Source organism: Hordeum vulgare, chromosome 6H, assembly GCF_904849725.1.
Source record: "Hordeum vulgare subsp. vulgare chromosome 6H, MorexV3_pseudomolecules_assembly, whole genome shotgun sequence".
Classification (NCBI taxonomy): Eukaryota; Viridiplantae; Streptophyta; class Magnoliopsida; order Poales; family Poaceae; genus Hordeum; species Hordeum vulgare.
Genome location: NC_058523.1, coordinates 20,085,561 through 20,229,739, shown reverse-complemented (window position 1 = coordinate 20,229,739; position 144,179 = coordinate 20,085,561). Strand labels below are relative to the sequence as shown.

The following is a 144,179-nucleotide window of genomic DNA, read 5'->3' as shown; positions in this document are numbered from 1 at the left end:
GATGTCCACAAGCTAGGGGCGCGTCCTACCCCCCGGGCGCGCCCTGCATGATTGTGGCCCCCCTGGCAGGCCTCTGGTGCCCATCTTCTGCTATATGAAGGGTTTTGACCTGGAAAAAAAATCATATCAGAACTTTCAGGGCGAAGCGCCGCTGTCTCGAGGCGGAACTTCGCTAGAACCAATCTAGAGCTCCGACGTTGCTATTCTGTCGAGGAAACTTCCCTCCCAAAGGGGGAAATCGAAGCCATCGTCATCACCAACGATCCTCTCGTCGAGAGGGGGTCAATCTCCATCAACATCTTCATCAACACCATCTCCTCTCCAAACACTAGTTCATCTCTTGTATCGTATCTTTGTTTCGAACCTCAAATTGGTACGTGGGGGTTGCTAGTAGTGTTGATTACTCCTTGTAGTTTATGCTAGTTGGTTTACCTGGTGGAAGATCATATGTTCAGATCCTTAATGATTATTAATACTCCTCTGTTTATGAACATGAATATGATTTGTGAGTAATTACGTTTGTTCCTGAGGACACGGGATAAGTCTTGTTATAAGTAATCATGTGAATTTGGTATTCGTTTGATATTTTGATGAGATGTATGTTGTCTCTCCTCTAGTGGTGTCATGTGAACGTCGACTACATGACACATCACCATTATTTAGGCCTAGGGGAAGGCATTGAGAAGTAATAAGTACATGATGGGTTGCTAGAGGGACAGAAGCTTAAACCCTAGTTTATGTGTTGCTTCGTAAGGGGCTGATTTGGATCCATATGTTTCATGCTATGGTTAGATTTATCTTAATTCTTCTTTCATAGTTGCGGATGCTTGCGAGAGAGGTTAATAATAATTGGGATGTTTGTCCAAGTAAGGGCAGCACCCAAGCACCGGTCCACCACATACCAAATTATCAAAGTAACGAACGTGAATCATATGAGCATGATGAAAACTAGCTTGACAGAAATTCCCATGTGTCCTCGGGAGCGCTTTGCTTTATATAAGAGCTTTTCCAGGATTGTCCTTTGCTACAAAAAGGATTGGACCACCTTGCTGCACCTTTGTTGCATTTGTTACTTGCTACCCGTTATGAATTACCTTATCACAAAACTATCTGCTACCGATAATTTCGGTGCTTGCAGAGAATACCTTACTGAAAACCGCTTGTCATTTCCTTCTGCTCCTCGTTGGGTTTGACACTCTTACTTATCGAAAGGACTATGATAGATCCCCTATACTTGTGGGTCATCAACCTATTACTCTTACTTCACCTAAAGAGCACTTCTATGCTTGCCTCTCTACGTATTAAGTTCATGAAAAACGAAGTAATGCTTGGAGTAAGATGACATGATGTAGACAAAGTAAACTCAACCAATATGACTAAACCCCATCATTTTACCATTAGTAGGAGCAACACAAAGACACAACCTGCCCCCTTCTGTCACTCGGATATAGCGACTCGCCAGGTTGAACCTACTACAACGCACCTCTCTCACCGACGAAATATCAATCTAGCTGGCCAAACTATTTTAATAGACTGGAAAGAATTATGTAGCTATCATAATCATGCACATAAGAATCATATATATATCAGAGGGGACTCAAATATTTATCATGAATTATCTCACCATAAACCCATAATTCATCGGATCCCAACAAACGCACCACACAAAAGAGTTACATCATATGGATCAAAGTGAAGATGCGATGATCATTGTATTGAAGATAAAAGAGATAGAGATAGCCATCTAGGTACTTCTATGGACCCGTAGATCTATAGTGAAGTACTCACACATCATAACGAGGGCACCAAGGTTGATGAAGAAGCCCTCCGTGATCGATCCCCCCTCCGGCAAAGTGACGGAACAGAGCTCTAGATGGCCTTCCGTCAGGACAGAGACTTGTGGTTGTGTAAAAAGTGTTTGGGGACCTCCCTCGGAGTTTTTAGGGTAAATAAGAATTTATAGGTCAGAGAACGGGGTCGAGAGAGCCACGAGGCGGCCACAAACTAGCTGGTTGCCCCCCCCCCCCCAGGTCGTGCCCTGATGGCTTTGCTGGCCTCGTGTGCCTTCCAGCCTTCTTCCCATGCTCCACGGTCTTGTTTGGGTCAAGAATAAATTCACAAAAAGTTTCAGGTCAATTGGGTTTCGTCTGGTACTCGAACCTGAAAAGTGGATAAACATATAGAAAACAACAACTCGCACTGGGCAGTGGGTCAATAGGTTAGTGCTCAAAATAGTATAAATTGGTAGATAAGTGCCTAAAAAGTGTTCTAAAATGATAACATAGTAGCATGGAACAATAGAAAAATATAGATATGTTGGAGATGTGATACTCGTGATATGTGTTGGATTTTCCGTGAAGAGGAACGTGTTATCGCAACACAAAGTGGGTAAGTATTTCCCACAGTTATGAAACAAAGGTCTACCGAACCAATAGGAATATCAACCACAACCACCTTCAGCAGTTGCACACAAAAGAACAAACATCTTGCACCCAACACGGGCAAGAGGGTTGTCAATCCCCTTGGTCTCGTTATTTGCAAGCGAATGAGGTGTGTAGTGTTGGGGAACGTTGCATGGGAAACAAAAATTTCCTACGCACACGAAGACCTATCATGGTGATGTCCATCTACGAGAGGAGATTAGATATACACACCCTTGTAGATCGCTAAGTGGGAAGCGTTAAGAAACGCGGTTGATGTAGTGGTACAACTTCATGATTCAAATCACCGTCGTCCCATGATCCGTTCCGATCGAGCGCCGAACGGACGACACCTCCGCGTTCAGCACACGTACAGCTCGATGACGATCTCAGCCTTCTTGATCCAGCAAGAGAGATGAAGAAGTAGATGAGTTCTCCGGCAGCATGACGGCGCTCCGGTAGTGGTGATGATCTACTCCTGCAGGGCTCCACGCGAGCTCTGCAGAAATCCGATCTAGAGGAAGAACTACGTGGTATAGGTTTGAGTTGCACGTGGCAAAGTTGTGTCTCAAAAAGCCATAAACCACCAATATATATAGGAGGAGGGGAGGGGCTAGCATTGGGGCTCAAGGGAGCCCCAAGGGCGCGGGCCGAGTGGGAGGAGGTGGACTCCCACCCTAATTCGGTTTGGGGGAAGGAGCCCCCTCCTTCCTTCCCACCTCCCTCTTTCCTTGTTTTTCTTTTCTTTTGGTATTTTCCACTTGTGGTGCCATGGCCCTATTGGGCTGGCCTCACCAGCCCACTAAGGGCTGGTGCGCCACCCTAGGGTCACTGGGTTCACTCCCGGGTGGGTGGGCCTCTCCCGGTGAACACCTGGAACCCATTCGTCACTCCCGATACACTGTCGGTAATGCCCGAAACTTTTCGGTAACCAAATGAAACCGTCTTATATATCAATCTTCGTTTACGGACCATTCCGGAAACCCTCGTGACGTCCGTGATCTCATCCGGGACTCCGAACAACCTCCAGTAACCACACTTATAACTCAAATATACTAAAACATCATCGAACCTTAAGTTTGCAGACCCTGCGGGTTCGAGAACTATGTAGACATGACCCGAGACACTCCTCGGTCAATATCCAATAACAGGACCTGGATGTCCATATTGGATCCTACATATTCCACGAAGATCTTATCGGTTGAACCTCTGTGCCAAGGATTCATATAATCCCGTATGTCATTCCCTTTGTCCTTCGATATGTTACTTGCCCGAGATTCGATTGTCGGTATCCGCATACCTATTTCAATCTCGTTACCGACAAGTCTCTTTACTCGTTCCGTAATACAAGATCCCGTGACCTACACTTGAGTCACATTGCTTGCAAGGCTTGTTTGTGATGTTGTATTACCGAGTGGGCCCCGAGATACCTCTCCACCACACGGAGTGACAAATCCCAGTCTTGATTCATACTAACTCAACAGACACCTTCGGAGATACCTGTAGAGCACCTTTATAGTCATCCAGTTATGTTGTGACGTTTGATACACACAAGGTATTCCTCCGGTATCAGTGAGTTATATGATCTCATGGTCATAGAAATGACTACTTGACACGCAGAAAACGATAGCAATAAAATGACACGATCACATGCTACGTTCATAGTTTGGGTCTAGTCCATCACATGATTCTCCTAATGATGTGATCCAGTTATTAAATGACAACACTTGTGTACGGTTAGAAAACCTTAACCATCCTTGATCAGCTGTCTAGCGAACTAGAGGCTTGCTAGGGACATTGTTTTGTCTATATATCCACACATGTATCTATGCTTTCATTTAATCTCTACTATTAAAGGGGAATCTGCCGTCGTGCTGATGGTTCAACCTTTCCTCGTTAGCTCCTCCCACCCACGTCCTCCCAGCGATTTTTTTTCAATCCTTCAATCCCTCCAAAAACCAGCCTCCTTCACTCAAAAAAAACATAAAAAAATGTCACGTTCTCTACCTCTCCACGACCTCTGCCTTCTGCCTCGGTCCCCTTCATCTGGTGGAGCACACCCACAATCTCCCTCCCCTCAACCGGTCGCACAGGGAAGCCCCGCCCTCATGGGCGCCGCCTCTGACCACTGCGTCCCTGCCTTGACGCCTCCTCCCGTCGATGTAGAAGGAGAAGCCCACAAACTCGCACGGCTATGGCGGCCCTAGAGGACCACACCGCCACTATGGCTTCTCCGGCGTTGAGATCTGATGGCGTTGGTGAGAAATCTAGCATACGCGCAATCTTGCTTCCCAATGCGCTTCCCCGTCACCCGCACGCCAGCCGGCCTAGCCACCGGGCGCCCCGTCGATCTTGCTTCTGCTCAACGGCTGGCACTACTGCCATGGATGGTGTGGTGGACACGCCAGCGCCGAGCCCTTTCCAGGTGACCAACGCCTCCTCTTTTCCTCTCCCTCCCTCTCGGCCTGTTGCTCGCCAGTCACGCACTCAGTGGGTCTGCGTTGAGCTATGGCTGTATGCTCTACCTTTACTTGGGGAATTCCAAATTTCTGTTGGCGCATGTGGTGGAATTGGCAATTTCCGAACGGGTTGTTAACTAGGCCCGGCGAATTGGGGGCCTTATTCGTACGTTCCTTCGAGTTGGCCTATAGTGCTCGTTGTGTCGTCTTTGTTTTAACAATTGAATTATCATTCGAATGAGTCATTCATATGTGTTTGGAATCGTTTTGTTCTTGTAGTTATTGCTCGTATCAATTTCATCTGTGGGGCGTTCATGTGTTTGAATTGGGTGTTTTGATGCTCCTCATGCGTACAATTGGTTGTGTAGTCTTGTGACAAATCACAGATGGTTGTGGATTTCGCTTGGTTTAAGCCTACAACTATTATTGATGTTTTTCTATGTGCAGACTGAAATCACATTGTGAAGTGGTCAAGCACCCTCTTGTCGGTGGACTGCTGTCATCAATGCAGCACATTGGGATCCCGCAGCCGCAGCAGAGGAGTAGGAACTTGTAGCAGCATCAACTACACCCTCTTGGCAAGACGAAGGTAGGCCATGTCATAGGCGAGGACCTAGGGATGGCCATCGAGGTGTGTCATCCTCTCCTTGCCCTTCACGCTGGCATCAACAAGGTCATATGATCTTCAGTCTTCCACAAGTATGTTTTCCTTCATGTTCTGTCTGATCACTCATATGTATCCTTGTCGTTTCTACATCATACATTAACACCCGTGGTCCCTCGTACTAGCGCATCCGTCTCCCTGTCGTGCTACAGATTATAGTAGCAGTCCTCGTACATTGTCAAGCCTATGATTGGGGAAAGAGGGGGGCGTGGACATGGAGACGGATACAGAATGAGTGGATGAAGATGATGCCATGGATGGGCTGATGATGTATTCATCACGTACTGCCACTGGCTGGTGTCCCCATCTCACGCGTAGAACAATCAGCGAGAGGACATGTATCCTGCTGCTACCGGTGTCTCGGCCTCATATTCGTCAGGCATCTAATTTGTTGTGGACTTGCTCAACTAAATCCCAAATATGTCATTAGGTTAGCCCGTGTATCCTAGATCATCTATATTTCAACATAAATGCAGTGATTTTCCATGTGCAGTGAATGCCCACAACTATGGTTTATTAGGTTCGTAATGATTTTGCAACCATCTTTTCTCTATCAGCCTGTCCCTTAGATATGGAAATCTGCGTAATAATTTGGAATATTCTTGCAGTTTTTTCTGTCTATAGATGGTTGGTGTAATCTGCAAGAAAGTGACAGAATAGTCTATTTATCAAGTCTGAAGTACAACATTCATTCAATCTAGAAGAAAGTTGGCAAAAGCATTTCTATTTGGAACTCTGGTGGTTGGTGTTGCCGATATGGCTGCTTATCAAGCTGGATACAGAGAGCTTCGATTTAATGATAGAAAATTTCCTTTCACCATCAGGGAGCAGAATTTCACAAAGAAGCATATATGAAAGTCTGAAGTCCCCCTTTGAACAAAAGTTGATCTGAAGCCAACCATGTTGGATCTAAACAATGTCATTATTGTTCAGGATACACCTAAGGACCTTCCAGCTGAATGGATTGGTACAGAAGACATTCCAACTACCAATGAGCAGCTTGTGTAGAAGAAAAAGAAAGAGAAACCTTCACCCACGGACACCCCTGGTTCAAGATGAGTATGACACTGATACCAAACTACTCTCTCAAGATACTACCTTTGTTGACATACCAAAGGGAGTTAATGATAAGGCATCAATCAAAGTTCCTCCTTGTCAAGCTGGCAAGATAGGTAGCACAATTTCTTTGACGTAATCGAGCCCAACAACGGATGATGAACAAAAGGATGAGTTTGTCTTATATACCATTGATTTGCCATCATATTTTTCGTGTTGATTTGGTTATCAAAGTACTTCTATTTTCTCGTTCCAATTTGTCACTCGGCAGATTCTACAGGGTTAACAAGGATTATTATGTTTCAGCTTTTATAGATTATATACCCTGTAGAGGTTATCCCATATGATTTACACAGAAGAAATATATAGAACATCGATCAGTCTGATTTAGAGGTTATGTGTAGTGCAAAGGAAACTTAATCTGCGACATTGCTTTGTTCTTTTATATACGTGTCCAGACTCTGGGCTCAAGCGGCCTATGTTGAGGAGTAACCGGCATGGCAATTGATGGACCCGTGTACGCGACCCCATGAGCGATATTTCTTTCTCCAACCCAGACTGGCAAAAGTGTGTTTTAACGTCGAGTTTTCTGATTTAGGTCATGATCTGAGAGTACACTGGCTTATGTACGCTTAGAAAAATCTGGATGCTCTTTCACTTTCTGTTTTATTAGCAAACTGTTCATGAAAATATGGATGTTGTACATGTAAAGATACACTTTTTACTTGACAAACGAAACTAAATATGAGGTTCAGACTAAATTTCTGACGCCATTTTTCCATGATGCCCTGCATTTTGATGATAAGAATGTCGTTCATACTAATAAGTGGAGCAAAGCAAGTTACTTGTTAATGTTTTAGTGTATTTCCCCATGATTAGAACATGCTCGGTCATGACTTTATTTCCTGGTTTAGTGTTTCAAAAGCTAAGCTTAGTGAGTATTCAGAAAAGATTGAAGCACTAGCTGCCTTACTCACATGCACATTCATTCAGCATATAATTCATGGTCCAATTACTACTCCAGTAGTATGCTTTTACTCGCTTAATTGGACCATGAATTATATGCTGAATGAATGTGCATGTGGATAAAAGGGACACGGCAAATTGTACCGCTTGAAAAGAGAGATGGTTGTTAAAGAGACATGACCAGTATGTTAAATAATCAATATAGTTGTTGTATGGATGGAATCAACATGTTTTCATTGTTTGATACACTTCTTGAAAGAATGAATATTTCTATTGATATATTTTTTATCATTCCGTGGCAACGCACGTGCACTCAACTAGTACAATTATAGCATGGATAATAAACGATTATCTTAAAATAGGAAATATAATAATAACTATTTTATCATTGCCTCTAGGGCATATTTCCAACATGTAGATTATTGTAGATAATAGTAAAATGCAAAATAAAATAAAATGAAAGCAAATAAATGACAACAAGGTATTGAAGGTTCTAGCAATATGTTGTTAATAGACCCGGGAGGCATAGCTTTTTCGAATGGCATCTCTCATGAAAATAGCACACGGTGGCTAAACAAATTATTGCTGGTCAATCTATCCATCTATCTATCTATTATATACTAAAAGGAAAATATGATCAAAAATAGAAAAATAGCTAGAAAATCCCGCGTTAGTCAGAAACACCTGGCCGTTTATTTGGTGGGCCCTAACTTAAACCATATTTTCAAAGGCTTAGATCTGACTTGGACTCGAGAGATGAGAGGAAACCCTGAATTGTAATGGACTCTTTTTTTTACATGGAACAACACGCAGCTTTAACATGTACACTTTTTTTTTGCGTCGACTTTAACATGTACACTTATGTTCCCTCAAAGAAGAAAAATACATGTACACCTACGTGCTAGCTAAAAGAACAATAATAACACATAGATATACCAAAGTAACATCTGTTTGGTGGGCCCTGTCAAATTAACGAATACTCCTAAAGTAGACCATAAAATTTCCAAGGATTCATAAGAGCTTCATAGGGGCCGTGCGATCAAAAGTTTCCTTCCATCGTCATGACCTTAGCTCACTAACTACGAGCCTACGGAACGGCGGCTACACAGCATGGGCCGCCTCGATCGGCATGCGACAGCAACCATCCACTACCTTCCCATCTAAAAAAGCTGGATCAGAGATGTCCGTTGCACATAAGCATGCACTTTTGATCGAATTTATTTTCCGTTTTGCTAACTGCAGCTCCTATATTGTACCAAGATTTGACTACATAATATTGAGATATCATCAACAACGCTATATTAGAAGATGAAGTTTCAGTGTCCGGAAAAATTTCAATGTATGAAAGACTTCCTTTGCCGGTGTGTGGATTCACATAGTAGGTACAGGCTTGATCGTACACCTCCTCATGCGCGCGACACAGAGCTAGGTACTAGCACGCGACAGGTGTTTGTTTTACACATCCATTTGGTTTGGCACCATTGATTACTGAACTGAAGGCCTTAGGCGATGGTCGCAATTGAAACTTTTCAGTTTTTATAGACTCCAATTATGTATGCAAGCACGAACATTACAGGCAGACCGAATAGGAATAAAGCCATATGCAAAACTACAATGAGACATAGTGCTACATACTTACTCTATGGAAGATATGTTGATGTTTTTGCAGCTTGATGCCGGACTATATTAACATATAACTTCAAAAAATAAGATGAATAAGTATCATTAGATATTTTTATAATAAATTTCTTATTTATGATACACATAATCATATATTCATATGTAGAATAAATATCAAATTTACACCTTAACAATGCACCAATGTCTAAAATATTGTTTGTGTGTGTGCGTGTGTGTGTGTGTTTTGTGGGGCACCTTAACGAGGACTATTGATTACCATCTTTTTTCAATGAAAGAGGTAAGTAAGAATATAAAATATATGCAAAGATTAAAAAAGTGAACATTTTTTATGCATTAAAAATGTTGCCCTTGCATTGCGAGGGCCAACCTCCTACAGTGTAGAGTTCTTAGCAGGATTAATAAAAAATAAATTCATTTCTCCAACACCGTCAACAAAACCAAACCGGTTTTGACCATAGAAATAACACCAGATTTGGAGATGCCTCACACTCTTACAGTGTGAGGGATCACAACTTTAAGTAAATTACAAAGCATTTTCACAAATACAAAGTGCATTTGACTCTTTGAATTAAGTTTTGAGTATGGTTGGATCCAACTATATATGGGTTATGTGGCACAAAATCAATACCATAGATTTTCTACTGGAAAAACTTAGTGATTATTGTGATTTTATAAGTACTTCGTTAGAAAACTTACTTACCCAACTTAAATTTGGATAACAAAAATATGTCTTATTGTTTAATAGAACAAGGAGAGTCGTATTATTGCATGTCCGATTTTGCAATATATTGCAACACAAAATATTTTTCAAAGTTTATTTTATATGCACAATTGACACCGCACATATGATCAAACATTAACAAATCGTGTGCACTAGAAATTTTGGGAGTTAGTAAACAAAAAAATGGTTGATGAGTGATTAGGTACCAACATTAGCATTAAAGCAAAACTAAAGAAATAAGCTTCGATTAATGAAACCAAACTATGGAGGGGATGTTGGTCATTTATTCATTCAGTTGCATACGCAAGCTATAACCATATGAGGCAGTCGTATATGAGAGAAACTAGATTGCTCTATATAGACATGCACAAAATGTCAAAGGGTGTACAATTAAGCCTTACGCTAAAGAGGAGCGTATTACAACTAATCAATCAGGGGCTTAGGTTCCATGTTAGCTTTTTTTTCTCATCCTTACAACCAAACACCTAACTGAATAAATAGATAATCAAGGAAAACTCGACCACATTAGATTTTTTTAAGTATCAAAATCTCTTGCATGACTATTAGACACATAAGAAGAATATTTACATGCAAAATAAACATCAAAGATACACCTTTAGAAATATATTAACGCCCATTCGAAAATAATGAAAAATGCATCGACACCTACAATATCGTTGGATCATCACCTCGGCATCGTGAAGGACAACTAATTGTCAAGACAACATCGTCGCCCCGTGGATTAAACGAATTGGGCGCACCTCCATCACTGTGCGGTCACTTTAGGAAGCCGGCATTGAACGTGTCACAAATTCCGACCTACGACGGCATCACCGCGTCGTCGCTTATTAAGGCTGACGTCCTTCACGCCAACCGACTTCGACACGTCGACTGGCATGGGAGCTGTACCGTCAACTTACCGACTTCTTCATCACCTCAGCTAGACCGAGGGTTTCACCATCTCTTCATCAACCTACTCTCGGGACTTCGTCTTCACCAGCCGACCAACTCCTCGCATCAGGCAACATCGTGCTTCACGCTGATGCGGCGTTCATCTTGAACAGATCGATAGCCTCGCCCCGGGACAGAAGATGAAGTTCGTTAGCCTAGAGTACGCCGCTGACGCCCAGGGCGATCTGCTCCTTTTCGGGTTCACGGACTGACCCGATGAGCCCGGACATTCCGAAGCTTTAACTTCGGGCCTCCTCCTCGACCCTTATCGTGGATTTGACTTTGAGCTCGGATCCACGCAAAACAGAATCTGTCAAAAACAGAAGAGTATGTGAAGATCTGCATTAAAACCACACTTCCCTGACTGTAAAAATTCTGAATAATTAGTAAAACGTAGATAATTTGCATACCAAAATTTTGTAACAATTTCAGAATTTTTTGACTCTAGTAAAATCAGAGAAATTCTACACTGGACGTAAAAGTTTCTGTTTTTGCACAGAATCAAACAAACAAGCATCCACACTATCCCAAAGACTTTACTTGGCACTTTATTAAAATAAAAACTATAAAACATGATTACCACAGTAGATTAAACATGTGAACAAACAAAAAGAAAAAGTAAATGTGTTGGGTTGTCTCCCAACAAGCGCTTTTCTTTAATGCCTTTTAGCTACGCATATGATTTCAATGATGCTCGTATAGGAATAATAGTGGAAACACGCAAGAGAGCATCATGACTCACATGGCAAGAACATTTAAGCCTAATCCACTTCCTATGCATAGGGATTTTGCAAGAAAACAATTTATTGTAGCAATAGTCAACTTTCATAGGAAGGCAACTTGATATTATTGCAATTCCTACAAGCATATGTTCCTTCCTCATAATAATTTTCAGTAGCATCATGAAGGAATTCAACAATATAACTATCACATACAACATTCTTTTCATGATGCACATGGATAGAATTTTTATTACTCTCCACATAAGCAAATTTCTTCTCATTCATAATAGTGGGAGCAAACTCATCAAAATAACTATCATGAGATACTTGATTGATATAATCCATGTGAAAATTAAAATCATGATGGCAAGTTTCATGGTTTCTATTACTTTTTGTAACATACATGTCATCACTATAATCATCATAGATAGCAACTTTGTTGTCATAATCAATTAGAACCTCTTCCAAAATAGTGGAATCATCACTAAATAAAGTCATGGCCTCTCTAATTCCACTTCTATCATTATGAAAAGGTTAAACACCCTCCAAAATAGTGGGATCATTAGTACCTAGAGTTGACACTCTTCCAAACCCACTTTCATCAATATAATCATCATAAATAGAAGGCATGTTTTCATAATAATAAATTTGCTCATCAAAACATGAGGGGCTAAAAATATCATCTCCATCAAACATAGCATCCCCAAGCTTGTGGCTTTCCATATCATTAGCATCATGGATATTCAGAGAATTCATACTAACAATATTTCTATCATGATCATCATTCAAGGAATTCACATTAAGCATTTTCATAATTTATTCCTCTAGCAATTGAGCAAAATTTTCCATTCCATCATTTTCACGAAAAACATGATAAAGATCAACAATATGAGACCACCTAAATTCCATTTTTCGCAATTTTCTTTTATAAAACGAAACTAGTGAAAAATAAGAAATTAAAAGATTTAATTGCAAGATCTAAAGGTATACCTTCAAGCACTCACCTCCCTAGCAACGGTGCCAGAAAAAGAGCTTGATGTCTATTACACAACTTGCTCTTGTAGACTCGCGTTGGGCCTCCAAGCACATAGTTTTCTAGGACAATAACAAATTTTCCTCAAGTGGATGACCTAAGCTTTATCAATCCGTAGGAGGCGTAGGATGAAGATGGTCTCTCTAAAACAACCCTGCAACCAAATAATAAAAAGTCTCTTGTGTCCCCAACACACCAAATACAATGGTAAATTGTATAGGTGCACTAGTTCGGTGAACAGATGGTGATACAAGTGCAGTAATGATAGTAGATATTGATTTTTGTAATAGGAACAATAAAAAACAAAAAGGTAGCAAGTAACAAAAGTTAGCATAAACGACATTGCAATGCTTGAAAATGAGGCCTAGGATCCATAATTTCGCTAGTGCAATCTCTCCACAACGCTAATATAACTGTATCACATAGCAATCCCTCAACGTGCGATGAAGAATCACTCCAAAGTTCCTATCTAGTAGAGAACATAATAAGAAATTGTTTGTACGGTACGAAACCACCTCAAAGTCATTCTTTCCGATCAATATTTCCAAGAGTTCGTATTAAGATATCAAGTTATCCTTTCCGATCGATCTATCAAGGGTTCATACTAAAATAGTACCATAACAAATTGAGATTCATAGTACTCAATCCAACACAAAGAACTTCAAGAAGCACACCAAGATTTCTATCGGAGAGCATAGTATGAAAACGTGCAATCAACCCATATGCCTAGATTACCCCAATGTCACCTCGGGAATCCGCGAGTTGATGCCACAACATATATCAAGTGAATCAGTTGAATACCCCAATGTCACTACGGATATCTGCATGCAAGACATACATCATGTGCTCTCAAACTTGAATATTCAATCCAACATAACTAGATCTTAAAGTGAAAGCAGACTCGATTCATCACAACAATAGCATGGTACAAACACCATATGATCCAACTATATTAACAAGGCATGTGATATATATATATATATATATATATATATATATATATATATATATATATATATATATATATATATCAAGAGCATGACGTCTCAAGAACACAAGAGAGAGAGAGAGATTAAACACACAACTACTGGTACAAACCCTCAGCCCCGAGGGTGGACTACTCCCTCCTCGTCACGGCCTCCATCAGGATGATGAAGATGGCCACCAGAGATGACCTCCCCCTGAGGAAGGGTGTCGGAATGGGCTCCCGATTGGTTTTTGTGGCTACAAAGTCTTGCATCGGCGGAATTTCTCATATATGGTTATTTCCGGAGGTTTCTATATTTATAGAATTGTTGGGCATCGGAATCACGCTAAGATGGCACATGAGTGGCCCACTAGGTACCACGATGAGCCAAAGGGGGGGCTAGCGGGCCCTGGTGCCTAGTGGGCACCAGGGCCCCCCTCTGGTGGTTCTTTGCTCCAGTATTTCTCTTTTCTTCCATGCAAATCGTCAAAGAGTTTCGTACAATTATGATAACTTTTATTTCTGTACAAAAAACAACACCACGGTAGTTCTGCTGAAAATAACGTTAGTCCGGGTTAGTTCTAAATAAATCATATAAAATGTAACAAAACCATATAAAAACATTGTAAACATAGGCAAATATGGCATGGATACTTCATAAATTATCGATACGTTGCAGATCTATCACGCCTCCACGCCCATCGCCATCATGGGGGAGAAGTAGAACACGGGAGGTCGACACTGCTTGGGTCCCATGAAGGCCACCACCACGGCAACGCAGACGTACATAACCAATGTCTTGCCCGGTTCTTCTCTTGCAAGGACCCTCACCGACCCCGCATGGTCTACACGAAAGCAGAGGTGCCGTTTCCCCTCCCGCTGAAGTATCAGTCCGGGGTTTCATTCCCACGAGCGGGGAGGAAGTGAGACGTCCTTTACGCTGGAGCATATGCCCCTGGACTCCCAATGGTCCAGTGAACCGGCTGCCGGACATGATAATGATAAAGAAGTTCACTGCAACCGGTTTTAGACTAGTGTAACATATGCGGGTAGTGGGAGGGGAGCTATGTGTGACCTTACGTGCACATAGTCTTACTTTTTTAGTAAAAATATGTTCAGAATGTAATGAAATCTACCGTGTTTGTATGAAATCCGTCATGTTTATATGCAATATGTGTGTGTTTGCATAAATTTCGTCCGATTGATTTGAGTTATTGTCCATAACTCGCGGCCCTCGCGCCGCCTCGAGTGGGCGACTCAGGGGCGACGAAACCCTTGCGTGAGCCCCCCACTCCCTGCCCTCCTCCCTTCCCGCCACCACCTGAGGACGCCGTCGGTCGCCGCGCTGCCTCTAGTGCACGTGGTGGCGAAACTCTGCTACCTTGCTTCGCTGCAGGGAGCCTTGGGCGCCAGGGCGGCGGCCCTGGATCTAGCTGGCGGCGTCAACCTCGCCGATGGGTGGCGCTGCAGGAGCTGGTCGCGCCTCTGGCCACGTGGGCTGCAGTTGAGTGGTGAAGGCGTCTCGCTGCTCGGATTTCCCTGCCTCCTTCCCCGATGTGGCTTTCCCCCTCGCCGATCTGGATCCAGCCTTTTTGGGCTGCCAGGTCTAGCTCAATAGGGTGTGGCAGCGGAAGCTTGGAGCAGGGGATTCCCGTGGTCGACTCCGCATTGACCTCGACGACGGCGACGATTCTTCAGCTTCGCGCTTCCCCTGTTGAGGGCGTGTTGACTTCCTCTTCCTCCCCTCCTTCCCCCTTTTTAGTCCCCGAGTGAAAACCTAGGCCTTTGGCGGGCCGACGGATGCACACCGACGTCATGGTCCTTCTTGGAGGCGTCGACTTGGGGTAGGGTTGGGGTTGGGTGCTACAATGAGTGGGTTGGTGGCGGCTGCGGTGCAGTGCGTCATCGGAAGCCCGACGACGGCGGAGGCGGGGAGTTTTGAGTCTTGTTACCCTTCTATGGCAGCTGCCTTGCTGAGTTCGTGCTTGTCGGCCATTGAGCGACATCGTTGTGCTGGATGTAAGGGAGATAGTGGTCTCCCCACCGGCAATGGCATGACTGGGGTGTGGCAGAGCCAATGGTTTCGTCCTACATCCTCCTCTTGACTGTTCGTTTGTGATCCGCGGACCACTGTGTCCCCGTTGTTTTGATCTGCATGGTGCTCTCCGACGGCATGGTTGTTTTTCTCTTGTGTTGGTAATTTTGCTCTTTGGCCGGCTTCTATAGCTTCAGCCTTACGCGATCTTTATTTGTAATTTTCTTTTTGTGTTGTTTTCATCCTCAGCCGTTGTAATGACCTGCACCTTATATTTTAGTCTGTTGATGGCTTCATTATTTTCAAGTCATGCTATATGCCTTTTTTTTTAAATGCAACTAGTGTTAGATGTCATCTTTTCATATCCCGTGTATATGGATTGTTCTCTATTCACCCACGGATGCAGTAAAAAATTGCGAGCTATGTTGGAGATGCCCTTAGAACATCTTTAACAAATGCATGATTTTAACGCCTCGGTGGAAAAAATGTATTTTTTTACGCGCGCAGCCGTTTCGGACGCTCTAACGTACGCGTAAAAAATGCGCGCGGGCTAGTTGGTTCTGCGTGCGGAGCAAAATGGCATTGCCCACGCGGTAGACAACGACTCGCGCGCGACTTCCACCAACCGCGTGATCTAGCCGTCTGATGTTGTATGTTGAATTATTTATTGTGTTGAAAGATAAACTATTGCTTTGAGTTGTAAATAAAATCGAACTATATACCGTTGAATTTTTTGTGAGCTCGATATTCTTGGTTTGTTCGAGTTTTAAATGTTGCTGCTGCGCGTACAAATTCGTTATTTCAATGTTATAAATATTATTTTTACGCGGTTACGCGTATGTTAAAGATGCTGTTACGTGTCAACCTCAACGGACGAGAGAGTGCTCCGAGGGTAAGCCAACGGTAACAATTTCGAAGGAGAGGTGTGCTGCCCACGGTAACCACGAGTCACGAGTCACGATTATTACCGATCCGCAGTTCAGCCAACGGTAACAAAGTCGCATTAAGCAGGACAAGAGAGTGCTCCAGTCCCTCCGGGGGAAACACACTCCCCTCGGAGGAAACACACCCCGCGCCACGTCACCGATCCGCGCCATCCCTTCCTCCCACTCTCAGCCATCCATCTCCCATCCGACGATACACACGCCGCATCCTTCTACTCCCATCCTCCACCACATGCTCGTCGCTATAAATCCTCCACACGGGACCACCTTCCACCGCCGCAAGCCACCACAAACACAGAGAAGCCAAGCTCACCTCGCCGGAGAGAGAGAGAAACCAAGCTTCGAGGATGTCAGGCGACGGCGACGGCAAGGGCGAGAAGTTGCTGCTGGGCGAGGGCGAGAAGGTGGTGGGCGAGGGCGAGAAGGTTCTGGGCAAGCGCGGCGCCAAGGGCGGGAAGGGCCGGGGCAAGGGAGGCGCCAAGCGGCACCGGAAGGTGGTGCGGGACCACCTGAACGGCATCACCAAGCCGGCCATCCGCCGTCTCGCCCGCCGTGGAGGCGTGAAGCGCATCTCGGGGCAAATCTACGAGGAGGCCCGCCATGTGCTCAAGGTGTTCCTGGAGGCCACCGTCCGCGACGCCCTCACCTGCAGCGAGCACTCCCGCCGCAAGACCGTCACCGGCAAGGACGTCGTCTACTACTAGGCCGCGCCGATCCGGTCCGGCCGAACCCGCCTCGCGCCTCCTCCATATTAGCAGTAGCAGTTAGCTTCGGCGTAGATCATGGAATGCAGTAGTAGTACTAGCTAGTAGCATGGCTTTTCTCTCTGTTGTTAGGATGTGGTACTAGTAGAGCATGGAATGGGAATCTCCATCGTTTTATCCCTGAATTCGTCTTAAATCGCTTGCTCTGCTGTGAAATGTGGTCGGTGTGTTCCCCATTTTCTATCGCTGTATGCGTCTTCGAACTGTTTAAATCGCGATAAGCAAGTGATTTGTTTGGCTTAAAATGGGTATGAGCTGAATGCAGTTGGATGCTGGAAGATATGAACTGGAGTTGATCATCTCAAGATGCAAGCATTTGAGACCCACGGTGTCCGGGTTTGGTGTTCAGCTCACCCATGTAGCCATGTATCCAAGTTTCTTTCTAATTGCCTGAATGCTTAGATTTTAGGCTTAGTGAATTGATCAAACGAGTATGATGATGTCTAAACAGCTAGTCAGACTTATATTATAAATATATAGCCACAACATATGGCAAAATACAATAAACAAATCCATGGAGATGAATAAAAAAATCGATAAAAAATATAGTTTGTGTACACGTGTGTAGAGATAAGTCCACTTTTATTATCTAAATTATTAACTCCCTACTTGAGGCACTTGAGAATTTGTCGTATATCATACGAGATGTTCTCTTCAGCTTCATTCGCATGATAGTCAAGCAAATATATCAAAAAATTATTTCTTAGCTCATAACCATCCTGCATGAGCAGTGTATCTCATTAGCATGCAATTAGGCTTCATTTTTTTTTATTAATATGTGCTATAGGACACTCACCGTGCAAATTGGACGAATAAATTTGTTACCATACCATGAGACCATAAAATGGAAAACAAAATAACCAGATTCATACCTGTAGATGAATCCACTATCATTATTTTAGGAGTTAATGACAATGAATATAAAATGTGCATAGTGATTTTCATAGTAACTTACCGGTCTAGGCTCCTTGGAACATCAAATGCTGATTTACGTGGCAGAAAAAAATATCAGACTTCCAACCTAGTTGTGCTAATTTAAGTGCATCATTCAGATAGAATGAAATCCTTTGAAATTTTAGTGCATATCTCTCCGAGGATAAGGACAGAAAAAGAGGATCCATAATAGATACTTGACGGGCATGTTTGTTGATCGCGAACAAGATGTACTGGCCAAGGGATCTATGAGGAAGCAAAATCTACAAGCAACACTCATTAAAAATAAACATTTATCACGACAACCATATAAAATAGACCAAACTTACCAATTGCATGATGGGATGTTGCGCTCTATCTCAGTCCAGCTACGAAGCAATGCTGCTAGCGCGTGAATATCTGGTTGTATCCGTGAATCTAGATCTCGTGCGGACGCAAGAGCGGCCTCGGTCACAGCCGTCTGGGTGAAAAATGGTTAAGAAACATGATGGTGACAATGATAATATAATCAATGATTGGGGTAACTCATAGAAAACTGTAGGTCCATATAGCGCACCGAAGGATCTACCGCCAGTAAGGCCTTGTCACATGCAAGTATGCGTATAGCCATGTTGAAACAATCAATGTCCAGGGGCTGGTCCCTGCAGAGTATACCTTGAATTCTTCTAAGACTTAATCCTATCGGATGGGGTTTAGAGCTTCGCACCACTCCTTCCTGCAGGTAACAAATATAATTGTAACATTGTAATAGTTTATATTGAAACTTCATATTTCTTAGACATGCTGCTTACTCCAACGAATCGACATCATTAATGGACATGATGTCATTGCATATTTTGTCAACTAAATCATGCGGGTCTACGCCCATGATGGGGTCGGAAGGGGGCTTTTGTCTTCGGCTCCATCAGGTGAATCTTGCCGCTTACGTTTTCGATCATCTAGGAGCTCAACATCAGAATCAAATACTTTTTCTTCATTGTCAGGTACATAGTATATTGGACTTCCTTTTAACTTATTAAGTTCTGTCTCCAATAGTATGACATCTAATTTTCGTCGAAATTCTTTCATGTCCTCCTGGATATAGCAATTAAAAATAATTCGTTAAAAAAGCACGTGCATTCGAGATGAAATCTGATATTTAGAAAAAAGAGATACCTGAGTGAATTGATCTGACAAAAGTTCTCCTGTCCAATACTCCATAAAAATTAACATAAACAATCCACATGACGTGCTGCAATATTGAAGTATTCCTTTAGGCTTTCATCTAAATATAAATAAAATATTTAAACAAGTAATAACGTTCATTGTACATGTCTCCATGCATCGTCAAATGTATCTATTACCTCAACGTTTTGGCTATAAAATAAGAATATATTTTTGTACAAAATTTATTATTCACAAGACTTACTATTCTATCTATCATAAATTTCTCTATAATTCAGTTCAAGTATGAGATGTGTTCATCATACCCATCTGTTTGGAGTGGCTTTTGGAATTGTTCTACGACTGTCCAATTCAAAATATCGAGGTCCTGCCACCTATCACCTCTCTTAAACTCTGGCATATCACATGCAATCTTTATATGTTTGCCAAGTCCTTGTATCTATTAAATAAAAAAAGTCACCACATATTAGGCAAATGAAATGTAATGTCTAGGGAGAGAAACACATGAAGTAGATATTTACCGTCATAGTGAGGTCACTTCGGTTAATGCCAATTCCAAGTGAGTCCAATACATGTATCTCTCTTTTCTTCGCATTGAGAACCGATAGATACCAGCGGTATTTTTTAATGTTAATCGGAAGGAATACCTAAAGCAATAAATATTATATAATATAACACTACTCTATAAATAAAAAAAGTGTCGTATCATTATATGTAAGTGTAGTGAGTTAAGACTGACCATGTCATGCTCCAGAAAAGTATTTACACATTTTATAATGTGATGATGTGTTGACGGATCTATCTCGCCTTTCTTTAACAGGGAAGACACAAACGTGCTTGCAGTGTGTACCTTTCCACCCACTCTATCTTGTAGGTGCTCTCGTGCACTAATGCAATATATGTATGCATTTATTATCTATAGTTTTAAAGATAGAATACATTTAAATTTTAATGCACTTACCGTGCAAAAATAGAACACATTTTTGTTAGTTTAAAAGAGTTTGGAAAACGAAGAGCTGACGTTTCCGGAAATTGCCCGCGTCGTCTCTCACGCACTGGTCGATCTCCATTGGCACCGCCCTCTGTCGAACTTTGTTTTCGAAAAGTCCAAGTCGCGGAGGGAGAAAAGACATGGAAGCTGCATGCAAAGGAAGAAAAAAAAAGACGACTCATCAGTCATCACTCGCTCGTCAACTCCGTTCATGGTCGTACGCGCCTAATCACTGTCACTGTATAGGCTCAGCTTCACACCGGTGCCGTCCATTTGGCCGCCGGTCTTCAGAGCGTGCCCCGCACGACCTGCCAAAAGAAAAAAACGGCACAACACGTAATGATTTCACGTACGTATTGGCGACCACATCTCTTAGTCATGTTTTATATTTGTACGTGTATAAGTGATGGAATTGCACCAACGAAAACCTCACACTGCTCCGGAACGAGCCATAGTTGCAATCTATTTTTGTTCGGTTTGTTCCGGGTGTGTGCAGTGCAGCTATACGCTACGTACAATCTGCCATGGGCGTCGACGACGGCCACGGCCACGGCCCACACGCCAGCGCCGATGGCCTGCCGCCGAGCCCATGCCGGCCTGGGGACATCCCGGGAAAGTGGATGCCGCGGTCCGAGGTGCCCAGTACCGGACAGATGGGTGGTCCGTCGAGCTATGCCGTCGCCGGCATGCTCCTGGTCGCGGCGGCCGGGGCGCTCGCGGGCGTCCTCCTGGCCCTCGTCGCTCTGCACGCGTACACCCGCGGCGGACGCCGGCGCTCGGGCGACCGCCTCCGTCTCCGCCACAGCCTGCCGTCCATCTCCGACGGCGCCGTCCACGGCGGCGTGGCGGTGGCACCTCTGCAGCGGGGTCTGGACCCTGCGGTGCTCCGCGTGCTTCCCGTGGTCACCGCGGGCGCCGATGCCGGGGACTGCGCGGTGTGCCTCGCGGGGCTCGAGCGCGGCGAGGAGGCGCGCGCGCTGCCGCCGTGCGGCCACCGGTTCCACGTCGGGTGCATCGACGCGTGGTTCCGCGGGAACTCCACGTGCCCGCTGTGCCGCGCCGACGTCGAGGCGCCGGACGACGACGCTGAGGCCGAGGTGCGCATAGACGTGGAGACGGGGGACGCCGCGGTCAAGGGCGGCGCGCCGGCGACGAGGAGGCTGTCGAGCGGCACGGATCTTGACAAGACGAGGCGGGCCTTTGTTTCCACCCGATCTGCTTCATTCTGACATGCATGCTCGAGCCAATCAGCTTTGGGGTGTTGATTCCATCACAGAGTGGCTATATTTTGTTGATCATACTCGGTGTGGCTGGTCTCTACGTGTACAAATCTGGCAGATAATTTCTTGACATCTTGAGTTTGCCTCCGAGGGAAATAATATGTTGTGCATCTTATTGTTAAAACATGACATTGGCTTTTCTACTCTCGGGTGTACTACACCAGAGTTTGGAAAAAATGAAAAAAAAAAAGGACCAAACAAAATCGAAGAAATATAAAACTTTGAACAATCAAACTTTATCAAATGTTCGAGCTTCCTGCCAAATGTCAGCCAAAAATAAGATCATATGAGCTCTCACCAAAAAGACAAAATCAATGTTCCTAATTTTTTGCACTGTTTGAACAGGGTTTTTTTTCTTCATGAGAGCTCCTCGTATGTGTTTTTCTGGCTGAAATTTTGCAAGAAGCTCAAACATTTGATAAAGTTTCTTGTCTCAAAATTTCAGATTTTTTCGACTTTTTTTTATAATGTAGTTGGTTAAGTCAGTCTAATGCTTCACTTGCTCTTCGCATGATACAGTTAAAAAAGCTAAAAGATGTCTTCATTCCCCTTGAAATTATGAAGGGAAAAGACCCGATTAGCAAAGATATTTTTTACATTTACGGTGCATCTTGTTAAACATGTACACATAAGATGTAACGTAGATTCATTGGTTTTGGTTGAGAGGTTGTTGGTAGCCCCAATGAGGTTTATCTTCTCTCAACTATAGCATGCTGTGTCTCTTCTTTCCTTGATCTTCAAGCTTGTAATCCTAACCAACTATGTATGCGCTATTCAGGGAGATGTGCCCCTCTACTTAACAAGCAACTCATCCCTCTAATGAGATAAGACGTCTACCGCAATCTAACGTGGTAACAGAGCCTCCTCTTTCAATCTTCAGCTCTCCAAAACCCTAAACCAAACGGTGCACATGTCTTCCTCCCATGCTTTCCAGCCGAGCCTTAATGGGCAGGTCACGGAGAAGCTCCCCCACACGAACTACGTGTTGTGGTGCGCCCAAATCAAGCCAATAGTGAGGGGTGTCGGTGTCTTCGGCTACGTCGACGGCACCTTGTCGGAGCCGGCCAAGTTTCTCGTCGCCAAGGACAAGGACAACAAGGAAACCATTGAGCCCAATCCTCTCCACCCAATCTAGGTGAGGGAGGACCAGCAGGTGCTTGGCTACCTGCTCAATAACCTCACCAAAGAGGTGCTCATCACGATGATCATGGTCATCACGACGCAGGCGCTCCGGGCAGCGTTGGCAGGCATGTTCTACTTGCAGTCCCTTAGTTGCGTCAACAACATCTGCACTACTTTGAACAATGCGTAGAAGGGCAACCAATCAGTGGCTATGTACTTCGCCTTCATGCGCGACCTCACCGATGAACTCGCTGCGGACAGCAAGCCGAACGAGGATGATGAACTGATCTCCTACCTCCTCCACGGGTTGGACATGGATTACCAGCCCCTCGTCTTCGCCCTCGACGCCCGCGTGACACCGATTACCCACCACGAGGTGTACTCCATGCTCAACAACTTCAGCGAGAGGGTCACCCGGTTTCATAGCTGGGCGGCGGCTTCAAGTCATTTGCAAACGCGGCGACTCACGGCATGGTGACGACAAAGTGTTTCCTTTTCAGCAGGTTCCTCCAGCTGATGCGCCGACTTCATCATCGCCATCGTCCCTTGGCGATTCTGCTCCGTCGCCACCACCCCTTCGCGTGGGCTCCTCAAGCTAGGCTATCCTCGCCTCTCGCGCGATCACGGCGGGTGTTGCAGCCGGCTCGCCTACTGCGACCGACTCTGCCTCTTGTGCGATCTCGACGGGTGCTACAGCTGGCTTGTCTGCTGAAGCCGACTCGTGTGCTGCTACCGCCTCCGACATCGGCTCGGACGACTGGACCCCAGGGGATGCTCCTTCAACCTTGTCCTCCATCGCCTCGAGTCCGGTCTCTCGCGATCCATCGCTGGACCTCATTCTGGCGCCCCCAGTCGGCTTTACAACTCGGTCGCACACTGGCGCACTTCGACCCAGCACTCGGTATCCTTCCGCGTAGTACTTGTGCACGGTGTCGAACTCGACCCTATCGCCATCATGAGTACCCTCTTCGGTTCTCGCCACTCTTCACGACCCCCATTGGCTTGCCGCCATGCAGGTCGAGTTCGATGCGCTGACATGCAATTGTACGTGGCAACTCGTTCCTCCTCCTTGCAATGCCAACGTCATTAGCGGGAAGTGGGTGTTTCGCCACAAGCATCGCCCCGATGATACCCTGGAGCTGTACAAAGCTCGCTCGGTGGTTCGCAGGTTTCATGAACGCATCGGCGTGGACTTCACCGACACTTTCGCCCTGGTCGTTAAGCCGGGCACGATCCGCACCGTCCTCCAACTCACGGTTTCTCGTGCCTGGCCCGTGCATCAGTTGGATGTCTACAACGCATTCCATCACGGCCAACTTGCCGAGCAGGTCTACTGCCAGCAGCCCATCGGGTTCGTCGACGCCACTCATCCGGACCATGTGTGTCTGCTTTCTCGATCTCTCTACGGTTTGAAGCAGGCACCTCGCGCGTGGTACCAACGCATCGTCGCATTTCTCCACCAGTTAGTCTTCCGAGCTACTCGCTCCGACGCCTCCCTGTTTGTGTTTTCTCACGGCCATGCCATGGCGTACCTGTTCCTCTACGTTGATGACATCATCTTCACGGCATCCTCGGCCGAACTTCTCGGGCAGCTCACAGCTCGCCTCAGCACCGAGTTCGCTTTGAAGGATTTGGGTCCGCTCCACTACTTCCTTGGTATTGAGGTTATTCTGCGCTCTCACAGCTTCTTCTTACATCAACAGAAGTATGCACATGAACTTCTCGAGCGCGCAGGCATGCTTAACTGCAAGACTGTCGCCACTCCTGTTGATACGAAGGCCAAGCTCTCCGCACTTGATGGCTCTCCTGCACCGGATGGATCGCTTTATCGCTCTATTGTCGGCGCTCTTCAGTACCTGACTCTCACCAAACCTACATATAGTATGCAGTACAACAGGTGTATCTTCACATGCATGCTCCTCGCGACAGCCATTGGAACTTGGTCACACGGATACTTCGTTACATTTGCGGCATCATGTCCCTCGGGCTCACCTTGACAGCATGATCATCCACCGAGCTGGTTGCGTACTCTGACGCCGAGTGTGCAGGCTGCCCCGACACTCGGCGCTCTACATCCGGCTACTGCGTTTACCCCGGGTCTTCCCTCATCTCCTGGTCGTCGAAACGACAACCGATGGTGTCTTGCTCTAGTGCCGAGGCCGAGTACAGAGCGGTGGCCAACGCTATCGCCAAATGCTCCTGGTTGCGCCAACTTCTTCAGGAGCTTCATCACGATGTCTCGCGAGCTACACTTGTGTATTCTGATAACGTCTCCGACGTCTACCTCTCCACCAACCTCGTTCATCATCGCGGTACGAAGCACATTGAGCTTGACATACACTTCGTGCGTGAGCAAGTGGCTCTCGGACGCATCCGCATCCTCCACGTGCCGACTGCACAACAGTTTGCCGATGTTATGACCAAGGGGTTACCGACGTCTACCTTCGAGGAGTTCCGGTCCAGTCTATGTGCCACTGACGATGCTTCGACTGCGCGGGGAGGAGAGTGAGCATGATCATTAGGATTACGTTTGTTATTTTCTAATTTATCTCCCGATCCTTTCTTTATATAGCGGATACGGTTAAGATATTTCAGTCCATATACTCTATATATACTAAGGCATACGATGAATGCAAATATCGTCAAACCAGAAACAAGATGGATGGCGTGTGCCATTCATGTCGGATCGTAATGATTCTGAGAAAAATAGGAGTATGTGGCATCGTAGTAAGTTAGGGATTTTTTCCTTTCAACTGCCCACACCACGTAAGCGAACCGCGTCCGTCCCTATCGACTCCTCCTCCTCCTTTGCACTGCTCTGCTCTGCTCTGCTCTGCTTCCTTCCCAAGCGAAGCGAATCATCTTCCTCCCCTTCCATCGATCGATCGATCGATCGCTCCTCTCGTCGGCGACGCTGCAGGCGAGACCTCAGATTCCCTCCTCCCTTCCTTGCTGTCGTCCGCTGCTTCAGGCTGACCCGGCTGCCACGAGTGAACAGTCCCAGCCGTCACCTCCTCATCATCATCATCCTGCAACCTTCATGTCCCAGCGCTTCAATCTGCCGTCAGAGGAAGCGCCTGCCGATCTTCTAAACGGCGGACTCCAAAAGTTAGAATCCACCACCCCTGTCATGCCGCCGCTGGATGGTCTCAGTCTCGGCATCCCCCGCCCAGAGAAGAACAAGAACAGCTGCTGCGTCTGCGAGACGGAGACGCTGGGCTGCAATAATCAGCCGACACGCTCTTCAGATTCAGTTAGCCCGTCGGCCACCTTGGACGACGCAGGTTAAGATCGTACCCGCAGCGCATCTCCTCCTCTTCGCAGCCACGTTTCTGCTGCTGCTGCCGCCACGGATGATGGCATTGCCGTCGGCTCCGCTGCAGCTTGCCCGCCTGCTCCTCCAGCTTGCGAAGCGTGGTGGAAGAGGACCTTCTCGTTTCTGCGCGGCAACGCCAGGGAGTCTCTCACCTTCCGTTTCGTCTTCGTCGCCGACAAGCTGCAGATCAGGCTCGAGTTCGGCGGCGACGGCCAGGTACTACTCCGTTTTCTTCAAGTGCATTTTACAGAAGTAAAAAAACTATGTTTTCTGCAAGTGAAAGAATGCCATTTGTGTAGTCAAATATAGACTATACTATCATTGCGTAGATGAGGAGGGACGTTGGTTGCAGTGCTTATGCATTAACATAAACTGGTTTCAATGATTGTTTCTAGTGCTTATGCATTAACATAAACTGGTTTCAATGATTGGTTCTAGTGCTTATGGATTAACATAAACTGGTTTCAATATATCATCGTGCTCCTTTGATCATTTCAGGAAGCCTGAAATCTCAGCATTCGGGCAACGATACAGATCCGTGGACACATGAAAACATGGGAAACCGTAAACCAAGCCCACTAACCATGAGCCTGATGTCTGCACCTTGAGCTCCACTCCGGTCCATCTTTTCCATCTGCAATCAGGTGATATCTGCGGCCAAAGAAATCAACTGCTAATCATGATTCAAAAACTCAGGTCAGGTAGTCAGAAATCCATGCTGGGCCAAGAAATATGATGCCTCTTATCCCAATTTAAAAAATGCATCAGACGGTCAGCATCTACTGCCATGTTCAGAAACTAGCAAAACAAAAAACCAGCTGCTTCCCGTGCAATTGTTCAATTGCAGAGCACAAGATTGACCATGGAATTGGGGAAAGTTCCGTCTGAGTTTTGAATGAGCTGATGGTGGGTATTTCAAGCTGACACAGAAATGCAGGTATGATTCAAATCAACAGAATAATGACATCAACGAGACTGATTTGGGGGCAGAAAACTACATCGACAGGCAACGGGAAACGGGAAACGAACTAATAAGATTTGACAGCAGAGCAACACATTGCAGACGAATCCAGGGGTAAATGCAGAGCTCTCCATTGCATGCTAGCAGTAGTAGTACAGTACATCCAAACAACAGACAGCAGCGAGATGCAGCCATTCCATTACATTACGCCGAAGACGATGAACAATGAACAACGAGCATGGCTAGCTACGAATCTGGCGGCGGGAAGTGGGTTCGACTGGACGGAGCAGGGGGGCCTAGCCGCCGAAGCCGTAGAGGGTGCGTCCCTGGCGCTTGAGGGCGTAGACGACGTCCATGGCGGTGACGGTCTTGCGGCGGGCGTGCTCGGTGTAGGTGACGGCGTCGCGGATGACGTTCTCGAGGAAGATCTTGAGCACGCCGCGGGTCTCCTCGTAGATCAGCCCCGAGATGCGCTTCACGCCGCCACGGCGAGCCAGGCGCCGGATGGCCGGCTTGGTGATGCCCTGGATGTTGTCGCGCAGCACCTTCCGGTGGCGCTTGGCGCCGCCCTTGCCCAGCCCCTTCCCTCCCTTGCCACGGCCCGACATCCTCGACGCTTGGCTTCTCTCCGGCGAGCTTGGATTGGCCTCTGTGGTGTGGTGGGATGAGATGGACGGAGCTGGGGTGTGGGGATTTATAGCAGCGAGGTCTGAGGGCGCGATCCGCGTGCTGCCGTGTGTGGGCCGTCGGATGGAAGATGGGTGGCTGGGAGTGGGGGAGAAGGGGTGGCGCGGATCGGTGACGTGGCGTGGAGCGTGGCATGGGCGGCAGGAGGTGTGTTTTCTCACGAGTTGACAGTTCCAACTCGTTGGAAACGGTTCTTTTAAATGACTGGTTCATGTAAATAAGAGTTACTTCTTAAATATAAGTCTTTCTAAAGATTCCATCAGTGAGTTACATACGGATGTATATAAACATATTTTAGTATGTATATTCATTTATTTTGTTTTGTATATAGACGTCTAGTGAAATCTCTTAAAAGACTTATATTTATAAACTGGGGAGTAGTATATTCTATAACAGGTTAAAAAATGCAAAGATTTCATTTCAACAGGTTTTGTGAAGCTTCCGGTTTGTTTTTCGTGTGTTTGTTTATTCGGTTTTCGCTCGCCTTTTGTCCGGATTTTTTGGTTTATTTTCATAAATAAATGTTTCTAAACATTTTTAAATCGTGCTCAGGTGAATCTTAGGCTAGTTCCAATGCTTCACCTTGTACGGGTGTTAAGGCTGTCACATAGATAAAAATTTTGATGTGACAAACTAATTAATAGGAGAGAGATGAGTGTGGTGACTCCAAAAAAAATAATGTTAAGCGCGTGAACCTAGATAAAGCAATTAATTGAAAGAGATATACTAATGCATGTACAACTTTAGTTACAAAAACATTAAATAAGGAGTATATGCATTGAAACTTTAGTTGTTAAACTATCTAATGTGCTTAGCACCTCATCTTAGCACCAATGCATTGGAAGTAGCCTTACATCCATTTTTTAGCACGGTCCGTAGACGTATTCGTCGGACCTCTCCATGTTTTCTACTTTCTTCGTTCCTAAATATGTAATTTTTAAAAGATTCATTAAAAGACCACATACGTATGTATATATAGACACAGTTTAAAGTAGGGAAAATCTATCTAGCGGTGTGCGCTGTGACGTGGTCCGGTGCGGCGACATGAAACTGGCATTCTCGTGTTTATCGGAGGCAAGGTGGATAGTAGCTAATAGGTGACCATTTTTATAAACATCCCAATCAATCCTAACACAAGCATGTACTAACATGCATGCATGGTCTACTTTTTTGTTTCTATGTAATGCATGCATGGTATATTGTGATACATGAAGTATGGTGTACCTTTTTATATGACACATCATATAGCATGCATGTTTGGTTTATTTTTCTTTACTACATGGAATACTCATGGTAATGAGGTGGGGGTGGGGGGGGGGGGGGTGCACAACGTTATGAAATAACTAGCCATTAGTTATAATTTAAGTGACAAGTGTTGCAAAATAATACGACAACTATAGTGTTTATAACAACTGACAAACTTATATAAGATTTGAGTAGAATTAAACTGACTGACACAACAAAACACTACCACAACTAAGTTTCAGAACAATTGAATGTCCTTTTATTACGACACAACCTAACAATCGAGGATGGAATTCAATAGATAAATACAGCAAACAGCACGACAACTACTTTTTTACAATGATTGACAAGTTGTATGAGACAATATGATAACGAGATGGAATTAAAATGACAAGCACAAAAAATATATGTGGCAACTGTGATTTTATAAACACCTACAAGCTTTATGAGACCACATAACAACTTGGTAGAACTAAAATGATAACTATATCAAAACATTTTGGGAACTGCATTTATAAGCACCGACAATCTTTGTACGAAACGACATAAAAAATATGGCAATTAAGTTATTTTTATTGGGCAAGTAAGTGATTAATAATATAGCAAGTGAGTGAAACAATGTGGCAATTACGGAAGGAAAAAAAAGTTTGTCGAAACATGTCGACATGGGATCTATTTTCGAAGATCTGGTCGCGACAAAGCCAACGGTGAAAACAGATCATCGATTGAATTAACGGTTTTAAAGATAAACCTTTTTGAATTTCAAGCATTAGAGAGAATTTTGACAACGACATCATCGCATGCATGTATAGTGCATAGAATGAAAATTAAGTCATTTTTATACTAGCTGATGATTCTTGTCTATTTAGATCAATGTGCATGCAGATTGTACTCCTCTTTGTGTTTTGCCCCGCACGGGAGCACCATTATGAGGCGCCGCTACGTAGTTGATTTCTTTAAAGTATAGATTTACTTATTTTATTTTGTATATAATCTTCTAATGTAATTTCTAAAACAAATATATTTAGAAACAAAGTGAGTCACTGGTAGAAAAAGAGGCTTCCGTCCAGCCCCATAAGTCGCGACACTGTAGGAACCGCGACTAATGATTTCTTTAGTCGCGGTTCGGCAGACGAACCGCGACCAAAGGCCTGGGCCAGGGCGCTCGGTGGCCAGCTGGTGCACGTGAGGGGCTTTAGTCGCGGTTGGCCAGGCCAACCGCGACTAAAGGTGCCCAAAGGCCTTTAGTCGCGGTTTGCCATGCCAACCGCGACTAAATCTCCTCCCCTATAGATACCAGTTCAGCACACTCACTTAGCCATTTGGTGCCACTTCTCTTCACAAGCTTCACAAGGGGGTGTAGGTTTGCTTTTGGTTCCTCTTATGCACACAAGGTGTTTGATGAAATGCCCCAAGAGCGTGAAACAAACATGATATGAAGTGTTCCTCATATCGCGGTTCCTCATTTATTTTTTCCTCCTCGATCGCGGTTAGCAACTTGAACCTTTCATGCATGTGTGTCATTAATAAAATATGCATGTGTGTTGTTCATTGTTTAATTTCTATTGTTTATAGCTAGTTAGTTTAACAAATGCATGATGGTTAATTATATATTTTATATTATAATAATGCAGATGAATCGGCAATGGATGTACGGTAACCGACTCTCCCGCGAGTTCACTACGGGTTTGAAAGATTTCCTCGTAGTGGCTAATGCGAACAAGCAGAAGGGTTTTGTTATCTGTCCATGTGTTGACTGTAAGAATCAGAAGGGTTACTCTTCCTCAAGAGAAGTTCACCTACACCTGCTTCGGCACGGTTTCATGCCAAGCTATAATTGTTGGACCAAGCATGGAGAAAGAGGGGTTATAATGGAAGAAGATGAAGAAGGGGATGATTTCATGGATGAAAGCTATCTTGCTCATTTCGGTGATACTTTCATGGAGGATGCTGAAGGTGAAGGGGAAGGTGAAGGTGAAGAAGAGGCACGTGATGAGACCGTTGATGATCTTGGTCGGACCATTGCTGATGCACGGAGACGCTGCGAAACTGAAAAGGAGAGGGAGAATTTGGATCGCATGTTAGAGGATCACAGAAAGTCGTTGTACCCCGGATGCGATGATGGTGTGAAAAAGCTGGGCTGCACACTGGATTTGCTGAAATGGAAGGCACAGGCAGGTGTAGCTGACTCGGCATTTGAAAACTTGCTGAAAATGTTGAAGAATATGTTTCCAAAGAATAACGAGTTGCCCGCCAGTACGTACGAAGCAAAGAAGGTTGTCTGCCCTCTAGGTTTAGAGGTTCTGAAGATACATGCATGCATCAACGACTGCATCCTCTACCGCGGTGAATACGAGAATTTGAATGAATGCCCGGTATGCACTGCATTGCGTTATAAGATCAGAGGCGATGACCCTGGTGACGATGTTGAGGGCGAGAAACCCAGGAAGAGGGTTCCCGCCAAGGTGATGTGGTATGCTCCTATAATACCACGGTTGAAACGTCTGTTCAGGAACAAAGAGCATGCCAAGTTGTTGCGATGGCACAAAGAGGACCGTAAGTCGGACGGGGAGTTGAGACACACCGCAGATGGAACGCAATGGAGAAAGATCGACAGAGAGTTCAAAGATTTTGCAGCTGACGCAAGGAACATAAGATTTGGTCTAAGTACAGATGGCATGAATCCTTTTGGCGAGCAGAGCTCCAGCCATAGCACCTGGCCCGTGACTCTATGCATCTACAACCTTCCTCCTTGGTTGTGCATGAAGCGGAAGTTCATTATGATGCCAGTGCTCATCCAAGGTCCGAAGCAACCCGGCAACGACATCGATGTGTACCTAAGGCCATTAGTTGATGAACTTCTACAGCTGTGGGGCAGACCTGGTGTCCGTGTGTGGGATGAGCACAAAGAAGAGGAATTTGACCTACGAGCGTTGCTTTTCGTAACCATCAACGATTGGCCTGCTCTTAGTAACCTTTCGGGACTGTCAAATAAGGGATACAATGCATGCACGCATTGCTTACATGAGACTGAAAGTGTACATTTGCCAAATTGTAAGAAGAACGTGTACCTTGGGCATCGTCGATTTCTTCCGAAAATTCATCCAGTAAGAAAGAAAGGCAAGCATTACAACGGCAAGGCAGATCACCGGCCGAAGCCTGCGGAACGCACTGGTGCTGAGGTATTTGATATGGTCAAGGATTTGAAAGTCATCTTTGGAAAGGGTCCTGGCGGACAATCAGTTCCGAAGGGAGCTGACGGGCACGCAGCCATGTGGAAGAAGAAATCTATATTCTGGGAGCTAGAATATTGGAAAGTCCTAGAAGTCCGCTCTGCAATCGACGTGATGCACGTTACGAAGAATATTTGCGTGAACCTCCTAAGCTTCTTGGGCGTGTATGGGAAGACAAATGATACAAAGGAAGCACGGCAGGACCAGCAACGTTTGAAAGACCCTGATGACCGGCATCCGGAATGGTTTCAAGGTCGTGCCAGCTACGCTCTGACCAAAGAAGAGAAGGTCATCTTTTTTGAATGCCTGAGCAGTATGAAGGTCCCGTCTGGATTCTCGTCCAATATAAAGGGAATAATAAACATGGCGGAGAAAAAGTTCCAAAACCTGAAGTCTCACGACTGCCACGTGATTATGACGCAATTGCTTCTGATTGCTTTGAGGGGGCTCCTGCCGCAAAATGTTCGAGTAGCCATTGTGAAGCTATGTGCATTCCTCAATGCAATCTCTCAGAAGGTAATCAATCCAGAAGTTCTACCACGGTTACAGAACGATGTGATCCAATGTCTTGTCAGTTTCGAGTTGGTGTTCCCGCCATCCTTCTTCAATATTATGACGCACCTCCTGGTTCACCTAGTCGAAGAGATTTTCGTTCTCGGTCCTGTATTTCTACACAATATGTTCCCCTTCGAGAGGTTCATGGGAGTATTAAAGAAATATGTTCGTAACCGTGCTAGGCCAGAAGGAAGCATCGCCAAGGGCTATGGAAATGAGGAGGTAATTGAGTTTTGTGTTGACTTTGTTCCTGACCTTAAGCCGATTGGTCTTCCTCGATCGCGGCACGAGGGGAGACTAAGTGGAAAAGGCACGATCGGAAGGAAATCAACGATATGTATGGACGGCCATTCTCTGACTGAAGCACACCACACTGTACTGACCAATTCCAGCTTGGTGGCTCCGTACTTTGAGAAACACAAGAATATTTTACGCTCGGACAACCCGGGGAAGCCTGAATCCTGGATTAGGAAGGCCCACATGGAGACTTTCGGCAGTTGGTTGAGAAAACATTTAATGAATGACAATGATGTTGTAGATCAGCTGTACATGTTGGCCAAGACACCATCTTCGACTATAACGACTTTCCAAGGGTACGAGATAAATGGGAATACATTTTACACAATCGCCCAAGATAAAAAGAGCACCAACCAAAACAGTGGTGTCCGCTTTGATGCAGCAACCGAGAATGGGCAAGAGGTCACATATTATGGTTACATAGAGGAGATATGGGAACTTGACTATGGACAATCCTTTAAGGTCCCTTTGTTCCGGTGCAAATGGTTCAAGCTAACAGGAGGTGGGGTAAAGGTGGACCAGCAATACGGAATGACAATGGTGGATTTCAACAATCTTGGTTACCTTGACGAACCATTCGTCCTAGCAAAAGATGTCGCTCAGGTTTTCTATGTGAAGGACATGAGTAGCAAACCGAGGAAACGGAAAGATAAGAAAACGATCAGTACATCATGCGATGATCCAAAGCGCCACATTGTTCTTTCAGGGAAAAGAAACATCGTGGGAGTGGAGGACAAGACAGACATGTCAGAAGATTATAATATGTTTGCTGAAATTCCGCCCTTCAAAGTGAACACCGACCCAAGCATTAAGTTAAATGATGAGGATGCTCCATGGATACGACACAATCGTAAGCAAGCAGGGACACAAGGGAAGAAATGATGTGTAATAATTTATTGTACCAAACTTTGTTGAATGGATCATGTGAATTATATTACCCGTGATGTGTTTGGTGTCCATTTTCGAATGATTCGAGATACCACTGATGATACATGAAATTTGGAGTGATTTAGTCATACTCCTGCCTAGGCGTATAATATGCATACTCGTAGTCTTCATAGCCGTCGTCGTCGTTGTACTGGTAGTCGTCGCCTTCTAAGTTGCCGCCGTCGTCGTCGCTGCTGTCGTCGCTGTCGTCGGGCGGCGCTCGTGGCTCGAACTGAGGGTAGCGCAGGCGGGGGATATCGCCGGCCGTGATGTAGTCCATGACGCTCTGCAGAGTCCGGCCGTACCACCATAGCCGACGGCCGGCCTCGTGGAAGTTCCCAGGAGGCAGACCGTCCTCCTCATACCTGGCGAGCGCCCTCTCACGCCGATTGATGAAGAAGGCGTCCCAAGTATGCTGGTTATCGGGATGCCAGCGGGGATTCATCCGCTGCTCCGGCGTGAGGTCGAGGTAGTAGTGGTTCGTGATGGCCGCCCGGCGCGCAGTACCCTGAGGGACGGGAGGGACCGGCACGCCGCCGGCGCTTAGGCTCCAGCCGGTGAGGACGCGATAGCCCGGTGGACAAGGGTAGTTCGAGGCGCAAAGCTCCTCCACCTGCTGGTAGGTTAGAGTGGGTGCGGTGGAAGCCATGAGAGAGTGATGAGAGATTGTAGAGATGTGATAATGCTGGCCAAGCCGGGCTACATATATGTAGTGAGAAATGGCGGGAAAAATGGGAGCGGGAAGACAGGAGGCGGGAAGAAAGTGGCGGGAAGAAAGAGGCGGGAAGACAGGGAAGAAATGGCGGGAAGAAGAGGAATCCAGAGCTGGTCATCTAACCTTTAGTCCCGGCTGGTTGGTGCAACCGGGACTAAATGTGGTTTTTGTGTCATCTAAGAAAACTGTCGGTGGGATAAGGACGTTTGGGTAAGCTTTAGTCCCGGCTGGAGGGTGCAACCGTGATTAAAGCTGTCGGCAGGATAAGGACGCGTGGGTAGCGCACGACGCCCTGTCGGAGGAACAAAACAAAGCAGAAGCGGCGTCGTGCCTATAAAAGGAGCATCGATACGCGGGAAGATAGAGGCGTCAAGAAATGCCTATAACATTTTGAATTGAATTAGTTTTATTTTTCTTAATTTTTTGATATATTATTTGTATTTTTAACATTTTGAATTGAATTAGTTTTATTTTTCTTAATTTTTTGATATAATTTTTGTGTTTTTAACATATTGAATTGAATTAGTTTTATTTTTCTGAATTTTTTGATATATTATTTGTATTTTTAAGATATTGAAAAAGAAAAGTATTTTGAAAAATAACTTTAGTTGCGGTTGGCCAGACCAACCGCGACTAAAGGTTGTTGCGCGCGGGAACGAAAAAACCCTTTAGTCGCGGGTCGCCTCCCCAACCGCGACTAAAGGGGGGGGGGGGCGGGAACGCAAAAACCCGCCAAAAACCCTTTAGTCGCGGTTGGGGAGGCGACCCGCGACTAAAGTTTACCGCGACTAAAGGGGGGGGGCTATAAATACAAGGGCCTGCCGCCGTCTTCTCCGATTCTCGTCTTCTCCGATTCTCTGCCGCGCGCGCCGAAGGCCTGCCGCCGTCGCCCTCGCCCTCGACGCCGCCCGCCGTCGCCCTCGCCCTCGACGCCGCCCGCCGTCGCCCTCGCCCACCGCGCGCGCGCCACCTCGCTCGCCCACCCTCAACGACGCCGGCCGGCCTCGGTACTGCCGCCTCGCTCGCCCGCCCTCGCCGCCTCGCTCGCCCGCCCAACGCCGCAAATTTCTACAGAGTTTACAGAGTATAAACTTTGTATATACAATTCCAAACATATACAATACAAAAATATAACTGATGGTGTATCCAATGACATGCATTTCGTAAGTTAATGGACATAATTTGTGTGTAAACAAGGTCAAAGTTTGTGATTTTTGACTTTTGAAAAAAATCTATACATACTACATTATGGAATGGATGGAGTATAAATTTTCTTGACATGGATTGTTTAAGTTGTAGGAATAAATCCCATATGGTATAGTTTTTTCATTGATGTTTATTTTTTTATCGGGACAATAACTCCAATAACATAAACTTCCTTAAAGACTTTCACACAATCCATGTTTGTTTTAATGAATGTCCTCAACAACCATACACTGCACTACCATCAATTTATATGCCGTGTTCTCTGCATGCTTCAGACTCACTGAGTTTTGACACATCTGAGAAACCACCTGTTAGCAAAAGAGGGAAAGCACTATGCAAGAACAAAGAAAAAGAAATAAAGAAAGGGAGGTCATCACTTCATCTTGAGAATAGAAGACGTCGGGAAGAAAACGCTCAGTTGATGCGACCGCTAGCATCCCACGAAGAGAAAACATATTGTCGAGCCCTATGATTTCTCGATGCACCTGCACAGTCCCGGGTCTCATACTCGTGTGGTTAGTACACACGGCAGTGATGAGAAAAAAAGTATGGTCTAAAACGTATAATCATTTGAATTTACATAAAAAATGACTTAGTTTAACAAAAAAGGTAAAATAACTTAGGGTAAGAATTAGTTTAACAAAAACGGTAAAATAACTCCCTCTCCGTGATGCCGTCGTCTGCCGCCCCGTCTCGCGCTCTACCGCGACACCCTCTCCCACCCCTTCCTCGCCCCCTCCTTTTGTCACCGCCCTTTCGCCACCGCCACCGCCACCGCCCCCCTTCTTCACTTAATTAATTTGTTTTTACTACATGTTTTCAGGACTGACATAATGGCGGACGATAGAGCTGACCCGATTATGGACAACTATGATCCGGACGGTGAAGCACATATGTTCGGCATCATAAACGGCGATATTCTATATGTGCCGACCGGAGAAGAAGAAGATGATATCTCTTCTTATCTGAACCTTGACGGTGAAGATGAAGGGCGCCGTCAGCAAGATGATGCCGAACAAACGTCGATAAACGACGATCTTCAAATGGAAGTAGCAACCACCTCCGGCGTCGAGGTATATATATACATTGAGCCTCTGGTGATACAAACTAACTGATTTGAATAAATATGTGTGTACTAACGCGCGCGACTCTCTTTCTTATTTTAGCCCTCGGCCGGATCGTCGAAACAATCGAGTACGTCGTCAAAGCGTGGCGCAACCAAGACGATGAAACAAGGAGAAACATGCACCATCGAGGTTGTCGACAGTGCAACCGGCAGGCCGCTGGAGCCCCGCAAGAACGCCACCAAGTTTGTCAGCCAATGCGGAGCCGTTGTTAGAGACAACGTCTCGATCACCGTCCAGGAGTGGAATGAGCCAAAGAAGGCACGAATTGCTGGTTTCACTTTTGTCGATAAGAGAACAAAAAAAGATTGCTTCAAGAAGCTTATGGAACATTTCGTTCTACCTCCGGAATACAACAAATTCGATGAGGAGGGTAACAAGATTGAGGAAAACAAGGAGAGGAGGAGGCTAGTCAAACAGTTCGCTCTTCATAAGATGGCCGACGCATTCCGGAAATTCAAGCAAAATCTAGCCCATGACTTTGTCAAGCAGAACAAGACTCCGGATTTCAAAGGACAATATGAGAAACTGAAACATGATTGGCCAGAATTTGTGAAGCAAAAGAAATCGGAGCAGTTCATTCAAATATCGAAAAGAAATAAGGAAAATGCGGCTAAGAAGGAGTACAATCATATTATGGGGCCAGGAGGGTATCGCATTTGGGTGCCTAGGTTGGAGAAGATGGAGAACGAGCTGAGGGCGCGAGGAATCCGTCCAGGTACGGAGGGATGGGACCAAAGGGCCAAAAGCTGGTGGTACGGGCATGGGGGAACGCTGAACCCGGAGACAGGGGAGTGTGTTTACCGGGGCAAATTAATTAAACCCACCCAAGCCCTTATTGACGCAATGAGGGATGCTCAAGAGGGGAAGATCAAGTTCAACAGAGAGAACGACGCGCTGACAAAAGCCCTCGGGAATCCTGAACACGGAGGACGTGTACGAGGCATGGGGAACATTCCGTGGAAAATAGGGTTCCCCCAGAACGATGACCCGTACGGTTACAGAAGCCGTAAGAGAAAGATGGATCGGGAAGCAGATGTTGTGGCGCGGTTGGCATCGGAAATGGATGTGATGAAGAAAACCGTGAGTGTACTATTAGCCGAAAGAGATGTAGCTCGGGCGCAGCATGAAGATCATCCAGCGGATCTCGGAAGCCAGCAGCGGAGAAGCAGCGTGGCTTCCACGGAGGCCCCACCAGCTGGTGTAGATGCACCGACGATCGAAATTACTGCACCGGAGCCTCTGGTGGTCGAAATTACTGCACCGGAGCCTCCTCGCTACCCCGTGGACGATATAAAGGAGATGAAAGAATGTCATCTGTATTATCCTATCGGGAACATGTCCATGAAGGTAGCCATCGGCAGTGCTTTACCATGTTTACCTGGAGCACTCCACCACAACAACCCCATTCAAGATGGCTATGCTCGTGTCACGGTGGAGGACATAGTCCAAGGGTTTGAGGACCTGGAGATTGACATTGCTACACCTGAAGGGGAGAAAAGACTTGGAGATGTCAAGCGCCATTTCATTCTATGGCAAAAGAAGTTTATCAAGTTTCCAGGCAAGGCGCCAAGGACAACAAGTCCACCCCCCTACGGTGGTGGTGGTGGCGGTGGCGGTGGTGGTGGTGGTGGTGGTGGTGGCGGTTCACCTACACCTCCGTCACGTCAGCCGACGCCCCCCAGTCCACAACGTCCGGCGGGTGATCAGACGCCGCCCCCCAGTCCTCGTCCGGCGGGTGATCAGACGCCACCCCCCAATCCACCTCTGGCAAAGAAGCAGAAGCAGTCCTGGATTATTAACCCGGACCCTTATGTACCTAAGACCACAAAGGTACCGGAGCCATCACTGAAGCCTCTCCCCACAAGGCCTTGGGAACGTAGTGCCGAGGAAACTGCCGCGAGGGCGGCTGCTGATCATGAGAAATGGAAGGCGGACTGCAAGAAGAAAAGAGAGCCCGAGCCCAAGCCAGTATTTTCTGATGAGCAAAAGAAGTGGGCTAAGTCATTTTTGAGCACACCGTCCCAAGCCGCGAAGAATCTGCCTGACGACTATGCACGTGAACTTCGTAGGCAGGCATTCATGTTGAAGGAGAAGAAAGAGCGGGCGGAGAACCAGGAGAACAAAGCCTTGGAGGAGGCCGAGAAAACGGAATTAGAAAGTAAAAAAAGCGGGAAACGAGTTGCCCAGCTCGGGGAACAAAGTAAACAATCGATTGCCCCGCTTATAGTGAAAGCCGCCGGTCCGGATGACCCCGATATCATAGCAGCTGCGGCAGCACATGGATTGACTGTAACGAGTGCCAGAGAACAAGCGGCCAACTTAGGTATTACTCTTCGTGAAATGTTAGGCCTTGATGAGGCGCCAGTGAAGGAGGTAGTAATTACATATGTGAAGAATGGGCCTCTCGTCGAGCCTGCGCAGGAAGAGGATCTACCTCCACAAATGAAAGGTCTGCTGAAATGGTACAAGGGTTACATAAAAAATAAAAACGCCAAAGATTATATTTATGCGGAAGTTAGATATGAGCATCACTTCAAACATTACTATGTACAAATTCATCTGAGTGAATTGTTCCAGCTTTTCAATCTGCGCGAGCTCGACAAATCTATCATCAGTTGCTACGTTCTGTAAGTGATTTATTTATACCCCATCTCGTTCATATTGCCTGCACTATATATATGTCGTAACTATATTGTTGTGTCCGCTATTATACATGCAGAATGAAGATTAAGGAATGCAGAGTAAGGAACATCCATGATGTTGGGTTCATTGACCCACACATCGTTAATGGATATGTGTTGGAGCATCACCCCGCCGACATGGAGGCAGACCTGTGGCAGTTTCTTACAAAGCAGGAACTCAAAAGTGATATTCTATTTCCTTACCATTTTGGGTGAGTGTTTCTGTCTTGAGCACATTCTCTTTTGTTTACTCCATGCATGGTATGTGGCCGGCTAATCGATGAGTTATGCATGACGTACTGTGCATGTATCGTGTCCGCAGGTTCCACTGGATTCTGCTAGTAATTAAAGTTGACACCTCAGAATGTCTCGTCCACGACTCTCTGAATATGGATCCAAAGCTTTGGGGCGGCATGAGAAGAATGCTGCAGAAGTAATTATTTTCATTCATTTGCGCTCTATATCGATCGGCCTATTTCGTTCATTTCCTAATATCAAGTAACTAATAACTCTCTTGTTCATTTAATTTTCTTTGCGTCGTAGGGTTTGGAGACGGTTCGTAGATACAAAGGTCGGTGAATTCAAAAAAGAGCTAGAATTCAAAAGGTCAAAGGCTAAGAATGGTGGGGATATTCAGCCAGCGGGGACCAATCTATGTGGATACTATGTCTGTGAGATGATCCGGAGATACACCTCTGAGCGGGTTCCGAGTGATACCAATGCTCAGCGGAATAACCTCCGGGTGATGCTTAGTCCAGAAGCTCGCTTCCGACCACTTCAAGAGGAACTAGCTGGATGGTTCAGGAGGGAAGTCCTCCATCGTAAAGGAGAACACCATTACGAGGACGTAGAACTTTATATGCATTAAATTATGTATGGAAACTTGTTCAAAATTGTATATGGTCATCCGATGATATTGAATATATATTGTATATTCCTCTTGAATTCTTTTTGGTTCTAATTTCAAATTTGTTTGAAATTGTACATTCATATGCATGTATGTAGTACCGTAGAATATGTGAAACTCCTTCAAAATTAAAATAAAGCACAAAAGAAATAAAACAATACAAATTAAACAGAAAACAGGTTTAGGGGGGGGGGGGGGGGCTAAACCCTGTGGCGGCCTTTAGTCGCGGTTGGCCAGAAAAACCGCGACTAAAGGTCCTCCGCCCCGACGGCCGCCTGGCGCCCACGTGGACGGGCCTTTAGTTGCGGTTCTTAAGCAACCGCGACTAAAGGGAGGGGGGGGGCTTTAGTCGCGCCTATTTGGTCGCGGTTGCGCAACCGCGACTAATGGCAGTTGCGAACCGCGACCAAAGGCCCTTTTTCCACCAGTGAGTATTACTTGCGACAGTGTACCTTCACATCTTTTGCACTCCCGACGGGACTAATTTCCAACGGCAACAAACATCGATCCTCCCACGAACAGCTTTTGCCTACATGCACTGTTTTACAAGGCAACGTGCACAAGTCTTACACCCAGTCAAAATGTTTGCAAGCATTAGCTGTCGAATTTACCATGATATCCCATCACGCTGCATATATCTAAAATGACGCAACACAGGTACATATTGTTCTATCCCATGCATTTGTCATGTATTCACAATTTTACTATGCCATCCCCCCATCACGCTGCACATATCTAAAATCATTTCGTTGGAAGTCGCATGCATCCTGAGCGGGCACAGGATCGGCCGTGATTTCGGAGCGTTGCGTCGCCAAGTGATTCTAGTCAACATTCCCAATCCCCCTAGCTACATTATGCAAAGGGGGCTGATAGAAATCGACGCCCCGGCGTAAAAGTTTCGGCCCGTCGCGCTAATTAACCCATCCGAACCGTTAAATTTTCATCCATTCATATTTTTTTTTCTCATCCACTCACGTACAGATCTAAAAAAACACCGCAGGTGATGATGGCCGCTCATCATCACCGCATCACGCAGCACGGCCACAGAAACCCCACTGACCCCGCCCCTTCCCTCATGGATGAGCTCTCCACGGACGTGAAAGCTCGCCTCCACTCGCCATGGAGCAGTTGAGAGAGCGGATGCAACTCGTCATGTTGTCGGTTGTAGCAAAATGAAACACCGGTCATAGAAAAAAAATGCGATGTCATGTGTGATGTAGCAAAATACGACACCGGTGATAGCAAAATATGATGTCGGTTGTAATAAATTTCGATGTTGGTTGAAGCATGTAGCAAATTACGCATTCGGTCATGGGCACAACTTCGCTGGCCAATGCCCGTTGCAGCTCTGCTTGTCATGGAGCAGTTAAGACAGAAAGAGGGGATGCAACTCGTCAAGTCATCGGTTGTACCAAAAACCGCGACGCCATGTGGCATGTAGCAAAATGCGACACTAATGGTAGCAAAATGCGGTATCGGTTATAGCAAATTTTAATGTCGGTTGAAGCATGTAGCAAATTACGTCTTCGGTCATGGACAGAGAAAGGGAGATCTATGAGGGGCAAGATGGTGCGGGTTGGGTGGACGAGCTGCGATGTCACTGCTGCGTGCGGATGGTCGGACCTGCGACGACGCGCGGAGGGAGGGGGGGGGGGAGTGATGCGCGATGGATGGCGATGGATCTCGCGTCCCGTGTCCATCCGACGCAATGATTTGATTGCACGCCGAGTAGAAAAGTTTCCCTTATGCAAATGCTTTTGCCCGGTCAAAATAATCGGCTCCCTGTCCCGCTTGGTAAAGGCATTATTCAAGTCATTGGAACTGAAGCAAGGTGTTGGTTCGTTTCTTGGTTCCGACGTATTGAATCTGCTCATCCAAGGGAGCTTCGAATCTCTTTTCTCCCGCGCTAGAGAATCAGAGATGGTCTAGCTCGCTTATACATGAAGCTTACCTCGCTCGCTTCTTGCTGCAAGAGATCGGCCTCGCTCGCTTCTGCAGCGACGCATGCACGACGATGTCGACGTGGGCGGTCATGGCGTTCCTGCTCTCTCTCATTGCGGTTGCGTCGCCGCTGCAGCCCGTGGCGCGCGCGGCGGCGCTAGGGACCCTCGGCCCGGCGTTACGCTGCACCAAGATCAGCACCAGGTGCGCGCGCTGCGTGCTGGTTGGTCTTCTTGATTGTTTTCTCTTACTTGTTGTTTGAAGTAGAAAGTAAAGAACGAGAGAGATGAATGAAAGATGATTCATTAGTATTTATTGATGATAGCAATGGGGTATTTATACTCGGACGGAAGTACACATGTTGCTTGGGAGTCAAGTAAACTTGAAGTTACTTAAGGGCCAAGTTATTACATAGTTTCCTTGAGAGTCAAGGAAGTGCATGGTTGCTTGAGGACTAAGTAACCTATCTAAGTATTAACTTAATCTATTCTTAACACTCCCCCTTGTACAACGCCTCTTCTTGAGTATATGCATCATCTTGATAAATTCTTTGAATATTTTTGAAAGTCTCCTTCAAAAATCCTGTGGAAAAAATATAAGGAGAATTGTGCAGACATGTTGCTAAAACTCCTTTAAACCCAGTGGGGAAAATAATAAAGAGAAAATGATGCAACATATAATGATTATTGTCTCTTGATAACTCATATGATAAAAACCTTTGAAGAAGGAGAAAACTCATTGGTGAGTTTAGAGAACAATTGATATGTCTTGAGTACTTCCTTTAAAAACCCAAATAAGAAAAATAGGAAGTATGACATATGATCTTTGAGAAGATATTGCCTCATTAAAAACCATTATGAGAAACTTTTGAGAGAAAAACTCATAAGGGAAAAGAGTGCATTTGACATACCATTGAAAACTCCTTTAAAACCCAGTGGGAAAATATAAGAAGAAAATGATATGGCATATACAAACACTTGTATTTATATTGTCTCGTTAAAAACCTTTTATGATAAATCATTAGGGGAAAACTCATCAAGAGAAAAAGAGTACAATATATGCAATCTGATTATTGTTAATAGGTTATAGTTTGGGAGATTACTCCCCCTGAACTTTGCAAATACGGAGGATGTCTTATACCAATTTCATTGACATGAACATAAGATTGTGTATAATTTGTTGGATTTTCACATGATTTTGTTTGCAAATTATTTCCTCACTTTTCTATAATCCATGAGGATAAGTAGTTTCCGAGCAATGTGATTTATGATATTGCTCTTCATATAACCTGTAGGTATTGAGTAACACAAGTGGAAGTATCTTGATAAATCAAGTTATGTGATTCTGATGAATCTCAACCACATAATTTTGAGTGTGGTTAATCATTCTGGCAAGCCATGCATATTTTACAATGCTTTTAGATAAAGCAATTATGTCAGAATGATAAGTGGGAATAACCATTAAAGTCCATTTAGATGACTTCCATATGGAGGCTATTCCAACAAATTCAGTCATTGATATGGCGTCATTGGGATCAAATAAAGAGCCAATATAATCATATCACATCATGGTCATATCTTGTATTTCCTGATGGAATTGTCCAATATTTATTGTGAGCTTAAGATATAAGATGATATTCCATATATCAAGCATGTAACTTTTGTTGGGGGTTGCACTCTGAACAACCATAGCAAATATGGTGTCAGGCCTGACATAGTTTGCAACCATATGAGTGCTTTGACATTAGTGAGATATAGAACTTCAGGTCTTTATGTCACTTCATTATCAACCCTAGGTATGTACCTTATCAAAGGTAGTATGACCATACATGTCTTATGTTGTTATGATATATCCACACTGAACTTCTCATATATGTTTTGGATATATGTAGACTGATATGTATTCTTGAGAGAATGCCCAAGTTGTAAGCTTAAGCTAAATTTGGTTGAATCCAAAATTTCCGTCTGAGATGATTTTGTGTATGTTTATGTCTTGCAGAGACATTGATGATGAAATCATCGATATACACTGAGGTGATGTAAGGGAATCAAATTTTGGGATTCCTTTATTAACACATGAACAATCATCATCCTTTGAGTAATCCTCTGAAGAAGGAACTCTTCTAGTCGGTAGTACAGTATGATTTGTTAGAGTTTAATTAAGATGTGTTAATTATGGGGTAATCTCCCCTTGTAACTGCCATCTCTCCCGAATAGATGCCTCTTCATTGCATCTCTTCTCCTTGTATATATATATATCCATATTCATCTAATGAAAGAGGAAGATGATTCATTCTAACACGTTATCAGCACGTAGTCTCTATCCTGAGATAGACTGGAATGGGCGAGACGGCGGTTCCGCACAACGCCGGGGAGAGAAGACTTCAGGCTCCGGCCTCCGTGCTGCGTCGCGCTCCCCATTGGGCCGTGGCCTCGCCACCCGCTCCCGACCATGGCCGTGCCCGCGCCAAGCTGTGGCCGGCCCTGTCCGCCCACGCCCGGCCGTGCCCGTGGCCGCCCGGCCTCGAATTTTTCCTCGCTCGGACGGCAACCGCTGGCTCGCAAAAGCGCGTCGTTTGTGGCCTTTGCGCTGGATGAAGATGGCGGTCAAGGCTTGGTGCCCCAGCATGCGCGGAGGCGTTGCGTCGAATCCTGTTGGCGCACGCCCTCCGTGGACCTCGACTGTGCCCCCGTGGCGCCACCCCCTAGAGAGACAGCGCCCTCAAGCGCGCACCTGGCAAGCGCGGCGCACCAGCGTGCCATCACACTCCCGGCAGCATGGACTCCTACAGTGGTGCCCTCCCGTCGGCAGCGGATGGTGGCGCCGTAGCCCGGCGGCCCTCGCTTTCGCTGACCATCCTTGACAGATGTGTGGTGCTAAGCATCCAGCGAGTGTGGCCATCCAGCGGGAGATGCGACCCATGGCCTCAAACATGAGGACGCACACGGGATTGCTGCAGCGTGGATAGCCAAAGGAATCCTTAGTTTGGCAACCACATATGGAGGAAAACGATGGAGCCTTATCTCTTCGTTGTTTTTCATTTAGCCATCAAGGTATTCTTGATTTATGGATCGGTGTGCAGTTTTCTTTTGTGCCCTCCCCATTCTCTGTTCAGTTAAAAAAAACAGAGATGCATGGTTGTTAATGCATGACATTTTCTTTACCGATGCAAAGATATTGTTTTGCGATTGAGATTAAATTTTCTCGCACAACAATATTGATTTGCGATTGAAAACTATTATTTTCTCGCAAAACAATCTCATTGCGATTGAGATTAGTTTTCTCTCGTAAAAAGATTAATTCACTTTGCTGAATTATCTTGCAACTTGATACAAGATCATCTCATTTAATCTGAGGTCTATACAAATCAAGTTTTTCACTTGAACATCAAGTTTGCAATATCATTACTATTCATTACAATAGTAGTGTATTTCTGTTGAGTACGATGTATTCTGGAATGTATGTATCTCCATGTTCGCTACATGTCGAGATTAATACGTTTATTTGCAATTGAGATTTTTAATTTCTTGCAAATAGAATCAATTCATCTTAATTGAGCCTTTGGTTTGATACAAGCAAGAATTGATATGCAAATTTCCAAGTGTTGTTTTTCAAATTGATGGTTGGGATCACAAGGTAGTCACTTGGATTTACTGGATATTCAGATTATCAATGACTACTGATAAAGCCTACATTTTGTCGTTTCGATATTATGTTTTCTTTACAAAGTGCTCTCCCACACATTTTACTAATTCATGACATAAGGCATTACGAGTAAGTATCTACTGATTTCATCAGTTTATACTCTCACTGCTGCGAGATCTACTCCATTTTGGAGATTATCTTCAAGGTGTCATATTTAGCAATTTGAGATTCACACTAATGGTTTCAAGATAATTTCTTGGAATACCCATTGATTTTGTTAAGTTCATTACAACATCAACCATGATGGTCTTTAATTTACTAAACGTAAATTGATTATCTCTGGTTTACCCATAGCGGTAAAATATGACTATAGAATTTGAGGCACTCGCCCTCAATGGCCACCATTGCCCTATCTGGGCCATAGACATCATGATCGCTCTTGTCTCTCGTAGGATAAAGTGTGCAATCCAGGCCTCTGGTAAGGATCACACCGCTAACAGAAAAATGGTGTCTTATATATCATAAGGCATTAGATTCAGATCTTAGCATCTGGGTATTATGTATTAGCAGTTCCTGGGATACAATGAATTCAAGGGAAAAGGCTTGAAGCTCACTTCAACCTTCAACCTGACATCACTAATGATGACGGGACCCTATGGGCATGGAGAACGTGTGGTTGATTATGCCTCAACTGACATGTTTGGAGACTATGAGTAGTCTCTCAATCTCTTGAGTGCTCAATATTTATTTATGTCCATTTATGATGTTGTATCAACAACATAAGTATTGTTGTCATCATATATTGTATATCACAATATATTGTATCAGCACTTTGGTACAAATACATTTATATGTATTATATATATCTGACTGTGATTTTCATATTGAGAATCTTCATGTCTATATATATATTTCTACGGGCGTTAATCCAATGAAAAATGATATGTGCCTTGTGGACATATGCAGCACAAACTCTATACTCAGGGAAGTCCAATGTTTTTCACTCTCGTTGAGAGAAAGGAGATATTTTAAAATCGCTAGACGCGATGAGGTATTTGTTGGCTCATCCCGAGTCATATTTACTATCCCTCTGGGTACTCGAGTAATGTCAGGATGCTTTATTTCTCCTGGTTTAACTCATACCCTACTAAACTATAGAGGTGTTCGTCAAAATAGTTTCCATAGCGAAACTTATGATGACAACAAAGAGGACTAACTTCTCTTTACCATATGCAAAGGATATGGCAAGCACATTCTCTATGTATCATTTGGATTGTACTACACATACTACAAACCCGTAGCACATGTTGCGTACGAGATAGTGTTCCAGAGTGTCTTGTACATGACAAACTTGGCACACTTGCCTTGATCATCGAGACATTGGGTTGAAACCGAAACTATCAGCAATTCCAATAGTTTATGATTATTTTGATGCTAAATTCTAACAATATTTGGATTTTGTCTGCACTACATGTGACACAGGGAAGCTAAATTAAAGGCCCGCACCTTAAAGTCTATATTGAACCACTCAGACTCCTTAAATGCACCAAGTCGAGGTAAGTGGCTCTTCCCATCCATTGACTAAACTATTCAGGTATTCCATGGTTCTCAAAGACATATCTACATGATGGTCTTGAGGGTGCTTTATTCACACGAAACCATTGGCTCATTATCCTGACATCGATTTCAAGCAAATCAAATGGATAACATTGTCGAATTCTCCTTGAGTGCCTTCTATATGGCACTTGGATTGAAGTTTAGCAATTTGTCCTAATTTCTAGACTCAAAATGTTTTGGTAGAATCCTATATCCAAAGACTTAAGCTCATTACATGATATTTATTTTGAAATTGCAACTTACCAACTTTACGTTGGAGTCATGCAATTTTACACGCTCATGACAGAATTGCATAATATTATTCCCCTCTATCTTTGATACGTGGAACTCTACCAAGTATTTCCCATCTGCGATAATTCGGTTGCATACAGATATCACCACCCGGCATACATCATTGGCCCCTCAACATATAGTTGGGATCTATGTGAGGAATAACTGTATTACTGTCAATACCTCAAACCCCTCACATGGGGAGTTATTCAAGGCCAGTATGCTGATTCAATGAGGAATATTTCTAGGCATTAGGGGGAGAATTCAAGTACCATAAAGAATGCCAGGAAATTAGTGGAATGTTCAACACATTTCTGCCTCAAATCCACGTACTCAAAGATCTGAACCATGCGTTCAAAAGATTTGCAACACATTGCAAATAACCTGCCAGACTCATTTACTGAATATAATGGTGTCACACAATCCTACAATCCTACAAAAGTACGCCTGAAAGAGTGGAGGTACCAACAAAAACCACTCCACTCCCCGTTTGATGCAACAGGGGGAGATGTAAGGCAAAAGTACATTAGGATTCAGTTTCTTTGCAAGCAAGGATATCAAGGCTTATGAATCAGTAAATGCAAGTCAACTTCACGTTGACAGACACCTAATGGGTAGTACACCCAGTGGATGAGAAACCTCCACCAACCCAGGTCATAGTGCACACAATGACCGGGACATCGGAATACCCGACTCAATCGCATTGGGAAAACGCGAGTAGTCACCATGGGTAACGATATTTCCATCAACTATATATTGATATATATATTCTGGAGAATCATATAACCAGAAGTCTACAATTGTCGACATACATTTTTCAACTAGATTGCAAAACCTTTCTCATGATTCGGATCCAAAGACCATGGCCATGGCAAAGTGTGAACAACACTCGGACTGAACTCAAGCAAAGGGTATAATCTAGGTAGAAATGATCTTTCTCAATAATGAAAAGGTATTCATAAGCAATACCTACACCAGTTTTCTTCTAGAAACAGAATTGAGAACAACGAGGTGGTGAAACAAAGAGCAAGTATTGTAGCACAAGGGGTCACGCAGATACCCAACTATTCTCTAGAGGTGGAATATCTTTCCGATAATTTATATCATTGGCAGTACATAATCATCTATCTTTGCAGTTGATAGATGTAGTGATCACATATCCATGTGGTTCACTAGATTCAGACATATATGATTGATTCTCGATGAAATCTCACTTCTGAATTGAAATGCAAAATGCAACATACATTGTGTAAAAATCAGTAAGTCACCATACGACTTATTGTTGTCGGTACATATGGTACAACCGACGTAGTGAGTTCCTTATGGATAAGGATTACTCCTACAATGATGATTATCCATGTTTGTATGTGTGCAATGACGACACATGTAATCATCTAAATGACGGAGTTTAAAATGAAGGATTTGGGAAAACCAAAATACCGCTCGTTGCTACAACTTGAGCACCTTCATTTATACACTATGGTATACTATGTTGTCTATATCCATAATATATTAGGGAAATTCATCATGGACAAATATTATCCATCCATAGCTCTCATGGTATTTCATTCTCTAGACATAGACCAAGAGATGATGTAAATGAGATATTGGGACTCAACGTTGCATAATGCCATTGGATCCACCAAACACAATTGGTTGGTACTCAAGAATATCTTTCGATATCTCCAAGGCATCAAACATCCTCTCCTGGGTTTTTCAGTTTCATAGAAATGTGAGCACCGATACTATTGGATACATCGATCAAATCCCCACTATGTCAGATCGTAGACAAGCTTAGTGTTCATACTAGGTGTGGTAGCCCTCTCATGAAGAGTCTTAAAAACAGACCTCATGGCTACATCCACCAACCATTATCTTAAAGATAATGTTGCTCGTGTTGCCCGAATGCAAACAGGTTACGTAATAAGCAATATCGCTATATTGCATTTCTTGCAAATCAAATCATGTGAATGATTTGGTCACAGAATCTCTACCAACTTTTACATTCCAGAAACATGTTCATGGAATTGGTATGTGACGACCGGCTTCGAAATTTGCAAGAATCAGGGGGAGTATCTTCCTGAATTGTTCCTGTTCAATGCATCATATTATACTCTTTTTCCCTCCATGAGTTTACTATATAGGTTCTCATGAAGGTTTTTAACGAGGTAATATCAAACACAAGATCATATATCATACTTTCAGTTTTCCCCATCGGGGTTTTTAGGAAAGTATATACGACATATTTATTGTTCTCTTGATTCTATGAGTTTTCTCGTATTGAGTTAAAGGAGACAATAACCATATATGTTGCAACATTTTCTCCTTATTTTTCCCACTGGGTTTTGAAGGAGTTTTGGCAACATATCAAACACTATACTCCTCATATTTTTCCCACAGGGTTTTTGGAGGAGCCTCTAATCAAGATGATGATTCTGGATGGACAAGGATAGATTAGGGGGAGTGTTAGAGTTTAATTAACATGTGTTAATTATGGGGTAATCTCCCCTTGTAACTGCCATCTCGCCCGAATAGATGCCTCTTCATTGCATCTCTTCTCCTTGTATATATATCCATATTCATCTAATGAAAGAGGAAGATGATTCATTCTAACATGATTCACGACTATTTCTAGTCATAGAGTGACTTAGGAAGTTTTACACAATACATGTTGCGATTTGTTTTTGGATTCGGAAATGAAGCCCTTCAGGGACTTTAATATAGATTTCCCAAATGAGTGACTCGTATGAGTATGTAGTCACTGCATGGATAATATTATTCGTACTGCCAACGGTATTTATTATCGAAACATAGTTCCACTCATACCAAGAAGGTATGTTACATCGTAATGGATGTTGGGTCTCTGCGTAAACCCTTTTGCTACAAGCCTCGCTTTTTCACCACCTCATTGACTTTGTCTATGAATGAGAAGTTTTTAGTATTCCATATGGAAGATACTTGTGAGGAGTAGGTATTAGTGTGGTAAATACCACTCTTTGATTGGCGAGTGCTATTCTTCATTACTTGCTTCCTTTTATGTGAACCAATATGAGTACAAGAGGCACTCTACCATGGACTTTGGTTCAGGGCCCAAAAGGTTTTAGCAATATTTAGAAGAAATATATGTCGACAAATGTAGACTTATGTTATATGATTCTAGAGGAATCGATGAAATTTGTGGAAATGTATTTATTTCTTTTAACTCCTTGTGATTTCCTACAACAATGGAGTCAAGGTGTTTCGATGTCCCAACACCAAAACATTTGTGCACATTTATGTCGGGCTTTGGATGATGACCATCCAGTGAGGTGTCTTTCAACTTGATGTTGAATTACATTTACTGGTTGAGGATTTGATTTCCTCTGTTTCCGCGGAAGCATATGCGAGACTATATCTCATGTGGTCAGATTTCTCTCCCTCTTGCTCTCATTTGGGGAGAAGAGTGGTTTATCAGGTACCTCCACTCTTTCTGACACTTTACTACAGGAATATAAATTTAAGTGACACCTTTGTCATTAGTAAATGTATGTGGCAGATTTGCAATGAGTTGCAAATATGTGATTCTAAACTTCTTGTTTAGATTCTTTGGGTACGTGGATAAAAGGACTTAATGTCAATAACATGTCTAATTTATTTCTCGACATTCTTTGTGGTACTAATCTCCCCCTAATGCTGGAAATGTCCTTATTGCTTGAAAGGATGTGGATGTCGCCTAGAGGGGGGGGGTGAATAGGCACTTTAAAATAATTAAGGTTTAGGCTTGAACAAATGCGGAATAAAACTAACGTTTAATATGTCAAGCACAAAACCTACAAATAACTAGGCTCACCTATGTGCACCAACAACTTATGCTAAGCAAGATAAACAACTAAGTGATAGCAAGATATATGACAAGAGACAATATGGCTATCACAAAGTAAAGTGCATAAGTAAAGGGTTCGGGTAAGAGATAACCGAGGTACGCGGAGACGATGATGTATCCCGAAGTTCACACCCTTGCGGATGCTAATCTCCGTTGGAGCGGTGTGGAGGCACAATGCTCCCCAAGATGCCACTAAGGCCACCGTAATCTCCTCACGCCCTCGCACAATGCAAGATGCCGTGATTCCACTAAGGGACCCTTGAGGGCGGTCACCGAACCCGTACAAATGGCAAACCTTGGGGGCGGTCACTGAACCCGTACACGTGGCAACCCTTGGAGGCGGTTACCGGTACCCGTACAAATTGCTCGGGGCAATCTCCACAACCTAATTGGAGACCCCGACGCTTGCCCGGAGCTTCACACCACAATGATTGAGCTCCGAGACACCACCAAGCTTCTAGGACGCTAAAGCATCCACGAAGAACAATATCTAGGGTACTAAGTACCAAAGGTAATAAGCTTCTCAAACTTCACTTCCACGTATCACCGTGGAGAACTCAAACCGATGCAACTAATGCAATGGCAAGAACACACGAAGTGGTCAAGTCCCTCACACTCAAATCCCTCCACAACAACGAAAGCTATGGAGAAATATGAGAGGAAGAACAAGGAGCTCACAAAGAACTCCAAGATCAAGATCCAAGGGGTTCCCCTCACATAGAGGAGAAAGTGATTGGTGGAGATGTGGATCTAGATCTCCTCTCTCTTTTCCCTCAAGAACAAGCAAGAATCATTGGAGGGATTGAGAGTAAGCAAGCTCTAAGAATGTCAACAATGGAGGTAGAACAAGAGCTCAACGGATAGATAAGGCCAAGGGAGAAGAAGACCCCCTTTATATAGTGGGGGAAGGAATCAGACCGTTACCCCCACTCTCTGCCCCAGCTCCAGCGGTACTACCGCTGGCTGCAGCGGTACTACCGCTGGCACTCCAGCGGTACTACCGCTGACTGAAGCGGTACTACCGCCAGCTAGCGGTACTACCGCTGGCTGCAGCGGTACTACCGCTGGCACTCCAGTGGTACTACCGCTGGGCCCCTGGTAGTGCAAAGGCACTACCACCGCCAAGAAAGTCTTCGCAAAAAGGTCCGTCCACGAACAACCGCTAGGCAGGCGGTACTAAGCTCCTGGAGCGGTACTACCGCTGACCAGGGGCGGTACTACCGCCAGCCAGCGGTACTACCGCCAACTCTAGCGGTACTACCGCTAGGTCCAGCGGTACTACCGCTCGCCACTGAAACAACCATAACTTTCGCATACGAGCTCCGAATCGAGCAAACCCAAGCTTGTTGGATTCAGGACGACAAGAGCTATCCACAACGGACGGCAAGCTTCAAGCATGATATCTTCGTGCTGATCCGCTTGAACTTTCTCATCGCAATCTTGATGACGATCACAACTTGACATCATACTTCATGGGTTGTATGAGATCTTCCCTTTGACGCAAGCCCATGGAAACACACCTAACCCCCACATAGAACTCTCACGAAGACCATGGGTTAGTACACAAACACGTAATGGACAATGCTTACCATACCATGGGATCACTTGATCCCTCTCGATACATCTTGTACGCTTTGTGTGTTGATCATCTTGATTTACTCTTTGTCTGAGATCTTGATCAACCATGTGTCTCTATGACCATTCTTTGGATAATACCTTGAATACCATCTTGGTCATCATATAAACTCCTTGAACCCAACAGATGGACTTCAAGAAGTGCCTATGGACAAATCCTATAAATGTAACTTAAGGCAACCATTAGTCCATAGGAATTGTCATCAATTACCAAAACCACATATGGAGATATATGCTCCAACATTGCTGATGCAATCAGCATACGGGCTGTGAGTAGTTTTGATTGACGGATAAATTGTTATTCCTCACATAGTTCCCTAAATTTCTGTGAAAGCCCATTGATGTATGCTGGAGTGGTGATATCGGTATGTAACCGAATTATCGCAGATAGGAAATACTTTGTTGATGTCCACATAATTACTACAAGGGAAAAATAGCATGCTATGGAGTTGGTATGATTTAGATCATACTTACGGTGTGTAATGCCGTATTTGTGTGGCATGAGGCTAGTAAATTACGATTCTATAAGTTTGGTCATATTATTAATTTCACTATCTTTGATAAGATATTGAACTAAACCATTTTGGGTATGTACATAAAGTATTATATATAATCAGATGTTTCTTGTGAAATGAGTTCAACAAAGTTGTCCATTCGAACGGATTTATCCCTTGTTTAGGATAATTTCCTCTTACTTTGAGAAGTTGAGCAATTGATTTAGTAAGATCATTCATGGTTGTGTGCGACAAGAGACACACTTGAAATCATTTATAAATGTTTCTATGAGTACCATGAAGTATCTCAATAGTCCCACATAATGGTTAAGTAATCCACATATATCTTCTGAATGTGTTCAAGGAAGAATGAGTTGGCTCATTTAGAATTATAAGGTGAGAGTTCCTAAAAGTAATTTCCCTAGTGACACATATGGTGCACATAAAATCTGATGATTTGGGAATTTTTGCAACTTGTTAAGTTGTGACCAATAGAATTGTCAATAATTTTCTAATCAACCACAAACCAGGATTGTAAGGCTTAAAGCCAAATATTTTGAAAGATTTAGAAAATTATTTTGTACGCAACAAAACTATGTATGAATTGATTCATACATTTAAATTTTATCAAATATAATGTCCAAGAAATAGGATATTGGACATTATACTACATCTAATAGTACAACTATAGGCAAACAATATTTTGGGAATAATTGGGATATTACATGAGGTCTCCCATATTATTGAAAAATGAATTATGCAAACATATCATAGGCGCAAACGAATTGATAATTCTTTTATTGCACTATATTTTTGGTTCTCCTTCTCATGAAGATTCGAGAACATCATTTACCAAAGTAGTTTCTGGTCGTATGTTTGCAAATTTTGAAATACCGCAATGAACTTATTTGCGTTTTAATAAATTTGGGGAGTTGTTTGACCTTATGTTTGAGGGTTTGGTAGTCATATGTATGATATTTATGTAACCACACATTTGACAAACTTGAGAGTTGTCTTTGTGATCATTTGAAAATGATCAATTCCCAATTAAAAGGTAATTCTGTCATTGGTTGTCTTTAGCCTCCACTTTACTTTGAATTCCTCATGGTTCTATTTTGTGACCACTCACTTGCTTCTCAATACTAGCAAATATTTGAAATAATGGTATAGCACTCGTTGGGTGAATATGATGATTTTAAGAAATAATATGTTTCTTTACCATGTAAAGGGTAAAGTTGATTTTAGAACTACCAAATTGTAAGTCGCAATAGGTAGCATGTTTCATTCGTAATGAATGATCATTCGTGATGTGCTCATGGTAGCATGTTTGAAAAGGATCGAGATGGACCTAGAGGGGGGGTGAATAGGTACAGTTCCAAATTTTAATAATTACTTAGCAATTTTAGGCAAGGTGCGGAATATGAGCGTAGGCCTAATAATTGCTATGACAAGGAGTAAGCTATTTAGAGTGAAGTAAGGCAAGCGGTAAACAATAATCAAATACAAGTACGTAATAAGGATTAACACAAGTAGAGAGTTAGGGTTAGGAATAACCGAAACTCCAAGAGAGACGAGGATGTATCCCGATGTTCACTTCCTTGGAGGGAAGCTACGTCATCGTTAGAGGGGCGGATGTTACCACGAAGGCACACCAACGCCACGAAGGCTCACCCTATTCTCCCTTTGAGATAACTCCACGAAGGTGTTTCTCAACCACTAGTGGTAAGCCTTGAGGTGGCTTCCAAACCTTCACAAACTTTCCGGGGGAAATCACAATGGTTTGATTCCTCTCCGAAGACTCCTACCGCCTAGGAGTCTCCAACCTCCAAGAGTAACAAGATCACGGAGATTGCTCAAAACTTGCTCAAATCACAAATCTCTTTGGTGGGAAGGAGGAGAAGGAGACGATCTATCTTTTGATTGGAACAACACTCAAAGGGACTCACAAATGCTCTTGGGATCAAAGATTGAGTGTAGACAAGAGCGAGTGAGAAGAAAGGTGTTCTTGTATGTGTTCTAGCTGTGTTGGACACCCTCTCACGAAGTGGGAGGGGGTATATATAGTGGGGAGTGTAAAACAGCCGTGGGGACACTTTAAGTCACACAGGGTTCGGACGTACGGCAGTTCACGGATGTCCGGGCGTCCACAAGGTGTCGGACGTCCGACAGTGGTCGGCGTCCGAGGGCTGTAGATATGTCTGGAATCACTGTGAGTAGAACAGGGACCGGACGTCCGGAGAAGGCCGGAAGTCCGAGTTATTAGACTCAACTTCTTCTGGTGCAAGTTTCCGGATTTCCGAAAGGGGACGGACGTCCGGCCCTCGGACGTCCGGAGGGAGCCGGAAGTCCGAGTTATATGGCTCAAGTTTTTCTGGTGCAGGGCTCCGGATTTCCAAAGCTGGTCGGTCGACCGGCCCTCGGACGTCCGGAGGGAGCCGGAAGTCCGAGTTATATGGCTCAAGTTCTTCTCGTGTAGAGCTCCGGATTTCCGAAGCTGGTCGGTCGTCCGACCCTCGACCGGCCCTCGGACGTCCGGAGGGAGCCGGAAGTCCGAGGCATTAGTCCTGTTTTGAGATAAAAACAAAGTAGTGAAGATGTGGTATTGAGCAGAATAGTGAAGATGTGGTATGAGCAAATTCATCGCAAAACCTGTGATCCCCTCTTAATAGTGCGGGATCCCTATACTCAAGAATAGTAAACTCAAAAGGATAGTCTACATCATCTTTTCTCAATCCCGAGCCTTCTTGACATATAAATCTTCTCAGACCACCTTGGCACATAATTCTCAATCTACTAAAGTACTTGCCATCCTGAGATACACTCAACAAATAGGATTAGTTTACTATGTATGTGTTGTCATTAACACCAAAAGTCGATTAGGGGCATAACATGCACTTTCAATCTCCCCCTTTTTGGTAGTTGATGACAACATATACATAGGTCTCAAAAAGATTTAACATACATTATAGCCTTGGAGAGGTTTAGTACGGAGCTCCCCCTTAGTATGTGCATGATAAAATATCGGAGCTCCCTTTTAATGTGTGTATCGAACATATAATGGATCATCATGTAAAGATAATAGATCATCATAGAAAGACAATAGATCATCATAGAAGTAGTGGAGCAAAACATAATAGCATATGATGATATCATAGCAATCCATAGCAATCACAACATTCATAAGTAGCCATATATGAGTTTATCCATTACATTACACAACCATGCAAATTTAGACTAAATCTCCAAAGACTAAAAACTACGATACATTACAACCCCTTTGGCACCAAGTACCAAAAAGGGAGGCACCAACAGCATCAACCATGCTCAGAGCTCATCAGCATCATCATCATCATCATCATCCTCATCGTCAAGCAAGCCACTGCCACCAGCCTCGTCAAGAAAATCAGCCCACTCAGGACCAGATGGGAAGCCAAAGTCAGAAGGAGGAGCAGCAGGAACGACCTCATCATCACTCACATCAAGAGCGCCCGAGTCTCTCAGACGAGCCTTGAGGGCATTCTTGGAGGAGACGAGGCGATAAACCACATCATGGGTGTGACCACACTGGAAAGAGACGGCCTTCATCATAGCAGAATGTGCCTTGCCAATGAATTTGGCAAAGCGACCAAGAGGAGCTGAGCTAGATGAAGGGGTTGCTGACTGGGCAGTAGTGCGGCGAGTGGATGTGGAGGATGGGGTTTTCTTGGGAGCATAGTTATCCGCCATGTGAGCGGGAATGACCCACTTGTGATGTGTGTGAGTGATGGCAACAGAGAATTCAACAACATGATTAATAAGAGCCTGGATGAAGGGGGCATGAGGGAAGGCTCGCTTGTATTGAAAACTAGCAAGCCGAATCTCATGCCATAGAAAGTGAGGCACATTAATTTTGCTCTTGGGGTGCTCGTACAAATGTGACATGATGTCAATACAGTAGCCACTTCAAGATCGCTTATCACCCATCTTGGGATAGATGGTGCGGATAAGACACTGAAAGATGATAAAGTAAGGAGAGCGGCAGATGGATACCTGGTTAAGATCCTTCATGCGTTCATCCGCATCAAGTTCACGAAGTGGTTTGAGGAGATACCCACACGCCTCAATCGGCTTATGTGCATGGTTAGGATCATTCTTATGTATTTTGGAGCCGGAGTTGGGGAAACCAAGTGCATCAACAAATGTATCATAAGAGGCTGTGAAGTGAACGTCAGCGGTTATCCAGCTAACAATATTGTTTGGACCAAAGAAGCATGTGGCATAAAACTAGTGAATAGCAGCAGCGTTAAAATCGCGACGAAAAGCAAAGGGGGCAGCAAGCCCCGATGACTCAATAAGCTCAATGGCACCCGGGTATATCGCCGGGTGCGTGCGAATATGCTCAAGATCTATGAAGTGATGAACAGAGAGACCCTTAGGAACTATGACTGTAGTAAAGATGTCCGCCTGGACGTTTGTGCGGAAACGTGAGTCCATAGAATCACGTACGGCACAGAATTGATCAACGTCGCGGCGGAAAGTGAGGTAGGATGACTTAGCAACCGTGGTGAAGTTCGTGACTTCACGACCTACGGTAGCAGGGGGTTCAAGTGAGATGCGACGAGCTTCACCTTCGGGCTGTGCAGGAGGAGGTGGTGGCATATAGGAGGGCCTGCGAGTCTCGGGCTTTGGAATGGACCTACGAACGGCGGGCTGGTCAGCACGGTCCTCGGCGGCAAGCTCATCCTCGAAGTCAGAGCCTTCAGACGATGAGGGGAGCTGTTGAGACGGAGGACGCCAGGAAGTTCGTTTGAAGGGACGACGTTGCCCTTCTGAGTCCGACCCCGTGCCAGTACGGGCACGAGCGGATGAGCCAGCAGCGTCCTTCCGGGCGGCGTGCTTAATCTTTGGCATGATGCACACAAACCTACACGGATGGAAACTCAAAGGGGTGTTGGAATTATGCCCTAGAGGCAATAATAAATATAGTTATTATTATAATTCCTGTATCAAGATAATCATTTATTATCCATGCTATAATTGTATTGAATGAAGACTCATTTACATGTGTGGATACATAGACAAAACACTGTCCCTAGCAAGCCTCTAGTTGGCTAGCCAGTTGATCAAAGATAGTCAGTGTCTTCTGATTATGAACAAGGTGTTGTTGCTTGATAACTGGATCACGTCATTAGGAGAATCACGTGATGGACTAGACCCAAACTAATAGACGTAGCATGTTGATCGTGTCATTTTGTTGCTACTGTTTTCTGCGTGTCAAGTATTTGTTCCTATGACCATGAGATCATATAACTCACTGACACCGGAGGAATACTTTGTGTGTATCAAACGTCGCAACGTAACTGGGTGACTATAAAGATGCTCTACAGGTATCTGTGAAGGTGTTAGTTGAGTTAGTATGGATCAAGACTGGGATTTGTCACTCCGTGTGACGGAAAGGTATCTCGGGGCCACTCGGTAATACAACATCACACACAAGCCTTGCAAGCAATGTGACTTAGTGTAAGTTGCGGGATCTTGTATTACGGAACGAGTAAAGAGACTTGCCGGTAAACGAGATTGAAATAGGTATGTGGATACTGACGATCGAATCTCGGGCAAGTAACATACCGAAGGACAAAGGGAATGACATACGGGATTATATGAATCCTTGGCACTGAGGTTCAAACGATAAGATCTTCGTAGAATATGTAGGATCCAATATGGGCATCCAGGTCCCGCTATTGGATATTGACCGAGAAGTCTCTCGGGTCATGTCTACATAGTTCTCGAACCCGCAGGGTCTGCACACTTAAGGTTCGACGTTGTTTTATGCGTATTTGAGTTATATGGTTGGTTACCGAATGTTGTTCGGAGTCCCGGATGAGATCACGGACGTCACGAGGGTTTCCGGAATGGTCCGGAAACGAAGATTGATATATAGGATGACCTCATTTGATTACCGGAAGGTTTTCGGAGTTACCGGGAATGTACCGGGAATGATGAATGGGTTCCGGGAGTTCACCGGGGGGGGCAACCCACCCCGGGGAAGCCCATAGGCCTTGAGGGTGGCGCACCAGCCCTTAGTGGGCTGGTGGGACAGCCCAAAAGGGCCCTATGCGCATTGGAAGAAAAATCAAAGAGAAAGAAAAAAAAAGGAGGTGGGAAGGGAAGGAAGGACTCCCACCCACCAAACCAAGTCCAACTCGGTTTGGGGGGGGAGACCTTCCCCCCTTGGCTCGGCCGACCCCGTTGGGGCTCCTTGAGACCCAAGGCAAGGCCCCCCCTCTCCCACCTATATATACAGAGGTTTTAGGGCTGATTTGAGACGACTTTTCCACGGCAGCCCGACCACATACCTCCACGGTTTTTCCTCTAGATCGCGTTTCTACGGAGCTCGGGCGGAGCCCTGCTGAGACGAGATCATCACCAACCTCCGGAGCGCCGTCACGCTGCCGGAGAACTCTTCTACCTCTTCGTCTCTCTTGCTGGATCAAGAAGGCCGAGATCATCGTCGAGCTGTACGTGTGCTGAACGCGGAGGTGCCGTCCGTTCGGTACTAGATCGTGGGACTGATCGCGGGATTGTTCGCGGGCGGATCGAGGGACGTGAGGACGTTCCACTACATCAACCGAGTTCACTAACACTTTTGCTGTACGGTCTACAAGGGTACGTAGATCACTCATCCCCTCTCGTAGATGGACATCACCATGATAGGTCTTCGTGCGCGTAGGAAATTTTTTGTTTCCCATGCGACGTTCCCCAACAGTGGCATCATGAGCTAGGTGCATGCGTAGATGTCTTCTCAAGTAGAACACAAAAGTTTTTGTGGGCGGTGATGTGCGTTTTGCTGCCCTCCTTAGTCTTTTCTTGATTCCGCGTTATTGTTGGATTGAAGCGGCTTGGACCGACATTACTCGTACGCTTACGAGAGACTGGTTTCATCGCTACGAGTAACCCCGTTGCTCAAAGATGACTGGCAAGTGTCGGTTTCTCCAACTTTAGTTGAATCGGACTTGACCTAGGAGGTCCTTGGATGAGGTTAAATAGCAACTCATATATCTCCGTTGTGGTGTTTGCGTAAGTAAGATGCGATCCTACTAGATACCCATGGTCACCACGTAAAACATGCAACAACAAAATTAGAGGACGTCTAACTTGTTTTTGCAGGGTATGCTTGTGATGTGATATGGCCAACGATGTGATGTGATATATTGGATGTATGAGATGATCATGTTGTAATAGATAATATCGACTTGCACGTCGATGGTACGGCAACCGGCAGGAGCCATAGGGTTGTCTTTATACTAATGTTTGTGCTTGCAGATGCGTTTACTATTTTGCTAGGATGTAGCTTTAGTAGTAATAGCATGAGTAGCACGACAACCCCGATGGCGACACGTTGATGGAGATCATGGTGTGGCGCCGGTGACAAGAAGATCGTGCCAGTGCTTTGGTGATGGAGATCAAGAAGCACGTGATGATGGCCATATCATGTCACTTATGAATTGCATGTGATGTTAATCCTTTTATGCACCTTATTTTGCTTAGAACAACGATAGAATTATGAGGTGATCTCTCACTAAAATTTCAAGACGAAATTGTGTTCTCCCCGGCTGTGCACCGTTGCTACAGTTCGTCGTTTCGAGACACCACGTGATGATCGGGTGTGATAGACTCAACGTTCACATACAACGGGTGCAAAACAGTTGCGCACGCGGAACACTCGGGTTAAGCTTGACGAGCCTAGCATGTGCAGACATGGCCTCAGAACACATGAGACCGAAAGGTCGATCATGAATCATATAGATGATATGATTAGCATAGGGATTCTTACCACTGAAACTATATTCAACTCACGTGATGATCGGACTTGAGCTAGTGTAAGTGGATCATGAACCACTCAAATGACTAGAGAGATGTACTTTTTGAGTGGGAGTTTAGCGAATAATTTGATTAAGTTAAACTCTAATTATCTTGAACATAGTCTAAGTCCACTTTGAATATATTTGTATTGTAGATCATGGCTCACGCGACAGTCACCCTGAATTTTAATACGTTCCTAGAGAAAGCTAAATTGAAAGATGATGGAAGCAACTTTGTAGACTGGGCTCGTAATCTTAAGCTAATCTTACAAGCTGGGAAGAAGGATTATGTCCTTAATGCTGCGCTAGGAGATGAACCACCCGCTATGGCTGATCAGGATGTTAAGAACGCTTGGTTAGCACGTAAGGAGGACTACTCAGTAGTTCAATGTGCAGTCTTGTATGGCTTAGAACCGGGACTTCAACGTCGCTTTGAGCATCATGGAGCATTTGAGATGTTCCAGGAGTTGAAGTTTATCTTTCAGAAGAACGCCCGGATCGAGAGGTATGAGACCTCCGATAAATTCTATGCTTGCAAGATGGAGGAAAACTCGTCTGTCAGTGAACATGTGCTCAAAATGTCTGGGTACTCAAACCGTCTAGCTGAGCTGGGGATTGATCTCCCGCAAGAGGCTGTCACTAACAGAATCCTTCAATCACTGCCGCCAAGCTATAAAGGCTTTGTGTTGAACTACAACATGCAAGGGATGAACAAGTCTCCCGGCGAGTTGTTTGCGATGCTGAAAGTCGCAGAGTCTGAACTCTGTAAAGAGAATCAAGTGTTGATGGTGAATAAGACCACTAGTTTCAAGAGTAACGGCAAAGGCAAGAAGGGTAATTCAAAGAAGAGCGGCAAGCCTGTTGCCAATCCGACGAAGAAACCCAAAGCTGGACCTAAGCCTGAAACGGAGTGTTACTATTGCAAGGGTATGGGTCACTGGAAGCGCAATTGCCCCAAGTATGTGGCAGATAAGAAGGCGGCCAAAGAAAAATCAGGTATATTTGATATACAAGTTATTGATGTGTACTTAACCGGCTCTCGTAGTAGTGCGTGGGTATTCGATACCGGTTCTGTTGCTCATATTTGCAACTCGAAACAGGAACTGCGGAATAGACGAAGGCTGGCGAAAGATGAAGTGACGATGCGCACAGGAAATGGTTCCAAGGTTGATGCAATCGCCGTCGGCACAGTTTCACTTCAGTTACCATCAGGATTAGTTATGAACTTAAATCATTGTTATTTAGTGCCTGCGTTGAGCATGAACATTATATCTGGATCTTGTTTATTGCGAGACGGTTACTCTTTTAAGTCAGAGAATAATGGTTGTTCTATTTCTATGAGTAACATCTTTTATGGTCATGCACCCAATGTGAGAGGATTGTTCATATTGAATCTTGATAGCGATACACACATACATAACTTTGAGACCAAAAGAGTTAGAGTTAACAATGATAGCGCCATATTTTTGTGGCACTGCCGCTTAGGTCATATTGGTATAAGGCGCATGAAGAAACTCCATGCTGATGGACTTTTGGAGTCACTTGACTTTGATTCACTTGACACGTGCGAACCATGCCTCATGGGCAAGATGACTAAGACTCCGTTCTCCGGAACAATGGAGCGTGCAAGTGACTTGTTGGAAATCATACATACCGATGTGTGTGGTCCGATGAGCGTGGAGGCACGCGGCGGATATCGTTATTTTCTCACCTTCACTGACGATTTGAGTATATATGGTTATGTATACTTGATGAAGCACAAGTCTGAAACATTTGAAAAGTTCAAGCAATTTCAGAGTGAAGTTGAAAATCATCGTAACAAGAAGATCAAGTTCCTACGGTCTGATCGTGGGGGTGAATATCTGAGTTTCGAGTTTTGTGCTCACTTAAGACAATGTGGAATTGTTTCACAGTTGACACCGCCTGGAACATCACAGCGTAATGGTGTGTCCGAACATCGTAATCGTACTTTATTAGAGATGGTGCGATCTATGATGTCTCTTACCGATTTGCCGTTATCGTTTTGGGGTTATGCATTAGAAACAGTTGCATTCACTTTAAATAGGGCACCATCAAAATCCGTTGAGACGACACCATACGAACTGTGGTATGGCAAAAGGCCAAAGTTGTCGTTTCTTAAAGTTTGGGGATGTGATGCCTATGTCAAAAAGCTTCAGCCTGAAAAGCTGGAACCCAAAGCGGAAAAGTGCGTCTTCATAGGTTACCCAAAAGAGACAGTTGGGTACACCTTCTATCTCAAATCCGAGGGCAAAGTGTTTGTTGCTAAAAACGGAGCTTTTCTCGAGAAGGAGTTTCTCTCGAGAGAATTGAGTGGGAGGAAGATAGAACTTGACGAGGTTGTAGAACCTCTCATCCCTCTGGATGGTGGCGCAGGGCAAGGGGAAACCTCTGTCGTTGCGACGCCGGTTGAGGAGGAAGTTAATGATGATGATCATGAAACTCCGGTTCAAGTTTCTGTCGAACCACGTAGGTCGACGAGACCACGTGCTACTTCAGAGTGTTACGGTAATCCCGTCTTATCAATCATGTTGTTGGACAACAATGAACCTGCAAATTATGAAGAAGCAATGGTGGGCCCAGATTCCAACAAATGGCTAGAAGCCATGAAGTCCGAGATAGGATCCATGTATGAGAACAAAGTGTGGACTTTGGAGGTACTGCCTGAGGGCCGCAAGGCTATTCAGAACAAATGGATCTTTAAGAGGAAGACAGACGCTGACGGCAATGTGACCGTTTATAAAGCTCGACTTGTGGCAAAGGGTTTTTCACAAGTTCAAGGAGTTGACTACGATGAGACGTTCTCACCCGTAGCGATGCTTAAGTCCGTCAGAATCATGTTAGCAATAGCTGCATTTTTCGATTATGAAATCTGGCAGATGGATGTCAAAATGGCGTTCCTTAACGATTTCCTTAAGGAAGAATTGTATATGATGCAACCCGATGGTTTTGTTGATCCTAAGAATGCTAACAAGGTGTGCAAGCTCCAGCGATCCATTTATGGACTGGTGCAAGCATCTCGGAGTTGGAACAAACGCTTTGATGAGGTGATCAAAGCATTTGGGTTTATACAAGTGGTTGGAGAATCTTGTATTTACAAGAAAGTGAGTGGGAGCTCTGTGGCGTTTCTAATATTATATGTGGATGACATATTGCTGATTGGAAACAACGTGGAGTTTTTGGAGAGCATAAAGGATTACTTGAATAAAAGTTTCTCTATGAAGGACCTAGGAGAAGCTGCTTACATTCTAGGCATTAAGATCTATAGAGATAGATCAAAACGCCTCATAGGACTTTCACAAAGCATATACCTTGATAAAGTTTTGAAGAGGTTCAAAATGGAACAGTCCAAGAAGGGGTTCTTGCCAGTTTTACAAGGTACGAGATTGAGTAAGACTCAGTGCCCAACAACTGATGAGGATAGAGAGCATATGCGCTCCGTCCCCTATGCTTCACCATAGGCTCTATCATGTATGCAATGTTGTGCACTAGACCGGACGTTAGCCTGGCCATAGTATGGCAGGTAGGTTCCAGAGTAATCCAGGAGTGGATCACTGGACATCGGTCAAGAATATCCTGAAGTAACTGAAAAGGACTAAGGAGATGTTTCTCGTGTATGGAGGTGACGAAGAGCTCGCCGTAAAAGGTTACGTCGATGCAAGCTTTGACACAGATCCGGACGACTCTAAGTCGCAAACCGGATACGTATTTATTCTTAGTGGGGGTGCGGTAAGCTGGTGCAGTTCCAAGCAAAGCGTCGTAGCAGATTCTACATGTGAAGCGGAGTACATGGCTGCCTCGGAGGCGGCTAAGGAGGGTGTCTGGATGAAGCAGTTCATGACGGATCTTGGAGTGGTGCCAAGCGCACTAAATCCAATAACCTTGTTCTGTGACAACACGGGTGCCATTGCCTTAGCAAAGGAACCACGGTTTCACAAGAAGTCCAGACACATCAAACGACACTTCAACCTCATCCGCGACTACGTCGAAGGGGAGGACGTAAATATACGCAAAGTGCACACGGATCTGAATGTAGCAGACCCACAGACTAAACCTCTTCCACGGGCAAAGCATGATCAACACCAGAACTGTATGGGTGTTAGATTTATTACAATGTAATTCGCATGATGATGTGAGGGCTAGATTATTGACTCTAGTGCAAGTGGGAGACTGTTGGAATTATGCCCTAGAGGCAATAATAAATATAGTTATTATTATAATTCCTGTATCAAGATAATCGTTTATTATCCATGCTATAATTGTATTGAATGAAGACTCATTTACATGTGTGGATACATAGACAAAACACTGTCCCTAGCAAGCCTCTAGTTGGCTAGCCAGTTGATCAAAGATAGTCAGTGTCTTCTGATGATGAACAAGGTGTTGTTGCTTGATAACTGGATCACGTCATTAGGAGAATCACGTGATGGACTAGACCCAAACTAATAGTCGTAGCATGTTGATCGTGTCATTTTGTTGCTACTGTTTTCTGCGTGTCAAGTATTTGTTCCTATGACCATGAGATCATATAACTCACTGACACCGGAGGAATACTTTGTGTGTATCAAACGTCGCAACGTAACTGGGTGACTATAAAGATGCTCTACAGGTATCTGTGAAGGTGTTAGTTGAGTTAGTATGGATCAAGACTGGGATTTGTCACTCCGTGTGACGGAAAGGTATCTCGGGGCCCACTCGGTAATACAACATCACACACAAGCCTTGTAAGCAATGTGACTTAGTGTAAGTTGCGGGATCTTGTATTACGGAACGAGTAAAGAGACTTGCCGGTAAACGATATTGAAATAGGTATGTGGATACTGACGATCGAATCTCGGGCAAGTAACATACCGAAGGACAAAGGGAATGACATACGAGATTATATGAATCCTTGGCACTGAGGTTCAAACGATAAGATCTTCGTAGAATATGCAGGATCCAATATGGGCATCCAGGTCCCGCTATTGGATATTGACCGAGAAGTCTCTCGGGTAATGTCTACATAGTTCTCGAACCCGCAGGGTCTGCACACTTAAGGTTCGACGTTGTTTTATGCGTATTTGAGTTATATGGTTGGTTACCGAATGTTGTTCGGAGTCCCGGATGAGATCACGGACGTCACGAGGGTTTCCGGAATGGTCCGGAAACGAAGATTGGTATATAGGATGACCTCATTTGATTACCGGAAGGTTTTCAGAGTTACCGGGAATGTACCGAGAATGACGAATGGGTTCTGGGAGTTCACTGGGGGGGGGGCAACCCACCCCGGGGAAGCCCATAGGCCTTGAGGGTGGCGCACCAGCCCTTAGTGGGCTGGTGGGACAGCCCAAAAGGGCCCTATGCGCATTGGAAGAAAAATCAAAGAGAAAGAAAAAAAAAGGAGGTGGGAAGGGAAGGAAGGACTCCCACCCACCAAACCAAGTCCAACTCGGTTTGGGGGGGGGGGGGAGACCTTCCCCCCTTGGCTCGGCCGACCCCGTTGGGGCTCCTTGAGCCCCAAGGCAAGGCCCCCCTCTCCCACCTATATATACGGAGGTTTTAGGGCTGATTTGAGACGACTTTTCCACGGCAGCCCGACCACATACCTCCACGGTTTTTCCTCTAGATCGCGTTTTTGCGGAGCTCGGGCGGAGCCCTGCTGAGACGAGATCATCACCAACCTCCGGAGCGCCGTCACGCTGCGAGAGAACTCTTCTACCTCTCCGTCTCTCTTGCTGGATCAAGAAGGCCGAGATCATCGTCGAGCTGTACGTGTGCTGAACGCGGAGGTGCCGTCCGTTCGGTACTAGATCGTGGGACTGATCGCGGGATTGTTCGCGGGGCGGATCGAGGGACGTGAGGATGTTCCACTACATCAACCGCGTTCACTAACGCTTCTGCTGTACGGTCTACAAGGGTACGTAGATCACTCATCCCCTCTCGTAGATGGACATCACCATGATAGGTCTTCGTGCGCGTAGGAAATTTTTTGTTTCCCATGCGACGTTCCCCAACAGGGGGAACGGTCACGGGCAAACGATATGAACAAACACGCGAACTTGGGAGAAAGGAATCCAAACGCGAGGGGAACGGAGGAGATACCTGTAGATCGAGAGAGGAGAGCAAGAAGAGATGGATCTCGCGGAGGAGATCGGATCCCGCGAAGGAGATCAGGCAGATCCCGAAGGTGGCGGCACGGGCGAGCTCTCCTGGTGCTGGCGGCGGCGGCTGCTGGGGGGAAAAGGAGGCGCGTGGGGCTAGGGCAAAGCCCAGCCCGCGCCCTTCTATTTATAGGGGCCCCGATGTCTCGGACGTCCGACGGGCGTCAGACGTCTGGAGTGGATTTTGCCGTCGGACGACCGACACTTGCCGGACGTCCGGAATGAGGTTAGCCGCCGGACATCCGAGACACGTCAAACGACCGAGAGAGGAGGAGGCAGAGGCTGATTCTGGAATTTTGATGATGAGATGATTTTTCATGGTTTATCACAAAGAGCACGAACATAGTTGCCTACAAAAATTACATATACTACGTGTGGACAGAAGTTGATGTATGCATATTTTGTAAGATCGAAACACAGAATTATGACCCACTCCCCCTAAGTGCATGCCCACATCAAGACAAGAACATAATGTGAGTGTGTGTATGTGTGCAAGATTTCAAGTTATATTATCAAGCTCCAAGATACCAAGTTCACGCCTAAGTTGACAGAACCTAGCTACGCTAAGTGGCTTGGTGAAAATGTCAGCGAGCTGCATGTCGGTACCCACATGGGTAATATCAATGTCACCCTTTTGCACATGGTCTCTCAAGAAATGATACCTAATATCAATATCTTTTGTGCGAGGGTGATCAATGGGGTTCTCGGAGATCTTTATGGCACTTTCATTATCACAGAGAAGAGGCACGTGTCGATACGTGATACCATAATCCTTTAGGGTTTGCCTCATCCATAGCAGTTGGGTAGCACAGCTTGCAGCTGCAATATATTCGGCCTCGGCCGTGGAGAGAGAAACACAATTCTGCTTTCTCGAGGACCAACTTACCAAGGAGCGTCCAAGAAACTAACATGCACCGGAAGTGGATTTCCGTCCCACTTTGTCACCGGCCCAATCCGCATCGGAGTACCCAATAAGATCGAACTTTGCATCCTTAGGGTACCATAAGCCTAACTTTGGGGTGTGAACAAGGTATCTAAGAATATGCTTAACCGCCGTATGATGGCTTTCCCTAGGGGAAGCTTGAAATCTAGCACATATGCCTACACTTAACATGATGTCTGGTCTAGATGCACAAAGATAAAGTAACAAACCAATCATGGAGCGGTAAGTAGATGGGTCAAAAGGAATATCGTTGGTATCTTCATTTAGAACTACATCTGTGGCCATGGGTGTCTTCATTGGTTTAGCATTTGTCATATCAAATTTTTCAAGAATGTCCTTGAGGTACTTAGTTTGAGACAAGAAAATTCCTTCTTGAAATTGTTGTATTTGAAAACCAAGAAATAACTTCAAGTCCGTGTTGAGTGACATCTCAAAGGTCTTGGTCATGAAAGCCGCAACCTTCTTGCATAAATGGATGTTAGGAGAACCAAAAATGATATCATCTACATAGATTTGGCATAAGATCAAATCACCATTTTCCCTCTTAGTAAAAAGAGTGGGATCGATCATCACCACCACAAAGCCATCATCGAGTAAGAACTTCTTAAGATGATCGTACCAGGCACGGGGTGCTTGTTTGAGGGCATACAGAGCCTTGTGAAGTTTGTATACATGGTCTTTGTGGTGAGGGTCAACAAACCCAGGTGGTTGTGATACATATACCTCTTCTTGTAGAGGACTGTTAAGAAAAGCACTTTTCACATCCATTGTTGGAAATATGCCCTAGAGGCAATAATAAATTAGTTATTATTATATTTCTTTGTTCATGATAATCGTTTATTATCCATGCTATAATTGTATTGATTGGAAACACAATACTTGTGTGGATACATAGACAAAACACTGTCCCTAGTAAGCTTCTAGTTGACTAGCTCGTTGATCAAAGATGGTCAAGGTTTCCTGGCCATAGGCAAGTGTTGTCACGTGATAACGGGATCACATCATTAGGAGAATCATGTGATGGACTAGACCCAAACTAATAGACGTAGCATGTTGATCGTGTCATTTTGTTGCTACTGTTTTCTGCGTGTCAAGTATTTATTCCTATGACCATGAGATCATATAACTCACTGACAGTGGAGGAATGCTTTGTGTGTATCAAACGTCGCAACGTAACTGGGTGACTATAAAGATGCTCTACAGGTATCTCCGAAGGTGTTAGTTGAGTTAGTATGGATCAAGACTGGGATTTGTCACTCCGTGTGACGGAGAGGTATCTCGGGGCCCACTCGGTAATACAACATCACACACAAGCCTTGCAAGCAATGTAACTTAGTGTAAGTTGCGGGATCTTGTGTTACGGAACGAGTAAAGAGACTTGCCGGTAAACGAGATTGAAATAGGTATGCGGATACTGACGATCGAATCTCGGGCAAGTAACATACCGAAGGACAAAGGGAATGACATACGGGATTATACGAATCCTTGGCACTGAGGTTCAAACGATAAGATCTTCGTAGAATATGTAGGATCCAATATGGGCATCCAGGTCCCGCTATTGGATATTGACCGAGGAGTCTCTCGGGTCATGTCTACATAGTTCTCGAACCCGCAGGGTCTGCACACTTAAGGTTCGACGTTGTTTTATGCGTATTTGAGTTATATGGTTGGTTACCGAATGTTGTTCGGAGTCCCGGATGAGATCACGGACGTCACGAGGGTTTCCGGAATGGTCCGGAAACGAAGATTGATATATAGGATGACCTCATTTGATTACCGGAAGGTTTTCGGAGTTACCGGGAATGTACCGGGAATGACGAATGGGTTCCGGGAGTTCACCGGGGGGGGGGGCAACCCACCCCGGGGAAGCCCATAGGCTTTGGGGAGACACACCAGCCCTTAGTGGGCTGGTGGGACAGCCCCAAGGGGGCCTATGCGCCAAGAGAAAGAAATCAAAGGAAAAAAAAAGAGGGAAGAAGTGGGAAGGGAGGGGGACTCCTCCCACCAAACCAAGTCCAACTCGGTTTGGGGGGGGGGAGTCCTCCCCCCCTTGGCTCGGCCGACCCCTTGGGAGTCCCTTGGACCCCAAGGCAAGGTCCCCCTCCCTCCTCCTATATATATGGGGCTTTTAGGGCAGATTTGAGACGACTTTCTCACGGCTTCCCGACCACATACCTCCATAGTTTTTCCTCTAGATCGCGTTTCTGCGGAGCTCGGGCGGAGCCCTGCTGAGACGAGATCATCACCAACCTCCGGAGCGCCGTCACGCTGCCGGAGAACTCTTCTACTTCTCCGTCTCTCTTGCTGGATCAAGAAGGCCGAGATCATCGTCGAGCTGTACGTGTGCTGAACGCGGAGGTGCCGTCCGTTCGGTACTAGATCGTGGGACTGATCGCGGGATTGTTCGCGGGGCGGATCGAGGCACGTGAGGACGTTCCACTACATCAACCGCGTTCTCTAACGCTTCTGCTGTACGATCTACAAGGGTACGTAGATCACTCATCCCCTCTCGTAGATGGACATCACCATGATAGGTCTTCGTGCGCGTAGGAAATTTTTTGTTTCCCTTGCGACGTTCCCCAACAGTGGCATCATGAGCTAGGTACATGCATAGATGTCTTCTCGAGTAGAACACAAAAGGTTTTGTGGGCGGTGATGTGCGTTTTGCTGCCCTCCTTAGTCTTTTCTTGATTCCGCGGTATTGTTGGATTGAAGCGGCTTGGACCGACATTACTCGTACGCTTACGAGAGACTGGTTTCATCGTTACGAGTAACCCCCTTTGCTCAAAGATGACTGGCAAGTGTCGGTTTCTCCAACTTTAGTTGAATCGGATTTGACCGAGGAGGTCCTTGGATGAGGTTAAATAGCAACTCATATATCTCCGTTGTGGTGTTTGCGTAAGTAAGATGCGATCCTACTAGATACCCTTGGTCACCACGTAAAACTTGCAACAACAAAATTAGAGGACGTCTAACTTGTTTTTGCAGGGTATGATTGTGATGTGATATGGCCAACGATGTGATGTGATATATTGGATGTATGAGATGATCATGTTGTAATAGAAATATCGACTTGCACGTCGATGGTACGGCAACCGGTAGGAGCCATAGGGTTGTCTTTATACTAACATATGTGCTTGCAGATGCGTTTACTATTTTGCTAGGATGTAGCTATAGTAGTAGTAGCATAAGTAGCACGACAACCACGATGGCAACACATTGATGGATGATCATGGTGTGGCGTCGGTGACAAGAAGATCGTGCCGGTGCTTTGGTGATGGAGATCAAGAAGCACGAGATGATGGCCATATCATGTCACTTATGAATTGCATGTGATGTTAATCCTTTTATGCACCTTATTTTGCTTAGAACGACGGTAGCATTATGAGGTGATCTCTCACTAAAATTTCAAGACGAAATTGTGTTCTCCCCGACTGTGCACCGTTGCTACAGTTCGTCGTTTCGAGACACCACGTGATGATCGGGTGTGATAGACTCAACGTTCACATACAACGGGTGCAAAACAGTTGCGCACGCGGAACACTCGGGTTAAGCTTGACGAGCCTAGCATGTGCATACATGGCCTCGGAACACATGAGACCGAAAGGTCGAGCATGAATCGTATAGTTGATATGATTAGCATAGAGATGCTTACCACTGAAACTATTCTCGACTCACGTGATGATCGGACTTGAGATAGCGGATTTGGATCATGTACCACTCAAATGACTAGAGAGATGTACTTTTTGAGTGGGAGTTCTTAAGTAATATGATTAATTGAACTAATTGTCATGAACATAGTCTAATGGTCTTTGCAAATTACGATGTAGCTTGCGCTATAGCTCTACTGTTTTATGTTCCTAGAGAAAATTTAGTTGAAAATTGATAGTAGCAAACTTTGCAGACTGAGTCTGTAAAACCCAGGATTGTCCTCGTTGCTACGCAGAAGGCTTATGTCCTTAATGCACCACTCGGTGTGCTGCACCTCGAGCGTCGTCTGTGGATGCTATGAACATCCGGCATACACGTTTCTGATGACTACACGATAGTTCAGTGCAAAATACTTAATGGCTTAGAAGCAAGGCGCCGAAAACGTTGTAAAACGTCACAGAACATAAGTGATGTTCTAAAGAGATGAAATTGTGATTTCATGCTTGTGCCCTTGTTAAGAGGTACGAGACCTCCAACAAGATTCTTTGTCCACAAAGTAAAGGAGAAAAGCTCAATCATTGAGCGTGTGCTCAGATTGTCTGAGTACGACAATCACTTGAATCAAGTGGGAGTTAATCTTCCAGATGAGATAGTGATGGTTCTCCAAAATCACTGCCACCAAGCTGTGAGAGGTTCGTGATGAACTATAACATATCAAGGATAGATACAATGATCCTTGAGCGATTCACGATGTTTGACACTGCGAAAGTAGAAATCAAGAAGGAGCGTCAATAGTTGATGGTTTGTAAAACCACTAAGTTTTAAGAAAGGCATGGGCTAGAAGGGATACTTCGTGAAACGGAAAAACAGTTGCTGCACTAATGAAGAGACCCAGATTAAACCCAAACCCGAGACTAAGTGCTTCTGTAATGAGGGGAACAGTCACTGAGGCGGAGCAACTCTAGATAATTGGTAGATAAGAAGGCTGGCAAAAGTCGAAAGAAGTGTATTTGATATACATGATGTTGATGTGTACTTTACTAGTACTCCTAGTAGCATGAGGGTATTGGATACCGGTTCGGTTGCTAAGTGATTAGTAACACGAAATGAAAGCTACGGCATAAACGGAGACTAGCTAAAGGCGAGGTGACGATACGTGTTGGAAGTGTTTCCAAGGTTGATATGATCAAACGTCGCACGCTCCCTCTACCATCGGGATTGGTGTTAAACCTAAATAATTGTTATTTGGTGCTTGCGTTAAGCATGAACATGATTGGATCGTGTTTATTGCAATACGATTATTCATTTAAAGAGAATAATGGTTACTCTATTTTCTTGAATAATCACCTTCAATGGTTTATTGAATCTCGATCGTAGTGTTACACATGTTCATAATATTGGTGCCAAAAAGATACAAGTTAATGATGATAGTACCACTTACTTGTGGCACTGCCGCTTGAGTCATGTTAGTATAAATTGCATGAAGGGGCTCCATGCTGATGGATCTTTGTACTCACCTGATTTCGAATCACTAGTGACATGCAAACCATACCACATGAGCAAGGCCTTGTTTTCATTGAGATGAAATGAGATAGTAACTTGTTGGAAGTGATACATCTTGATGTATGCAGTCCAATGGGTACTGAGGCACGCAGTAGATATCATTATGTTCTTACTTCACTGACGATTTGAGTAGATACACGAGTATTTACTTAATGAATCACAAGTCTGAAATGTTGAAAAGTTCAATTCCGTTTCAGAGTGAAGTTCGTCGTAACAAGAGGATAAACTGTCTACGATATGATCATGGAAATGAATATCTGAGTTACGAGTTTTGGTACGCAGTTAAGACAATGTGGAAATTGTTTCGCAGTTCATGCCACCTGGAACATCATAGTGTGATGATGTGTCTGAACGTCATAGCCACGCACTATTTGGTATGGTTCATACTATGATGTCTCTTATCGAATTACCACTATCGTTTATGGGTTATGCATTAGAGACAACCGCACTCACTTTAAATAGGGCACCGCGTATTTCCGTTGAGATGACACAGTGTAGACTGAGGTTTAGAGAAATCTAAACTGTCGTTTCTTGAAAGTTTGGGGCTTCGACACTTATGTGAAAAAGTTTCAGTCTGATAAGCTCGAACCCAAAGCGAATAAATGCATCTTCATAGGATATCCAAAAAGGGTTGGGTACATCTCCTATCTCAGATCCGAAAGCAAAGTGTTTGTTTCTAGAAACGGATCCTTTCTCGAGGAAAGGTTTCTCTCGAAAGAATTGAGTGGGAGGGTAGTAGAACTTGATGAGGTTATTGAACCATCACTTCAACCAGTGTGTAGCAGGGCGTAGGAAGTTGTTCCTGTGGCGCCTACACCAATTGAAGTGGAAGCTGATGATGGTGATCATCAACTATCGGATCAAGTTACTACAAGCCTCGTAGGTTGACAAGGTCGCATACTACTACATAGTGGTACGGTAACCCTGTCTTGGAGGTCATGTTGTTGAGCAACAGTGAACCTACGAGTTATGGAGAAAGCGATGGTGGGCCCAGATTCCGACAAATGGCTGGAAGCCATGAAATCCGAGAGAGGATCCATGGATGAAAACAAAGTGTAGACTTTGGAAGAATTACTTGATGGTCATAGGACTATTGAGTAAAGATGGATCTTTAAAGAAAACCAGACGATGATGGTGATAAGTCACTATTAAGAAAAGCTCGACTTGTCGCAAAGATGTTTTCGACAAGATCAAACAGTTGACTATGATGAGACTTTCTCACTCGTAGCGATGCTGAAGGTCTGTTAGAATTATGTTAGTTGTTGATGCATTATTTATGAAATATTGCACGTAGGATGTCAAAACATTGTTTCCTCGACGGTTTCCTTGAGCAAACATTGTATGTGATACAACCAGGAGGTTTTGTCGATCCTAAAGATACTAGCAAGTATGCAAGCTCCAGTGATCCTTCAATGGACTGGTGCAAGCATCTCGGAGTTGGAAAATACACTTTGATGATATGATCAAAGATTTTGGGTTTGTACAAGGTTTATGAGAAACTTGTATTTCCAAAGAAGTGAGTGGGAGCACTATAGAATTTCTGATAAATATATGTGGTTGACATATTGTGGATCAGAAGTAATGTAGAATTTCTGTAAAGCATACAAGGTTGTTTGAAAGGAGTTTTTCAAAGGAATACCTGGATTGAGCTACTTGAACGTTGAGCATCAAAGATCTAGGGAGATAGATCAAAAACGCTTTATGGAAGTTTCAACAAGATGCATGCCTTGACAAGTTTTTGAAGGAGTTCAAAATAGATCAGCAAAGAAGGAGTTCTTGGTTGCGTTGTGAGGTGTGAATTTCAGTAAGACTCAAAACCCGACCCCGGCAGAATAAAGAGAATAGACGAAGGTCGTCTTCTATGCCTTAGCCGTAGAATCTAAAGTATGCCATGCTGTGTACCGCACCTGATGTGTGCCTTGACTCAAAGTATGTTGAGAGGTACAGAGAGTGATCCATGATTGAATCACTAGCAACGGTCAAAATTTATCCTTAGTAACTAATGGACTAAGGAATTTTTCTCGATTATGGAGGTGGTTAAAGAGTTCGTCGTAAAGGGTTACGTCGATGCAAGCTTTGACACTAATCCGAATAACTATGAGTAGTGAAACGGATTCGTATAGTAGAGTAGATATTTGGAGCATTTCCGAATAGCACGTAGTAGCAGCATCTATAAGATGACATAAATATTTGTAAAGAACGCACGGATCTGAAAGTTTCAGAACTGTTGACTAAAACCTCTCTCACGAGCAAGACGTGATCAGACCCCATAACTATATGGGTGTTGGATTCGTTGGAGTCACATGGTGATGTGAACTAGATTATTGACTCTAGTGCAAGTGGGAGACTGTTGGAAATATGCCCTAGAGGCAATAATAAATTAGTTATTATTATATTTCTTTGTTCATGATAATCGTTTATTATCCATGCTATAATTGTATTGATTGGAAACACAATACTTGTGTGGATACATAGACAAAACACTGTCCCTAGTAAGCCTCTAGTTGACTAGCTCGTTGATCAAAGATGGTCAAGGTTTCCTGGCCATAGGCAAGTGTTGTCACGTGATAACGGGATCACATCATTAGGAGAATCATGTGATGGACTAGACCCAAACTAATAGACGTAGCATGTTGATCGTGTCATTTTGTTGCTACTGTTTTCTGCGTGTCAAGTATTTATTCCTATGACCATGAGATCATATAACTCACTGACACCGGAGGAATGCTTTGTGTGTATCAAACGTCGCAACGTAACTGGGTGACTATAAAGATGCTCTACAGGTATCTCCGAAGGTGTTAGTTGAGTTAGTATGGATCAAGACTGGGATTTGTCACTCCGTGTGACGGAGAGGTATCTCGGGGCCCACTCGGTAATACAACATCACACACAAGCCTTGCAAGCAATGTAACTTAGTGTAAGTTGCGGGATCTTGTGTTACGGAACGAGTAAAGAGACTTGCCGGTAAACGAGATTGAAATAGGTATGCGGATACTGACGATCGAATCTCGGGCAAGTAACATACCGAAGGACAAAGGGAATGACATACGGGATTATACGAATCCTTGGCACTGAGGTTCAAACGATAAGATCTTCGTAGAATATGTAGGATCCAATATGGGCATCCAGGTCCCGCTATTGGATATTGACCGAGGAGTCTCTCGGGTCATGTCTACATAGTTCTCGAACCCGCAGGGTCTGCACACTTAAGGTTCGACATTGTTTTATGCGTATTTGAGTTATATGGTTGGTTACCGAATGTTGTTCGGAGTCCCGGATCAGATCACGGGCGTCACGAGGGTTTCCGGAATGGTCCGGAAACGAAGATTGATATATAGGATGACCTCATTTGATTACCGGAAGGTTTTCGGAGTTACCGGGAATGTACCGGGAATGACGAATGGGTTCCGGGAGTTCACCGGGGGGGGGGGGGGCAACCCACCCCGGGGAAGCCCATAGGCTTTGGGGAGACACACCAGCCCTTAGTGGGCTGGTGGGACAGCCCCAAGGGGGCCTATGCGCCAAGAGAAAGAAATCAAAGGAAAAGAAAAAAAAAGAGGGAAGAAGTGGGAAGGGAGGGGGACTCCTCCCACCAAACCAAGTCCAACTCGGTTTGGGGGGGGAGTCCTCCCCCCCTTGGCTCGGCCGACCCCTTGGGAGTCCCTTGGACCCCAAGGCAAGGTCCCCCTCCCTCCTCCTATATATATGGGGCTTTTAGGGCAGATTTGAGACGACTTTCTCACGGCTGCCCGACCACATACCTCCATAGTTTTTCCTCTAGATCGCGTTTCTGCGGAGCTCGGGCGGAGCCCTGCTGAGACGAGATCATCACCAACCTCCAGAGCGCCGTCACGCTGCCGGAGAACTCTTCTACTTCTCCGTCTCTCTTGCTGGATCAAGAAGGCCGAGATCATCGTCGAGCTGTACGTGTGCTGAACGCGGAGGTGCCATCCGTTCGGTACTAGATCGTGGGACTGATCGCGGGATTGTTCGCGGGGCGGATCGAGGGACGTGAGGACGTTCCACTACATCAACCGCGTTCTCTAACGCTTCTGCTGTACGATCTACAAGGGTACGTAGATCACTCATCCCCTCTCGTAGATGGACATCACCATGATAGGTCTTCGTGCGCGTAGGAATTTTTTTGTTTCCCTTGCGACGTTCCCCAACATCCATTTGATGCAAAGTAAAACCATTGAAAGCAGCATAGGCCAATAGAATGCGAATGGATTCAAGACGAGCAACAGGGGCGAAAGTCTCACCAAAGTCCAAACCTTCAACTTGGGAGTACCCCTGTGCTACTAACCTTTCCTTGTTGCGTAAGACAATCCCATTCTCATCTTCCTTGTTCTTGAAGATCCATTTAGTTCCAATGACATTGTGTTCCTCAGTTGGTCGTTCTACCAATGACCATACTTCGTTGCGTGTAAAACTGTTTAACTCTTCTTGCATAGCAAGGAGCCAGTCATTGTCACACAATGCATCCTGAACCCTGTGTGGCACGGTACTAGAGACAAACGAAAAGTGAGCACAAAAGTTTGTTAATTGTTTACGAGTCACTCTACCTTCCGATACGTCGTTGAGGATTTGATCAATATCAACACGACCGGCCACACGTGGCATGATGGAGGTCAGGGTTTCACGAGGTTCAACTTCGTTTCCATCATCAACGTCCTCAACATATGGATCATTTACGTGCGGTGGAAGGTATTCCTCTTCGCGTTGCACCTGTTGAGATTCATCATCAAGCATATCCATACTTTGGTTTAGCTCTTGAGGATCAACTTGTTCTTGAGTGTGATCAGAATGAGAGACATGTTCTCCCACTTGATCCTCAACAACTGGCATGATATGTGTGCTAGTATCTTGTGGAGGTACGGGCAGTGAACTGTCTTGAGGATGAGAAATACTCTCATCATCTTCATCATCATCATGGGGTCTTTGTTCCATGGGAAGAAGTGCACCTACACCCATGTTCAAGATATCTTGCGAGGAATCTTCTTCACCTGCATCACTTAGATCAACTTGCTCCCCATGGGAGCGGTTAAATTCATCAAATGTCACGTCACAGGTTTCTATAACACATCCAGTGGATTTGTTGTAGACTCTGTAGGCGTGAGAGTTTGATCCATAGCCAACAAAAATCCCTTCAGTTGTTTTGGATTGAAATTTTCCTAACCGTTCCCGTTTGTTGAGGATGAAACACTTGCTCCAAACACACGAAAGTACTTAACATTGGGCGTGTTCCCAGTTAGGAGCTCATATGGAGTCTTCTCCAATATTGATCGAAGGAAGAGCCAGTTTGATGCATGACATGCTGTGTTGACGGCCTCAGCCCAAAAACTATGTGGTGACTTGCATTCGTCTAACATGGACCTTTCCATTTCCACAAGTGTCCGATTCTTCCTCTCTGCTACACCATTTTTCTGAGGGGTGTAAGGTGCGGAGTACTGATGTTCAATTCCCTCATCACTAAGAAATTCTTTTAGGGTGTAGTTCTTGAAGTCGGAGCCATTATCACTTCTTATTGCCTTGATGTCCTTGTCAAACTTCCGCTGGACTTGTTTGGAAAAATCAATGAAGGTGATCTTCGTCTCGTCCTTGGACTTGAGAAAGAATACCCATGTGTATCTTGAGTAATCATCAACAATGACTAGGCCATACTTTTTCCCTCCAATACTTGCCCATGAGGGAGGCCCAAACAGATCCACATGAAGGAGCTCTAACGGCCTCGAAGTGGATACAATGTTCTTGGGTGGATGTTTTGATTGATGTTGTTTCCCAGCTATGCATGCACTGCACACACGATCTTTCTTAAAAGATACATTTGTTAGTCCAAGGATGTGATTGACGTTTAAGAGATTTTGAAGATTTCCCATTTTGACATGGGCGAGCCGGCGATGCCACAACCATCCCATGTCGGCCTTGGCCATTAGACACGTCGTATGGAAGGTGCTCTCTTTCGAGAAATCAACCGTGTAAAGATTGCCATCCAACACTCCAACAAAGGCCACTTCGAGAGTGTCTCTCTTAAAGACTTTCACATCCGTTAGTCCGAATAATGTGTCATAACCAACGGAAGCCAATTGGCGAACTGAAAGTAAATGATATTGAAGGGATTGGACAAGCATGACATTTGCAATAGACATGTCATTAGTGATTGCCACCTTGCCCAACCCAATTACCTGCCCTTTCGACCCTCCACCAAATACAATGCTCATGTATGGTCGAATGGCTTGCATGAAGTCATAGAGCAAGTTACTATCTCCAGTCATATGATTGGTGCATCCACTGTCGATCACCCATTTGGCTCCTCCGGAGAAAACAGCCTGTAACGAATTAAGACTTGGTTTGAGGTGCCCATTTCGTCATGGGGCCTCTCACATTAGTTACAAGAGTCTTAGGGACCCAAATAGCATAAAAACGGAATGCATTACGGGGACCAACGAATTTAGCATAAACCTCTCCTTCCTTTGATTTGCGAAGTACATAGGATGGAGGCATGAATTCAGTCGTCTTGTTGAGAGTAGGCGAACCCCTAGTGCCGACCTACTCACAACCTTACCTTTCTCCTTGTGTCCCTCTCGTACAAATATTTCTTTAAGCGGAGTGGTACACTTGAGAGGAGATGCACTTTTCTTGGCGGTGCTTGGATTGAGCCCAAGCCCTTCCTTGGCAAAGCCTCCATTGTGTTGACTTAAGATCTCATTGAGAGTCTTTTGTCCTTGTGCACATGTCATGAGACCTCTATCTAGCTGTGCCTTTAGCGAACAGTTTTCCTCAAGAATAGATGTCAGTTCACTACTAGAGTTAGTAGTGCATGTATCAACATTAATAGTAGGTGAGGAGTAAGCCTTAGCTAAAGTGTCAAGATAAGTAACCTTGAGTGCCTCAAAGCTCTTTGTAAGAACAATGAGTTTCTCTTCCTTGTCTTTGAGAGACAAGGATAGACGCTCACAGTCCTTATAAAGGGAAGCATGAGAGTTCACTAGTCGGTTTTTATCATTTAGTAACTCTTTGCACACAGATTCAGCCTTTTTCAAGGAGGCAAGATCGTTAGCATGTTTATCAAGGTTTTCACCAACTTTTGAGCATAATGCATCATTTTGTGCTTCCTCATACAGGACTTTCTGCTCAAGGATTTCATTTCTTTCCTTCTCCTCAGTGACGAGGGTTTTGAGTTCCTTGATGGTATTGGTGTGCTTACTCACCATTTCCATAAGTATGCGAAACATAGTGAGCTTATTTCCTTTAAGAGAGCACATAAATTTGTTTATTTTGGCAAACATGGGATGATCTAAGTCATTATCCTCATAGTGATCTTCCGCATCAAGACACTCATCAGGTGAGGTAGAAGCTAGACTGAAAGAGTTTAACCGTGGTGTTACCTTAACCTTATCATGGGAGCTTTGGTCTTCCTCATCTCCCATGGCAGTCTTTGCCATCAAACACTTGTGGGCGTTGCCCTTGTAGTCTTTCATATAGTTGTAGTGAACAACATCACCACTTTTGTTGACTAGCCTCAAGGTGTTTTGTGTATCCTGAGCTACTCCGGCAACCCCACCAACGTCTTCTGGATCTGATTCTTCTTGTGCAACCATTGCTCTTCCATCTGTTCTCTTGAGCTTGGAGTTCATAGGGTTTGGCAACTTCTTATTTACAAAGGTCTTCGGAAACCTTGGTTTATCTTCTCTCTTCTCATAACGGCACTCATTGGGAGAAGTGGTTGGTTTCCTCACAGTTATAGCATTTCCTTACCTTCTTCTTTGGGAATCTTCCCTTGAATTTTCCTGCACTGAACTTCTTTACAAAGAGAGCAATGTCCTCATAAGATGGGCTTTCATCAGAGTCAACATCATCACATCTTCGCAGTCATCATCGCCCTCTTCTTCTTCACTTTCTTCTTCATCACATTCATGCTTGGCTTTCAAAGCAAGATTGATCTTTGATGTTGAAGTGCCATGCATGGCAAGGTGCTTTGTTGCATTTGCCTTTGACTCTTCAAATAATTGGAAAGTGGATATGATGTCATCTGGAGTCATTTCTTTGAACCCATTGTGCTGCCTCATGTCCCATACCATTTGATGGTGGTACGGAGCAAGAGCATGAAGTAACTTGTCCACAAGAAATCTCTTGGTCAGATTGAAACCATCTTGCGTCTTGTCACAGTCACATGACTCAATGTCTGCGGCGAGAGTCATGAGCCGTTCTAGCAGTTGCTTGGGAGATTCACCCTTTTCCATACAGAAATTCTGTAATTGCCCCTTGGCAATTTCATATTGAGCAAGCCGAAGAGTGGAGGTACCGGTCTTGGTCCTATAATGCTATCCCACGGTTCCTTGGCACTTGTGATGTGAATGTAAGGTCTCCATTGCTTATCATTCATTCCTGTTCTTATGCACATGATCGCAATGTCATTGAGATGCTTGTCATAAGTTTCTCTGGGAGTGAGGCACCTTGGATCTACAAGATTGTACCCATGCTCAAGGATGTCCAACATCTCATCATTGGCGTACCTAAGATGATCCTGCATACCAACTCTCCACAAAGCAAAATCGGAATTGTCATCAAGCAAGGGAGGTTTTCCTCTAGGATTGTACTTAGGTTTCTCAACTTGAGATCTAGCATAAAGCCATGGAACACTGGTTTCGTTCCTTTCCGGAGGTTGTTGGCCAAATGAAGAACCGTGCACATGTGGCCCTGAGGCCCTCGGGGACGTGGCTGTCCCCGTGGTTAATGATGCCAGTCTTATTTGGACCAAGGCCTCAAGAGAGCATCATGCTCCTCTTTTTGCTTGGCAAGGGCCCGTTCCAGGTCCTCAGAGGTGAAGGACTTGACTTCCGTGGAAGTCCCGTCCCTCTCCACTGGAGCTACAATAGTGGGAATCCCGTCCATCTCGCTCTAGGGCAGTTAAGCCACAAGAATAGAGCACGAGGCTCTCATACCAATTGAAAAGGATCGAGATGGACCTAGAGGGGGGGTGAATAGGTACAGTTCCAAATTTTAATAATTACTTAGCAATTTTAGGCAAAGGTGCGGAATATGAGCGTAGGCCTAATAATTGCTATGACAAGGAGTACGCTATTTAGAGTGAAGTAAGGCAACCGGTAAACAATAATCAAATACAAGTACGTAATAAGGATTAACACAAGTAGAGAGTTAGGGTTAGGAATAACCGAAACTCCAAGAGAGACGAGGATGTATCCCGATGTTCACTTCCTTGGAGGGAAGCTACGTCACCGTTAGAGGGGCGGATTTTACCATGAAGGCACACCAACGCCACGAAGGCTCACCCTATTCTCCCTTTGAGATAACTCCACGAAGGCATTTCTCAACCACTAGTGGTAAGCCTTGAGGTGGCTTCCAAACCTTCACAAACTTTCCGGGGGGAATCACAATGGTTTGATTCCTCTCCGAAGACTCCTACCGCCTAGGAGTCTCCAACCTCCAAGAGTAACAAGATCACGGAGATTGCTCAAAACTTTCTCAAATCACAAATCTCTTTGGTGGGAAGGAGGAGAAGGAGACGATCTATCTTTTGATTGGAACAACACTCAAAGTGACTCACAAATGCTCTTGGAATCTAAGATTGAGTGTAGACAAGAGTGAGTGAGAAGAAAGGTGTTCTTGTATGTGTTCTAGCTGTGTTGGACACCCTCTCACGAAGTGGGAGGGTGTATATATAGTGGGGAGTGTAAAACAGCCGTTTGGGACACTTTAAGTCACACAGGGTTCGAACGTCCGGCAGTTCATGGATGTCCGGGCATCCACAAGGTGTCGAACAGTGGTCGGTCGTCCGAGGGTTGTAGATATGTCTGGAATCACTGTGAGTAGAATAGGGGCCGGACGTCCGGAGAAGGACGGAAGTCCGAGTTATTCGACTCAACTTCTTCTGGTGCAAGTTTCCGGATTTCCGAAAGGGGACGGACGTCCGACCCTCGGACTTCCGGAGGGAGCCGGAAGTCCGAGTTATATGGCTCAAGTTCTTCTGGTGCAGGGCTCCGGATTTCCGAAGCTGGTCGATCGACCGGCCCTCGGACGTCCGGAGGGAGCCGGAAGTCCGAGTTATATGGCTCAAGTTCTTCTGGTGCAGAGCTCCGGATTTCCGAAGCTGGTCGGTCGTCCGACCCTCGACCGGCCCTCGGACGTCCGGAGGGAGCCGGAAGTCCGAGGCATTAGTCCTGTTTTGAGATAAAAACAAAGTAGTGAAGATGTGGTATTGAGCAGAATAGTGAAGATGTGGTATGAGCAAATTCATCGCAAAACGTGTGATCCCCTCTTAATAGTGCGGGATCCCTATACTCAAGAATAGTAAACTCAAAAGGATAGTCTACATCATGTTTTCTCAATCCCGAGCCTTCTTGACATATAAATCTTCTCAGACCACCTTGGCACATAATTCTCAATCTATTAAATACTTGCCATCCTGAGATACACTCAACAAATAGGATTAGTTTCCTATGTATGTGTTGTCATTAACACCAAAAGTCGATTAGGGGCATAACATGCACTTTCAATGTTTCTCTTAAAAGAAATATTCAAGGTGAATAAATATTCATCCATTTATGTACTTAGCTTGAGAATCAAGTGAAGTTGGTGACATATAAAATGCAATATGTACATACATATCTATTAAGAGAATAGCCATAAAATATTTTCCTGAAGGTGGAGTTATAGTGGCAATAATACCACGGGTGGATACAACGACTGATGTCGTAAATCATCTTACAATAAATAATCTCACCTAAAATGTACTTACTGTATTTGAAAATGTCAGCCATGTGTTACTTGAATATATTAATGCATTTATTTAATTTACTTCTAGGAGTAAGTGGCATCTATGAATAAATGATTTGTTTAAGAACAATCATGGCCAAGGTGATCCTTGGTGAACCCGGGTGTATCCTTCAATATAACACATGTGATTAAATTATTGCTAATGTTTTGGACTACATTCTTGAGGAAGTGTGTGACTTTAGATTCATTGCCAAAACGTATAGACTTGCATGCTTAACACTGGTTAGTCACTATGAAATTATAACCATGATGTCAGGTGGAACTTGCGAAATGCCGAGACACTTAATCATTGCCATAAATTATGGGATCCATCTTGATGGATGGCTGACACTATAATTAGAAATAGTGATGTAGGCTCCACTGTCATCTATTTTTCCAATGTAATAGAAGGTAATCATACGTATATGCAAATATTTTTGTAGTTTCCTATTACATATTCAAGCAAAGTGTGCAAGAACAATATTTACTATGAGAGTAAAATATTTTAGTAAACAACAACAATAAATGCTTCGGAGGAGCAAATTCTAGTATGGCTGATGTCATATAGCCATATGTGTTGACCCCAATTTATATAAGATAACACTTTGAAGATAATCACCAATATGGTGTAGATCTTAGAGTAATAGAAAACATAGTCTGACTATTGTCAGTAGATGTTTATAGTTCTATTACCTTATGTTATGCTATTTTTAAGAAAATCACTTGGAAGGTAGTTATTTTCTTAGTGGCAAGATGTAGACCTCACAGTAGTGATGGATAATATGCAAATGGTACAGTAGATGCCACCAATACCTTGTGATTCACAAATAAAATTTGTGCTAGTCATATTAAGTCTGACACCGTATAGTTCTTATTAGAATTTGATTAAGATTTGCAAGAAAATTTATTTCTATTGCAAAATCATAGTTGTTGTCACAAATCGTGTGTAATGTGAAGGGGTAAAGATAGAGAGGATGTCTTAAATTCCGATGGGATAAGATTTGTGCAAATATATGAAGACGTGATGTATCCTAATAACAATTTTATCCATTGTAAAAATGGTTATAATTAGTTTGTATGGAATAAAGGATGAACTTAGGTCAACGACATACATTTTGTTATAGCCGACGGCTTGGAATGCAAATTGTGATAACCCTAAGAGTTAAATTACGGAAAAGAGTAACTTTGAGTACTAAACTAGAAAGTCCATTGGCCTGATGGATAAACGGCACAGATCTGTTAAATTGTGGTTTAAAACAGATATTTTGGAGACTTATACTCATTAGATTAGTCTCGAATTGGATGGTTAAATTGAAAATTTGCCAAAGAGATGAGATCTTCAAGTGACAATTTTACCGACTGCTGTTGCGAGCCGCGTGATGGACGATGCCGCTGCTGTGTGTCGCACTTCATGTGTTCCAGGAAACACCGATGTTGTGCATGAGGGTGCGGCCGGTTATCTAATTTTTTCGCTGCGCCACGAGAGTGCGCTGTTGTAAAGAACATCGGCTGTTGGCCGTGACCATCATTGCTGGATGCGCTGGTGTCGTAATTGCCTTTCGTGAGATGAAGGGATCAAATATGGATGGATCCATCTGTTTCCATGTGAAGAAGCGATTCTCACAAAGGTGTACATGCAAAAAGGATCAATAATCAGATCATTGATTTTAATTACAAGAAGACGAGCAAATTAGTATTCTCGTGGCCGACTTCCTGCGTGGTTGCATGCTTGTTAATATGTGTTGTAGATGGCGGAGTGGATGATCGGCTCCTTGGGCAGGGTCCGTGCATGGCTGTAGAGCAATCAAGATGCAAGGATCTCAATCAAAACTATTTTGTCCAGCGATTCTTCTAGGAACTGAATCAACCATCTTGTCCAGCGATAATCCGAGATCAATTGCTCTCAGCATGGAGAACAAAAGTGCTGATAACATGTTTGAAGTAGAAAGTAAAGAACGAGAGAGATGAATGAAAGTTGATTCATTAGTCTTTATTGATGATAGCAATGGGGTATTTATACCCGGGCAGAAGTACACATGTTGTTTGGGAGTCAAGTAAACTTGAAGTTACTTAAGGGCCAAGTTATTACATAGTTTCCTTTAGAGTCAAGGAAGTGCATGGTTGCTTGAGGACTAAGTAACCTATCTAAGTATTAACTTAATCTATTCTTAACACTTGTGACTGCTTTTGAATGTACATTTTTAAGAGTTTTTCTAATGCACTCTAAACAATTACTCCCTTCGTTTGGAATTACTTACCGGAATGAATATATAGATTTATTTTAGTTTTAGATATATTATTTTTTCTCAGTTTTTGAGACAAGTAATTTGGAACGGATGGAGTATAAGGCGCTTAGAGACTTGTGTCATAAAAAGGTCTTTTTTTTACCTGCCATCATATTTTCCATGCAAACTACTTTATACACAGGAAAATGAAGAAATACTACAGAAGTACAGATAGACAAATCAGAAACCAAAATGCTACTATTACAATTAGGCAATGCCCACTCCTCCAATAAAAAAATGCTTACAAATTCTGTCACGAGTCAAATGGTAAATGTTGATCAATTTTGTAGGTGAATTTATTAACAACTACAATACTAAATAGATATAATATAAATATATATTTTATTGTGCATTAAGCGATATCAAAGTTGTATTCCAGTTTCTTGCTATTTTTCCTATAAACTGTCAAGCATTACACCATTTAACTTGAGGCAGGAATTATAGGATATTTTTTTAAGGAATACATAATTAAGGAAGAGTTAATCTAAAATTTACTATACTTTGCTTAGTCGTGTGTATTCAAAAGGCAATTGGAACATCTTTACCCAATGGGGGTTGCTGGTTAATGTGGATGTTTTTATTTTGCGGATAGGTTAATGTGATTGTTACACATTCGAAAAAAAAACGTGATTGTTACACAGCCCTTCCCCCTCATGCCTGAATAGACGGACGTATAATATCAGTCCAACAACAAAAAAAAAACATGTGCATCCTTTTCATTACTTTACCGGCATCGACCCGCCTGAAATCTCACGCCTTCTAACCTATTTTCGGTTTATCTTGTCGAAATGAGTTTCCAAATGTAACAAAAAGATGCATGTTAATTTCCCAGCAAACATAAAAAACAGATGTGTGAATCTAGCACAATTCTTTGTGGTCATTAGAATGATATACATTTTCATATGCAGATAATGTAAGTATAATGTAATGGTTAGCATGATACAATAGGTGGTGGTGGACAACGGTATGGTGCAGGTGGTAGTGTCCAAACCGCAGGGCCAGATCATCGGCATCCGTTATGTCGACGGGAGTAACCTCCTCTACTTCAACAACGATGAGATATCAGGCGGGTATGTCATATCTATGACTGTATATGCTTGGTTGTAGATAAAAGGAAGAAGAATTTCTTAGCCGCCTTTGAGTCACAACGACACAAAACCACATGTTTATGATTAATTGATTTTTTTTACCGGGTTTGATTTACTACTTGGTCGAGCAATGAAAAGAGGTAACAAATATTGATGCTTAGTTAGGAGTATATTCTTCTCTAAAGAAAGGTCAATCTCCAATCCATTTTTATACTCGGATGCACACAAACTAGTTAAATTTTATTGCAAAAGATAACGTATATCAAGGACTAACAAAATCAGTTTACAAAAGTGAAAGAAAACCCAAAAATGCCATCATCATTATTAAAACTTTCTGGTACCAAACATTGTTTTTCTGTTTTATCGGTAGCTTATGGGGGGGGGGGGGGGGGGTTTTAAAATCCACCGGACATACAACCCAACAAAGACCATGTACTCCACGCTTCACGACGACGCCTTCAAGATCACACCTTCTAAGACAGTGTTGCAATACCAACCAATAAACCGGGATTAGAAATACCACCTTTCCCACCCCCAGCAAAAAACGCTTTGAGGCAACAACATTTTTGGCAAGGATGCAAGCATGCCCGACTGATGAATGATGGATCACAGGCTTTTACTAGGAGAAGGGATACACATACTCATCCTTGACTCCGCCCGTACCATTATTCATAGAAAATCATATTCTTTGCTTATAGTGAAGGATAGTTGACAAACTATACAAATCGCACAGCCTCCGGTGACACACGGGCCGACTCAACTTGGGTGCTTCGGGATACAGAGGGTATGCTGGTCCTACCAATCTTTATTTGGATTTTAACATATTTTTTTTCTTCCTTTTTTGTAATTTTATTTCTGTTTTCTTACTTTTGAAATACATAACCATTTTGTTGAATTCATGCACATTTTTTAAAACATCCATGAACATTTTGTAAAATTAATGAACACTTTTTAAAAATTCATGAACTTTTTTGTAAACCCATAAATATTTTTTATATTCTCAAACACTTTTGTTATATCATTTCGAATTTCATTATTTTTTAAATACATACGGATTGTATTATCACATTTTGAGAAAAAACAACAATATTTTGGTAAATTCATGTTCATTTTATAAAATTCATGAGTATTTTAAATTTGTAAACCTTTTCTTGGAAACTTGTGAATATCTTTTATATTCATGAAGAATTTTGTAGTTGTATTATCATTTTAGATATGTCAAAATGTATAGTAGACATTTTTTCAGAGCCAACGGCTTTTTCAGATGGCTCTAACGACCAGTTCTTTTGAGCTTATGGGTGTCTTCCAAAATAAATTGCCGCCTACTCAGTTTGTTCTGTCCGTCCAACTTAGAATTTTATTCTAAAAGCCTAGTAACTAAGAGCTCACCAGTGGAGTAATTTGAATCGTGATTTTATATCTGAAAATTTGCAGGTATTGGGATGTAGTTTGGAAATTTCCAGGATCAGCTTATCCCACGGGCATGAACGACATGTACATATCCTCCTTACTGCCAGTAACTTTGCAGGCAAATTTTACACCTTGTGTTTTTTGTTGTGAGACAAAAATGTACACCTTGCTTAACGTGTAACGGAGTGAGTAGAATTTGAAATTTCTTTTCCAGGTTGGACGGTACAACAGAGTTGATGGTGGTATCTGCCAGCGAAGAGCAAGTGGAGCTCTCCTTGATGAGCACCTACGACCCATCGCGCCTCAACAGCGTCCCGCTCAACGTCGACAAGAGGTGCGCGCACCACTCCATCATCCCAGTTCATGGACGTCATGATTTCCAAGTCGATCTTGATGTCTATCATGTCATGCATGAACCATGATGCAGGTTGGTGATGCTGACAGGCGGCTCCGGGTTCTACTGCTACGCCATCTTTGAGCACGCCGGCGACTGGCCAGCCATCGACGTCTCGGAGGCCCGGCTCGTCTTCAAGCTCGACCCCACGACGTTCAACTACATGGCGGTCTCGGACGGCATCCAGAGGTACATGCCGGGGCCGGACGACCGGGACGCGCCCCGTGCCGTGCCGCTGCCGCTGGCGTACAAGGAGGCCGTGCTGCTCGTGAACCCTTCGGAGCCGCAGTTCGCCGGCGGTGGTCACCCCTAGCAACGAGTTAAAGAGCGGCGGCCCCCTCAAGCGCGAGCTCACCACCCACACCGGCCCCACCTCGTTGACTGTGAGTGTTCTTCATTCTTTCTTTTGTTTCAGAATCAAGAAAGACCCATAATCCAACTGTTTGCTGTGAAATGGCAGATGTTCATGGGGACTCATTACATCGGGAACGACATGATGGCCAAGATCGAGGGGCCGGTGTTCATCCACCTCAACTCCAACCCACAGCAGGGAGCGCTGTGGGAGGACGCCAAGGCGCAGGCGGAGGTGGAGGCGAGCAAATGGCCGTACAGCTTCCCGGAGTCGACGGACTTCCACAAGGCAGGCGTGTTAGAGTTGTGTCGAATATTCTTGTACAAGGTAGGTTACAGTTGGACTCTGAGTAGTATTGTGTTTAGACAGGATATTGAGTCGTGTTCTGATAGGACACTTGTATCCTAGGCCTCTCATATATAGCGGGGGTAGACACACGATGTAACCTATATATCAACATAATAGCACGGGTGCGCGGGGGAGCCGGCGACGTGTGCCGGCGCCCGGGCGGCCGAGGTGCGGTATTGTGACGGTGTCACGGGGAGGAGCGCCCGTAGTCAGGCCCCGGGGATGTAGCCATATCGGTGAACCTCGTTAACAAATCTCGGTGTCGTGCTTGTGTGATTGCTTGGTCCTCGGTTGATCAACGAAGTGCCTCGGATTATTCTAACAAGTGGTATCAGAGTCCAGGTACCCGGAATAAATCTTGGTGGACTCACGGGTGGTCGGTCATGGTAGGTGGGCTGGAACGCTGGTGTTAGCGGGCCCATGGGTGACCGATGTGTGAGGGGAAGATTGTTGGGTTTAGTCCCACATCGATTGTGGGAGGAGACATAACACGACTTATAAGGGTGAGGGTGTCCCCTCCTAACAGGCTAGTCTTTTTGGGGGGGGGGGAGGGCCCAAGGCTTGTCATAAGTCGGTGTTGCTCTCCGGTTGGGCCCGTTGACGCATGTGGGTCAAAAACGCTGGTGTTAGCGGACCCGGGATTGCGTAACAAGTCGTATCATGAGCTAGGTTGTTTGGAGGCTGCGTTGTGTTGATCTAGAGGTTGAATCGTTTGGTGCAAAGACGACATGTGGAAGGGAGAGAAGCTATTTCATGGAAGTTGTTTGGTTGCAATCGGATGAATTGGAAGAAGCAATCAGAAGGCAAGGCAGCATGCGGTCGTGTATGAAGTCTCGGCGACAGCAACAACACATCGGATTGCAACGGCAGGCGGAACGTATGGCAATCGATCAGCGGATCATCGGGCGAGCGTTCAACCGAGGCGCATGTACGCGTGGCAGCGCGAGGCGTCGATGCAGGTCGGTCTTGATCGATCGAAAGCAGCGGCGTCGACGGAAGCTGGACCGTGTGCATGTGGGAGGCGACGTGAACGAGACGACCGGCGGTGCTCGTGCAAGGCGAGGTCCAGTTGACTTGACATGCGGCGATCGATCGAGCGTAACGCGGAATTGCGGCGCGTACTAGCTCGGGCGGCCGGTCCATCTGCGGTGCGCGTGGAAGCCAGGTTGCATGGTGTGCAGCCAGACCAGCAATGCGTGAAGCAGGCGGGCTGACCCAGGTGGGGTCGGCTGCTGCGCGCAGCTATGGCGCAAGTGGAAGAAAGGCTTGTTGTGCACGCGGAGCACGCTGGTGCTGTATGTGCCTATTTTGAGATTTGTTAAGGAAAAAAAGGCTACACAATGGATTGATGCTATTCATCGATAGGAAGAGATAGGAAAAGCTAGTTGAACCTACAGCCTACAGAAGCACGTGGTGGAGTTTGGAGATTTATTCCATTGATCTTCACGGGTAAGTGTATACAGGAAGGCTCATGTGGTTGATTTTTTGGCTTTATTTCTTTGTACACAGGTAGTGTATGTGGATGGTAGCGCGAGGGTCTATAATGGTGAGGATGGCGGCGTGCGTATAATGCTTGAAGGAGACTTGAGTGCGTCGTGGCAAGATCATGCATACACAGGGCGTCGAGCAATGCACAAAGATGTGCGGGACGAACACGACACAAGGTGGAGCATGGTTGCAGTCGGATATTTTCGGTTGGGTCGGACTGGACTGTCTGACGGATCGATGGGGATGTCGGTCAAAGCAGAAGACGACGGTGATTTCAGCGACGGCGACATAGGAGCGTGATGCTGATGGTGGTCGATTTTTGGGGCGTGGAAACACGTGGTGCATGCCTGAGGGCTTCTGCGGCTTCGACGGACTATGGCGCAAGGTTGATTCAAGACGGTGTACACATGAGAGCTTGAAGTCAAGGAGGCGCGGCGTAGCATGGCCAGCTACATGGAGTCCTGTTGAAGGTGGAGCTGGAGTCTGGTGGAAGACTTCACTCTGTGCTGATGGAGGGGCTACGACGTAAGAATTCGGAGAATCGTAGCCTATTTCAGTGGCATATCGAGGGACACGTGGATTGGACTGGGTACCAGTGGTCTGATGGAGACGTGATACTCGGCATCGGTCGGTGATGATCGGTGGTTCTCTGCAGTGGGGGTTGAGTGGTGTGGGTTCGCGGCCTTGGAGACTCGACCAGGACGACAGAGGCTCGACGCGGTGATAGCGGCGAGGCGTGCGATAAGCACAGGACACAGCGATAGACCAAGGCACTGGTGGTCAGACATGTGGTCAGACAAAATTGTGCAAAGGGTGCTGAAGCAGTGTTGGCGAGTATCGGATTCAAGTTGGTGACTGGGTCTATCGGTGCCGGTTCGATGGACGGTAGTTGACCATGGAGAATCTGAGAAAGTGACGGAAAGTCTGAATTGTCATAAGCGGAGAGAGTACATGACCGTATATTCTGTGGGGTTCAGTGCACATGGCAAAGTGCGGATGACAAGTACAGAAGGAGGCGGAGTGCTATAGCTGTGGGACATGTCAGAGACTATTCGAGAAAAGGATGAGACAACTGCGAATTTGACTCGGGGTGGCACAAGGCGATGGTGAAATTCCTTCAAGTTTCATACGGACGGTCAAGAAAGAGCGAGGATGTTGAGTTCAGGTAACTCTTATATGTGGCATTCAATATGTGGGTTGTTCACTTTCACGCAGGTCAGTGATCAGTGTGTGATGGCATTGAACGGATACTCCGGAAGTTGGAAGCACAAAGTAGGGTAATAAGGAACTTAACTTTGCTCGAGGGTTGACTGTGAAGAAGACGAGAAGGGACTACAGTTGCAGGTGGAGTCACATGGAGTTTGTGAGTAGCAGTGGTGCTCATGGCGTATCTCAAGTCCAATGTACATGGAGGTTGGACGCATGGATGAATCCAAGGCGGTGGAGATTATTCGCTAAGGTGGAGTTTGTTAGAGTTGTGTCGAATATTCTTGTACAAGGTAGGTTATAGTTGGACTCTGAGTAGTATTGTGTTTAGACAGGATATGGAGTCGTGTCCTGATAGGACACTTGTATCCTAGGCCTCTCATATATAGCGGGGGTAGACACACGATGTAACCTATATACCAACATAATAGCACGGGTGCGCGGGGGAGCCGGCGACGTGTGCCGGCGCCCGGGCGGCCGAGGTGCGGTATTGTGACGGTGTCACGGGGAGGAGCGCCCGTAGTCAGGCCCCGGGGATGTAGCCATATCGGTGAACCTCGTTAACAAATCTCGGTGTCGTGCTTGTGTGATTGCTTGGTCCTTGGTTGATCAACGAAGTGCCTCGGATTATTCTAACAAGGCGAGAGGGGCTTCGTCACCGGCAGGTTGCTGGTAAGAGACAGGTACACGGGTGCCGATGTGGACGTGCCCGCCCGGCTGGCCTACGTCGGCCTCGCCGCTCCGGGGCAGCCCGGCTCATGGGCGACCGAGAGCAAGGTACGTCGGCACTCGGCACGCACATATTCCAGCGAAATTCCACGAGACATTTCGATCTGCTTGCCATATACTATATGCTTCAGGGCTAGCAGTTCTGCACGAGATCGTCGGCGACCGCAGAGACGGAGCCAACATTCATGCATAGAAGGGGCAAGTTTGTTTATGAAGGGGGCAAAGTTCATATGAAATGAAAAAATTTAACTCCAACAACCATAATCATAGTAGAAGGATCAATTTGTTAGGGGGGTCTAGCCCCCCCTCGCCCCCCCCTAAATTCGTCCCTGGGCGACCGGCGGCACGTTCGCCATGTTAGCGCAAAAATGGAACCTTCCACCACCAGCGATCATCGAAGACAAAAAACAAACGCGAGGGAGGCAGCACACGAGATTTTCCGGTGCACAAACACCTTGCCGCACGAACGGCTCTTGTGTATTTCCGGCGAGCACGAACTCGACCTACCACCCCCAGAGCACAGTTTCAAGGTACACGAGGGGTTCTTATACCCAGGGTTGCGCCGGGCACGCACCCATGACCCTGTCCATGTCGAGCTCCCGGTCCATCCCGCTCTGCTCGCGCCCATCCCGACATGCACGCACACGTCGAGCGCGGCGAGCCCGCGATGGACCCGCTCAACGCACACCCCCAGCTCGCCAACTGCCACTCCTACACTCACGCCTACGGTGTACACGCACACGGACACCCTCATGCACCACACGCACCCACACACGCACACCTACACCGCAGTCCCGACGCGCCCGACACGTCCCGCTCGCGCCCATACACGTGCTGGACGCGTGAAAAGACCTCGATGACGCCTAGAGGGGGGTGAATATGCTATTTAAAAACTTCTTCGGATTTGGCTTGAACCTAATGCGGAAATAAACTAAGAAGGTACTTGTCAAGCACAAATCCTAAATGCACTAGGCACAACAACGTGTATCAACAACACGATCTACCAAGATGGACACAATACAGTTACTAACAAGCACAAGTAAGTTACACAAACTTACTTGAGCTATATCACACGACAAGTAGGTGAACAACACAAGATACTAGATCACACTATATCAACACGATGTATCAAGGGCTGCAAGTATGAACGTGTGGATATAGAGGGTGTGCTTGAATGATTAATCTTGTATAAGAAATAGCCAACACAATATAATGAGCACAACCAATATGCAATGTATGTATGCTCAAATAACACAAGTAAACCACAAGTAAGGAGTTAGGGTTAAGGATAACCAAGGTCACTGAGACAAAGATGTATCCGATGTTCACTTCCTTGGAGGGAAGCTAGTCACCGTTAGAGAGGTGGATGTTACCACGAAGGCACACCAACGCCACGAAGGCTTACCCTATTCTTCCTTTGAGATAACACCACGAAGGTGTTTCTCAACCGCTAGTGGTAAGCCTTTGAGGTGGCTTCCAAACCCTCACAAACTTTTCCGGGGGAAATCACACAGATTGATTCCTCTCCGAAGAACTCCTACCGCCTAGGAGTCTCCAACCTCCAAGAGTAACAAGATCACGGGGAATGCTCAAAACTTGCTCAAATCACAAATAGCTTGGGTTGAGAGAAGGAGAGGGAGACGATCTATCTTTTGATAGGAACAACTCTCAAAGGGGCTCACAAATGCTCTTCGGATATAAGATTTGGAGTGAGCAAATGTATGTGAGGTGGAAATGTGTTCTTATGAGGATAAGGCTGTGTTGGGCTACCCTCTGACGAAGTGGGAGGGGGGTATTTATAGTGGGGAGAGAAAAAGAGCCGTCGGGGACACGTTAAGTCACACAGGGTCCGGACGTCCGACAATTGTCGGAAGTCCGGGCGTCCGCGAGGGGTCGGACGTCCGACAGGGGTCGGTCGTCCGAGGCCTGTAGAGACGACTGAAACTATTTTGAATTAAACAGTGACCGAACGTCCGACAGGGGTCGGTCGTCCGAGGCCTGTAGATACGACTGAACCTATGTTGAATTTATCAGCCACCGGACGTCCGGAGAGGACCGGAAATCCGAGTTATACAGCTCAACTTCTACTAGTGGTAGGTTCCGGATTTCCGACGGGTGTCAGACGTCCGGCGCTCGGACGTCCGGAGGGAGCCGGATTTCCGAGATATAGAACTCAACTTCTACTGGTGCAGGCTTCCGGATTTTCGGGCCTTGGACGGACATCCGGGCCTCGAACGTCCGGAGGGAGCCGGAAGTCCGAGTTATATGGCTCTGATTTCTCTGGTATAGGATTTCGGATTTCCGAACTAGTCGGTCGTCCGGAGAAAGCCGGATGTCCGAGGCACTGGTTCTGTTTTCAGATAACAACAAAGCAGTGGAGATGTGGTCTGAGCAGAAAGTGATGATGTAGTTTGAGCAAGTTCATCGCAAAACCTGTGATCCCCTCTTAATAGTGCGGGATCCCTAAGGACTCAAGAATCATAAAAGAGTACGGATGATCCATACTTGAGTCTATACTTTTATTCGTTGATCATCAGTCCGCACAACTAGGAATTGATACCTTTGAGTTAGCCCTTTCACCTGAGGTTGATGTTGTTGTTTCTTCTTGGCTCAAGTTGAAAGCAAGACAATGATGAAGTCTTCAAGTAGCTTTCCCATACACAATGCGGAAAGCCTAGCTTATGTATTCATCTTCATTTGTCCACCATGTGAACATCCACAAGAATCAAGCATGTAGTGCTCAGGAATGCTTATCTTGATCTTGTCCTTGTTAGCACATGAGGTTGTCCTTATCAACACATGATCATTGACAATAGTTTCAATGATATATTCGTGTTGATCCACTTGAACTTGCACACCACAATCTTGATGACGATCACCACTTGACGTCATCCTTCATGGGTTGTATGAGATCTTCCTTTTGACGCAAGCCCAATGGAAGCACACCTAACCCCCACACAGGAGTCTCACAAGGACCATGGGTTAGTACACAAACACGTAATGGACAATGATTACCATACCATGGGATCACTTGATCCCTCTCGGTACATCTTATACGCTTTGTGTGTTGATCATCTTGATTTACTCTTTGTCTGAGATCTTGATCAACCTAGTGTTTCTATGACCATTCTTTGGATAATACCTTGAATAACATCTTGGTCATCATATAAACTCCTTGAACCCGACAGATGGACTTCAAGAAGTGCCTATGGACAAATCCTATAGATATAACTTAAGGCAACCATTAGTCCATAGGAATTGTCATCAATTACCAAAACCACATATGGAGATATATGCTCTAACAATCTCCCCCATTTTGGTAATTGAAAACAACCACTTCAAGAGAGTTTATATAAGGAAATAAGCATAACCAAGCGCACACATACAAGGTGATAATGCATGTATGCAAGATGTAAATGCTTACGCAATAAAAGAAAAACCCTCTAAACATATCCAAAGTAAACTCTCTAAACTTCTCCCCCATTGGCATCGATTGCCAAAATGGACGACAAGTTTAGAAAGCCAAAATAGTAGGTGGTCCTCCAAAAAGTGTGTACTTCTCAGCAAATGAGTGCAAAAAATACACAAATACAATGATAAGTAGTTGGAGGAAAACAAACTATATTGAGGACCCAAAGATTGCAAATAAAAGGATCGTATGCCACAAAGACATACAAAGATGGAGGCAAGCAATCAAAGAATTCCAGATGGAACAAACAATCATGTGGTCCTTCGAACCACATGAATAAATGATATTATGATAGAAGCAAGCAATCAAAGAATTCCAGATGGAACAAACAATCATATGGTCCTTCGAACCACATGAATAAAAGATATTATGATAGAGGCAACATAGTGCTTTATCAAAAACTAGAGAAGCTCCCCATGATTTGTGCACTAATATGAGATTTTTGTATTTGACACAGGTGCACAAAATAGGATCGTTGCTCCCCTAGAATTAATAGAAACACACAACGAGTGCAAGAAGATAGATGAGCCAATAGGCATATCAATTGCACAAAACTAATGGTTGAGCAACATGTAAAGGAAGCAACTTAAGAATAAGCTCAACCAAAGTAATGTGTGTGAGTCATGGCAAAGCACTTGAGAAGACTTAAGATAAGGATGAGCATTACTCATCAACATAGTCTTGATGAATATGAGATACAAAGAGCAAGACATATCATTCCCACACACACATACTAGAAAATGGGTTCACAAGCTTACTAATAAACAAAATAAGAACCAACGCTTGTGACAACCCATTGTGAAGATAGGAAGTAAGAATCTTGTCAAGAGGAGGGATACTAATTGAAAATGGCAAAACCCTCATCAAGACAAGCATGAGGAAAAATAACCTTCACGGCCAAAGAATGCACCAAGATGTAGGAAAATAAGATACGCACTCAAAACAAATCCTTTCACGTTGCCACCAAAAACCGAAAAAGGAAATGCAGCGATGGACGTGAAAGAAAAGAGGATATCAATTAGAGATGTAACTTCTCTCATGTGACCAAGATTCTAAGTAGAAGACAATCATGATGATATATATATCCACAAAGAAGGATGTACACACGAAATGGTTACAAGAAGGAAGAACACTAGATATCCAAAAAGGGAAGTCATAAATATATCAATGAGATCTTTTGCATGGAAGCATAGCACATGGCCTAATATTTTCTTATTGTATAATATGAACTTCCAACATACGAACATCAAAGACATCCCAACTAGTAGTAAGACATCATCGTTCGAATGCTTTGAGAAAGCAAACAAGTACTACAAGAATGAATCAAGAGATTCATGCCATGATGCAACCTGGAAAAGAAAAGACAGGTTGGGTCCTTTGCAAGAAAAGAATGCATGAAGTGGATACTTGTTACCGAGACAACATTGGATTGATGTAGTAGATAGTTGTTATTTGATCATCCTAACTTGGCTCCAATAATCACATGGTCTCAACATATTCCTTATAGGTGAGCCGAGCATCCAATGCATCTCCAGTTGTTCCTGGAACAACAAAAACAAACAAAATGGTGCCCAAACTCATTGGGACCAAAGAGTTAGAAAACCAACAATACATAGGACAAAACTCCACATACATATGTGCATATAGATATGAATTTGAATTTCATGCACACTTTAGCCAATTGTGACAAGTTGGAGTTTCTCCTATATATTGGGTCAAAGAAGGAAAGCAAGCAAAATAAGTTGTATATAGTAGCTAGATACGCATGCTCAAGACTCTAAAGAATCAACTCAACACAAAGTTGATAAGTCACCAAAAGACAAGGTATCAAGTGATAATAAGATCCTAAAACAAAAGAACTATCACTTGAAGGATATCAATTAAAAGATACCTCAAGGAATGAGATATCCATTGACACATGCCAAATAGAAGGCAACAAGAAACCAATTGAAGGAAAACAAACACGAGGTATCTAGTTTCCAAGAGAGAGCTAGGTTCCAACAAACAAAGCCCTCTACACATTTTCATGATGGCACAAAGCATCATAAAGAGCAAGACTTGCCTCCCATCAACACACACTTGATGGGGATCAAATGATTTTATGATGGGTGAATAAATAGAGTGTTTTAAAGATAATAGGATAGCTCCCCCAAGGGACGTGCATTATATATAATTTGCATTTGAATACAAAACGCACACGATGGGATCATCACTTTCTCTATATCTATAAAAACACTAGACATGTTAAAAATAGATTCATAAGAGGCAAGGAAGACAAACGAAACACAAAATCCAATGTAAATATGATTAGCAATTCCAATCACATGATGGGAATACCAATTGTCAAGGACAAGAAGTATTTTGAAATGATACTCATTGGTAGATCACAAATATATCCAAGATCATCTTTACCCATGAAACGCAAGCAAATGACACTTGTAGAGCTAACATGCCACCTAGGAACAAGATAATTTACAATATCAACACTAAGTGGCAATACGTCAAATGTACACATTTTCTAGGTTTGTAATATGCACATAACATATTACTCCCCCATAATGTGATAAACCAATAACATTAACAAGTGGCAAATTAAAACCAACAAGAGATACTTAATGGACCATATAGAATTTGAATTTCTCATGAGTAAGACATACCACATAGACACTAGATAATCTTGAAGCATCAAAACTAAGTGGTATTCCCCATGTATACACATTTATAGGATTGTGAGGTGTGAAAAGCACATCACTCCCCCACAATGGGATAGTCCATTAATCTCTCACAAGAGCCAACAAAAATACAGACAAGATGCAAATAGGCTCAATACAAGACTCACATGTACATGATGTGCAAACCAACATACACATACTCGATTACTCAAGATAAGCAAGTTGGAAGCACAACATATACAAACGCATGCAAGGTACAAAACCACAACATGCAAAGGGGCAAGCACCTAACAATGTAAACAGTTTAAGTATAAGTTACCGTAAGGAGGCACATTGGATATAAGATAGAAACTCGATAATCCAAATGACTTGGCTTGAGATAATATGAATGATGAAGACCCCTTAATTCTTCATTATGTATCCAAGTCTCTAATGTCCTCCAAGGTCACCTATTGATCAAGTTTGAGCTTGTTGGTCCCCAACTACGTTGGGTCCTAAGAGGTTAATCACAATAGGCTTGGCAACCCAAATGGTTCTTTTCTTGACACCATTTTGAGTACCAACAAACTTGGCAAACACATTGCCAACATTATCCTTCCCAAGGGAATAGATATCATCAATAGTGATTGGGTTGGATAAGTTACCTCTTTTGCAAGACGAAGCGACATGACCCTTCTCACGACATAAGTAGTAACATCTATCCTTTGCTTTCTTCCCAGTTGATTTCTCACCCCGGGGAGTGTTGGCTTGGGTCTTATTGGGAAGAGGACTTCCTTCAACTTGTAGTTGAATATGTGATTGAGTTTGTGGCCGCTTCCCTTGTTGCTTGTGACTTTGAGACTTCGTCTTCAGAGGGCAAGATCTAACATGGTGCCCTTTAACTTTGCACTTGAAGCAAATGATTTTGGCCGAATTCTTGACTTGTTCTAGGCCCCTCTTGTTCTTGTTTGAGTTTACTCCAAACTCATTTTTGTCATTCGGAGATGTTTGCTCACACATGACGTTGTTGAGTGTGGGCATCCCTTCATGACACTGTTCCAAGTCTTTCTTCAAGGAAGTGACTTGGGCCTTGAGCTCTTTGATTTCCTCTGTACGGTTAGTATCAATGCAAGTACTAGAGAAAGTGTAAGCTTCAATGTTAGAGCAACAAGGCAAGGAAAGTAATTCATCACACGAGATAGCAACATTATGAGTAGACGAATTACGAGGACTAGCACATGGAAATATAGTACTTTGACTAGAAGTAGTGTCATTGTCCACATGATGCTCGCTTGATGTGACCTTGGTGATGATAGCCTCATGAGCTAACTTTTGCACATTATGGGATGTTAGAAGATCGGCATGAGAGCTTGTGAGCATTACATGGTTTTCTTCCAACTTCCCGTAATTGCTAGTTAGTAAATCAAGTTGAGCACGTAGCTCAACATTCTCCTTCAATGTTGATACTTCAAATGAGGTAGAGTTAGATGTACAAGTATCATCAACAATATGAGAGGAGTGAGTAGCAAATAGAGACTTCTCATGAGTAGATTGAAGCTCCTCATAGATCTTAGAGGTTTTGATGAGCTCTCCCTTGACATTATTGCATTCAAGGAGAAGGACCTCAAAATCCTTTTTAAGTTTATCATGAGCAACTTCAATCTCTCCTTTTGAAGATCTTAAGTCTCTACATGCTTGATGACTCTTCTCAAGTTCATGTTCAAGTTGTTCACTTTTAGCTTGTTCATGATTAAGTGAATCATTACAATTTTCAAAGTAAGCAAGAACATCTTGGAATCTTTGAAGAGCGTTATTTTTAGCTTTATGAAGAATTTTACTGATCACATAGATATTTTCAGTCAAGTCATCATCATCATCCTCATCGCAAATATCATCGTTATTGCACAGGGAAGATGATACCTCATTATTACCTCTTGCCATGAGGCACATGTGAACTGGAGGAGTTGATGATGATTCTTTTGGTGAATCAGATTCTTCATTAGTCAAAAGTACTTCATGTTTCTTGATATCCCCTAAATGATTAGTCATAGAGCAACTAGGGAGAAACAAGATATTTTGATCAAGAGGACACGAGGAAGCAGGCATATCACCACAGACATTTGTCGAGGAATCTTTAGGTGAAATGCATGACCTATCAGCACAATAATTTACACTATGTGTGGTGCTAGATATGCTCGTGTCCATAGAGGCTATGACATTTTCATCAACATATATTTCTTCACTCACCATGTCATTACCTTGTGAGATCGAAGATGCTGAGGTGTGCAAGCAATCGGATATGGAAGTAGCGGTGGACTCTTTAAGATCGAAAAGAGTGAAGAGCTCATGCACCAACTCCTTCATCATAATATCGTCTTCATCAAGATTGGACCCACCATATATATCTTCAAGTTTAGTCCAAACTTCATGAGCTGACTTGCAAGTCGAGATAGACTTAAACACTTCAGGACTTATGGTTCGATGAATGGCAAGAAAGGCCTCACAATCAAGATACATTTCATTAGTAGATGAAGATGCATCATCCTTTTTGTCGGCAATCCCTACAAGAACAATTCGTAAAGTATTTGGGCCCATGGCCCGAAAGTGATGAAGCATACGAATTCTCCATAGGGTATAATTTGTGCCATCAAAGTCAAAGATGCCATTGTGCACTAATCCAATAGTCGACATCGATACTCTCTAGGTCGTGAAACCTAATTAAAGAGATACCTAGCTCTGATACCAATTGAAAAGACCTCGATGACGCCTAGAGGGGGGGGGTGAATAGGCTATTTAAAAACTTCTTCGGATTTGGCTTGAACCTAATGCGGAAATAAACTAAGAGGGTACTTGTCAAGCACAAATCCTAAATGCACTAGGCACAGCAACGTGTATCAACAACACGATCTACCAAGATGGACACAATACAGTTACTAACAAGCACAAGTAAGTTACACAAACTTACTTAAGCTATATCACACGACAAGTAGGTGAACAACACAAGATACTAGATCACACTATATCAACACGATGTATCAAGGGCTGCAAGTATGAACGTGTGGATATAGAGGGTGTGCTTGAATGATTAATCTTGTACAAGAAATAGCCAACACAATATAATGAGCACAACCAATATGCAATGTATGTATGCTCAAATAACACAAGTAAACCACAAGTAAGGAGTTAGGGTTAAGGATAACCAAGGTCACTGAGACAAAGATGTATCCCGATGTTCACTTCCTTGGAGGGAAGCTAGTCACCGTTAGAGAGGTGGATGTTACCACGAAGGCACACCAACGCCACGAAGGCTTACCCTATTCTTCCTTTGAGATAACACCACGAAGGTGTTTCTCAACCGCTAGTGGTAAGCCTTTGAGGTGGCTTCCAAACCCTCACAAACTTTTCCGGGGGAAATCACACAGATTGATTCCTCTCCGAAGAACTCCTACCGCCTAGGAGTCTCCAACCTCCAAGAGTAACAAGATCACGGGGAATGCTCAAAACTTGCTCAAATCACAAATAGCTTGGGTTGAGAGAAGGAGAGGGAGACGATCTATCTTTTGATAGGAACAACTCTCAAAGGGGCTCACAAATGCTCTTCGGATATAAGATTTGGAGTGAGCAAATGTATGTGAGGTGGAAATGTGTTCTTATGAGGATAAGGCTGTGTTGGGCTACCCTCTGACGAAGTGGGAGGGGGGTATTTATAGTGGGGAGAGAAAAAGAGCCGTCGGGGACACGTTAAGTCACACAGGGTCCGGACGTCCCACAATTGTCGGAAGGCCGGGCGTCCGCGAGGGGTCGGACGTCCGACAGGGGTCGGTCGTCCGAGGCCTGTAGAGACGACTGAAACTATTTTGAATTAAACAGTGACCGGACGGCCGACAGGGGTCGGTCGTCCGAGGCCTGTAGATACGACTGAACCTATGTTGAATTTATCAGCCACCGGACGTCGAGAGGACCGGAAATCCGAGTTATACAGCTCAACTTCTACTGGTGGTAGGTTCCGGATTTCCGACGGGTGTCGGACGTCCGGCGCTCGGACGTCCGGAGGGAGCCGGATTTCCGAGATATAGAACTCAACTTCTACTGGTGCAGGCTTCCGGATTTCTGGGCCTTGGCCGGACATCCGGGCCTCGGACGTCCGGAGGGAGCCGGAAGTCCGAGTTATATGGCTCTGATTTCTCTCGTATAGGATTCCGGATTTCCGAACTAGTCGGTCGTCCGGTCCTCGGATGTCCGGAGAAAGCCGGATGTCCGAGGCACTGGTTCTGTTTTCAGATAACAACAAAGCAGTGGAGATGTGGTCTGAGCAGAAAGTGATGATGTAGTTTGAGCAAGTTCATCGCAAAACCTGTGATCCCCTCTTAATAGTGCGGGATCCCTAAGGACTCAAGAATCATAAAAGAGTACTGATGATCCATACTTGAGTGTATACTTTTATTCGTTGATCATCACTCCGCACAACTAACGTCAAAGGAACTGATACCTTTGAGTTAGCCCTTTCACCTGAGGTTGATGTTGTTGTTTCTTCTTGGCTCAAGTTGAAAGCAAGACAATGATGAAGTCTTCAAGTAGCTTTCCTATACACAATGCGGAAAGCCTAGCTTATGTATTCATCTTCATTTGTCCACCATGTGAACATCCACAAGAATCAAGCATGTAGTGCTCAGGAATGCTTATCTTGATCTTGTCCTTGTTAGCACATGAGGTTGTCCTTATCAACACATGATCATTGACAATAGTCTCAATGATATATTCGTGCTGATCCACTTGAACTTGCACACCACAATCTTGATGACGATCACCACTTGACGTCATCCTTCATGGGTTGTATGAGATCTTCCTTTTGACGCAAGCCCAATGGAAGCACACCTAACCCCCACACAGGAGTCTCACAAGGACCATGGGTTAGTACACAAACACGTAATGGACAATGCTTATCATACCATGGGATCACTTGATCCCTCTCGGTACATCTTATACGCTTTGTGTGTTGATCATCTTGATTTACTCTTTGTCTGAGATCTTGATCAACCTAGTGTTTCTATGACCATTCTTTGGATAATACCTTGAATAACATCTTGGTCATCATATAAACTCCTTGAACCCGACAGATGGACTTCAAGAAGTGCCTATGGACAAATCTTATAAATATAACTTAAGGCAACCATTAGTCCATAGGAATTGTCATCAATTACCAAAACCACATATGGAGATATATGCTCTAACAACGCGCCTGACGCCTCACCGCGGCTTATTCCGGCCAACACTCACCCCCTAAGCCAAGGCCTAGCGGAGTGCCGGCCCAACATCGTCGTCGCCATGGTTGCTGCCTCCCGACGCCACCGTGTGCCTCCAGCACGAGCCGCCACAGATGCCGTGCAACGCGGCCACCTCGCCGGCCACCGTCGCGCACTGCCGCGGATGCAGCTCCCGCCGTGCTGCGCCCCGTGCCTCGTGCACGGTCGTCGCGCCGAGCCGCCGCGGCCTTTGCGCCACGATGCAGGTCCTCCGCGACCGCCGCTGCTCGTCGCGCGCACGGCATCACGCCGCACCTCCACGGACTCGTCGCCCGTCGCAGTCGCCACACGCCGCAACCTCCATGTTCGCTGCGCGCTCCGTGGACGCCGCCGCGCGCCACGGCCGCCCCTCGAACCTTGTGGCTCTGATATCGATTGTTGGCGCAAAAATGGAACCTTCCACCGCCGGCGATCATCGAAGACAACAAACAAACGCGAGGGAGGCAACACACAAGATTTCCCGGTGCACAAACACCTTGCCGCACGAACGACCCTTGTGTACTTTCGGCGAGCACGAACTCGACCTGCCACCCCCGAAGCACAGTTTCAACGTACACGAGGGGTTCTTATACTCAGGGTTGCGCCGGGCACGCACCCATGATTCTCTCCAGAGTAATGCTACACCTACACAGGCTTACTTAAAGATTTTACGTACAAACTGATATGTAAGATTGTGATTGGTTATTGAGGGATGAGTGGCCCCACCTCCACTGAAAATAGGGGGGGAGAGAAGAGTTAGTTTGGAAGGTTAAGTAAACTTTTGTAAGTTTTTGTTCTGTCCACGTCGAGGTCCATCCCGCTCTGCTCGCGCCCACCCCGACTTGCAGCGCACACGTCAAGCGCGGCGAGCCGGCGATGGACCAACTCAATGCACGCCCCAGCTCGCCAACTGCCACTCCTACACTCACCCCTACGGTGTACACGTACACGGACACCCCCGTGCACCACACGCACCCACGCACGCACACCTACACTGCAGTCCCGACACGCCCGACACGTTCAGCTCGCGCCCATACACGCGCTGGACGCGCCCGACGCCTCGCTGCGGCTTATTCCGGCCAACACGCCATCGGCAACGTCCGGGCAGGAGAGTACAACCTCTACGCCTGGGTCCCCGGGGTCCTCGGCGAATACATGCGCACGGCTCCGGTAACGCTGGTGCCCGGCGGCGCCGTTGCCCTCGGCGACCTCGTGTTCGAGCCGCCGCGATCGGGGCTGACGCTTTGGGAGATCGGCGTGCCGGACCGGAGCGCCGCCGAGTTCTTCGTCCCTGAACCCAACCCCAGGTACCTCAGCAAGCTCTTCGTCGCCAGAGACAGGTACAGGCAGTACGGGTTGTGGGAGCGCTACGCGGAGCTGTACCCCGCCGGCGACCCCGTCTTCGCCGTCGGCGTAAGCAACCACTCCAAGGGCTGGTTCTTCGCGCATGTCACAAGGTGCCCAACTGAACCCTGAGCTGACGCGTCCACTTTATACCACACAAAACAGTCGTTAACTTGCGACGGTTCAGGAAGACGGGCAACGGCGAGAACGCACCGACGACGCGGCGCATTGCCCTTGCGGCGGCGCAGGTGTTGGTGACGCCCGTGTTCGGCGACGACAACGCGATCGCGCGGCACGGCGAGCACGGCAGGTGGTGGAGCTTCGAGTTCCCGATCGACGGGCGCCTGCTCGTGCAAGGGAAGAACACCATCAGCGTCACGCAGGCGAGGGCGCTCAGCGTGTTCATGGGAGTCATGTACGATTACATCCGGCTAGAAGGGCCCTCTGGTTGGGATTATTCTGGCGTGACAAATAGTGCTGGTCTAGGCAAAATATTGCCTCCCGGCCTGCAAAATCGTTGGCTTCTCGTGCTACCAACTTGATATGAAGTAATGCTACACCTATAAAGGCTTATTTAAAGATTTTACGTACAAACTTTTTATAGGTGTAGCATTATTGCTTGATACGGTCCAATTCCTTGGATCTTTCCTCTTTCTTTTTTAATTCCTTTTGTTTTTTTGTCGTGCAATAATACTAAAAAAATAGTATTATATAAGGAAAAGAAAAACAATATGTTTAGACAAGCTGTCCGGTTTGAGATGGTTGTCTGGTGCGAGGAACACGAGCCATTGAATTGATCCCTAGCTCTCGTCTGCGCTTGCACCCTACAACTCCCCCCGGCCTCCCACTTCGCTTGTACAAGGAAACCATGAGGCTCCGGCACTGTTCCACCCTCGACGGCTAGCTTTCAACACTGACATCGAGCTTTGCAGTAGCGTTGGTGTCTCTTACAGCTTAGTGTGCATCGCGCCCAGCACCACACCCCTCTTGTAGCAGTGCCAACCATGGTCGTAGCATCTTGCATCACCGCTTGCGGCAGCATGCGTCATGCCGCCCTCGTACGATGTCTTTGCAACACCCCGTCCCGCCTTTGGCCTTGCAACGCTGTCGTCCACCTTTGCAGCGCCCACGCTCAGCGCTTGTGCGGCCACTTTTCGTGCCCGCCTTTGCTTGCAACATTGTTTTGTGGGTGCCGACTGTCTTGCAACTTGCAACAACGCCCCATGCGGTGGCTTGTCTCTCGAGTTTTTGCACAGCTTGTCTCTCCTTGTGTGGACTTGCGGTAGTTATGAGAGGTCATATGGCATGCACGATGGCACTAGCCGACTTGTCGCAATGGGCATGAGACTATAGGAGTTGGCAACAATGGTGGGCGTTTGACGTTGGAAAAAGTTTGGAAAGAATAGCCATGGCAGACGAAGAAGAAGGCAAAGCGGGTTTTTTTAGACAAGGCAAAACAAATGAGTGGTTGTGGTAGATGATGAGGGCAGCTACAGAACATGCAAGTATTTTGCCGGGAGGTGGACAATGTGATTTGATGGGTCCAACTAGTGTGCACTGATTGTTCAAGTTCATTTCGATCATGAGAAGAGAGAGCACATTTGGGAGGCTCACAACGTAGCTAAAGCTTCCGTTACCCTTACTTTGGGGTGTCAAATGTAGTTGTTAGACCTCCTGATTTAATATGTAGGTAATTGCCCGTTCATTGTAATAAAAGGAAAAATCATAATGTCCATGGCCCTAACATTTTAAAAAATTCAAATAATTTTTAGAAGATCCTGTACAATGTTTGAAACAAGATTTTTTTCTTTCTAAATGTGAATATTTCTAGAAATTAACAAACATTTTTGAAACATGAAACTTTGTAAAAACACGAATATTTTTGAATTTGTGAACAATTATGGAAAGCATGAACAACATTTAATTTTTAGAATATTTCATTAATTGTTTTTCAGATTTGTAAAAATAAAAGTACTATTTCTTAATCTCGTTTATTTTTTGAACAACAATTATTTTTTAAAAATAGGAACATTTTTTGTAACTTGAAAAAGTTCAGAACAACACAAAGAAAATAAAGATATTTTAGAAACATGAACTTAATTTTGGAATTCTTAATATTTTTCAAAACTTTAGACACAATTTTAAATTCAAAATATTTTTTAGAAAATATTGAATTTAGAAAAAAAGAAAAATAATAATTATACAGTTAAGAAAGAAAAAGGGAAAAAAGAGAGAAATATATAGAAAAGGTGAATTAAGAAAAAACACAGAATAAAATGAAAATATGTTGGCTCAGTCTTGGGCGCCTGTGCAATGTTTGAGTATTTGCCACATCATGCCGTGTAATAGGATTTTTTCCAGCTGCGTGGGTAGGAAAATAAGTGGCCTGGCTTCGCTGGTCCACCGTGCATGCGGCTCACATACGAAATTCTGGACAAGCCGTTTTTCCCTATATTGCAGATGGAACAGAAAAATCCACTATAACACTGAGCTTCCTAGGTTTTAAGACCTCACAATTAATGGAGGTCTTCAATTCAAAATTGGGTCTTCTAATTTTGACCAGAGTAAATAATTTCACAAGAAGCTCTCTCACTCATTTTTCTAATACACAATGCTCCTTAATTTTAGAGCTTTGCTTTCGATTGAGGTATATAATTCCAATTCAAAATTGGATCAACCGAGTCACTAATTTCACAAGGAGCTATCTAATTCATTTTTTAGTTCACTATGCTCCCTAATTCGATTGGGGTATACAATTGTAATGCCTTCATTTTGACTCGATAAATCCTTGATTGTGGCCATGAAATCTCTAATTTCGTTAAGCTTCTCCATTTTAAAGCCCCCTCATTCAACCCAGCTCTTTAGTTTGAATTGAATACACAATTGATTGGGTCGTTGACGAAGGCTTCGTGATTGGATCTCTAGATAAATGGGTCCCTTGGTGGCCTGGCCTTCCTTGACAAAAAAGAAGTGTCACATTTGACACGTTTAGCACTAGCATAAAGACATGCGTCCAGCAATGTAACTAACTTTCGCATATATTTGTATTAGCTAAAATACGTCCTTCAACCACACGGTCAAAAAGATTCACTCAAACACCACAATAAAAAACTAATACACTTACAAATAATTCACTATGAATTAGTCATATCAAATATTCTCCCACCAATCACTTCCCAGATTTTTACCATTGACCCACTCTTTCCATAATCTCTGACCATAAATTGACACATCCATTTTGTAATAATGATTCGATAAAGTCTGTCCATAGGAATAGCGTCTCCGATAAAACAGACACTCCATTGTTTCTCCCACACGTCATACTGATTAACACGTAAATAATTTTCACAACTTCAAAAAAATTACCACGTAGATATAGAACATACAACCCCAAGAAAGTAAGCGGCACGGCAAAGCGTGCACTGCCCTTCTAGTTTAGTACCAACTTAGATAGAATGCCTTTTTGGACGGTGAATGGACCAAATAATCGAAGAAACCAATAAAAAAATCAAAGATAATTTACTCAATAAAATGGAATAGATGAGAGATGTACAATAATGATTGAAGGGGGGAAAATAAGTTCAGAGAAAACCATTTCTTCTGACCCAAAATAGTTTTATTTTTTAAGCTCCCGAATATGAAAGTTTGGAGTAAATCTCTCATCTTTGTAAATCTCCCGAATATGAAAGTTTGCATGCGGCCCACTCTTTCCATAATCTCTGACCATAAATTGACACATCCATTTGTAATAATGATTCGATAAAGTCTGTCCATAGGAATAGCGTCTCCGATAAAACAGACACTCCATTGTTTCTCCCACACGTCATACCGATTAACACGTAAATAATTTTCACAACTTCAAAAAAATTACCACGTAGATATAGAACATACAACCCCAAGAACATAAGCGGCACGGCAAAGCGTGCACTGCCCTTCTAGTTTAGTACCAACTTAGATAGAATGCCTTTTTGGACGGTGAATGGACCAAATAATCGAAGAAACCAATAAAAAAATCAAAGATAATTTACTCAATAAAATGGAATAGATGAGAGATGTACAATAATGATTGAAGGGGGGAAAATAAGTTCAGAGAAAACCATTTCTTCTGACCCAAAATAGTTTTATTTTTTAAGCTCCCGAATATGAAAGTTTGGAGTAAATCTCTCATCTTTGTAAATCTCCCGAATATGAAAGTTTGCATGCGGCCCACTCTTTCCATAATCTCTGACCATAAATTGACACATCCATTTATAATAATGATTCTGTAAAGTCTGTCCATAGGAATAGCATCTCCGATAAAACAGACACTCCATTGTTTCCCCCACACGTCATACCGATTAACACGTAAATAATTTTCACAACTTCAAAATTTTTACCACGTAGAAATAGAACATACAACCCCAAGAACATAAGCGGCACGGCAAAGCGTGCACTGCCCTTCTAGTTTAGTACCAACTCAGATAGAATGCCTTTTTGGACGGTGAATGGACCAAATAATCGAAGAAACCAATCACAAAAAAATCAAAGATAATTTACTCAATAAAATGGAATAGATGAGAGATGTACAATAATGATTGAAGGGGGAAAAATAAGTTCAGAGAAAACCATTTCTTCTGACCCAGAATAGTTTTGTTTTTTAAGCTCCCGAATATGAAAGTTTGGAGTAAATCTCTCATCTTTGTAAATCTCCCGAATATGAAAGTTTGCATGCGGCCCACGTACGAAATTCTGGACAAACGGTTTGTTCTTTTATTGCAGATGGACACAAAATATTTAGTACCAACTCAGATAGAATCCTTTTTCCAACGGACCAAATAATCAAAGAAACCAATAAAAAAATTAAAAAAAAATACTCAATAAAAAGGGATAGATAAGAGACCCATGTGAATGCAGTATTGAATGGAGAAAAAGAAAGTTAGAACAGAACTATTTCTTCTGACCGAAAATAGTTTTTGTTAGGAAGTTAGAAGAGAACTATTTCTTCTGAGCCAAAATAGTTTTTATTTTTTATAAGCTCCTGAATAAAGAAGAAACAAAACGTTGACAAACACTCGACTCCGCTGGGGATCGAACCCAGAGTCTCTGGTTTCGTAGACCAGCGCCTTATCCATTGGGCCACGGAGTCCTAATGAGAATGCAATTAAACGTTAAACATACTCATTTTAGACACTAGTGACTGAGTCACCATGCGGATTAGTGGAGGCATATGTGTGATCATCATACCTGGCATTACAGCGAACCAAGTGTAACCTCAGAGTACAGATGCTCCTGTCGGTACACAATCAAAAGATTGATCTGACCAGGCATGACTGTTACTAATTGAATCTCCTGTTGGTACGGAAACAAGATACTGGATCTTAGTAGTAGCATTTTTTCTTTTTGAATCTTAACGTTAATATTTTTATATGAATTTTAGCATTATAATTTTTCTTTGAGAAGAGCTAAGCTTTACAACTCAAAGTTTACATATTTTTAGGATACATAAAGTATCTTGAGGTTGATCTAACCATATGTGGCGCCCTTGATCTATTGAATGAAAAAGCTTGGCTACCAAATGGGCTTCACGATCTGATGCCCGACCTCCAAAACAGAAAGTACAATTAAATTCTTGTGCTCTTAGCCTCATCGCAGCTATAATTTATCCACGGTCCATGCTGAATGTCACTTGCAACTTGCGTTGAATATATAGGTACCATAACATTGTGAATATGATGGTCACACTACCGGAAAAGGTTTATAGGTGAATCCATATTAGTGACGGACACATTTTGGTATCCGTCATTTTTAATTAAAAAATTACCAGTGACAGAAGCTAAAATTCGCCCGCCATTGCTATTGTCTTATGAGTGGTGGGCAGCAACTTAGAGCATCTCCAGCCGTCCCCCCAAGACGCCCCTGGGAGCACTTTTTCGGCTCCGGCAGACGAAAAAAGTCCCACTCGCCCCCAACGCCTCACTTTTTTTTTCCGGATTTGACCAAAATTAGAATCGGCACTCCCAGGCCAAACTCAGCGCACCGGAGGGCACTCGGGGGCATCATCACACATTTCAGTATATCAATGGTGGACATCTGGGAGTTAATAGTTTTCTCGTTTATACACTAGATTTCCTTAACAACAGTACATATTATACGCAGTAACTCTATGGTTGAAACATAATTTGAGAAGAAGATTTTGTGTGGTTATGTGAGGTTCAGCAACTCACAATTATTTGTTCGGTTGCAATAACTCGAGTCCTGATATTTTCCTTAAACATAAGCTAACACATGCAGTTTTGGCTCATCTTCGTAAACCATATCAAAGTTTCCAAAGAAAGCAAGATGATGGGGGCAGATTGCTAAAAAAATTAAAAAAAAAATATGAAAAATATATATTTCCAAAAGCATGTAACTGCTATTCCTAAAGTTCATCAAAGTGATTGATTTAACCTTTATATGTAATTAGGTTGAGGCAAGCAAATGATTGCAATATATGGTCCATGGTCTGTACTATGATAAACTTGGATATCTATTTTATATGTAATTAGGTTGAGACAAGAAAATGATTGCGATATATGGTTCACACCCGGTCTTGATCTAATATTTCTATATTTATACTGAAATTACGAAAACGGTTCCGCTTATTATTTAATTTAAGAGATCCCTAATAGGAGAACGTTGGAATGCGTGGTTTCATTTAGTCCGCCGTTTGATGGAAGTTCACTCGTCGGACCAACCTTACACGATTCATTGGAGATTGACTACAAATGGTAGTTTCTCAGTAAAATCAATGTACTTGGACATTATCAATGCCGAAATAATACCTACTTCTCCATATATTGGGAAAATTAAAGTACCCCTTAAGATTAAGTTTTTCATGTGATTTTTTCACAAAGGGGTGATACTTACGAAGGATAACTTGGTTAAATAAAAATGGTAGGTAACTCATAGCGAGACTACTAAACACGTTTTTCTTCAGTGCCCTTTGGCAAGACTTCAATGACGTCCAATTCATATAGCTTTTACAAAACTACTCTTTAGATCCGTACGTGATCGATACTCACGCCTACGGAATCGAATCATATATCAAATGATCACACAGATGTGCATCCACTAATTGATCCGCACAATGACTCAGTCTATTTTCTAATGGTATAAGATTAATGTTTTAGTGCGTTTATTATGACTCCGTGGCCCAATGGATAAGGCGCAGCGGAGTCGAATCTTCCTTCTGCGTCACAATACAAATGTTTCTCTCTCAACGTCTTTTTTTTCTCCCTCCAAGACGTCACTATCGTACATCTCTTATACAGTGGAAATGTTTTTTCTCCTTTCAAGCCGTCACTACCGTACATCTCTTATACCGTGGAAATGTTTTGTTTCTTCAAGAGCTTCAAAACGAAAACTATTTTACATGAGAGAAAAATGGTTCTTTCTCAACTTTTCTTCTCCCTTCAAAACATCATTACCATACATCTCTTATACTCATCCCGTCCCAAAATAATTGCGTCAACTTTCTATTATTTCAGACACTTATACATTTCGTCCGGTTCATGTCTTCCAAAAAACCATGACGAAAATAAATTTTGTTGCTTCCCTATTTCCAACAATCCAAAACGCAATCATTGGGATGCAATCACTAGGGCCGCCTCTCCAACCGTCGTCGGAGCAGATACAACTGTCCTGGTCAAGGTCCTCGCGAGGGCCCCCGAGCTCTTCAACCACATTGCCATGGCCTCTGATCTGCCATCGATGAGTGCATCCGCCACTGCTCTCCTCCCTCCCTTCCCCGGAGTTCCTTCTCCTCTGCAATAGGTGGAGGCTCATCCCCACACCCACTTCATGATGCCTCCATTGATCTTGGTGTGCTCCCGAGAAGACAACACCTTGTTAGAGTCGCGACTACCTCATCGCTGGCCGTCATGGCCTCTTCCCACGACTCCTCTGAGACGATGCCTTCGTGTGCATCCGATAAAGCCGACTCCCACCGCGAGCCCTCTATCACTAGTTTCCATCAAACCATGAACCCCTTTAAGGTTGTTCTCTCGATCTGTTTTCTGATTCTCACCTCACCTTTCCCCATTCTCGAGCAACATGAGTAGATGGACTAACGTGCCCATAATGGTAGATCCCGATAGAGGCCGTGTGTTGTGTGCTGTTGATCACCCCTCGCAAGATAGTGGAACACTGGTCATCAGGACCATGTATGGCCACAACATCAAGAGAATTTCAAATCGCCTAAGCATTAGTGTTAATCACATGTGCTTCTCTCCCTTTTCTGTGCTTCATCCTGTGAGTGGTAACTGCTGATTTGCATGTATACTTGCGGGAAGAACATGATGATGGAAAATGTATTAGTTACTTGTCACGGTCTATTAAAATTTGGTATTTTAGTGTGTGGTCTTCCCTTCTTTGTAACTATCTTTGGCAATATTGAATTATTAATCGATTATTAGACTACAGGCTCTGTGGCATGCAAGTTGAATTGAGAACTTATACCTTAATAGTATTGCATATTTACTCCTTGTGAAATTATTGCTTCCCCGTTATGTTGAAACAAAGGGTGTGGACCTATGGAGTCTTGTGCCATGCTTAGTTAGCTAGGGACATTGCGAGTTTTTTTTTCTATAGCAACGCAGGGGTAATTATCTAGTATAAATAAAATCAGAGGAATCTAACAGCCACACATGGCGCCCCAAAGTAGGGGTAACAAAAGCTTTAACTAGGTCGTGAGCCTCCCAAATGTGCCCCTCTTCTCATTACCGAAATGAATTTGAACAGTCAAAGCACGCAAGTGGGCCCACCTCACACCGTCCATCGCAGGGGCGAACCCAAGTACAACCGAGTGGGGGCCTAGGCCCCCACTCAAAATTTCGAATTTCTTTTGTAGTTGTGCATATTTTAAAAGAAAAGGCTTCAAAATCAGCAATTTTATATAAGGTGTGGCCCCAGTCAAATGATGCGCCCCAGTCAAAATTTTGTCTGGGTCCGCCCCTGGTCCATCGCTCAATAAAATACTCGCCCGGGCTGCAGTTACCTTTATCCTCTATACCGCAACCACTCATTCGTTGCCTTGCCTAAAAAAACTCATTCGCTTTCCATTCTTCGTCCTACGCCATGCCTATTCTTTCAAAACTTTTCCCCACACCAGCACTAGTGGAGAAAGGGGTATTAGAACCGGTTGGTGAGGGCCTTTGGACCCGGATACACATCCGGTGCTACGTATCCGGGACTAAAGGCCCCCCCCCCTTTAGCACCGGTCTCTTACAAAGCGGTGCTAAAGGCCTCCACGTGGGCGCCGAAGAGTGCGCGCAGGCGGAGGACCTTTAGAACTGGTTGGTAATACCAACCGGTCCTAATGCTTTTTTTTTCTTTTTTTTTCCTTTTCTTTTCAGGGTTTCCGATTCCGTATTTCGGTGTTTCCGTGTTCCGTATTTTCAGTGTTTTCGTTTACGTGTTTCCGGTTCCGTATTTCCGTTTACGTCTTTCCGATTCCGTGTTTCCGATTCCGTGTGTCCGTGTTCCGTTTTTTACGAACACGGAATCGGAAACACGTATCCGGAAACACCGATTCCGTGTTTGCGGTTAAGTGTTTCCGATTCCGTGTTTGCGGTTAAATGTTGATGCACCAAATAAAAGTACATATATACATGTAACACGAAGTACTGGACCGATTATCATTACATAATTTGAAATTCGTTTCCTATAGCTGTATACTTGCATAGAGAAGGGAGCTGGCTATTGGTTCATAGGATGGAAAAATTCTCCGCCTTCATCTATGACTTGCGTGAGGAGAAATCTTGCCAATTCCTCTGCAACTGCCTTGCAACGTTGGATTGGTCTTAGCATCGCCCGCTTTCGTTGCAGCTTTAAAAGAAGTAGATGAAAACAATTAAGTTATGAACAAAACTAACATAATTGATGCCAACATAAATAAAGTTGTGAAGATCCGGTTACGTACCTCTAGATTTCTGGAAGTACGGGATTTCTCATTGATAATCCTGTGAATGTACTCGCAAACGTAGTATCCACAATAATCAGTGCCCTGTGGTTGTTGCGGGACGCCTTATATACGAGAACATAATTCAGTCAAATTAATAATAATCAAGAGAATGGTAATGGTATTGAAACCAGGGTACGTAGTACTACTTACTTTGTTAATCTGAAAGTGGAGCTTGTCTGCCCATGTACCGGGTTCTTCCTTGATGAACATTTGCCAAACCCTGGCCGACAAAGAAAAATGAATACAAGAGTTAATTATTACTTACTTGGTATCAGGAAATGAACGAAAAAGAGGCCGATGAACGAAAGAGGCCGATATATATATACCTTTGAAGCATCTGACGCGCGCTCTTCCATTTGTCAGCGTCCCAGGTTAACGGGTCCCAGACTTCAACTTGTCCTTGATCGATTCTAATGATGAACAATATGAAGTGGGACCTGCGCACGTGTACACACGCAGTCATGCATACTCATCAATTACACTTAACATCAGGTAAGCAAAATTAAATGTGTACAAGACAGTAACACTCACTTGAATCCGTAGGGCCAAAGTATTTCTTTTTTGGTACTTTGTCGCTTCAAAAACCTTAGCAAATCATCCGGTGTATCCTTGTTGAACTTTTCTATTGTCTCTTGATGAAACGAATACGGGTCAATGAACCCAAAGTCCCAGATTCCTGCCAGCCTGCATTCACGAATCTTCATTCTGCATAGTAGCGTACAAAAAGAATGTCTCGTGAGTGATAATTATACGGGCAATGAACGCGAGCTTAACTAAATAATTAAATTACACAAATAAATCACTTACAAACAGTAGCAGCTGACGATAGCTTTGTCGAGGGCACGTTGATTGTACATCTGGAAAAAATCATCGAACCCAACCTCCACACCGTACTCTCCGAAGTAATGTTGATCCTGAACTGCCGCCATGATACAGTCTCTCTTTTGCCTTGCGGCCTTCAAGTACCAACCATGTAAATCCCATAGTTGGGTTGTTAGAGCACTAGGATTTTCGACCAGAGGGTGCTCGGGCTTATATTTATATACCACATCAGCAATAGCGTAACCTACGTCGCCCATGCGTGGACCGGACACTGAAGCCTGGTCAGATAACACCTTGAGCGGGGCAATTGACTGTGCTTCTTGTTGTCCGAGCTGGGGAACTTGTTTCCCGCATTTCGTTTGCTCCGCCTGCTTCATCTGCTCCGCGTGCTTCATCTGTGCGGTGTGCATCTTTTCAATGAACCGTTCATAGTCTGAAAGGGGCGGCGGTGGCGGCGGTACAGGATAATATAAGTTGTCGATGGTGCGCTCAATTTTCCACTTTGGTACGTTCTTCAGAGTTTCCTTCCAGATGTCTGGAGGGGGCTTCAGGGGAAACCGTGCGAACCATGCTTTGTTTTTGGCTTTCATGGCCTCGTCTAGTTCCTCCGGAGTCATCAGGCCTGGTAACTTCGGGGGAGTCTTGACTTTATTGGGTTTCCTTTCTCTCTTCTTGGTAGGAGTCCTGTTTCTTCTGAACTGTAGCTTCCGCTTTGCCGTACCCGTAGTGGGCGCATCCGTCGGCTCACTGGAGTGCACGGGCGATGGACTCTCGGCCTCGGGCTCCCTATCTTCGTTGTGGGGTGGACTTGGAGGTGCGTTGGGGGTGGACTTGGAGGTGCATTGGGGGGTGGACTTGGAGGTCGTGCATTCTCTGTACGAAAGTGAAAAAACTATTAAAAATAGGCTTACATGTGGTGCAACATTCAGTAATTGTTGGAGGTGGTGCATTTGTACCTGGAGGAGTCGGTGGCCTTGGCGCCGCGTTAGGAAACACGATGTGTTTCTTCTTCCACAAGATGATACCAAGCTCCATTTCTCCGAGTGTCTTCTCGCCTTCACCTCCAGGAATATCAAGCTCAATTGACTGGCATCCCGGCGTAATTGTTGACAACCCGACACGAGCATGGGATGCTGGAATCTGACCACCATGGTAGGTTGCTCCAGGTTGATTCGGTAAAGCATAGCCTGACGCCACCATGAAGGATATGTTCCCCATTGGCATATGTATCTCACAGTTTGTCTTCTCCGTGACATCATCCACGGGGTAGTGAGGCGCCGACGGTTCGACTGCAGGACCGTCTTCTAGCTGCAGCTGCGTGGAACCCACGCTGCTTCTATGCTGAGATGGGACGGCATCTGCTACAGGATCGTCTTCTAATTGCTGCTGATCAGCGTCAGGTGCAGGATCTTCTTCCTCCTCTTCAGTGTCAGGTACAGGGTGTCCCCCTTTCTTCAAGAGAAACGCCACCTTTTCTTCTAATGTCGCTATCCGTTCCAGCGCCTTCCTCTTGCTTCTACCACGGCTTCTGTAAGTGCCAAGGTCCGCCGGAAACCCTTGGTTCCACGGGGTAGTGGCTCCAAAGCCTCGTGTTCGTCCCCACTTTTCGGGGTTCCCGAGTGCCTTCGTCAACTCGTCGTTCTCTCTATCGGGAACAAAAGTTCCTTTTCGAACAGCTTCTATTGCCTTCTCTAGATCTGATACGACTTGTGTTATTTTTTCCGACCATGGTCCCTCCGCAAAAATCATCCCAGTCTCAGCGTCCAACGTTGCCCCATGCGCGAACAACCAGAACTTGGACCTATCGGGCCAGTCATGTGTCTGTGGAATGATATTTCTTTTCAGAAGCGCATCTTCATAGCGTCGCCACCTAGGCAGGGCAGTCATGTAGCCACCTGACCCCAAAATATGGTGATATTTCTTCTTCTTCGTATTCTCCGTATTTGTGGCTGATCGGGATGTAAAGACACCCGATTTCTTGTACGCCTTAAAATCAGGCCAAGCGTCTCTTATCTTCACTAGGTGCCCAGTGAAAACTGGATCTTCGTCCTTATATTTCTTCCACAAGTCTTTCTTCCACCTCTGGAATTGTGTGGCCATCTTCTTCAAAGCCCACTCCTCGACTTTCTTCTTCTTATCTTTCGCTACGCTAAAATTTAGCCAGACCGTGTCGCAAAGCACTCTTTTCAATCTGTCATCGACATAAGTAGCTCCAACGTTGGCGCCGGTCTTCGGCTTATTCCATTCTATTAAGTTGATCGGGACCAGGTCTCTTACAACAACTCCGCACAGATTTACAAATTTGCGATAAGTTTCTGGGGGTTCGAGTGGTTTGCCATCAGCAGCAGCTTTATCGATCGAGTACCTTGCAGTATCTTTCAACCTTGCGGCCGGGCCTCGTTTCGACTTTGTCTCAGTACTTGCGCTAGGTGTTCCGGAGGGCACCTAAACGGGAAAATAATGATTCGTTAGTAAGTGCAATACAAATTAATTGTTGCGTCAACAGTGACTTGAGATATACATTGGCAGAGTTTGTTCCGGAGGGCACTTCTGCATCTACTACATCTTCTATATTCTCAGCTCCGTCACCGGAGTCGTTCAAAAATTGATTGCTAAATGCATGCCCACCGCCGTCATCATGATATAAGGCCGTTGCATCTTCAAAAATCATCTGGCACATGTATCTTTCCTTCTCCGCCTCACCCATTCCCGCGAGCTGATCGGCGTGCTGATCATGTGGTTCTTGGGGATCCATAGCTCAACACCTGCTAGTAACAAGAATTTAACTTAGCAAAATTATTTACGGAAAAGTTTTACGGAACCGGAAATTTTACGGAAAAGTTTTACGGAATCGTCGGAGTCGTAATCGTCGCAAAGTTTTACGGAATCGTCAGAAAGTTTTACGGAATCGTCGGAAACTTTCCCCGCAGTTATGGAATCGTCAGAATCGTAGGAAAGTTTTACGGAATTGTAATCGTCGAAAAGTTTTACGAAATTGTCGGTTTAGGGTTTTACGGAATCGTCGGAATCGTCGGTTTAGGGTTTTACGGAATCGTCGGAATCGTCGGTTTAGGGTTTTACGGAATCGTCGGAGTCACCTCACGTTGCACGAATGTTGACCGACTTCGTCTATAGGATTTGTACGTCGGAAAGTTTCGAATGTTGACTGAAAAAGTGAGTCTACTAGAATCGTCTTCCTCGCTTTAGCGACATAAATGATGAAGGCGGCTTCAAATCGAGCCGTGAGAGCATCTCTAGCAGGTACGATTTGTACGTCGATAGAACAAATCCCGTAACTTTTTTTAGCCGTGAGAGCCGTGAGAGCCGTGAGAATATGCATGATCACGTAACTTTTTTTTATAGGATGTCCTATTCGGGCCGGAAAAAAACTAATATCAACGGTTATAATTACAATCATACAACAATATGGATATACGAAAATACGGATATACCTTACGTGAAGAAGACGAAGTGGGGCGGCGAGGAGGCGGCGTGGGGCAGCGCGCGAGGAGGCGGTGAGGAGGCGTCGCGAGGAGGCGTCGAGGAGGCGACGGCGCGGCGAGGAGGCGGCGAGGATCGTCGGCTGGCGAGGCAGCGCGAGGAGGCGCCGGCGCGAGGAGGCGGCGGCGCGGCGAGGAGGCGACGGCGCGGCGAGGAGGCGGCGCCGAGGATCGTCGGCCGGCGAGGCGGCGCGAGGAGGCCGCGCGCGCGAGGAGGCGGCGGCGCGAGGAGGCGGCGGCGCGGCGAGGAGGCGACGACGCGGCGAGGAGGCGGCGCCGAGGATCGTCGGCCGGCGAGGCGGCGCGAGGAGGTCGCGCGCGCGAGGAGGCGGCGGCGCGAGGAGGCGACGACGCGGCGAGGAGGCGACGGCGCGGCGAGGAGGCGGCACCGAGGATCGTCGGCCGGCGAGGCGGCGCGAGGAGGCCGAGTCGGCGAGGAGAGAGGCGGCGAGGAGAGAAGGCGAGGAGAGACGCGCGGGAAGGCGAGAAGTTGGCGACCCCGTAGAGGTATAGACCCTTTAGCACCGGTCTGTGTTAACAACCGGTGCTAAAGACCCTTTAGCACCGGTTGTTAACACAGACCGGTGCTAAAGGGTCCAAAAATTGGGCGCGAACCGAACCCACCTTTAGGACCGGTTGTTGTTACAGACCGGTCCTAAAGGTTTTTTTCCTTTTTCTTTTTTCCTTTTTTCTGTTTCCTGTTTTCTTTTTCTTTTTGTTTCCTTTTTCTTTTTCCTATTTCTTCTTTTATTTTTCTTTTTTCCTTTTTTCTGTTTCCTGTTTTCTTTTTCTTTTTGTTTCCTTTTTCTTTTTCCTGTTTCTTCTTTTATTTTTCTTTTTTCCTTTTTACTGTTTTCTGTTTTCTTTTTCTTTTTGTTTCCTTTTTCTTTTTCCTGTTTCTTCTTTTATTTTTCTTTTTTGTTTCCCTTTTCTGTTTTCTTTTACATTTATTTACAAATTGTCAAAATGTCATTTTTACACTTAAAAAATAAAAATGATATTTATCAAAATGGTCAAATTTAGTGGAAACTGGTCAAATTTTTAATATTTATCAAAATGGTCAACACAATTACATAAAAGGTTTAATACATTATTACACATCACCAACAACATCCCCTATCTATTTTTCTTCTTGCCTTTCTTCTGATTGCGCCGTAACCATGGACTATCTTCATCATTTAACGGGATGCTTGGATCATCTTTGACTTTGAAGGAAGGAATTTCATCAAATTTATTGTAATCTTCTGACATGTCTGTCTTGTCCTCGACTCCCACGATGTTTCTTTTCCCTGAAAGAACTATGTGGCGCCTTGGCTCATCGTCTGATGTATTCGCTTCCTTATCTTTTCTTTTTCTCGGTCTGCTAGACATGTCCTTCACATAGAAAACCTGAGCCACATCATTGGCTAGGACGAATTGATCATTGCCGTACCCAAGATTCTTCTGATCCACTGTTGTCATTCCGTACTTCGGGTCTACCTTCACGCCTGACAGGTTGAACCATTTGCACCAGAACAAAGGGACCTTAAAGAAAGGTCCGTAGTCAAGTTCCCATATCTGCTCTATGTAACCATAGTATGTGACCCTTTGCCCGTTGTCGTCTTTTGCATCAAACCGGACGCCACTGTTTTGGTTGGTGCTCTTTTTATCTTGGTCTGCCGTGTAAAATGTGTTACCATTTATCTCGTACCCTTTAAAGGTCAATACAGTCGAAGATGGTTGCTTGGCCAACAAGTATAGCTCATCTTCAACAATGTTGTCATTAATGAGACGTCTTTGCAACCAACCGCCGAAAGTCTTCGCGTGTTCTTTAGCAATGAAATCTTCAGGTTGCTCCGGGTATTCCGAGCGTAAAATATCCTTGTGTTCCTGGATATATGGAGCCGCCAAGCTGGAATTAACTAGAACTGTGTAGTGTGCTTGAGTGAAAGATTGCTCGTCCATACATGTTGTTGATTTCTTTCCTAGCGTGCCTTTTCCACGCAGTCTCCCCTCATGGCGCGACTGAGGAACACCGATCGGGTTCAGGTCAGGAATAAAGTCAACACAAAATTCAATGACCTCCTCTGTTCCATAGCCCTTGACCATGCTTCCTTCTGGCCTAGCACGGTTTTTTAACATAATTCTTCAAGACTCTCGTGAACCTCTCAAAGGGGAACATATTGTGTAAGAATACAGGACCGAGAACGGAAATCTCTTGGACTAGGTGAACTATGAGGTGCGTCATAATATTGAAGAAGGTTGGTGGGAACACCAACTCGAAGCTGACAAGACATTGGACCACGTCCTTCTGTAAACTTGGTAGAGTTGCTGGATCGATTGCCTTCTGAGAAATTGCGTTGAGGAATGCACATAGCTTCACAATGGGTACTCGCACGTTTTCTGGCAGAAGCCCCCTCAATGCAATCGGAAGTAACTGGGTCATGATCACGTGGCAGTCATGAGACTTTAGGTTTTGGAACTTTTTCTCTTCTAGGATTAGTATTCCTTTTATGTTCGACGAGTAGCCAGACGGGACCTTGATACTGCTCAGGACTTGGAAAAAGATCTCCTTCTCTTCCTTGGTAAGAGCGTAGCTGGCAGGACCTTTGAAATTCTCTCGATTCATCAGGTTGTCTCGTTCGTGCATACGTTGGTGGTGCAGCCGTGCTTTTGGTGTATCTCTCGACTTCTTCCCATGCACGCCCAATAAGTTTAGCAGGTTCACGCAAATATTTTTCGTCACGTGCATCACGTCAATCGCAGAGCGAACCTCTAGGAATTTCCAATAGGGTAGTTCCTAGAATATAGATTTCTTCTTCCACATGGCTACGTGGTTGTCGGCGTCATTCGGAACAGATTGTGCGCCAGGACCCTTACCAAAGATTACTTTTATATCTTTGACCATGTCATATATATCAGTACCTTTAGGGAGGGTTGGCTTCCTCCGTGTATCTGCCTCGCCTTTGAAATGCTTTCCTTTCTTTCTTACGGGATGCCTGTCTGGAAGAAATCGACGATGCCCCGGGTACACATTCTTGCCTATATGTATACTTTCAGTCTCGCCTAAACAGTGTGTGCATGCGCTGTATCCCTTGTTTGACTGTCCTGAGATGTTACTAAGAGCGGGCCAATCATTGATGGTTACAAACAGCAACCCTCGTAGGTTAAATTCCTCCTGTTTGTACTCGTCCCACACACGTACACCTTCGTCAGCCCATAACTCTAAAAGTTCATCAACCAGTGGCCTCAGGTACACATCAATGTTGTTGCCGGGTTGCGACGGGCCTGGGATAAGCATTGGCATCATAATGAACTTACGCTTCATGCATAACCAAGGAGGAAGGTTATAGATACATAGAGTCACGGGCCAGGTGCTATGACTGCTACTCTGCTCCCCAGACGGATTCAGGCCATCTATACTTAGACCAAACCTTAAGTTTCTTGGGTCACGTGCAAAGTCCTCGTACTTATCGTCGATGTTTCTCCACTGCGACCCATCAGCGGGTTGTCTCAGCATATCGTCTTCCTTACGGTCTTCTTTGTGCCATCGCAGCAACTTGGCATGCTCTTTGTTTCGGAACAAACGTTTCAACCGTGGTATTATCGGAGCATGCCACATCACCTTGGCAGGAACCCTCTTCCTGGGGCGGTCGTCGCCCTCAACATCACCAGGGTCATCTCGCCTGATCTTATACCGAAATGCACCGCATACCGGGCAGACATTTAAATTCTCATGCTGACCGCGGTAGAGGATGCAGTCATTGATGCATGCATGTATCTTATGCACTTCCAATCCTAGAGGGCAGACAACCTTCTTTGCTTCGTACGTACTGCAGGGCAGCACGTTATCTCTTGGAAGCATCTTCTTCATTATTTTCAGCAGCTTTTCAAATCCCTTGTCAGATATTCCATTCTCTGCCTTCCATTGCAGCAATTCCAGGGTGGTGCCCAGCTTTTTCTGGCCATCTTCGCAATTTGGGTACAACAATTTTTTGTGATCTTCTAACATGCGCTCCAACTTCAACCTCTCGTTTTCACTTCCGCAATTTATCTGTTCTTCACGAATGACCTGACGAAGATCATCATCAGACTCATCAACAATGTCCTCAAGTTCAGGCTCGTCTTCCCCCATTTCAGTATCACCGTGTTCACCGAACATAGGATAGTTATCATTATCCTCTTCTTCTTCATTGTCTTCCATTACAACCCCTCTTTCTCCGTGCTTGGTCCAACAAAATAACTGGGCATGAAGCCTTCTTGCAACAGGTGGGTGTGTATGGTTCTTGAGTTAGGGAAATTCCTCTTATTCTGACATTTTTTACATGGACAAAAAATAAATCCATTCTGCCTGTTTTTCTCAGCCACATTGAGAAAACTATGCATGCCATTAAGGAATTCGGGACGACGTCGATCACTGTACATCCATTGCCGGTTCATCTGCATTATATAAATTTATCAAAAACCATTATGCTAAATCATCATGACTAAATTAATTAATTAATACAAAAAGTTCATCACACGTTAAAACCAAAGTAGCGTAGTGACCATACATATATAGTTCTCATAAAAACACACACTGAAACCAACCATAAAAACTCTCTCTAATTAATGCATTTAAAAACAACAACAAATGCGATCAAAATCGCAACAAAGGTAACAAATTGACCCGACGGCATAATGATACCAAGCCTCTTTACTAATTGCATATTTTCTAATCTTTCTAATCTTCAGACGCATTGCGTCCATCTCGCTCTTGTGACCATCGACGACACCGGCAAGAACCTTTTCCAAGGTCATCTTCTCTCTTTCAGTTTTTTCCAACCTTTCTTCAGTTTTTTTCAATCTTTCTTTCAGGCCAACATTTTCTTGTTCAACTAAGTGTAACTTCTCAACAATAGGGTCGATTGGCATTTCCGGTTCCACTACCTCCTAGATAAAAATATCTATGTCAAGTTGGTCGGCGTAATTAATTGTCATATAATCAGGAAATGAAAATATGTAGTTATAAAAGATAATATACCACATCCGAATCATAGACTGGACGAGGGCCAACGGGGACGGATATCAAAACCATGGCGCTATACATATAAAAAAAATCTTACACAATAAGAAAGTTATATACAAGTAAATATGTAAATCATACAAATCAAAATTTGTTTTGGTAAATAAAAACAATAGGCTCACCAAGGTTGTGTCGGTGACGGGGCGATCGACGGCGGTGAGGAAGGGGACAAGGCGCGCGACACTAAAAAAACCACAAATCATAATTAAATTTGAGCTCAAATTGCATATGTATACATAACAAATGATGAACTCTCTCTAGCTTAGGCATTTCATCAAACACCTAGCTAGCACAACAAAAATGAAATGAGCAAGAAAACGAGCAAAACTTGCAATACCGGAAGAGGGAATGTTGATGCTAACCGTAGGACCGATGGGTGCCAACAATCTCGACAAATGGTGGAGAAAAATGGGGATGGATTAGAGCTCCCAAGAGGAAGGAGAGAGCAAAAATGGAGTTGAGCTCGAGCTAGAAAAAAATGGAGCTAGAAAAAATGGGGTGGAATATAGGGGCGCTCGGGGAGGAAGGAGAGGAGGGCTTTAGGACCGGTTTGTGTCAAAAACCGGTGCTAAAGGGTCTGACAGCGGGACCCGCAGTTGCTGCAAAAATGAGAAAACCTTTAGCACCGGTTTGTGATACAAACCGGTTCTAAAGGGTCTGTCCACTGGGCCCCCCTCCCTGCAGCAAACGGTCCAAAAACCTTTAGGACCGGTTTGTGTTACAAACCGGTCCTAAAGGCCTTGCGGCCATTTGCTGCAGGGGGGGTCCAGTGGACAGACCCTTTAGAACCGGTTTATATCCAATCCGGGTCCAATGTGGTTGGCTCAATGCCCTGTTTTCTACTAGTGCAGGCGGCGACTGTTGTTTCGAACTCATTTTGTTTCGTGCCTCGTTGCAACAAGCCGTCTAGTGCCATGCAGCCTCTCAAAGCTATTGCAAGTCCACATGAGAAGATGACGTCTCTTGCAAATTCAGGGGAACAAGCCACCACATGAGGCGGGGCTGCAAGTTGCAAGGCAGTGGGCGGGCTGCAAAGGTATCCGCCCACGAATCAATGCAACAAGCGTTGAGCGCGGGCACTGCAAAGGTGGACAACGGTGTTGGAAGGCCAACGGCTTGCGCTCCACGCCGTCCATGCTACAATGGGCAGGATGGGGTGTTGCAAAGACATCATATGATGGTGGCTGGATACGTGCTGCTGCAAGTAGTGTGGCAAGCTGCGACGACCATGGTCGACACTGCTGTGAGCTGTAAGAGACACCCAGGCATGAAAAATATTGTAAAGCTCAATGCCGATGCTGCAAGCTAGCCGCCAGGATGGAACCATGTCGGTGGCTCATGGTTTCTTTGCGCAAGCGGGGTGGAAGGCGGGGGATTTGTAGGGAGCAAGCGTAGGACAAGGCGAGCTCCCTATTTTTTTTTCGATGGTAAAATGCGAGGAAGGAGAGACGAGCTAGGGATCAATCGAATGGCTCATGTTCCTCGCACCACACAACTGTCTCAGATCGGTCGGCCGACCGCTAACGCTGGTCTAACATTTTGATTTCCCTTTCCTTCTAGTACAATTGCACGAGAAAAACAAAAAGGAAAAGAGAAAGCATGATAGATCCAAGGACTTGGACCGTATCACTTGCTTAACAGGAAGTATACCAACGTTGGCAGCACGAGAAGCCAACGATTTTGCGGGCCAGGAGGCAATATTTTGCCTAGACCAGCACTATTTGTCACGCCAGAATAATCCCAACCAGAGGGCCCTTCTAGCCGGATGTAATCGTACATGACTCCCACGAACACGCTGAGCGCCCTCGCCTGCGTGATGCTGATTGTGTTCTCCCCTTGCACGAGCAGGCGCCCGTCGATCGGGAACTCGAAGCTCCACCACCTGCCGTGCTCGCCGTGCCGCGCGATCGCGTTGTCGTCGCCGAACACGGGCGTCACCAACACTCCTCCAGTCGACCCCTGCGCCGTCGCCCCGTTCACCTGCACCTTCAGCTTGGACATATGCGCCGCCGCGAGGGCGATGCGCAGCGTGTAGGTGCCGCCGGCGGCGACGCGAGGCAGGTTGAACCGGATCCGCCGCGTCGTCGGTGCGTTCTCGCCGTTGCCCGTCTTCCTGCACCGTCACAAGTTAACGACTATTTTATACTCCCTTCATTCCAAAATTATTGTTTTAGCTTTGTCTAGAAATGAATGTATCTAAATAATAAAATTTGACTAGATACATTCGTATCTAAACAAATATAAGACAAAAATTTTAGGACGGAGGGAGTATTTGACAAAGGGAACGTGTCAGCTCAATTAGGGTTCGTCAGTTGAGCATCAATGGGGCACCGTCACAAGTTAACAACTGTTTTGTGTGGTATAAAGGGAGTAAATTGTCAAAAACTATCACAATTCACGCAACCATGTTCAGTAGCTACCACAATACGATTTTATACGAAAAACTATCAAAATCTTCCTAATCAGTGGCAAAAAACTACCAAAAGTTTTAACTGTCCGATTTAGCTCTTTTAACCGTTTTTCTGACAAGTCTGGCCCACATGGCCCCGCGCATTTCATCGAACAACTTCAGCGCCACCTTCTGCGCCGTGACGGTGGTCACCTCCTTGGCCTTCTGCGCCGCATGCGTGCCGGTCGACAGCGTCACGTCTTTGATTTTCACCGCCGCCTGTTGCGTGTACTCGGCCGTCGTCTTGCCGGCCGCCAGTGCGGCGTCCTTGGGTTTCTCCGCAGCCGTCTTGACGTACTCCACGGCCGCCCCGCCGGTGGAGGCAGTCACGTCCTTGCCCTTCACCGCAGCCTGCTGCGTCTACTCGGCCGTCGTCTTGCCGGCCGCCAGAGCCGCCTCCCTCGCCTTCTCGGCGGCCGCCTTGGCGTACTCCGCGGCCGTCCCGCCGGTGCTCACCGTGACCTCATTCGCCTTTGCTGCGGCCTGTTTGGAGTACTCGGCGGCGGTAGCCGTAGCCTCCTGCGTCCCTTCCGCTCCTTGTGGCCCGTGCCATGCCCACGGCCCTCCTCCTACTTCGTGGGGTGCTGCTTCTCGGCGCCCCAATACGATGCCATCATGCCCCCTGCCGGCGCGTTGGTGCCGCGCGCGGCACTCTCTTTGCCCTGCTTGTCGTGGGCCCCGCGCGTGACCGCCGTCGAGTCCTTGTGCTCCTTGTGGCCCGTGCCATGCCCACGGCCCTCCTCCAGCGTCGCGCCGTGCTGCAACTCGGTGCCCCGAGACGACGCCGTGGTGCCGCCCGCCAGCGCGTTGGCGCCGTGGCCGGCGCGCGGCCCTGGTGGGCGCCCTCGTGAATGGCTTTGTGCTCCTGGTAGGAGACCACCGTGGCGCCAGGCGCCTGGGTGATGGTCACCACCCCCTGGCACCACCTCCGCCGCCGTGCTGCAGGTTCTGGTTGTACCGCTCCTGGGCGGCACGGATGGCGTCCGCGGAGTGCTGCTGCGCCTCTGCGCGGAACTTGCCGATCTCCTCCAGGCTGCCGCCGCCTTGGCCTTCCTCCCGTTTCTAGGCGGCGTCCTTCCGGCTCTGCTGCTGCGACGCCATTGTCAGTGGCTTCTTGAGTGGCAGGCTTAGTCGACCGACTGTGTTCTCAGAAAGCTGGTGCGTGGAGCTTGGACTGGATGTGGTCAGTGGCTTGGATCGCCTGTTCGTTGCTGGACCGCGGCGACGCCAGCTTATAATGCTGCCGTTGAGCGGCCGGTGGAGGTCGACGCGGCGTACGGAGCCTGACACGGCGACACGTGCGAGTCGGAGAGGACGTCGGGGACTGCGAAAAGCGGCGGGGTTTCATCGGGCACGAAGGAACTGAGCGGCGAGAGGACACAAGCTATTCGATGAAATGCGCGGGGCCATGCTGGCACCTGACATGTGGGCCAACCTTACCAGAAAAACGATTAAAAGAGTTAAATCGGACAGTTAAAACTTTTGGTAGTTTTTTACCATTGATTAGAAAGATTTTGATAGTTTTTCGCACAAAATCGTTTTGTGGTAGCTACTGGATACGTTTCCGTTGTGATAGTTTTTGGTAATTTATTCGGTATAAAGGGGACGCGTCAGGTCAGGGTTCAGTTGGGCACCTTGTGACATGCGCGAAGAACCAGTCCTTGGAGTGGTTGCTCACGCCGACGGTGAAGACGGGGTCGCCGGCGGGGTACAGCTCCGAGTAGCGCTCCCACAGCCCGTACTGCCTGTACCTGTCCCTGGCGACAAACAGCTTGCTGAGGTACCTGGGGTTGGGTTCAGGGATGAAGAACTCGGCGGCGCTCCGGTCCGGCACGCCGATCTCCCACAGCGTCGGCCCCGATCGCAGTGGTTCGAACACGAGGTCCCCGAGGGCAACGGCGTCGCCGGGCACCACCGTCACCGGAGCCGTGCGCATGTAGTCGCCGAGGACCCCCGGGACCCAGGCGTAGAGGTTGTACTCCCCTGCCCGGACGTTGCCAATGGCGAACGTGCCGTCGGTCGCCGACGCCCTCGTCCAGAACTGGTAGCCCTGAAGCATATATATGACAAGTTGGCAGATCGAAAATGTATCGTGGAATATGTGCGTGCCGACGTACCTTGCTCTCCGTCGCCCATGAGCCGGGCTGACCCGGAGCGGCGAGGCCGACGCAGGCCAGCCGGGCGGGCACGTCCACACCGGCACCCGTGTACCTGTCTCTGACCAGCAACCTGCCGGTGACGAAGCCCCTCTCGCCTGCCTTGTGGAAGTCCGGCGACTCCGGGAAGCTGTACGGCCATTTGCTCGCCTCCACCTCTGCCTGTGCCTTGGCGTCCTCCCACAACGGTCCGTGCTGTGGGTTGGAGTTGAGGTAGATGAACACCGGCCCCATGACCTTCTTCCAGTGCTCGCCGGCCTCGATCTTCGCCATCATGTCGTTCCCGATGTAATGAGTCCCCATGAACATCTGTCATTTCACACCAAACAGTTGGATTTCGACTACGTATTCCCTTCTCTACGTCTCAAAACAAATGACTTAACTTAACACAACTTTGTATTAGAGTTAGTATAAGGTTAAGATATTTATTTTAAGACACGGGAAGTAGAACACAAGAAATCCACTCAAAAAAAAGTAGAACACAAGAAATAAAGAAGGAATGAAGAATCCTCACTGCAAATTCAATATGCGGATGATACTCTCCTCTTTCTAGAGGATTCTTATGAGAAGACAAAGAATTTTAAGTGGATTTTATCCTCCTTCGAGAGTTTCTCGGGGTATGAAAATCAATTTTCATAAAAGTGACCTCATCACTGTTAATATAGATGACGAGAGGGCGAACTTCTTTGCCCAGATTTTCTGCTGTAACCTAGGTTCCTTTTCCATTAAATATGTGGGAGTGCCTCTGCACTATGACAAGTTAAAGAGGAAAGATTTACAGCCGTTAATTAACAGAATTATTAAGAGTATTTCTGGTTGGCTGGATAGATACTGGACTTATAAAGGCAAAATAATCCGATGGCAGTGATGAAGTTTCCCAAATGGGCAATTAATGCTATTAATTTCTAAATGGCACACTTTCTATGGGGTAAATGGGAGACCGGCATAAGTACCATTTAGCCCATTGGGGTTGGTGTCCAGAAAAAAAAAACTTTAGAGGTTTGGGGATACCCAATGTGAGGGAATATAATATGGCCCTTCTAGCTTCGTGGGGAAAAAGATTCTTTGATAATAACAATAGTAATTGGAAGAAGTTAATTGCTTATAAATATAATGTGTATAGCTCAGATATATTATGGTACAGACAACAGGCAGGCTCCTCCTTTTGAAAGAGTGTTTCTTGGGTTTTACAAGTTGCGAGAAACTTTTATTCCTGGAAAATTGGTAATGGTAATAATATTATTTTTGACATGATACTTGGACTGGGGACTGTCCCCTCAAAGTCAGTTTTTGGGAGCTATTTGAAATCTGCAACCAACAAGAATGCACGGTATTCCGGGTTTGGGATGGGATAAATCTTAAACTCTCCTTTAGACGGTGCATAGATCATAGGGTTATGGCAAGCTAGGAAAAAGTTATTGAGCATATTAAAAACTTCCCATTGTCAGATTCTCAAGATCTACCTGTTTGGCTCCTAGAGCATAGTGGCAAATATTCAGTGAAATTCTTTTATATGTGCATTAACTTTGATGGTTTGATTTCTCTTTTTGGAGATACTTTATGGAAAACTTTATGTCCTCAAAATATTCATGTGTTTCCGTGGTTGTGTTTATTAAACAAAATTCTAACTAGGGATAATGTGGCTAAACGAAAAACAGTGGATGATCTATCATGTTTGTTTTATAATGAAGCTGAATCCATTCAACACTTGTTCTTTGAATGTATTAATGCTGGTAGTATTTGGTCAGTCATATCAGAGTGGTTTAATATTCATAGAATCCAATGTTTTAATGATGTCTCTTCCTTGTTAAAGTTAAACAAAAAAAGGCTTGTGCTTAATTTGATAATTGTTGTCTTTTTATGGAGTATATGGAGATTGAGAAATAAATTATGTTTCCGGGGACGCACATGGAGAGGACTGAGCTGCGACCTTGTCAAGCTAAAAGGAATTTTGCAGCAATGATTGGTACTCTGCGACACTGCACAAGCTGACACACTGAAGCAATTCGTTCTGCTGCTGGAGAAGCACCGGAGGAAACTCATGCGAATAGCGTTTATGTAGCTGTTGGTCGTTTCAGCCCCAGCCTACCAGACATGTCCTTCGTGTTGTGTCCGGTCTGGGTGCCTTTCGGTTTTTTTAGTTGGTGGAGTTCGTTTGAGCTGTAGTTTGAATGTTGACCGCTTCATTTCAATAAAATGGGACAGGGGACCCCTTTCTTTCAAAAAAGAAAAAAAATCCTCACTGCAAACAGTTGGATTATGGGTCTGAAACGAAAGAAAGAATGAAGAACACTCACAGTCAACGAGGTGGGACCGGTGTGGGAGGTGAGCTCGCGCTTGAGGGGGCCGCCGCTCTTGAACTCGTTGCTAGGGGTGACCACCCAGAACCCCACGGGCACCCGATCGCCGCCGCCGCCACCACCACCGGCGCCGGCGATCCAGCCGTGGACACGGTTGTCCTTGTTGTCCATGGAGTACTGGTACTTGTCATCGACCTCCCCCGCGAACTGCGGCTCCGACGGGTTCACGAGCAGCACGGCCTCCTTGTACGCCAGCGGCACGGCACGGGGCGCGTCCCGGTCGGCCGGCCCCGGCATGTACCTCTGGATGCCGTCCGAGACCGCCATGTAGTTGAACGTCGTGGGGTCGAGCTTGAAGACGAGCCGGGCCTCCGAGACGTCGATGGCTGGCCAGTCGCCGGCGTGCTCGAAGATGGCGTAGCAGTAGAACCCGGAGCCGCCTCTCAGCATCACCAGCCTGCATCATGGTTCATGCATGACATGATGGACATCAAGCTCGACTTGGAAATCATGACGTCCATGAACTGGGATCGTGGAGTGGTGCGCGCACCTCTTGTCGACGTTGAGCGGGACGCTGTTGAGGCGTGATGGATCGTAGGTGCTCATGAAGGAGAGCTCCACTTGCTCCTCGCTCGCAGACACCACCCTCAACTCTGTACCGTCCAACCTGGGAGAGAAATCAAAATAGTTAAATTTGCCTGAACTCTTTTACGTTAAACACAAGGTGTCATTTTTGTCTCAGAACAAAAAACACAAGGTGTAAAATTTGCCTGCAAAGTTACTGGCAGTGAGGAACTGAGGATATGTACATGTCGTTCATGCCCCTCGGATAATCCGATCCTGAAAAGTTCCATACTACATCCCAATACCTGCAAATTTTCAGATATAAAATCATGATTCAAATTACTAGCGAACTCCTAGTTAGTAGGCTTTTAGAATACATTTTTAAGTTGGATTCACAGAATAAGCTGGGTAAGAAGCAACTCATTTTGGCAGACACACATAAGCTCAGAGAATGGTGAGTTTTTGGGTGATGCTAGGTTTTCGCCCCATAGCCTTGTGTTCCTGATGACAGGCGCAAGGCGGTGGGTTTCCTAGCATTGCTCGGAGCTCGCTTCTCTCTCTTTCCCTTTTCTCTTTCTGATCTCGGAACAAAACTGTGTATTTCCGTTATGCATATAATGGAAAGGGGAGAAGCCCGGTTCTAAAAACATAAGCTCAGAGAACTGGCCCTTAGAAGTGGCTAACAAAGGCGGTAGCATTTGGCACTGGAAAAATGTCTACTATATATTTTGACATATCTGTAAAATAATAATACAACAACAAATTCGTACATGTATATGAAAAATATTCACAAATTTTAAAAATACTCATGAATTTTAAAAGAAATGATCATTAGTTTAACAAAATATTGGTGATTTTGTAAATGTGATTATATAATTCTAATTCATATGGCTTTAACAATTGATTACATTTGAAAACATATAGCAAAAGTGTTTGAGAATACAAAAAAAGTTTGTCGGTTTACAAAAAAGTTTAGGAATTTTTAAAATTGATTGATATTTTTTCAAAAATGTTTAGGGGTGTTTTAAAAAACTTGTGCATGAATTTCGAAAAATTGTCATTTATTTCAAAAATAAGAAAAAGGAAAAAATACAAAAAAGAAGGAAAAAGGAAACATCAATATCCAAATAGAGTTCGGTAGGACCAGCAGGTCATTTATGTCTTGAAGCCCCAAAGTTTATTGGTTTATTGGTTGGTATTGCAACACTTTCTGACAAGCTGCGATCCCCTCATCTTGAAGGCGTCACCGTGAAGCATGGAGTACCATGGTCTTTGTTGGATTGTATGTCCGGTGGATTTTAATTTTAACCCCCCCCCCCATAGGATACCGCTAAAATAAAACAAAAAGTTGGTGCGAGTTAGTTTTAATGGTGATCATGGCATTTTTTTTTCATTTTCTTTCAATTTTGTAAACTGCTTTTGTTAGTCCTTGATGTACGTTATCTTTCACAATTTTTGTGCATCCGAGAATAAAAAGGGATTGGAGATTAACCTTCCTTTAGAAAAGTATATACTCCCACTTATAAGTCGTGACTAAGCATCAATATTTTTTACCTCTTTTCGTTGCTCGACGAAGTAGTAAATCAAAACTGGTAAACAAATTAATTAATCATAAAACATGAGGTTTTGTGTCGTTGTGACTCAGAGACGCCTAAGAAATCCTTCTCTCTTTATCTACAACCAGGCATACATACTGATAGATAGGACATATATACCCGCAAAAAAAAAGACATACCCGCCTGATATCTCGTTGTTGTTGAAGTAGAGGAGGTTACTCTCGTCGACATAGCGGATGCCGACGATCTGGCCCTGCGGTTTGGACACCGCCACCTGCACCATGCCGTTGTCTACCACCACCTATTATATCATGCAAACCATTACATTATATTTACATTATCTGCATGTGAAAATGTATATTACTCTGATGACCGCAAAGAATTGTGCTAGATTCACACATCTGTTTTTCTTTATGTTTGCTAGGAAAGTAGCATGCATCTTTTTATTACACTCAGATGGGTCGACGCCGGTAAATTCATGAAAAGGATGCACATGTTTTTTGTTGTTGGACTGATACTATATGTCCGTCCATTTGGGTATAGGGGAAAGGGCCGTGTAACATCCACAGTAACCAGCAATCCCGATTGGGTAAAGATGTTCCAATTGCCTTTTGCATACACACGACTAAGCAAGGCATGGTATATTTTAGATGATAAATTATGTACTCCTTAAAAAATATCCTATAATTTTTGCCTCAAGCCAAACGGTGTAATGTTTGACAGTTTACAGAAAAAACTAGCGAGAAACTGGAATGAAACGTTGATATCGCTTAATGCCCAATAAAATATTATATCTATTTAGTATTATACTGCCTCCGTCCCAAAATTCTTGTCTTATGTTTGTTTAGAAATGAATGTATCTAAATACCAAAACATGACTAGATACATTCATATCAAGACAGATCTAAGACAAGAGTAGTTGTTAATGAATTTTCTGTCAAAAATGATCAACCTTTACCATTTGACTTGTGACAGAATTTATAAGCATTTTTTTATTGGAGACGGAGTGGGTACTTCCTAATTGTAATAGTAGCATTTTGGCTTCTGATTTGTCTATCTGTACTTCCCTAGTATATATTTCTTCCTTTTCCTGTGTATAAAGTACTCCCTCCGTATTTTTAGAGATTTTACTATAGACTACGTACAGAGCAAAATGAATGAGTCTATATTCTAAAAATATGTTTATATACATCTGTACGTAGTTTATGGTGAAATCTCTAAAATGTCTTATATTTAGGAATAGAGAGAGTAGTTTGCATGGAAAATATGATGACATGTAAATTTAAAGAAATTATGACCGTTTTGCGACACCAATCTCCAAACGTCTTATATTCGTTTATAGAAGAGAAGAGAGTAGTGCATTAAAAAACTCCTCTAAATATGTACTTACTACATCAAAAAGCAGTCGCAAGTAAGAAAAAACAGTCAAGAAGGAGCAGGCAGAGCGCGCACCTGGTGTTGATCTTGGTGCAGCTTAACGCCAGCGCCGAGGGACCCTAGCGCCGCCGCGCGGGCCACGGGCTGCAGCTGCAACGCCGCCGCAATGACAGGGAGCAGGAACGCCATGACCGCCCACGTCGACATCGCCGTGCATGCGATGCCGCCGGAGGTCGATCTCTGCAATGAAGCTTGTCGTGGATGGATCCTTGCCGCATATATAAGACCATCTCTGATTCTCTAGCGTGGGAGAAAAGAGATCCGAAGCTCTCTCGGAGGAGCCGATTCATTACGTCGGAACCAAGAAGCGAACCAACACCTTGCTTCGGCTCCAACGACTTGAATAATGCCTTTACCAAGCGGGACGGGGAGACGATTGTTTTGACCCTGCAAAAGCGTTTTCGATGTGACACCTTAATGTAGCTAGACAGCAATGGATGACGGATCTGATGTGATCTCTACCGATCCTAAAATGGTGATCCGGATTGTTTTTTTTAAGGGGGGAATGGATGCTTGCACCAAAGGATTTTTTTATAATATACTCCCTCCGTTCAAAAATATTTGTCGGAGGAATGGATGTATCTAGATACATTTTAGTTCTAGATACACCAATGGATTTTATTTTGTTTTTTGAGGAGGGGGAATGGATGCTTGCACCAAAGGTTTTTTCATAATATATATAGGAATGCTCGTTAAAGTTTTCACGAAAACCTAGACTTGAGTTATAAACTCATGAAATAATTCTTTGGAAGTTCGAGCGCGTCCCTGTCCTTACTTTTTTATAATGATCAAGTACTACCTTTTTTCTTAAAAAAACTTCACAATTTTTTCTTTATGTCTCCAAATGTTGTTCTGCGGCGCTAGTCCTGCGGGGCCTTAGCACAACGACTTTTCGATCGTCTACTACAATAAGTTTTGTCTGGCTCTGGTGAGGAAGGGGTGATGACGGCGGCGCGTCGTCGGTTCGCTTTAGTGCTTGTAGCCGTCAATAGGTGGTCTATGAATCTGGATGTAATTTTTATTATCTCTCGTGTTCGTTATACTACCATGTTCAAGATGAATATATCGGATGTTTTCTCGCAAAAAAATGCTTGTTTTCGACGATTCTTGTGTTTTGATGTAAAATTCGACGAGGCTTGTCATTCCAATCATGTGTTTATTTTTCTTTTATAAGTTATGTGAAAGTCCTAGATGACCTAGCTAGTATTATTTTCTCATCAGAGGAAGACATTTTTTTTCTACCACTCAAAAGAAAAAGGAAGATAAAAGGGAGCTGGTGTTCCTCACAGGAGGACGTTGTGCGGACGTGCGTTCCCTCAGAAAGGCTCAAGCGAGCAACCGGAGTTTTTCTCAGCGTTCACTCAAAAAGACTCTCGCATGGAACATTTTAGGAATTGTCGTGACATAACAGAGATTGGCCATCATACAACAGACAGATTTGTCATGCCGAAAGGAAATGATTGCCATGCTATAGAAGAAAAATGGTCACACTAGATCACAGCGAAGCATATAGCAGATTGAATTTCCATACATACTTTCAGCAATTTGCCATGCTACATAATAACTGGATGTCATGCGACACACATGCCCATTTCCTCGGGAGGAGTGGCGAATGTAGCGTGATAGTAGAGGGTAGGTTTAAATCCTTAATTTACTAAGCCTAATTAACAAATACATCGAAATTATTGCATGTAAAGCACCTTAATGTATTTTTTTTTTAGAAAAGAGCACCTTAATGTAATTGTCATATGGTATATTTAATTGAAATAGGATTTTGAAGGGTAGGCTTCAGCCTATTAAAGCCTACCTACCAGAATCACCACTGCTCGGGAGGGTGTATCGGAGCAATTTTTTTGATTCGATTGAGTCGCTCCTCAGGAGTGTGCATGGGAGCGAACGCTGCACCCACTATGATTGCCACATGTCTCCTATCTGAAATTCACGTGCGGAATTGGACGTATCAGAGAGTGTTCATTCAAAAACTCTCCCAATGAACGTCGGCTATATACACTTCCACAACATAATTGGGTCGCATAAAACTGCGAGGATTCTCTCGGAAACAACTGCGAGGAAAGTTCAAATAAATGCGTCTTGTGTCAAGTGGCTATCTAATATAATTGTCATAAGTCACTAGAAGCCTGATTAACTAGCTCTGTTTGGACCTATTTTCTAGAAAAAATGAGGAATATGTATTACTATTCTCCAGCCTTAGCATCTAGATGATGCATCCATCCAAAAATATAAGAAGCAGAGTGCATAAAAGAGATCAAAAAAGGCAAATGATTGCAATAAATAAAATGCCTACAAACACCAATGGTATTGTCCAATGCGCTTCAATGGGAGGTTACGGTCGTTCACTGGAGCCAGGGGTGACAGTGGAAAGTGGTAACGACAATAGAGCAGTGCGTTGGGGAAAGCAACAATGGCGATAAGGAGAAGTAACAACGGTCGGCGGTGGAAACCCTACGGCAGCGAGACAGGAGAACAAGGAGGGAGTCAGTTGGGAGAGTTCCCGACGTTTCATGCACTTGTGGGTCATACATTGTCACTACACCGTAATTATGACACCAAGTTTGGGGGCGTTTTTCCTTCAACCTCGCAGAGAAGCTTGAAAAAACGCTCATTCACTCACACACACACATATACATGCGCGTGCACAGACATCGACCAATCTTTTGCTTTCAACCGGCATCTATCTATATCTATATATATATCTATATCTATATCTATATCTATATATGTATCAATGTAAAAAGACCCAAAGGGACCGATCCAATTAATCTCGATCATCAAACCATGTCAATGCAGCGACTTAGGTTGTTTAAATGATGAGGGCTCAACATGTTTAACAACCAATATCACAGCAAATACCAGCCTCTGTGTTAATCACATAATTAGGCATAACTGATATCCTATTTAATTTAAATGTGTAATTCACGCGTAATTGACATTCTACTTAATATAAACATGCAAGTAACAGATATAACTGATATCGTATGAACGTGTATTTAATTCTCTTTTGTAATATATGAACTTGCATTGCACATACATATTTATTAGTATTGCAATCGCCAAACTGGAAAACTAAAAAAAAATAAAAATGAAAACTCCATGGGCACTAGCACCCATGGTTTTATTGATATAGAAGAAGCATCCCTCATGAGAAACCAGAAATTCGTCCCCGACGTGGATCGAACCCTGGTTGCTGGAGACGCCACTGCGCTCCCTTGCCACTAAAACTAAAACTTAAATGAACATGGCACTCCAATCTTGTCAATTTTATCATTTTCATGCAAGAGAACAATATTTCCAAATGAATTACTTTAGTCTAGCCTCGGTCCATTATATGGCAGGGCAATATTGGACTACCGGGTGGGACTCATAGGTGGGAGCCACTTGATGAGAGCACACCGAAACAGCCATCGGCTTTCCTCATTCCCTCGCCGTCGTCGCGACTCCAAAGTTGCATCCTCTCCGCGTGCCCCCTCCGCCACCGCGCGGTGCTCTGCCTCCGGTGCTCCATCCTCACCCAGCATCCTATCATCTACAGCTACCTCTCCTGTATCCCCTCTCCACCGTCTCCTCTCCGCGGCCATTTTCCCCAAACTCCGTCTTCGCCGTCGACGACTACTTCATCTGGACCTGTGGACTCACCCGACTCAAGCATTGAAGGCCTCCGTTAAGCTCTCCCACCTCAAATCCCTATCCAAGCCCGATGTCGTGCTCGCCTTCGTCGCCGTCCTCGGCCTCTCCGGCTTCGATGTCGCTGTTAGAAATTTAGGGTTTGTGGTCTACCCCTATTCCTCTTCGCTTATCCGTGGTGCCGCTTACAATCCTCATATCTGAGGATAGGGGGTAGGGATCTTCTTATACTGTCTTTGTAAAGAGTCCACCTCTTATACCCATAAGATTCCTAGTCTTTTTGATTAATTTTCAGGATAGAGTCCAGATCAAATTACCAACCACGATCATATTTGTCTGTTAACGGATTCTACCCGTTATGTTTTCAAAGCACACACTTGTGAGCAACGCGCCATAATAGAGTGTAAATTCCTCTAATTACGTAGATCAACATTAGTGATGCAATCTAACTATGTGATCTAGCTCCTTCCGATTATCAATACCCGGATAGTCTTTCCAATATAAATAGTATATTAGATTCCACTGATAATCAACGAACTTCCTTAAGTATATAACTTAAGTACATTCCAACAAGTGAAATTTCATGATAATCATGTAAAGCAATTCCATGCATAAATACATGTGTAATTCCATAATGAGGTGTTCAGAATATTAGTAATTCCTATTAATGTTTGAATATAGTTGCAGGACACATAATTCCAACATCTCCCACTTGTCCCAAACAATCATTTTGAATATTCATAAACTCATAGCCTTAACATGCTTGCCAAATACCTCCTTACTAAGACTCTTAATTAAGGGACCATCAATCATATTAACACTGTGTTGAAAACTCATGAAAATATATATGGTGATACTTCCCTTCAATATGTTTCCTTGTTATGACCCCTAAGATCACTAGAGACCTTACTTTCTGCCTAATTATTCCAGCATAGTTGTTCTCAACGTCTCAAGTATTATTTCCTCGAGTGCAATTCTAACTTTAGAGGCGCCTTTATTATTTTGTTTCCTCAAATGAAAATTCTGCACCATTTATTTCGAGTCACGTATATCAATAATATGAATAATTCCACATCAAGTCAAATAGAATATAATCAACTTGAATAAAGTTTTTGAAAACCACATAAATATCAAATCCAATCATTAAATGAAGTTTCATAAGTAACCATATTTGAATGAAATTCCTAACTTTAGTCAGTGAACCTGCACCATATTATTAGTACTAGTGTGCCTGTACTTATTTCTCATCTAGTAGATACAATAATAGCTTCCTCAATGTGTTTAACAAGTGGCATGTTGTGATGCACTTTCCACAATCTAATACAACGTGTGACATTTCCTTAGCTTCCTGTCTTTCCTTCCACTACTTCAATGCAACATAAATTCCGGAAGCTAAGGTATGATTGTATAACAAAGTTACAGTAAATTTCAACACCATGTATTATCCCTTTTTCCTCAAGAGTTCAAACATAATTCCTCAATGAGTTTGGTTTCAGGTACTTTAACAAGTTTGCAATTTTCCAAATAAAACATTTAAGAAACATGCCCTATGTAGTTCCACTCCCAAAACATAGGAAGCTTCAAACATTCCTTTCATATGAAAGTTAAAACATGACCAAGCTTTTCCTTCCATCAAGGTGAATTTGTAGATGAATGTCTTGCTTCATTTAGAAAATCATATGATGTGCTATTTCATTGATGTAAAGCTTGTTATATGACAATCCATTTAATGTATTAAATGAGCAACCATGGCTTTAGTTCCTCTTTACCAAACTTCTAGGCGAGAGAGATTAGACAAAGTATATTACCAAACAATAGGCTTGTGGTTGTTTGGTATGTTAATAACTTCCTAAACTATGTATTTCATCACTGAGTTTATTCTTCCCAGCATTTCTTCCACCCATAGTTGGCATTGATGAAAAAATTATGCCTTCTTAAGAGCACTAATAAAAACAGGGCTTTGGTTCTGGCCAGATTAGAGCATTAGTCCCGGTCTTGTTACGAATCGGGACTAATGTGAGCATCAGTCCCTATTCGAGCAGCTAGGACGTCGGCCGGTCCTCACCAGGCATCAGTCCCGGTTCGACTGGGACCTTTAGTCCTGGTTCGAGATACCAACCGTGAATAAAGGTTTGTCTTCAGTTCTGGTTTTAGACACCAACCGAGACAAATAAGATGCCTATATATATATATATATATATATATATATATATATATATATATATATATATATATATATATATATATATATACCCCTGCGCCCCTCTTCTCTGTTTTTTGGCCGTAGAAGGTGGGAGGTGTGTGTGCTGCTCTATTCTGCCTACATATGCACATGAAGTGCTCCATGAATGCCCGGTGCACCAACTATCCAAGTGTTCTAAAAGGTTAGCAACTTCACCGAGTTGCGATTTTGATCGCATTAGTTGTTGCATTTAAATCTTTTACATAGTTATATGTTATTTTATGAGAACTATGTATGAAGTTTATATATTTATTTTTGTAGTAATAACTACTGTACTTTGGTTTTAATGTGATGATGAACTTGTATTAATTTGGTCATTTCTTTATCAGGATGTTTTGTAATGGTTTTGATATACTTAATTACATAATGCTGATGAACCGACAATGGATGTACACTCACCGACGTACTTCGACTATATTACGGGCCTGCATAATTTTCTCGATGTGGCTGAGGCAAACAAGCAGAATGGTTTTATGTATTGTCCACGTGTTGTCTGTGAGAATACAAAGGATAACTCTTCCTCGAAAACCCTTCATTCCACCTGCTTGGGAAGGGTTTCATGTTCCACTATAATCGTTGGACCAAGCACGGAGAAAGAGGGGTTATGATGAAAGACAATGAATAAGAAGAGGATGATGACAACTATCCGAATTCTATGTTTCTTGAATACGGTGATACTGCAACAGGGAAGCTGAAGATTAAGACACCAGATGTGCCCGCTGATAATATGTCGGCCCGGTCTTGGGCGTCGTATAGAAGTTCCGAGTATTTACCGCATCGTGCAGTGTAATAGGAATTTTCCAGCTATGTGTGTAGGAAAATAAGTAGCTGGCTTCGATGGCCCACCGCACATGGGGGCCACATACGAAATTCTAGACAAACCATTGTTTTATTGTAGATGGACACAAAACAATTTAGTACCAACTCAGAGAGCATGCCTTTTTTCGCCAGTGAATGGAACAAATAATCGAAGGAAAAAAATAAAAAAAATCAAATATAATTTACTTAATAAAAAGGAATAGATAAGAGATATACAGTAATGATTGAAGGGAGAAAAAAATGCTCAAAGAGAATCATTTCTTCTAACCCAAAATAGTTTTGTTTTTTAAGCTCCTGAATAAGTAAGTTTCGAGTAATTGCCGCATCGTCTAGTGTAATAGGATTTTTTTCAGCTTTTTTTTAGACAACTGTGCTTCCCATTTATTGATCAGACATCATAAGAATACAGGGATCATGGGGGTTAATGAGCCACAGGTGGCGCTCCGGGGGAAGCTGACAAGCATAAGAGGCTATTAAACTAGCGTCCATAGCCGAACTACTAACAACAGATAAAAAACTACAAGAATTAAAGTTGAA

The 144,179-nt window shown here is 44.5% G+C and overlaps 4 protein-coding genes, 1 non-coding gene and 2 pseudogenes across 5 annotated transcripts; 3 read left to right on the top strand and 4 right to left on the bottom strand.

The window, feature by feature from the left end:
- The first annotated feature begins 16,723 nt into the window (after nucleotides 1–16,723).
- LOC123401741 (histone H4-like) lies at nucleotides 16,724–17,468 on the top strand. Its single transcript, XM_045095596.1, has one exon. The coding sequence runs from the start codon at nucleotides 16,927–16,929 to the stop codon at nucleotides 17,281–17,283; it is 357 nt and encodes a 118-aa protein (XP_044951531.1). The 5' UTR covers nucleotides 16,724–16,926; the 3' UTR covers nucleotides 17,284–17,468.
- Nucleotides 17,469–20,980: 3,512 nt separating this feature from the next.
- Nucleotides 20,981–21,854, top strand: LOC123404730 (RING-H2 finger protein ATL5-like). The gene has a single exon (XM_045098677.1). The coding sequence runs from the start codon at nucleotides 21,052–21,054 to the stop codon at nucleotides 21,658–21,660; it is 609 nt and encodes a 202-aa protein (XP_044954612.1). The 5' UTR covers nucleotides 20,981–21,051; the 3' UTR covers nucleotides 21,661–21,854.
- A 5,367-nt stretch (nucleotides 21,855–27,221) lies between these two features.
- Nucleotides 27,222–27,770, bottom strand: LOC123402954 (histone H4). Its single transcript, XM_045096924.1, has one exon. The coding sequence runs from the start codon at nucleotides 27,716–27,718 to the stop codon at nucleotides 27,407–27,409; it is 312 nt and encodes a 103-aa protein (XP_044952859.1). The 5' UTR covers nucleotides 27,719–27,770; the 3' UTR covers nucleotides 27,222–27,406.
- Nucleotides 27,771–42,704: 14,934 nt separating this feature from the next.
- On the top strand, nucleotides 42,705–107,674 carry LOC123404944 (annotated as a pseudogene).
- Nucleotides 107,675–112,184: 4,510 nt separating this feature from the next.
- Nucleotides 112,185–112,257, bottom strand: TRNAR-ACG. The gene has a single exon. It is a non-coding gene; the product is annotated as a tRNA-Arg (tRNA).
- Nucleotides 112,258–127,963: 15,706 nt separating this feature from the next.
- Nucleotides 127,964–137,086, bottom strand: LOC123404943 (probable rhamnogalacturonate lyase B). Its single transcript, XM_045098845.1, has 8 exons — nucleotides 136,955–137,086; nucleotides 135,682–135,803; nucleotides 134,165–134,251; nucleotides 133,933–134,049; nucleotides 133,380–133,839; nucleotides 131,044–131,391; nucleotides 130,561–130,976; nucleotides 127,964–128,590 (listed from the first exon to the last, which is right to left on the bottom strand). Exons 1-8 carry the CDS (start codon nucleotides 137,084–137,086, stop codon nucleotides 128,104–128,106), a joined length of 2,169 nt encoding a protein of 722 aa, XP_044954780.1. The 3' UTR covers nucleotides 127,964–128,103.
- On the bottom strand, nucleotides 128,882–130,356 carry LOC123403998 (annotated as a pseudogene).
- Nucleotides 137,087–144,179: the final 7,093 nt, after the last annotated feature.

Bases quoted from the DNA above. Each gene is read 5' to 3' on its own strand.
- LOC123401741 (XM_045095596.1), top strand. From the start codon at position 16,927: ATGTCAGGCGACGGCGACGGCAAGGGCGAGAAGTTGCTGCTGGGCGAG.
- LOC123404730 (XM_045098677.1), top strand. From the start codon at position 21,052: ATGCCGCGGTCCGAGGTGCCCAGTACCGGACAGATGGGTGGTCCGTCG.
- LOC123402954 (XM_045096924.1), bottom strand. From the start codon at position 27,718: ATGTCGGGCCGTGGCAAGGGAGGGAAGGGGCTGGGCAAGGGCGGCGCC.
- LOC123404943 (XM_045098845.1), bottom strand. From the start codon at position 137,086: ATGTCGACGTGGGCGGTCATGGCGTTCCTGCTCCCTGTCATTGCGGCG. The intron at 134,050-134,164 runs GTAACTTTGCAG...TTTCTCTCCCAG, and splicing joins TCCTCAGTTCCTCACTGCCA to GTTGGACGGTACAGAGTTGA. The intron at 130,977-131,043 runs GTACGTCGGCAC...TATATGCTTCAG, and splicing joins CATGGGCGACGGAGAGCAAG to GGCTACCAGTTCTGGACGAG.